Genomic DNA, 123,924 nt, shown 5'->3' with positions numbered 1-123,924 from the left:
CGTGGCTGGGGACAGCTAGTTTATAGATAAAGGATTGGTTTTTTTAATGGTTGGTTAGCCATACCATTGCCTTATTCAATGACAGTGAGGACAATGTCCTATGGTATTTGTTACTCCCCTGATCCATCCAATCAGAGAGAAAACTAGCTAGTTCACACAAACTAATAATATTACAATATAATGATATAGTAATACATAATACTGATATTGTACTATGCTAATCATATAATATATTGTATGAAAATATATCTTGTAAGCCACTCTGAGTACCCTTTGGAATGAGAAGGGCAGCATATAAATGCCGTAAATAAAAACAAATAAATGAATAAAATAAATAAATGCCCAAATGTCTCCATTTGTAGGCTCTGAACAATTAAATTAATTGTCGGAAAGTGACAAGGTACTGCATTGGATATCTCAACAGACAGTGTATCAATACTGATGTTCACATTGGTATAAAAGTGAGCAAGATTGTTTTTAATGTGTCAGCCACAATCAGCCATCAATATCCAATTTTACTGAAGTAGAAGAAGGCAATGCCTAGACTACTCGGGAGAGCAAAATAACTTAAGGGCATAATGGTAGCAGCTAAGTAATCCTTTAAAAGACACACAAAGTTAACTAAAACGTGTAAAGTTCCACTGCTAGTGTGAAGGGTGCGTCTACATTGTAGAATACATGCAGGTTGACCCCACTTTAACTGCTATGGCTGAATGCTGTGGAATCCTGGGAGTTGTAGTTTGGTGAGGCACCAGCACTCTTTGGCAGAGAAGGCTAAAGACCCTTGTAAAATTACAACTGACAGGATTCCACAGCATTGAGCCAAGGCAGCTAAAATGGTGTCAAACTGCATTATTCTACAGTGTGGATCAGGCATGGGCAAACTTTAGCCTTCCGGGTGTTTAAGACTTCTACTCCCACAATTCCTAACAGCCTATAGGCTGTTAGGAATTGTGGGAGTTGAAGTCCAAAACACCTGGAGGGCCCAAGTTTGCCCATGCCTGGTGTAGATGGACCCAAAGTGAAGTTATTCCTTGATACATTAGAACTGTAATATAACTCAGTTATGACTCAGTTACTGTAAAAAGGGAATTTATTCTAAGTAATTCAAAATTTGTAACTGGTTACTTTCCATGCTCTAGAGCTCATACATGCAAATCAATCCATAGCATCCTTTGCATCAAAACAGATTTTGATCCCTCTTTCAGCTTGACTATTTGCGTGGCAATCAGTGAACAGCACAAGGGTGGTCTCTTATCCCATTTCAGCACAATGTGCAGGCTTGCATATGCATGAATGCACATAACTACAGCTGTTACTGCCTCTATTTTTGCACACAAACAAAACAAATCAACCACACAGATCTAAATATTTGTTATCAACTGATTATGATACTGTTTTATTACTAATCCAGGTTATAAAGATATTATTAATTATATTTTCCTTTTTAAAAATAATTAATTGTAGTTTTTTATGGCCATAGCAGTTTAAAGATGACTGATTTCATTTGATCTTAATCTAAGCAGGGCCAGTCCTGGCTAGTACTTGGATGGGAGACTGTCTGGAACTCCTCGGTACTCTAAGAGCCAGTGTGATGTAGTAGTTTGACTGCTGAACTAGGGGTGTAACCACACTGTAGAATTAATGTAGTTTGGCATCACCTTAATTGCTGTTGCACTCCAGGCCTGGAAACAGCTATGACCACTGCATCACACAAGAATCCAGGAATATAAGCAAACAGTTTATTGTAAAATGCGTGACCGCATTTCCATGTACGAACCCACACGTTCACTTCGGTCATCTGGAGAGGCCCTGCTTGTGATCCCACCTACATTGCAAGCGCGCTTGGTGGGGACACGGGACAGGGCCTTTTCCATGGTGGCCCCCCGTCTCTGGAACACCCTCCCCAAAGACCTTAGACAGGCCCCTACACTGGCAGTCTTCAGAAAGAACCTGAAGACCTGGCTTTTCCGATGCGCCTTCCCAGAGTAGGAAATCTCCACTACCAAGTCCCATAAGCACTTTACCAGAACCAATGACTGCTGCACATCGCACTTGCCCTAGAAGCCTCATATACACCTCCTGTCACATCAGCACTTTTAATTCTTGTACCCATTACTCTAGCCCTGGCCCAGTTTTATTGGGTTTTTAGTGTATTGCTTTTTGCCTGTTGTTATTTTGCTTATTCTGTTTTAATTGTTTGATTTGTTTAGATTGTATTGTTATGTTGTGTGTTGAGGCCTTGGCCTGTGTAAGCCGCATCGAATCCTTCGGGAGATGCTAGCGGGGTACAAATAAAGTTTAATAATAATAATAATAATAATAATAACAACATATAAAAAGCATATTAAAATCAGGAATAAGAAAGGAAGATGTATATTCCAAAAAGGTTTAGCAAAAGGTGATAACCAGACAATAATCCAGATATCTCATAAAGTTCCAGAAGTGACAAAGTCCAGGAACAGCCAGAAATCACAGGTACAGTTTAAGTCCACAATCCAGAAGATATAACTAGTAAAACTTGTACAGGAGTACATGAACAGGAACATAGAAACCTTCCAGGCAATATTAAGTCCAAAACCAAACCTTGACCTGAACCAGAAACAAGAGAACTCAGTCTTAGCTTCTCATTCTAACACAGCATTGCCTGAACTGACCTTAAGGTAAACAACTTGTTGTCTAATAGACACCCATGAAATAATTCAATGTCCCGTTAATTTCCTTCACAACTTTCCCACATAGTTTCTCTGAACGATGCATGCAACCTATTTTCAACTCTGATTTGTAAATGAAGGCTTTTGTTGACCTCCATAGCTACAGGTGGTTTCTCATGAGAACCCTTTTTATCATTCAGCTCTTCACTCAATTCCTTATCTACTGTTGTTACTTCTGACTCCTTTGAATGCCCTCGAGGCCCTGCACTTTCCAAGCCAGTTTTCTCACAGAAGAAATCACAATTTCCCAAACTTGAATTTCCCAGACTTGAGAGCCCATCACTTTGTGCCACAGGAAAGCTCATGATCCTCTCTAAATCATCAGTTAAACCATCAGCCTCTGGTTAATCTACAACAATTGCCATGGTTCAATTCTATGGAATCATGGGATTTGATGAGGCACCTCCACTCTTTGGAGAGAAGACTAAAGAGCTTCTAAAACTACAGCTCCCATTATTCCAAAACATTTAGTCATGGCAGTTTAAGGGGTGTCAAACTGCATTAATTCTACTATGTAGATCAGGGGTCCCCAAACTACGGCCCGCGGGCCGTATGCGGCCCGCTGAGGGCATTTCTCCGGCCCGCGTGGCATGGCCTGGCCTGGCCATGCCCACCCAGCGCCGCTCCGCTAATCGCGGGAACGCTCTGCTCCGGCCGCTCTGCTCTCTGCGGCCACAGGGCACCTCCCACTCCACTCCTAGTCGAGCTAGGAGTGGAAGCCAGGGGAAGGCAGGCTCAGCCCGGGGAAGGGACAGGCGGCGCTGCCCCGAAGCTGCGCCGCCTGCCCCTTCCCCTGTCTTCCCCCGCTTTCCCCTTACCTACCTCGCGCAGCCCCTTGTGCGAGCCAGACGCTCGCACTAGCCATCCCCTGCCATGTGTTGCTGTGGCACACATGGCTGTTCTGTGTGGGAGGTTTGGCCCAATTCTATCGTTGGTGGGGTTCAGAATGCTCTGTGATTGTAGGTGAACTATAAATCCCAGCATCTACAACTCCCAAATGTCAAGATTCTATTTTCCCCAAACTCCACCAGTGTACACATTTTGACATATTGAGTATTCTTAGAGTTTGGTCCAAATCCATCATTGTTTGAGTCCACAGTGATCTTTGGATCTACAACACCAAAACCAAAGGACACTGTTCACCAAACCCTTCTAGTATTTTCTGTTGGTCATGGGAGAACTGTGTGCCAAATTTGGTTCAATTCCATCCTTGGTGAGGTTCAGAATGCTCTTTGATTGTAGGTGAAATATAAATCTCTGCAACTACAACTCCCAAATGACAAAATCATTTTTTTGAGTGAAGGACATACCTTGGGTTGTTAGGTGTCCAGTGGATTTTGAGTTCTGTTAATCCCACAAATGAACGTTACATTTTTATTTATATAGATTTATTTCCTATATTTATGTTTTTGTGATTAATCACTATGCTTTATGTTCAGATTGTAACAAAAAAAAGCATCATGCATATCAGATATTTACATTACGATTCATAACAGTAGCAAAATAAGACATGTGCAGTGTGCATAGGAATTTGGTCACTTTAAAAAAAAAATATAGTCCGGCCCTCCAATGGTCTTAGGGACAGTAATCTGGCCCCCTGTTTAAAAAGTTTGGGGACCCCTGATGTAGATGCACCCCAGGGTTCAAATCCTGCTCAGTCATGGAAACCAATGGATGACTTTGAGCAAGTCACACTGTCTCAGTTCCAGGGATGGACAAAGACAACCCCCTTCTGAACAAATCTTGCCAATAAAACTTAATGATAGATTTGCTTTAGAGCCGGCATAAATCAGAAACGACTTGAAGGAATACAACAATAGCAAAGATGCATTACATTTCAGCTTCCTTAAAAGGCAGTGCAATTTTCATAATATGCAAATATAATTTAATTAAATTCAGTCAATTAATTGATTGAAAGCCAGACAATTAATCTTTGTCAGATATTTAACTGGTAAGACAGCTCTTGTTATTACAGTTATTAATTCACACACAGATTGCAAAGTGAATAATTATTGCTATAAAATCAATTCGTGGCTCAAGGCCAGAAGAGGACCGTGGATGTAGGCTTTCTTAAAAAAGGAAATATTGCCCACTTTTCCTGTATTTTCAATGATCTAAAGAATGTGGTGCAGAGGAGAGAGGTCTGCCAGGAAATAGAATGAAATGGCAAAATGGGAATTTCAGGAAACCTGCTGAAGACTGAGGGAACTAAGCAGGTGAAGGAGAACAGAGGAGCAGGAAACCAAGGAAACAGATGCAACTAAGGCGGGATTGGAATAAAGTATCTTAAGATTTTGAAGGAAATCGTGTCAAGTGAGAAAGACAAATCCTATCCACCCCTATCCTGAATTCCCCCAATTCGCATGATGCAATGTATTACAACTTAGCCATTGCAAGTGGGGTTGCAAACTGATCAGAAACAAGTCAGCCTGATGTGTTTTTTGTGGGGCGTTTTACACTACATAAATATAAGGCCATGATTCCATTTTACATATCATTGCTTCATTCTAGGATTTGCAATTTAGGGAGTCTAGTCAGTGCTCTAGTACCTCCTTGAATACAAACCACAAGGTTCTATAGGATAGTACTATAATTATAAAAGTGGAATCGTGTTATAACTGTGCAGTGAGAAATGGTCCCGTGCCTCCAAAAACCAGTTTAATAAAAAAATACTATTACAATTTCTAATTTTTGCTTTGTTGTTATTGTTGTTATGTGCCTTCACGTCATTTTTGATTTAAGGCAGTCCTAAGGTTAACTTATAATGGGTTCCTTGCCGAGATTAGTTCAGATGGGGTTTGCCGCTACAGAGACTGAGAGAGTGTGACTTACCCAAGGGATGCCATTTGGTTTCCCGATCTTGTGAGCATATGTGTGCAACACCAATGGCAGAAATTGGATGGAGTTTGTAGTCTTTTCCCGATTGACACCAACTACATCAAGACCCCAGATTAAATGCTCTTAAAATTTAGGTCAAAAATCAATAAATGTATTGTCGAAGACTTTCATGGCCGGAATCATTGGGTTGTATGTTTTTCGGGCTGTATTTATTTATTTACCTTATTTATATCCCACATTTCTGTACTCCGAGAGGGACTCTAGGCGGCTTACAATTGTACCTCCACGGTTCCTTAAAACATACCACATCAGTTAAAACATAAGTTAAACATTAAAACATAATAAGCATAATAAAATACATTTCAATTAATCATGTCATCCAGAGTCATGGTCTAAAGGCCAATCCATAGTCAAATTGTATATATTCCATACTAACATTCCTACACTGCTCTATGGCCATGTTCTAGAAGCATTCTCACCTGACGTTTCGCCTGCATCTATGGCAGGCATCTTCACAACTTCTGAGGATGCCTTCAATAGATGCAGGTGAAACGTCAGGAAAGAATGCTTCTAGAACAGGGCCATAAAGCCCAAAAGACCTACAGCAATCTAAAAACCAATAAATTTTGTCAAAAAAATCACTCCAGATAATGGAATTTAGCATGTTAGCATTGTTGTTATTTATTTATTTATTTATTTATTTATTTATTTATTTATTTTGTGAAGGATGGGAACAGACTGACACAAAACATCAAGAAAATATCTCCAAAGGCAAGCAAGTTCAGTTCCCAAAACATCCTTTTATTTTCTGGGAAATTGGTGGTAGTGTGGTCCACTGAGGCTTGTGAGGAGCTGAACATGTTCTTCGTAGCCTTGGAGCTTGCCTATCACAGTTCTAAGTAGAATGGCAACCATTTTCCAGTGTTTCAGAGTGAGGCCATTCTCAGCCCTTCCCAGAGATATTATAAATTAGGTCCCTACACCACAAAAATATATGACATAAAACAATTCCAACATATTTCAGCAAACATTTTTATCCAAACTTAAAATATTTTTTAAACTATTACATTTGGCCCGGCCATAGGTTTTTAAATCTTTGTCTGTTATCTTTGTGTGTTATTGTTTATATGTGATTTATATTCATTGTATTGTTTTTGTTTATTGCTTTCTTTTTTTTATTGATGTTTTATTGATGTGTTGTTGGGCTTGGCCTCATGTAAGCCGCTCCGAGTCCCTTGGGGGAGATGGTGGCGGGGCATAAATAAAGTTTTATTATGATTATTATAAACTAACAAGGTTTATGCCTGAAATTAAACAAGCAGGTGAGGCAAGCTATCCAGGGGTTTTAAAAAAACTTTCTAGGAACTATCTGAAACACCTTCCAATATATATTGAGGAATATGCTTTTTCTTTCTCCAACCTTCTTATGCTTTTTAAAACATGTTTGGTATTTCAGACTTATCTGTTCACCACTTTGCTATCTGTTTTACTGTTTGCACATGCTCAGTTAGGAATCAGAAGTCAGCTAATGTTCACCTTGCCTTTTTATAGGCAAGCATAGACAGCTACAGTAGAATCCCATTATGTCCCAGCTCAAACTTTATTGTGTTTTAGCTATACATATACTGCTGTAACCTGACGCACATAAAATCACATAGGACCTCTGGCCCTCCATCACAACTCAGTGCCAATATTTCTAAAAAATCTCTAGCTAGATAATGGACAAAGGGGGGGGGGGGGACGACAAGAGACAGAAAGACTTTGTAAAAAAGGATCTTGTTTGTCAGAGGCAACCAGGTATGCCTGCTTGGGACTTTTTTTATTCTGTTGCCAGAGATAACATTATTTGAAGTATGTACAGACGGTCACCAAGCTACAAGCATTCGACTTACAAATTACTCACTGTCAAAAACAGGGGTGAGACAACAGGAAGTTAGAGAAATCTACCTCTAGGAAGGGAAATCCACTCCTGAAAGAGTAATCATGGGGAAAAGGTGTTTCCACTGAAGTTTTATCACCAATCCTTGTTTCCATTACAAAGTTTACAAAATCCAATTATCACAGGATAGAAAGTGATGTCAAATCTATTGTCGAAGGTTTTCATGGTCGGAACCACTGGGTTGTTGTGAGTTTTCCGGGCTGCATGGCCATGCTCCAGAAGCATTCTCTCCTGATGTTTCACCTGCATCCACGCAAAGCGTCCTCAGAGGATGTCTGCCACAGATGTAGGCAAAATGTCAGGAGAGAATGCTTCTGGAACATGGCCATACATCCCGGAAAATTCACAACAACTCAGAGGTCAAATCTTCTGATCAGGGGCATGGACAACAAAACAAACTCCACAGGGGTGTTAAACCTCCCCTATGCTATCCAAAGCTAAAAGATATATATATTTGGCTGGAGTTACACTTTAAAATACCTGTTCTGACTTACATACAACTTCAACTTAAGAACAAACCTATAGAACCTATCTCTTTTGTAACTGGGGGGCTACTTGTACATTCATTCAGGTGACTGTACTAACCTTCTGGTTTATATCCATGTACTATTAAATTCACACCATATATCAGGCGTACAGTTGGACACGAATTTATTAATGCACCCATAGTTATGTGAAGTGATGGACAAGTGTTCACTTTATGTAATTATTGCCAATATTTTATTGCTGTTCCTAACCAGAGTAGACCCATTCATTTAATTAATTTATGCAAATTCTCATCAATCTGCTGTTGCTACTCTGTTTGGGATTGATAGCTGGATTAAGGTTCCGTGTAGTGTCTACCTATATTGAAATAAAAATATATAATGGTTACAAAAATAAAAAAGCAGGGAAAATGTTACGAATTGCCCCTGCTTTTTGATCACACCTGATTTTTGCGTGAGACTGTTTTTAGGCATTCTGTAAAAGCTGAAATTAACTTCCCTTCCTTCAGTGTTGACAGTAGCCATTTCAAATGGCCGTTTGTTGACCTGTATTTAGTATGGACTTTTCTGTACCTGTGGCTTTTCAAGGTTTATCCTTCCATACTTTCTTTATAGGTTTTTTTTTTGGTTAACATTTACTATGCTGGAAGTAGAATAATCTTTTGAACTTTATGAACCTCTCTTCTGGGATCTCTGGTCAACAGAAAAACCTTAATGATCAAAGGAAGAGTGGATCCCTTATCGCTCAATGTTCTTTTGAGAAAGACAAAGCAAAGAGATAAAAAGGGCAAATATTAGCACTGAACTATGGTAAGCAATATCTTAAAGTTCGCATTGACTAAGTGTTTCACTAAAGAAAAAAGGGAATCTGCTTCAGTCTATTAACCACCCTAGTTTCAGCAGTTAAAATAAAACTAGGGATGAAATCCTGTCCCTACTTATCTTGGAGTCCAGCCCCATTGAAATCAAAGAGATTTGTTTCTGAGTAGACCAAAAAAGGATTCTACTGCAAATTAAGCATTCTGTTTTGCAAACAGGGAATATTTAAAAATTTAGCTTGCTATTTCATTTAAATCTATGGCACATACATCTATTTAGGATTAGGATAACCTTTTCCAATTGTCATCTGTAATCCACTTCTGAGTCTTCAGAATAGTGAAGAATACACTTATAAAAATACTAGCCATCCCCTGCCACACTTTGGTCTGGTGATTTGGAAAATAAAGTAACGAGAAAGTGTTGGTTTGTAATATATGTAATGTCTTTATGCTTGTGGGTAAACAATATTTCTTGTACCTCACAACCTCTGAAGATGCTTGCCATAGATGCAGGTGAAACGTCAGGAGATAATGCCTATAGAACATGGCCATATAGCCTGGAAAGACCTACAACAACCCAGTGATTCCAGCCATGGAAGTCTTCGACAATACATTATTTCTTGTTGATTCTTTGTCAGTGTTGATGTAGATATTATCTGGTTTGCCTACTCTGGAACATGCAACATATAACTGTCCTTCTTTAGGGGTCCCTTTCAAATCTATGATACTATATCTGTCATGTACATATGTGTGTATGTGTGAATCATATATATCTATCTATATTGATGGCTGGATGGCTCTTTGTCAGGAGGGCTTTGATTATGTTTTCTTGACCTAATAAAGAGAGTTGGACTGGGTGGCCTTAAGGCAGCATTTCTCAACCTGGGGGTCATGAGGGGTTATCAGAGGGATTGCCAAAGGCCACCAGAAAACAAAGTACTTTCTGTTGATCATGGGGATTCTGTGTGGGAAGTTTGGCACAAATTTATCGGTGGTGGGGTTCAGAACGCTCTTTGATTGTAGGTGAATCCCAGTAACTACAACTCCCAAATGCCAAGGTCTATTTCCCCCAACTCTCCCAGTGTTCAAATTTGGGCATATGGAGTATTCTCCCAAGTTTGTTCTAGATCCTTCATTGTTTGAGTCCAAAGCTTTCTCTCCCTCAAACCTAGCAGCAAACTGTATTAAATATATGCATTGCAGCTTCAGGAGACCCCAGTGGCGTAGTGGGTTAAACTGCTGAGCTGTTGAACTTGTTGACCAAAAGGTCACAGGTTTAAACCCAGGGAGTATCATGAGCTCCCACTGTTAGCCCCAGCTTCTGCCAACCTAACAGCTCGAAAACATGCAAATGTGTGTAGATCTATAGGTATCACTTCGGCAGAAAGATAATGGTGCTCCATGCACTCATGCCAGCTACATGATCTTGGAGGCATCTACGGACAATGCCAGCTCTTTGGCTTAGAAATGAAGATGAGCACCAACCCCCAGAGTAGGACACGATTGGACTTAATGTCAGGGGAAAACCTTTACCATTGCAACTTCAGGGTCTGGGTAATAATAAACTAATGTAAATATTTAGTCACTCCAGGCAGGTGGCAACCACAAATTTTTACCACTTCAAACATCCATATGTCATACAAGATATTACCTGGAAGTTACACTACTACTGACATCCTTTTAATTCTCTATGGTTACAAATTTTAGAGCGTGGAGCATTCGGTGTGCTGATTAATTGAATGATTAATGTTACAAATTGGGAAATTGGTTCATTACCAACACAAATAATTCCTTGTGAACACAAATAATTGGGCTTATTTAATTAGCTGCATTATTGTTAGCATTATTCAAAGCATGAGTTTCCAGGACAGATAAAGTGTTCTACAGAGAATGGCAGGCAGGAGGCTTGTCATCCCTGAATGGAGGGCACATCTTATTACTACTGTCTTCAGGAGTGCTGTCATAGTGCTTTTAAAGTGGCCTTTCCTGAACCTGGATTTGTTCCTAATTGGCTGTCATTATTGACTGATGATGAGATTTCAACTAAAAAATTTTGAACTGAGAAGTCTGTGCTAAGTATGGAATCTCATCTCAAACCCTGTTGAATTCCATGTTGTAATTGACGTTTTTCTGTTTCACTAGAAATATTGTGAATGGTTGTGATCATATGCAGAATATATTTTTCTTCAAAATATACATTGATTCCCTCTAGGAATTTGCTATGTCTTCTGATGCAACTATATGCTAATTTCAATTTTTTCCCCATGTCAGAAGCAACTTGAGAAACTGCAAGTAGCTTTTGGTGTGAGAGTATTGGCCATCTGTAAGGACGTTGCCCAGGAGACCTCAGGATGTTTGATGTTTTTACCATCCTTATGGGAGGCTTCTCTTATGTCCCCACATGGGGATCTGGAGCTGATAGAGGGAGCTCAACCTGCTCTCCCCAGATTCGAACCACTGCCCTGTCAGTCAACAGTCCAGCCAGTACAAGGGTTTAACTCATTATACCACCAGAGGCTCTGGTTGAAGCATACCATAGAATCAACTGGAGGACCAGTAGACTACCTCGACTATGTCTAGAGGATCAAGTCCAGCATGAGCAAACGTCATCATGGATAGTGGCTCTAAATAAAGAGTTTGCTAAAATCAGCCTGCCTTTACAATTTCTGAACGATCTAGGACCTAAGGCAAAACAAGTGCTCATGCAACGCACTCGAGATATCTATGCTCAATTAGGCCTAACAAACATAATTAGGTCTTCTGCCACAAGGTTTTTAGCTTCCCAGAAAAGAAATCTTAATTTAGAACACTATCTGACTATTCCACTTCCGCTACCCTTAAGAAGAATATATACTAGGGCTAGGTTTGAACAACTCGGTATTATGATGCAAACCGGGTGTTACTGTCACATCCCAAGAAGTGAGAGATTCTGCGTATGGGGAGAACAAACAGTGGAAGAGATCAAACATTTCTTAATTGACTGTCCTGCATATACTGAACTGCAATATAGATATTTACATCCAAAATTATCCAACTGCAGGTCCCCCAACAGAAATTATCTTCTGATGTTCCTCTTGCAAGGACAGGATAGATCCACCATAATCAAAATCAAATCAAAATATTTATTTCGGTCATTGACCAGCACAGGAAATAGTGTCACATTTCCAGACAAACCTGGCATGTTTGGTACATTAAAAATATAAATATAACTACTAAAAACACAATATGGGTGAGGGAGCAATCAGATTATGCCTTTTTATTCTGAAAGCTATCAAAAGAACACATCTCCTGAAAGAAGAACCAGGAAAATAAGATTCTGACTGTAAACAGAAGGTCAGCTGCTGTCCTCTCCTTTTTGCCTTGTCATTTACTCGTGTTGTATTTTGAAATGGGCATATGACTTGGTCAAATAAATAATAATAATAATAATAATAATAATTATTATTATTATTATTATTATTATTACAACTGGAGGACCTAGAAAATGCCTAGACATTTTTTCCCCTTGCAGATGCTGGTACATGATATGAGTTCTGTGGTTAAAAGAGTCCTACTATTTTTTTCAAACGTGAGATCTCCTTCTATTGGAGTAATAAATACATTTTAGTAAATTAAGTGAGGGAAAATTATCCAATAGTATTTCTATACTTCTGTTTCAACATATGATGATACTGACTTGGTTACTTAAGTAAGATTATTTTATTTCATTTCTTAATTTTTTTAAAAGGTGACTTGAATTTTGTAGTCCCATTGAATCTGTGGGATTCATCTATGTGCTGACTTAAAGGTAAAGATAAAGGTTTATATTGAGTCTAGTCAAATCTGACTCTGAGGGTTGGTGCTCATCTCAATTTCTAAGTCGAAAAGCCAGCGCCTCCAAGGTCATGTGGCCAGCATGACTGCATGGAGAGCTGTGCCCTTCTCATCGAAGCGGTACCTATTGATCTACTCACATTTGCATGTTTTCAAACTGCTAGGTTGGCAGAAGCTGGGGCTAACAGCAGGAGTTTACCCTGTCCCGCGGATGAGAACCGCCAACCTGCAGCTTAGCAGTTTAACCCGCTGTGCAACGACTGCCCCATATGTGCTGACTTACCATCCAGCAGTTCATTTAATAGGGCTACTCTAGTTGGGTCTAACCAACAGGATTGTAGCTGATCCATCTTGCATTTCTATTTTTCCCCCCTGTGGATACATATCAATATATTAAATGCAATTTTTTTAAAAAAAATACCACAGTCTCCATGTAAATGATTTCACACATTTCTTTTGTTGTGCCTCACAACAGTGATATTAGTCTATTAAAAATTAAGCTCTGTCTCATAGTAAATAATTTCCGAATGACATATCCACACATATAAGTGCATTGGCAATACTGTTTAATCACCAATTGTTGAAAACTCCATGATTGTTTCAGATCTCTGCTCCCTATGTCTCCGTTCATTCTGTTTTTCTTTAATGAGCAAAGAATAACCGTGAAGACTCATTTGTGGGCTTTAAAAAGCCTCACAAGACAAATTAGTAGAGAGTATTGTGTTTTGTAATCTCAACCCAATTAATGTCTTAAGGACCGCATGCTGTTTTTTCAGCCTGAATTGAGCTGTATGGCAACTGTTTACTGCAATCAATTTGAACAACCCACCCCTTCCTGCGCCTTCTTTCCATTTGGATGCTGGATTCCCTTTAGCTGGGCCCATTGATTCTCCCCATTGATTTCAGCAAGGAAGTTTGCATGCAAATGACACAGGAGGGAAGGGAAATGGTCCTCAACATTTACATGTATTTATGGAAACCCCAGAGCTTAATTTGAGTTGATTCATCAGGGCCTCAGAAATCTTTTTGAACAATAGGAAAGTTCAGACCTGGAATATATAAAATACGATAATTATAATTACAAACAGGAAAGGGAACATATATGCGACTATTTTCTTCTATTTCAATGCTTATCTTCGTAGAGCTCAAAAAAATAACTTCTCTTAGGACTAATTTTCTTTTCTCATATTCTATATAAATAAAAATGTAATGTTCGTTTGTGGGATTAACATAACTCAAAAACCACTGTGCAAATTGACACCGAATTTGGACACAAGACACCTATCAGGCCAAAGAGTGACCACCACTCATAAAAACACTGAAAAACACAGCAGAAGAGACTTAAAAAGCCATTTAAAAAAAACATTACAATGCATGTGCAAAATGACATATATACACATATATCCAAATATATACACACATACACATATATACATACAAAACACATATATACAGACTGGACCACAGCGAAGTGTGGCAGGGGGTGGCTAGTTCACTATATTTTTGAAAATAATCTATGTTGTCAGTAATTTGGGGAATTAAGAGGTATTTCTATGTATCACATTACTTAGAATGCAATTTTCATTTTCCAGATGCACAAGCAAACTTGATTTTAAAAGATAGAACTATGCTTTCGAACACATTAACGTGTGCATACATTGCTGCAAAAATCATTAGGTGTTTATGTACCAGCAGACTCTGAATCCCCCAAAACACAGGCATCTTTTCATCTTTGTTTATGTAGAACAACAGTGGCGCCATGTGGCTGGATGTTTAATCACATGAATATTTTCCTCATGGCTATTCGTGATATAAAATACAGTAAATGTGTTGTCGAAGGCTTTCTTGGCCAGAATCACTGGGTTGCTGTAAGTTTTCCGGGCTGTTTGGCCATATCCCAGAAGCATTATCTCCTGACGTTTCACCCATATCTATGGCAGGCATCCTCAGAAGTTGAGGGGTTTGTTAGAAACTAGGCAAGTGGGGTCTATATATCTGTGGAATGTTCAGGGTAGGAGAAAGAAAACTCTTGACTGTTTGAGGCAAGTGTGAATGTTGCAGCTGGCCACCTTGTTTAGCACTGGGTGGCCTTGTAGTTTCAAAACCTGGCTGATTTCTGCCTGGGGATCCTTTGCTGGGAGGTGTTAGCTGGTCCTGATTGTTTCTGTCAGGAATTCCCCTGTTTTTTTTAGTGTTGTTCTTTATTTACTGTCCTGATTTTAGAGGGTTTTTTTAAATACTTATTTATTTATTTATTTATTTATTTATTTCTGCTGCTTATACCCCGCCCTTCTCACCCCCGAGGGGGGACTCAGGGCGGCTTACAAAAAGAAGGCACAATTCGATGCCCTTATCCAATTACATGCAAATATAAAAACAATTACAATAATTAAACAATTAACAGATTAAAAACATCAATATATAGCACCATAGCACAACAATAAGTCTCATGGTCAGTGTTTCGCATTCCATAGGTCCAATACATTTCTTCATTATTTGCCCATCATTATGGTCTTTCTTTTTTTAGCTGCCAGAGTTTCCGAAAGCCTGGTCCCACATCCAAGTTTTCAGCTTTTTCCTGAATGAGAGAAGGGAGGTCGCTGATCTGATCTCCCCGGGGAGTGAGTTCCACAGGCGGGGGGCCACCACTGAGAAGGCCCTGCTCCTCGTCCCCGCCAGTCTCACTTGTGATAAAGGCGGGGTCAAGAGCAGGGCCTCCCCAGAAGATCTTAGACTCCGAGGTGGGACGTAGAGGGAGATCCGTTCGGACAGATACACTGGGCCGGAACCGTATAGGGTTTTGTAGGTCAAAACCAGCACCTTGAATTGTGCTCGGAATTGGATCGGCAGCCAGTGGAGCTGGCATAACAGGGGGGTGGTATGCTCCCTGTATGCCGCTCCGGTGAGCAATCTGGCTGCCTCCCGTTGGACTAGTTGAAGTTTCCGAGCAGTCTTCAAAGGCAACCCCACATAGAGTGCGTTGCAGTAATCCAACCGGGATGTGACAAGAGCGTGGACCACTGTGGCTAGATCCGACTTCCCAAGGTACGGGCGCAGCTGGCGCACAAGTTTTAATTGTGCGAAAGCTCTCCCGGCCACCGCTGAGACCTGGGGTTCCAGGCTCAGCGATGAGTCCAGGATCACTCCCAAGCTGCGAACCTGCATCTTCAGGGGGAGTGTAACCCCGTCTAACACAGGCTGTAACCCTATACCCTGTTCGGCCTTACGATTGACCAGTAGGACCTCTGGTAGACAGATACTGGTAGACAGATTTTGTTAATTTTAATGATTTCCTCCTTTCTGTTGAAATTTATTTATTTATTTATTTACAATAAATAAATACCGTATATACTCGAGTATAAGCTGACCCAAATATAAGTCAAGGCACTTAACTTCACCACAAAAAACTGGGAAAACATATTGACTTGAGTATAAGGCAAGGGTGGGAAATGAAGCAGCTACTGGTAAATTTTAAAATAAAAATAGATACCAATAAAATTACATTAATTGAGGCATCAATGGTTTAAATGTTTTTGAATATTTACATAAGACTGTAATTTAAGATAAGACCACCCAACTCTGATTAAACCATTATTCTAAACTTCTTTAATGTAAATGTGCTTAGGTATCCTTCCAATAATAATGAAGTAAAATAATAAATGTAATAATAACAACAATAATAGAGTAAAATAATGGAAATGTAATAATACTAATAATAATCATTGAGTAAAATAATAAATGTAATAATAATAATAATAACAGAGTAAAATAATAAATAACCTTGACTTGAATATAAACCGAGGGGACAGAAAATTCATAGCAACCCAGTGATTCCAGCCATTAAAGCCTTCAACAACACATAAACAATATCAGCAGAGTAAAACTGAAGAAAGTCACAATGCATTGGCACCATCATGGGCTGGGATAAGGCCACCTGCCTTTCAGGACTCAAAGGTCTGACTTACTGCAAAGCTTATGGAGCCAGGATGGTGTAGTGGTCTGTGTGCTGGACTAGGATACTGGCAGACCGAGGTTCAAAACCCTGCTTCACCATGGAAATGCTAATCATAGAATAATAGAGTTGGAAGAGACCCCATGGGCCATCCAGTCCAACCCCCAGCAAGAAGCAAGAAAATCACATTCAAAGCACCCCCAACAGATAGCCATCCAGCCTCTTGGGCAACTCACACTCCGTCTCAGAGGAGGGCAATAGCTGCCTCCCTCTGAACAAATACTGCCAATAATTGTTAGCTGTCTCTTAATGCACTAGGTGACTTTGGGCAAGTCATGTTAAATTAATCATTACAAGGTGTTTAGCCTTCTCTGCCAAAGAGTACTGGTGCCTCACCAAATGTACATGCTGCAAGTCGCTTCTGGAGTGAGAGAATCTGGAGTGAGAGAATCAGCTGTTTACAAAGACGTTGCCCAGGGGACACCCTGATATCTTGCAATCCTGCGGGAAGGCTCTTTTTCATGTTTTCTAAGATCTACAGAGACACTCACTGGAACACCTCAGCAAGCGAGAGTCCAAAAGTGGCAGGCTCAAACCCAGAACCTCAATCAATGTCTGATACCAAATGAGAGACTCCCTCCTGAGCACACAGAAAACTGGGCAACTTGGAAGGTGCTGAACAGACTAGGCTCTGGTACCACGAGATGCATAGCCAATCTTCAGAAATGGGGCTACAAAGTGGAATCCCTGACATGCGAGTGTGGAGAAGAGCAAACCACAGACCACCTACTGCAATGCAACCTGAGCCCTGCCACATGCACAATGGAGGACCTTCTTGCAACAACACCAGAGGCACTCCAAGTGGCCAGCTACTGGTCAAAGGACATTTAAAAGAATGTTGAGTTTGCAAACTTTGTGTGTCTGTGTTTTAAAGTACAACCGTTTGGTTCACTCCTGACACGATAAATAAATAAACCAAATGTACAAAAACCAGGATTCCATACTACTGAGCCATGGCAGTTAAAAGTGTAGCTGATGCACCACTTAATCTACAAAACCTTATGCTACCAACTTATTTCTCTTGTTTTTCTCAAAGGTGTGACAAAATCCCTTTGCAGGCATGCTATATATTATGTCAGCATCAAAGTAAATAAATTTTATGTACACTCCTGCAATGGATTGATGCTCCCATGTTTCCCATATTTATTTTAGCACTATGAAAATAGGCACCTGGTTTGTGTGTTTTTAAATGTGCTGCTACAACCTTGTAGTCACAGTTCAGGGAATATGGCCAGATGCTGAAGCTAAATTTATAACCTGCGAATTTGATGCTGGAAAATTGAGGTACCATGAGACCTGCCTCAGGAGCCACACTATCTGCCTTGATGTCATGGCTGAAAAGCCTTTACTGCTTGCTGTCAACACCCGAGCAGCTAGCAAGGAAGTAATATTGGTTGCCAGTGAAGTGATCTCTTTGCTGACATTTTAAATCAAAGCTGCTGTCAGCAGGGAGGAGGAGGAGGGAAAGATCCCCTGACACCATTTTGGCTTTTCAAAAAGGCATTCATATTTGTAGCATTGCTGTGACTCCGTCTGCTATCTCAATAAGGTACCTTCTTGTTAAATGATCTACTCTGTAGCCTGGCACTGAGAATAGCTAGCTAGTTAATATTTACTTTATATGCTGAAGTTATTTACTTCTACATTAACTTTCTGGCAGTAAATACTGGAGTAAGAAAACAATCTTTTTGTCCAGTTTAACGCTCTCCCAATTTTTTGGTAACACAAATTAGTAATTAAAGCAGAGGTGGAAGTGGGTTACCTCTAGCGATGTGATTGGATTGTAACTCACAGTATTCTCCAACCACTGGCTAAGAAGAAAAAGAAGAAGACGAAAAAGAAGAAGAAGAAGAAGAAGAAGAAGAAGAAGAAGAAGAAGAAGAAGAAGAGGAGGAGGAGGAGGAGGAGGAGGAAGAGGAAGAAGAAGAGGAAGAGGAGGAAGAGGAGGAAGAAGAAGAACAAGAACAAGAAGAGGAAGAGGAAGAAAAAGAAGAAAAAGAAGAAGAAGAAAAAGAGGAAGAAGAAGAGGAAGAGGAAGAGGAAGAAGAAGAGGAAGTAGTAGTAGTAGTAGAAGAAGAAGAAGAACAACAACAACAACAACAACAACAACAACAACAACTTTATTTTTCTACCCCACCTACATTTTCCCGAGGTGACTCGGGGTGGCTTACATGGGGCCAAGCCCAAGGCAACATACAATTAAAAACAGATCAATAACATATTAAAATAGCATAAAAACAGCATAATCATAAACAATAAGCATAAGCAACAACAGAGATACCGCTAGTCTAATTTTTTTGGGGGGAGGAGGGGGCCAATGTGCAAACAAGTTAAAGGATAGGCTGGTCAATAAGGTGGATAGAGTGCATGGTAGCATAGGAATAGAGCAATTAAACAGGTTCATTTCAGCTTAACTTAAAAGTGTAGTAATCAAATATAGGAACTTGAATTCAGGTTATGGTTGGAGACCATCTGTCAAAGGAGTCGTCAGTCGAATGCACAACGAAACATCCATGTCTTTAGTTCCTTACGGAATGTGGATAGGAAGGGTGCCAGCCTAATCTCTCTGGGGAGGGAGTTCCGGAGATGAGGGGCTACCACCGAGAATGCCCTTTCTCTCATCCCCACCAACCGCGCCTGAGACGGGGGTGGGAGCAAGAGAAGAACTTAGGGACCATGTGGGCTCATCTAAGATGGACAGTGTTTCTGGTTGCTGCATAGTTGAAACTCCATGAATTAAAAAGCCTCCATTATCTCTATTTAACTATCTGGGAGGTGAAAGAAATGTGGCTATTAAATAAAAAAATGGATCCTAGTTCCTGTACATTTCAAGTGTATACATTTTGGAGCACTTTCTGCCAGTGTGATATAGGCTGGTTCTACAGTGTAAAATCCATGCAGTTTGACACCACTTTAACTGCCATGGCTCAATATTAGGGAATCCTGGGATTTGTAGTTTGGTGGGGGCACCAGCACTCTTTGACTGAGATGGCTAAAACCCTTATAAAGCCACAGATCTCATGATTCCATATAATGGGGCCATGGCAGGTTAAAGTGGTGTCAGACTGCATTCATTCTACAGTGCACCCATAGAGAGAAGGTTCTTTCAGAGGAGATCAGGTTCTGGTGATCCTAAAGACTAGTGGCAGCTAATAGCTTACATTTCACTAGGATGGAGAATCTAATCCAGGTTTCCAAATGGTAGGTTACCCCAATTGGGCTCAGGACCATGAATTAACTGCCACATTGACCACCAGTTGCCATTGTTCATGGGCCCTTTCACACTACGCAATTATACCAGTATTATTCCACTCTAATGGCCAAAGGTGGACCCTATTAAATCCCGCTCTTTTAATTTGATGAGGCAATGGAGCTTCATGGACTGAAAAATTACAAACACACCTCCCTAAACTGCAAATCATGGCAGCAAGGCCATACTGATGGTAATAGTGCTGTTCGTAGGGTCTCCAATGTCAAATAGGCTTTTCCTGACTATATGTGGCAAACAGCTACTGGGCAGCAACAGTAATAATGGGATATTTCAAGACACTGGCACTATAGCGAACATTTGTTAGTACTGGGTGGAAGGAGACATGACAACCCTCTTTTAAAATGTCTTTCACCATGAAAACCCTCTGATGACACAATCCAAAGTGAAACTGAAGGGGACAAGGATCAAGGACCTGATTTAATTTGATTAATAAATAGTAACAGTATAAATAATAGATTTGATTAAATATTCTTAGTCTTCTTAGTGTTAGAAATCAATTGAAGAGTCTTCCAGGAGAAAGACACATGAAAGAGACTCACAAGGACAACAAAACATCACCAAATGGGAGTCTTAAGGAAACTGCCCAACAATAAATAACCCATCACCTTCCTTAGTTATGCACAGGAAATAAATTGAAGGGTAAAGCTTACACAGGCAGGATCATAAACCCTAGAAGTAAGTCTTAGATGTAAGAAAAGTTCAAAACAAGACTGATATTTTGATTCTGATTGATTGAACCAAATGAGAGCCTTGAAACAGGACCCAGGAAGTCCAAATTGTGTTTGATATGTTGAATGATGAAACCCAGATAGTGTTTGATATATTGAACAATTTGTAATTGGGAAATTGTGGGGAAATTGCTTACTTGAACTATTTTGATAAGCAACTGATCAAAGTACCATATGTACAGGATGAAAGGTAATAGAAACATGATGAAAAGGAAAAGGGGCATGGGAAAGAAAGAAGCATGAAGGTGTGAAAGGTACTTGCAAAACATATAAGTGTTGTGGCTGAGCCTGTGATTGGTCCATTGCCTGAGGTTTCAGAGAACATTTAACAAGCCTTTGCAGACCCCCAGGAGTCTGAGGCTGGGGATTCTGGACAGAAGTCTGGTGCTTCTCCTGATGGGACTGAGGATTCTGGGATTGTTAGGTCAACAGTGGATGTTCAGTTGGAGACAGAGTCAGAGGCTGACAGGCCTGAGCTAGCTTTTCCAAGAGAACCAAAGTCAGAATTTGATTGGAATGTGTTAATTGCAGATGTAGATCCTCCTGACTCCCCTGAGTTAGATAGAAGGAAAGAGATTTGTCAGCAGAGACAGGTGGCCGAAGGGAGGCACCGTTCTCAGCGGCTGCTATCTTAAAAAGCCTTCCTCAGAGTTCTCAAGGCATCATTTCTTAAGTATAAATGAAGGCTGATTGGGATTGATGCTTTAGAGCAGGGATCCTCAAACTTTTTAAACAGAGGGCCAGGTCACAGTCCCTCAAACTGTTGGTGGGCCAGATTATAATTTGAAAAAAACATGAATGAATTCCTATGTACACTGCACATATCTTATTTGTAATGCAAAGAAAACTTAAAAACAATACAATAATTAAAATAAAGAACCATTTTAACAAATATAAACTTATTAGTATTTCAGTGGGAAGTGTGGGCCTATTTTTGGCTGATGAGACAGGATTGTTGTTGTTGTGTGCTTTCAAGTTGTTTAAGACTTAGGTTGACCCTGAGTAAGGGCTGGGTAAATAACCTTGGAGGGCAGTATCCGGCCCCTGGGCCTTGGTTTGAGGACCCTTGCTTTAGAGGAATCAACATCTAGGTAAAGGGAACATGCCTAAGTACCTCTCTCTTGTTTTAAGACTCATGGACTCAACCTTGGATTGTCCTATGTGTCTTTTCATGGACACATGTTTTGAATATCAAGTGTTTCTTTCATGGTTTCTTTTAATGCTCCTTGAATCAAGTGGTTTAATGGACTCATGTATTTGTGGATCTTTGCTATACCTGTCATGTACCTTTGATCATCTGGATTGTTATGTTTGCAAGGACTTCAGTTTAAAGATCTCGCCTGTATCTTGGTCTTTTGGATTAGTGTCAGTTTTTACATGGATTATATTTTGTATTACATCTAATATTTTTATTCTTTTTGCTGAAGCTACATTTATTCTTTAATAAACTGCTTTGTCTATACACTGAACTCTGGAATGTGAGATTGGTTCAGAGGTGCCTTTCCAGCCCTGGTGTCCAACAATAAGAACCTCAACCGAGCTGCATTTTGGGGTGGCGATTTCTTTCTTTCATAGCTGCTACCCACAGATCATTATTTGCAAATAAAGGCTGTTGTATCTCTATCTCTTCTGTTTCTCAGTGCCTCATTGGAAACCGGCCTGGGAGGTTAAGGGTTTGCACAACTAAACCTCAATAAAACAAGAGGTAGTGCTATAAGATGAGAGGTTAGAAGGTATTTTACAAGATACTGAGGTAGAGTAGAAGACAACTCTAAGTAAGGCACAATTGGGCTAAAGCTGGAATTACGTTCAGCTGTTGACATGCTTGAGTATAAATAAAAGTCTGAAGCTGCACAACATATATTATAGGAACATGGAATGTAAGAAGTACTATCTGCCTCTATGAATCATCTTTCTCCAACTCCTAGTTTTTGCTGCTTTTACCTGAAGTCAAGTAAGAGTGACAGGAAATCACTCATGTTCACATACTTCTGTGAAACTCTTGCTAGGAATTGTTTGCATTCATAATAAATCTGCAATTACGTATCTTCTCTCTACTACAACATACTAACTCCAGTTTCTGGCAAAAGGATCCTGGCAGAGGCAAACATAAGAAATTTTACACAAAGCCCGCAGCTGTTCAAACCAACTGAGAATTTTACCATCCCCATCCACCCACTCAAAGTTATCAGGTATCCCCAGGAAAGAGAGAATCATTTGGCACTCTTATTCTTGGATTAGGACATTAAAGATAAGCCAACTCCCCTAGTTCCCCAACCCCCATTTTTCACACCACCAACTCAGATAAATTAAGCAGAGCAAAATTCTCTGCCATGGATGTGCCAAGAAAAGTGAAACTAATTTGTGATAATTATGTTGTGTTATTTTAAAAAAATGAAGCATTACTTTTTCTACCTAATATAACGAAGGAGAAGAAAATAAAAGGGGCTAGATATATTATTTTTTACTCTCCTATAACTTCCTAGTCAGAGTGATCAGCAATGCTGTCTGGAGGATTCTGGGAGCTATATTCCAAACAAACGAAACAAAACAAATTCGTACATTTCCAAGCTTTGCACAGAACCAACTGGCCATCCCTCTTCATCATTTCCTCGTCCTTCTTTGTCTTTTTATTGCCACTACATTTTGCAGTTTTACCAGGTCTTGCCCACAAGCTGAAGTTCAGGAGTTAAATATTATTTCAGCAAATTAAAGCTCATATTTGAGAGTGTTTACTTATGTGATTGGTACAAAACAGTGCCTGGAGAACAATGGATGGGCACAACTCTAATAAAGATCTAAATGCCTTGAAGGCATCGGATCCTGCCTGATCTTCGAAGCAAAGTGGGGTTAGTCCTAAAAAATACTTGAATGGGAGACAGACAATTGATACTAGATGCTGTAGGCCAGTGTTTCTCAACCTTCCTAATGCCACAACCCCTTAGTACAGTTCCTCATGTTGTGGTGACTCCCAACCATAAAGTTATTTTAGTTGCTTCTTTGTAACTGGAATGTTGCTACTGTCATGAATCGTAATGTAACTATATGATATGCAGGATGTATTTTCATTCACTGGACCAAATTTGGCACAAATACCCAATATGTACCCCCAAATTTGAATACTGGTGGGGTGGGGGGGGGGTTGATTTTTTCTCATGCGGGAGTTGGAGTTGCTAGGATTTATAGTTAACCCACAATCAAAGAATATTCTGAACCCCACCAACAATGGAATTGAACAAAACTTGGTACACAGAACTCCCATGAACAACAGGAAATACTAGAAGGGTTTGGTGAGCATTGACCTTGAGTTTTGGAGTTGTAGTTCACCTATACCCGGAGAAAACTATGGACTCAAACAATTATGGATCTGGACCAAACTCGGCATGGATACCCAGTATGCCCAAATTTGAACACTGGTGGAGTTGGGGGAAAATAAACCTTGACATTTGGGAGTTGTAGTTGTTGGGATTTATAGTTCACCTACACTCAAAGAGCATTCTGAACCTCACCAACGATAGAATTGGGCTAAACTTCCCACCCAGAACCCACATGATCAACAGAAAATACTGTGTTTTGTGATGGTCTTTAGTGACCCCTCTAACATCCCCCCTGGCAATCCCCCCCCCCCAGGGGTCCCAACCCCCAGGTTGAGAAATGCTGCTTAGGGCCATTTTTCAGAGTAAATGGTGTAGTTATCTCCCCTTTATTTCTTAAATTTCAAGTTGCGAATTCCAAGGTAGGCAAGAAACCATCGTATTTTAGTACAGCCTCATAAAACACTGCACAAGAACCAGTAAATTCATTATGAAAACCAGGTTGTGGGTTCGTATGTGCCTTCAAGCTAACTGCTGATTTATGGTTAAGGTTTTAGGGTTTTTCTAAGTAAGGAATATTCAGAGTGGTTTTGCTGGTTTCTTTCTCTGAAATATAGCTTAGAACACCTGGTATTTGTTTGAGGTCTCCCACCCATGTGGTAATGAAGGCTAACCCTGCTTAGCTTCCAAGATCAGACGGGATCTGGTGCCTTTAGGGTATTTAGACCTACATGACACTTTACTGGAGCTAATAAAACCATAAGAATGTTAATTATTAAAACACATAAGAAAAATAATAGGGTTTGTCTTCAGCAAAAAAAAAAAAGCCACCCACTGCTTCCAGAAGCTCTGGAGAGTTCAGCTGAGATAGATTTTCTTGGGGTCTTCTTTCAGAAGAACAGGTGCCACAATAGATAGCATTTTATAAGCCTTGGCAGAATTTCGATCCCCTTGGCCTTTAGCTGGAATCGGGGATGTATATCCAAAACAATACAATGCGATGCCAATGAAGCTATTTCCGATTTACTTCTTTAACTTAATTCAAAATATTTATGTCTCCCCATCAGCCAGATTTCATTCCATAATAATTGCTTATGGATTTTGTTTGAGATACCAGGCTGCATAATAACACCCTGAAGATTAAAAATAGAGCAAATATAGAATGACCTCCATATCCGCAGTGGATACGTTCCTATTCTTTCAGATAAAGTATATACCATGGAATCTCACTGGAGGATCTAGAACAGTGGTTCTCAACCTTCCTAATGCTGTGACCCCTTAATACAGTTCCTCATGTCGTGGTGACCCCAGCCATAATATTATTTTTGTTGCTACTTCATAACTGTAATTTTACTACTGAATGAATTGTAATGTAAATATCTGATATACAGGATGTATTTTAATTAACTGGACCAAATTTGGCTCAAATACCCAATACACACAAATTTGAATACTGATGGGGTTGGGGTGAGATTGATTTTGTCATTTGGGAGTTGTAGTTGCTGGGATTTATAGTTCATCTACAATCAAAGAGCATTCTGAACTCCACCAATGATGGAACTGAACCAAACTTGGCAGGCAGAACTCCCATGACCAACAGAAAATACTGGAAGGGTCTGGTAGGCAGTGACCTAGCGTGCATCCTGAGAGCACCTACATCCAGAGAGCACTGTGAACTCAAACAATTATGGTTCTGGACCAAACTTGGCACAAATACTCAATATACCCAAATGTAAACACTGGTGGAGTTTGGGGAAATTAGACCTTACATTTGGGAGTTGTAGTTGCTGGGATTTATAGTTCACCTACAATCAAAAGCATTCTGAACCCCACCAAGAGAATTGGGCCAAACTTCCACACAGAACCCCTATGACAAAAATAAAATACTGCTTTCTGAGGGTCTTTGGTAACCCCTCCGACACCCCCAGGGGTTCCGACCTCCAGTTTGAGAAACACTGACCTAGAAAATGCTCAGGGAAAATACTTTCCCAGTTGGGGTCTTCAGTTTGGGCCCAGTAGGCTGCATATGGTCCAGGAGCTACATTTTGCTTGCTCTGATTTATCCCAAACAGTGCTAGGGAATAGTTATTTTGTGATAACCAACAATCTCCAAAGCAGTCATTTTGCAAACAGGCGATCCCATCCATTAATAAGAACGTCTGCATGACAGCCTCCAATTTCCAAATATGCTCACTTTCTCCTAAAATTGAGGGCAGGAAAATTAACACCTTTATTTTCATGATCAAGCCCTAATCCTGACTAGGGTAGACCTATTGGAATTATTGAGTTTACATGTGTGTTAATAGGAGCCATGGTGGCTTGAGATGGGTGGAGGGGAGCACTGTGGTGAAAATAAAAAGGGGAAAAATGCTTAAGCAAAACAATAAAATAACATGTTAAAGAGTGTGTTGAACAAAATGTAACAGTAATAACAAATGTATAACAAATGTAGCAATTGTGATAAATCAATAAAAATTATTATTAAAAAAATAGGAGCCACGGTGCCGGTTGAACTGCTGAACTGAAGGTTGGCGGTTTGAATCCGCAAGATAGGGTGAGCTCCCATCTGTCAGCTCCAGCTTCCCATGCAAGGACATGAGAGAAGCCTCCCACAGGCATTCCCTGGGCAACGTCTCTGCAGACAGCCAATTCTCTCACACCAGAAGCGACTTGCCGTTTCTCAAGTCATTTCCGACATGATTTTCCCATGTGTTCCATGGTTCTACTCTAGTTGGGAATAACAATTCAGTTGAGATTCAGGATTTGTTCATCAAGTTCATGTTGGCTAGATATTATGGGATTTATTATTATTTATTATGCTTTGCTGGAATCCTATATGTCCTGTTTAGTAGCTCTAAACCAGGGGTCATCAAACTAAGGCCCGGGGGCCAAATGCGGCCCTCCAAGGTCATTTACCCGGCCCTCGCTTAGGGTCAACCTAAGTCTGTAATGACTTGAAAGCACACAACAACAACAATCCTATCTCATCAGCCAAAAGCAGACCCACACTTCCCATTGAAATACTAATAAATTTATATTTGTTAAAATTGTTTTTCATTTTAATTATTGTATTGTTTTTAAGTGGTTTTGCACTACAAATAAAATATGTGCCGTGTGCATAGGAATTCGTTCATGTTTTTTTCAAATTATTATCTGGCCCCCCAACAGTTTGAGGGACTGTGACCTGGCCCTCTGTTTAAAAAGTTTGTGGACGCCTGCTCTAAACTCTAAACTAAAAAATCAGTACAGTAAATAAAGAACAATACTCCGAAAACAGGGTAATTCCAGACAGGAAACAATCAGGGCTAGCTAACTCCCAACAATGGATTCCCCTAGGCAGGAAGCAGTTAGGATTTGAAGCTGCCAGGCTATTAAATGCTAATCAAGCTGGCCAATTGCAACATTCACACTTGCTTCCTACAGACAAGAGTGTGAGAAGTTTGACCCAATTCTATTGTTGGTTGAGTTCAGAATGCTCTTTGATTGTAGGTGAACTATAAATCCCAACAACTATAAATCCCAACAAAGTCGCCTTGATCCGTTCTGGGCTGGACGCCGCGTTAGATGCAGACTCTGTGGATGTAACGAGAGCACCTGCTTGTCCTATTTTGTTGGATTCTTTTCAGTTTGTGAAACCCGAGGATGTGGACAAGATACTTGGAGGAATGAGGCCCACCACGTCCATCCTAGACCCCTGCCCATCCTGGCTTCTGAGAGAGGCCAGAGGGGGATTGGCCGAGTGGGTAACAGTGGTGGTGAATGCCTCCCTTCGGGAAGGCAAGATTCCAGCGAGCCTAAAACAGGCTATTATAAAGCCGCTGTTGAAGAAGCCATCACTGGACCCCACTAAATTGGACAACTTTCGGCCTGTTTCCAATCTCCCCTTTTTGGGCAAAGTCATGGAAAGCGTGGTGGCCTCACAACTCCAGGTATTCTTGAGAGACACGGATTATCTGGATCCGGCACAGTCTGGTTTCAGACCGGGGCATGGTACCGAGACGGTCTTGGTCGCCTTAGTGGATGATCTGCGCCGGGAGCTAGACAGGGGGAGTGTGTCCCTGTTGGTGCTCCTGGACCTCTCAGCGGCCTTCGATACCGTCGACCACGGTATCCTTCTGGGGCGCCTTGCGGAAATGGGTCTTGGAGGCATTGCTTTGCGGTGGCTCCGGTCATTTCTGGAGGGTCGCACCCAGAAGGTGTCATTGGGGGACTCCTGTTCCGCACCACAACCTTTGACTTGTGGGGTGCCACAGGGTTCCATACTGTCCCCCATGCTGTTTAACATCTACATGAAGCCGCTGGGTGAGATCATCCGGAGTTTCGGGGTGCGGTGTCATCTGTACGCAGATGATGTCCAACTCTGTCACTCCTTCCCACCTGCTACTAAGGAGGCTGTCGAGGTCCTGAACCGGTGCCCGGCCGCTGTAACGGTCTGGATGAGGGCGAACAAACTGAAACTAAATCCAGACAAGACAGAGGTACTCCTGGTCAGTCGCAAGGCCGAACGGGATATAGGGTTACAGCCTGTGCTGGACGGGGTCGCACTCCCCTTGAAGGCGCAGGTTCGCAGCTTGGGTGTGACCCTGGACTCATCGTTGAGCCTGGATCCCCAGGTTTCAGCGGTGACCAGGGGAGCATTTGCACAGCTTAGGCTCGTGCGCCAGCTGAGCCCGTATCTCGGGAAGTCTGACTTGGCCACGGTGGTACACGCTCTTGTCACATCCCGCCTGGATTACTGCAACGCTCTCTACGTGGGGCTGCCCTTGAAGACGGCCCGGAAGCTTCAGCTGGTCCAGCGTGCGGCAGCCATGTTACTAACTGGAGCGGGTAGCAGGGAGCACACAACGCCCTCGTTGTCCCAGCTTCACTGGCTGCCGATTTGCTACCGGACCCAATTCAAGGTGCTGGTCTTGGCCTACAAAGCCCTAAACGGTTCCGGCCCAAAATACCTTTCTGACCGCATCTTGGCCTACGAGCCCACGAGGACCTTGAGATCGTCTGGGGAGGCCCTTCTCTCGATCCCGCCTGCATCACAGGCACGGCTGGCGGGGACGAGGGAGAGGGCCTTCTCGGTGGTGGCCCCCCGGCTGTGGAACACTCTCCCGGCACACATCAGACAGGCACCCTCCCTCATGTCCTTTCGAAAAAGCCTTAAGACCTGGCTGTTCGAGAGGGCATTTAATTAAGTGCTAAGCAACAACATTACGGTAATGAGAACTGGAATGGTATAAGGAAAATGAGACTGGCTATGATTCTACTAAGAGACGAAGCGAATTTTTATGTAGTTTGTATTTGTTGTATAGTCATATGTTGTTGATACTGGCCTCTGTAACTGTCTTTTTATGTGTACTGTACACCGCCATGAGTCGCCCGTAAGGGCTGAGAATGGCGGTCAATAAGTGCATCTAATAAATAAATAAATAAATAAACAACTACAACTCCCAAATGTCAAGGTCTATTTTCCCCAGGCTACACCAGTGTTCACATTTGGGCATATTGAGTGTTTGTGTCAAGTTTGGTCCAGATCCATCATTGCATGAATCCACAGCACTCCTCTGGATATAGGTGAACTATAACTCCCAAACTCAAGGTCAATACCCACCAAACCCTTCCAGTGTTTTCCATTGGTCATGGGAGTTCTGTGTGCCAAGTTCGGTTTAAATCCTTGCAGACAGCCAATTCTATCACACCAGAAGTGACTTGCAGTTTCTGAAGTTGCTCCTGCCATGGAAAAAGTATGGAGTAAAAATGTCGATTTCAAGATACTAAAATAGAAAAGCTGTTGTCATGCTAGCTTAATTTTGAGTGCCTGTGATGAAACAAGTATAGGACTTTTTAAAAAACCCACTAAAAGTGAGCTTTATTTTATTTTAAACGGCTTTTACATCTTGAAATATGTTACCTGAAGCTAACCTTTATGACGGGTTGGCCCAAATAATCCATGTAGACTTTTAGCAGATGGCCATCCAATGTAACCAACAGTACCTTGCTTTCCAAAGAGATATAAAAAAACAAAATATAATGTTGGCATAAAGAAGTTGGGCATGCTAATATTTTGACAGCCTGTGACACATAAATATCTGCTTTAAATAATTTGACACTGTCCCAGATTCTCCCACTGTTCAAACAGATCAATTAGTTGCCAATTGCTGAAATAAATTCACAAGGTTTGAATTCAGTGAGGCCTTGAATGGAGGAACTGGCTATTTCTTTTGTGTCTCCCTCCTATGGGGATGTTCGACTTGCTTCTGAAGGCACCAAATATTGTGAGATATCTGGGAAATGTGTTATTTTGCTTCCTCATCTTGCAACAATTATTGGTTGTTGTTATCCTTTTGTTTTGTGGGGACTCCCAAACCTGCAGATAACCGACAATACAGTTCAGGGGAAGGGCTTGGCAGGGTGGGTGTTACCTTTGACCTATACAATATCTGATGTCCCTTTGTTACAGAGGAAGGAATGTCACCCTGTAACCTTGTGACATTCAAAGGTTGACAAAGGAGGGTTACTCCGGGGAACCAGTGAAGTGGTGCAGGCATTTCGCTGAAGGTTACCTAGCAACAGCCCAAAAACACACGGTTTCCTCCAAGTCACGTTGAGGTGATACAGGCAGAATCATCTTTCTAGGAAAGCGCCTTGGCAGAGATATTATAGCCAAGTGTTTTCTAATTTCTGGTTATCATGGCTCCATCCTCTGTAGGCAAAAAGAGTCTAAAAGACCCTTTCTTCAGTGCACAAAATTGTGTGTGTGGTGGTGGCTTACAACATTGACCTCAGCAGCAGAATTGCATTTTTCTTGGGGTGTAAACAAGTCCAGTACTGGTGAACTCTTTTTGATTCGTAGCACGCTAACCCCCCTTTTTTTGTTGGGGTGCTTTTGGTAGTTCCATAAGAGATTTGGGAGAAAACATGTAGAATTAAATATACGAGGACTGAATGAAAAGTAATGCCTCCACCTTCATAACTCTTCAACAGATGGCAGTACTGGTATGTGGCAGGTACGGGCTTGTTCAGTAGACTCTCCTCTACAGTTCCATTTTGGTAGGAAGCCTTAGCATTGAACAGTTGTGTTGTTAAAGTGTGAATATGGAACCTGCACAGACAGTCGGTCAATGCAACTTAAGCAACGTGCAGTCATTAAATTCTTGACAGCAGATGGTGTCACCCAAAAGGAGATTCACCAGGGAATGCAACATGATGGTGATTATGTTGATGTGAGTATTGTGCGTCATTGGGCGAGTAAGTTTAAAGATGTTGAGGTGGGAACATCTGACTTGCGTGACAAACAAAAAGTTGGACGTCCTATGACAGCAACCACCGATTTTCACAAGCAAAAGGTTGACGGATTGATTCAGGATGATTGTCGTATCACTCAGAGATAAATTTAAAGCATAATCGGCATTTCACAAGAATGTGTGGGTCACATTACTACTTTGTTTGGCTATCGGAAGATCTGTGCATGAAGGGTTGCGGAAACAGAGTGTCGACTTCTTCCATGATGGCTTCAGAAAACGTATTCATAATTGGCAGAAATGTATCCAATTGTCTGGTGATTATGTGGAAAAGTGAATAGTTGTAGTTAAAGAGCACATTCTAAGGATTATTTCTGCATTTGATTTATTGAAATATTCCCATCCAAACTCAAGTAATGAAGGTGGAGGCATTATTTTTCATTTAACCCTCGTATGAATGCATGTTGCTTGGAGCTTCTGGCCCCATTTGCCCTGATCATTTAATGCAGTTCAACTGCAGTGGTCAGGCAACACACAGCCACAAAAGCATGCAGAAGAAAGCCCTCAATGTGCATCCTTACTCTGTAGTTTGTGTAATCATCACACAAAAAAATTCAAACTGGTTTCAGGATTGCCTACGGCCCCTTCGAGACTCCCATATCAAATCCAGATTATCTGATTTGAACTGGATTATATGACAGTGTAAACTCATATAATCCAGTTCAAAGCAGATGAGGATTATCTGCTCGATAATTTGGATTACATGGCAGTGCAGAAGATTACATAGCAGCCAGGGCTTCTGTTTCAGGGCTTCATAAGAGTTATAATTGTACAAGGTCTTTAGTCTTTTTTTTGTGCCAAATAATGCCAGTATCTCACCCAACTACAAATCTCAGGATTCCATGGCAATGAGCCATGGCAGTTAAAGTGGTATCAAACTGCATTCATTTTACAGTGTAGCTGCACTTTAAGAACCCAGGAAACTATATTAGTTTCCATTCATTTCTCCAAGCTTTCCCCTGCTTTCATTTCCAGAAACACTGGGCAACTTTGTTGGTGAAGTGAAAAGCAGCTTTCTTTTCCATTTAAATCTCACAGTTTCACTTCTGAGTATTCCTTACCTAAGAAAAAAATTGGATGGTCACAAATCATCAACTAACATGAAAGCCTACGGCCCCTTCTTTTAGGGTCTGAATGAGAAAAGTTGGCTTGACTATTAGGCAATATGAAATAGAAAAGCTATCTCCAATAACAAATGTTACCTGAGAAGGACTCATTTACACAGGAAGACACAGGTTTGCCATTATGTTACCCTGGATTTAAATGCCCTAAAGGCACCAGATCCTGCCTGATCTTGGAAGATAAGCAGGAGGGTCATCTCTGGTTAGTATTGGATAGTAGGGAATGCAATAAATACCAGATGCTGTAGGCTATGTTTCAGAAGAAGGAACCACCAATGCCACCTTTGAGTATTCCACACCTAAGAAAACAGTATTAAATTGATGGGGTTGCTGTATTGCAGCAGACAACATTAACACATCTAAACACATTAGTTGCTGCCTTCACACTATACAGCAGTGGTTCCCAACTTTTTTTGACCAGTGACCACTTTGACCAGGGGCCAGTCTCCAACATTAGCACCAAAAGGGTTACAAATCAGTTTTGGTCAACTTTAGATTCGGTTTGGTGATTTGGGCTACTGATTCAGAAAATTGCATTGGATAGACCACATCAGCTCTAGTTTCTGATACAAAACATATCCCACCCAGTAGTCGCCATCTGCTCGCCCACAGAAAGCCATATTTAATAAGCCTCAACACTATAAGAGGATTTTGCGAGACCAGTTGCTTTTATTGCAAAGGTGTAGTAACGGTGAGGCCATGGACCATATTTTAGTTCTTGGACTGGTGGTCCAAGGACCACAGGTTGTGAACCACTGCTATGCAGGTACCTAGCATTAAATATTCAACAGTCAAACCTTGTACTTCGACAGTTGGGATAGGTGGGTCCTCATCTTGGGGGCTGTTCCTTTTGGTGATGCCTTGGAGCCTTTTCTCTCTGCATATTCCACAACTGCAGGAAAACAGCATCACTCAAAGTGAAATGATACAGGCAGTCCCCAAGTTACTAACAAGATAGGTAAGTTCTTTAGGTTTGTTCTTGTTGAATTTGTATGTAAGTCAGAACAGGTTAGCTAAGAGAGAGAGAGAGAGAGAGAGAGAGAGAGAGAGAGTGTCTATGTCTACGTTTACATCTATCTGGATAGCATAGGGGAGGGTTAACACCCCTGTGGTATTTGTTTTGCTGTCTGTGTGATAATTGGATTTTGAACTTAGCTTGTTGTGGAAACAAGGATTTGTGCAAAAGCTTAAGTGGAGACACCTTTTCCCCATCGTAACTTTTTCAAGAGCGAACTTCCCTTCCGAGAGGTAGATTACTCTCACTTCCTCTTGCCTCACGCCCATTCTGAACTATGAGTAATTTGTAAGTTGGATGTTGTATCTCGGGGACAGCCTGTATATGATTAATCCTCTAGTTCCTTGATCAATCCTGGGAGTTGAAGTCCCCTCAAAGCAATGTTACAATGCTCTGAACAATCATGTTGCTCAGGGATTGAAAGTTAAATGTGTACGTGTCACTTCTAGCTTCCCATACCATGCTCGTCACACACAAAAATGTCTCCTGCATCCGGCTTTGGGGCTTCGGCAGCAGCAGCAATTATAGCTTTGTTGATTGATGCAGCAGCCTAACAAAAGATACTTTATAATTAGGGGTATTTTTTGTTTATGACGATCATGGCTTTTCCTTCTTCTTAAAAGAAGGAATCAAGAGCAGCAAAGCAGGAAGTGGAGAGGGGAGGGGGTATGTGAGCAAAAAGGGTCAAAGACAATCAGTGATAATGATAGGTCCAAGAGCAAGGCCCAGTGATGGATTCCCTCCTTGGAGAAAGACTGCTGCAGGGGAGGCCCAGCAAAGGAAAACAGGGAGCCAGAGAGAAAAGCAGTGTTGGAATATAGCTGGGGTCATGACACTTGACCTTTCCATTCCTTTTTCCTCTTTGAAACCTGATTATCTCTATTTTTAGGCGCATGGAAGGGGGAGGCGCAAGGAAGCAAGGGCAACTGACCCTGGCACGCTAGGCTCTCTCAAATTTTCTAGCCCACTGTAACCCCTTTGTTAATGAGGCGTTCAGTGCAGAGCTCCTTGAAACCAGCTCCAGCTGGAGCAGAAACATGGCAGGAATGACAAAGTCCCCTGCATAATTTTAGCCATTGTTTGCATTGCACTTTCAGTGGGCATTATGATCTTCAGTTTTGTCTGTTCTTGCAACCAGGAATTGTTGCTACGAATGGTTAAAAGCAAAGTTGCTTTTCAAGTGTTTGGGGAGAGCTGGAAGATTCTTTTGAAAGTTTGGGAGCCTGGGGCGGTACAATTTGCAAATGCTAATTAAGATTGTCTCTGTAGAATTAATACAGTTTGACACCAATTTAACTGCCATGGGATCTATAGTTTGGTGGGGCACTAACACTCTTTGGCAGAGGATAAAGACCTTGTACAACTACAACAGCCATGATGATGATGACGATGATAATACTTTACTTATACCCTGCTACCACCTCCCCAAGGGAACTCGGGGTGGCTTACATGAGGCCAAGCCCAGCAATACAACAATGCAAATGCACAGCATAAGAATACAACAATAGAATATAAAAATAACATAAAATAAAATACAAGTAACAGTTTAAATAAATGCATCAGATAATATAAAATCACACAGAGAATTGATCATAGTGGGCAGGGCCGGTTGCAAAGATTAAAAGTTTAAAAACATTGGGTGAGAGAGCAATATAATGTATCTAGACGGGATTCCAAAGTATTTTGTTGTACTTAAACGTGGTGCCAAACTACATTAATTCTACATAGTAGATGTGCCCATAGAGCCATATTTGTAAAATTAGCTGACATAATTAGGAATAGCTTAAACTGCCCCAAGGCAAGTCATGCAATTAATTTATAATTCAGATCACCTTGAATAAAATGAATTGTTCAGTTTAATTTGCAGTGCTGTAACAAAAGATGCAAGAAAGAGTTGCTGGTAGTTGTTTCTTTAATGAGCTATCTTTTCCCCAGATGGTGACATGTTTCAGCTGTGGCATAATTCCATCAGAATTTTGCAGGAAATGTTCTTGTTACAAGGATTAGGCATATTGTTGTCGCCATGAAGTGTGGCTACCTGCTCCCTCTGAATACCATAGATGCATGACCTATAGTTGTATGCAATGCATTGTAAGAGTATCACATAAAAATGGTTAGCAAGGATAGCTCACGGCATTTCCCCACCTGTGCCAGAACAGTGTAATGCATTCCACCTACTATCAAACCAGTCAAGTTCCTTTTACACTTGAGGACGAAAGAACATTTCATGAGCTCATGAGTACAGAGAAAGGAACAGAGCAATTTGCTGCCCTTTTATGACACCTTTGAGCTGCAATTGGAGGTGAACACTTCACTCAGCCTTGTATGGGGGTGGAAATCACATGGCCCTCCAGATATTGTTAGATTGCCAGTCCCAACAGCTTAGCCAATAAAACAAAAAGAAAGCCAAGACAGCCTTCAACAATACAAATGTTAGTTTTAGTCCAACCCTATCCATTGTTTAATTAATGAATAAGATGGGTCCTTGTAGTTGTATTATTCGAGTATAAGTCAACCTGAATATAAGCTGAGGCACCTAATTTTACTACAAGTAAGTAGGAAAGCTGATTGACTCGAGTATAAGCCGAGGGTGGGAAATGCCGCAGCTACTGGTAAATTTCAAAATAAAAATAGATACCAATAAAATAACATTAATTGAGGCATCAGTAGGTTAAATGTTTTTGAAGATAAAACTGTAATTTAAGATAAAACTGCCAAACTCTGATTAAACCATTATTCTAACCTTCTTCAATGTAAATGTGTTTATGTATCCTTTGTAATAATAGAGTAAAATAATGAAAATGTGATAACTAATAATAGAGTAAAATGTAATTATAACAATAATATAGTAAAATAATAAATGTAATAATAACAATAATAGAATCATTGAGTTGGAAGAGAACTCATGGGCCATCCAGTCAAACCTCTGCCAAGAAGCTGGAAAATCACATCCAAAGTACCCCAACAAATGTCTAGAGTAAAATAATAAATGTAATAACAATAATAGAATAAAATAATAAATGTAATAATAGTTAAATTATGAATATAAAAATAATACAGTAAAATAACAAATATAATAATAACAATAACAGAGTGAAATAATTATATAATTAATTATATAATTAATCTCAAGTATTAGCAGAGCTAGACTTTTTCAGTCTAAAAAAAGGGCTGAAAAACTAGGCTTATATTCCAGTATATACAGTATATGAAATAGTAAATGGCGGAAGCAAGATAGTATCACTTTTAACCAAGTGTTTGTTTGACCATGTGCATTATTGTGAAAGTGGGTAGTCTTTTCTCCTTAACTGCATGCACTTTTTGAAGTAAAGTCTTTACCAAATAATAAAGCCCCCTGACACTGGTTGTTCTTCAAAGTAACCTATTTTAACTCAGAGATTGGAAGTACACATTACTTTCTGGGATAATAAGGATGTTCTTAGGTGCCTTCAAGTCAACTTCAACGTATGGTGTCCCTACCCTAGGGTTTTCTTTAAAGATTTCCCATTGCCTTTCCCTTAGGCTGAGAAAGTGTGACTTGCCCAGGGACAAGCAATAGATTTCCATTACTGAGCAGGTTTTTGACCCTTAGTCCAAAACTCAGAGCACTTACCTGTACTGGTTGTCACAGCAGAGATAGGTACTACCAAATCACATAGGATTTTAGCCTTGTTTTGGGTGAAAGGCTGGATATGATACAAACAAACAAACAAATGGAACAGAAGGAGTAATGTAGTGGATCACTTGTCAACTGTTGTAATGAATAAAAGCAATTAATTATAATGCTTTAAACGCTTCAGCAAATATCAGGAAGAAAATATTTTTTAAAAGTAATTTCCCAAACAGCCTATCAACACAATGGCCATATAATTCCCAAAGAATTCTGGGAACTCTTGTTTGGAAAGACACTGCGTAAAGAGTTCCAAATACCGAGCACATACAAGATACAGAGTTGCAAAATCACTTACATTTGGTATCAATTTGCTGATTTTAGAGACAATGGAAGGACATTTCTGCCCACAAATTACTTGGCAAATCTGATCATTTCTAAATTCAGAAATGCATTTACATTAGCAAGATTCAATGTTCTGCCATCTGCGCTTCTGGAAGGAAGATTTAAGAGGGTCTCTTATCAAGAGCAATTATGCCCTTATGAGACGGGGGAATGAAGCAGTTGGGCATGTTTTACTATATTTTTCTTCTTCATTGAGATACCCAATTTATTTTTATTACTCCAATTTTGCAGAAAATTCCCGGCAGATTTGATGAATTTCATTTATTATAACTTTTGTCAGTTCTGAATCCTCAGGTCACTGCTAAAGCACTTTGTTTTTGTATGTAGTTTGCAGAAAAATATTTTCGCGTTTACTTATTTCTTTTCGAAATGACATGAGTATTTTTATATTATTTTATTTTACACGGCTTTGCATATTATATTCTGCTCTCTTTGTATTTTTTTAGCATTGTGTGTGTGTATATGTATCTATATATGGAGGTACCTATGTCATACATACACATACTGATGTTTGAAAAAAAATAATTTAATATCACTCCTAAATTGAACTTGCTCAAAAAGTAACTGTTTTCAACTGTAACTCCCAGAACCCCTTAGCCAGTAGGGATTGTGGGAACTGGAATCTTAAAAACTAATGTTTCCAAGCTCTATTGAAAGAAAAAGAAAACGGATGGTCAAAGACTTCTACTGGCTGCCTAGCAACAAGCTACTGGGAATGCCTTGCCATTTTCAGTTTATAATAACTTCAGACCAACCTAGTTTTGTTTTCCCTTGAGAATATCTCCCTCATTCCCACTATAATAAATGTTCATATATATGCATCCTGCACATGTCAAGAAATATTACCATGGAACATTTTGCATTTTGTTTGCTCATATATCTTGCCAGCAGGATGTGAATTGCATTATTGAATTTTAAATTTAATTAAACTTGTAATCTAGCCCTGGAATATTTTTCTAAAGTATGGCACTAAGCGTGATTGCCCACTTGGCCAGCATTGCAATTGTATTTTTACTCTCAGCTAACATCTCATGGCTAGGAAGCTCTGGTTACAGTAATAGCATGATGCTATTTTGTAGCCAAGAGAGTAGCGTATTCCCATTCTCCTCTTACTCCAGATGCAAGTTTAGCATAGAAGGCTATGAATTTTTCCCCCCTGGCTGATCACTCTACTGTGTTGTCACCAGTTCAGATTTATCAGATTCGTATGTCAAGTTCTCCCCCTACTGGTAAGGCTAGACACCAAAGCGAAAGCTACTTAAATGGAGGTTGCTGTGAGTTTTCTGGGCTATATGGCCATTTTCCAGAAGCATTATCTCCTGACGTTTCATCCACTTCTATGGCAGGAATCTTCAGTGGTTGTGAGGTTTCTTGGAATCTAGGCAAGTGGGGTTTATATAGCTATGGAATGTCCAGGGTGGAAGAAGAAGAACTTTATTTTTTTACACTGCCTCCATCTCCCCGAAGGGACTTGGGGCAGCTTACATGGCTTAAATAACTCTTGTCTGTTTGAGTGTGAATGTTGCAATTGATCACCTTGATTAGCATTAAACAGCCTTGCAGCTTCAAAGCTTGGCTGCTCCCTGCCTGGGGGAATTATTTGTTGGTATGTGGTTAGCTGGCTCCGATTGTTTATTGCCTGGAAATCCCATGTTTGAGTGTTGCTCTTTCTTTACTGTCCTGATTTTTAGCCAGATTTTGTTTCGTTTAATGGTTTCCTCCTTTCTATTGAAATTGTCCACATGCTTGTGGATTTCAGTGGCTTCTCTGTGTAGTCTGGCATGGTGGTTGCTAGAATGGTCCAGCATTTCTGTGTTCTCAATTAATTTGCTGTGTCCCAGTTGGTTCATCAAGTGCTCTGCTATGGCTGACTTCTCTGGTTGAATTAGTCTGCAGTGACTTCCATGTTCCTTGATTCGTATTTGGGCGCTGTGTTTGGTAGTCCCTATGTAGACTTATCCATAGCTCAACTCAGATTATGATGGTCTCTTTCACTGGACCACTATGTGCCGGGAATGTTTAGATTGTGTGTTCCTGCATGGCAAGGAGAAGGAATGGATGGCCCTTGTGGTCTCTTCTAACTCTATGGTTCTATGAACTAGGGAAAACTAGTTTGAAATCTTAGGCTTTAACTTGAGAAGAATATTTGCACTGGTCCCCTTTCTTCAGTATGAAAGCTGCAATATTTATTATTTCAAGGGCATGAGGCAAAGATAGTATCTCAGTTACCTATTCCATCTTACATAAAAGAACATAATAGACAATATGTGATCTTACACAAATGCTAGAATATATTTCCCACCAACTATAGCCATTTGTAAAGGATTGTGGGATATGTAGCATAACAAAACATGGGCAACATGTGATTTAACAAATATAACATAGGTCAATCCTACTTCTTTTGATTTTTTTCAGTGACAGGCATGCAACAGGTGTGTGATTTATTGAGCCTTTAATAAGTGTGTTAATTAGATTGGTTTTGGCTTGGTGCAAGGATTGGAGGTCTGGATTCACTCCACTCTGGGGCTCCCCAAGTGACTAGGCCTGCTTCTGTTTACACCTTATTTTACCATGGTTAACAGATTGAAATGCATTTGTTGATGGTAGTGAAAGGTTTAAACTAAACTGGTGTCTTGGCATTTTTGCCTTGAATTCCATTTACCACTGGGATATAGGCCCCCAAAATAGAGCTGAAACTGAATTTGATCTATTGTTGAAGGCTTTCATGGCCAGAATCACTAGGTCGCTGTAAGTTTTTTGAGCTGTATGGCCGTGTTCCAGAAGCATTCTCTCCTAATGTTTCACCTGCATCTATGGCAGGCACCCTCAGAGGTTGTGTGGAATGCGGCCATACAGCCCGAAAAACAGCAACCTATTGAATTTGATCCTTGGTCCCCAGCCACTGTTTAGTGGGTTACACTATATGGCTTTTCATGATTCATCTTCACCAAAATTATAATATTAAGCAGCCGCACCATGTTGAAAACACGACTTTATTTCTTAAAAACAGCAATGACATCTCATCAGAAGTACGTCAAAATACTGACATAGGACAACTGAATTTTCAGATTATTGATATCCAGCAACAAAATAGGTACCTCCACGTTTAGGGATTTGTCTGAAGGAATCTCTGTGCTTTCAGTTTCCACTGGATTCAAAGGTGCTCTATCATTTGTAGTACAACAATTTATTCCTTTCCAGTATCAGAAATTTCACCAAGCTAGTCATATATTTGAAACACAAAATACACATACATTTCAACAAGGTAACAGCTACATATCTTGCTGACATTCAAGGCAATATAGCCTGATTGTGTTTGTACATGAAATAAAGTACACTAATACATCTCCGCTTCAGACCTTTTGATTAGGAATACAGATTCATGGAGGAAAACAAGCTTGTCATAATTTCTTATCAAACAAGTTTTCAGTTCACACCCCATGCTAGTGAAATCATAAGCGATAACCAATGTTCTTACACTAGAGCTTTAAAGCTGGCAGCCCCACATTTCTGCTGCCTGCAGAATTCTGGGAAATGTAGTTTGGGAAGAGAGGCCCTGCCCTAAACTACATTTCCCAGAATTATGCAGGTGGCAGAAATGCAGGGTTGCCTGGTTTAAAGCCCTGGTGTGATCATGTGGAACATTTCTGTGCATCTCATTTAAGGTGGCTAACCGTCATCCTCCGAGAGTTTCAGGTTTATAACTCACATCAGACTTGATCTCTGGCTTTACTTTAAAGTATCATGGGAATGTGAACATCTACAGAGCCACAGGCCACACATCCTTAAGTCAGCTGTCTTCCTGTAGATCAGTTGTTCTCAACCTGTGGGCCCCTAGATGTTTTGGCCTTAAACTCACAGAAATCCTAACAGCTGGTAAACTGGCTGGGATTTCTGGGAGTTGTAGGCCAAAGCACCTGGAAATCCACAGGTTGAGAACCACTGCTGTAGGTGATGAGAATATAAACACAAGATGTTCATTTTAAGAATTCAAACCATGTCACATAAAATGGTAACTTCAGTCCAGTTTGGTTCCTCCCTAGATCTCCTTGTCATACTGTGAAGGCTTGAATGCATCTAGCAAGATACCTGCAAAAAATTGTATATGTACAGCTGACAGTAAGACTAATCTCCATAAGAAGACGGGAAGCTACATATATAAGACTTTCCCATTCCGTCCAATAACACACATTTCCATGTGGACATAATCTAAACGTTAGTTAAAGTAAAGAGGGGTGCACCTAAAGCTAGGCCACGAGTTAGTTTTGGATCAATTTTTTGGCTCGCCATCCCCTAGGGACCTATGTATGTGGGGTGTTTGTAAGCAAAGAGCAGGGCCGTTCTTCCCTAAAGGACTTGAGATATGGAGCATAGGAAACATTTCCCTAGCTCTCCTTGTCATACTGTGTAGGCTTGAGTGCATCTAGCAAGATACCTGCAAAAGCATTGCACATCAGCTCCTTAGTTTAAAAAAAGGAACACTCACAAACTGTATGAAGAATATATAATTTAGTCTATTTTTTGTCTATCTGAAAAAAAAATGTAGAAAGTGCAAGGTCTAGTGGTTAACAGTTTTCAATAAACATTTATAAAATTTACTCAAGTGAGCTGTACAGCAATTTTGCAAAATAAATATTGTCTTTCATTAGAATCCATTTTATGTACAAATCTGTAAATAAAACATTTGTCACACAAAATATAGCTTTAGAGATATTCACTCTCTTGCTTTTACATTGCAACATTCTCTGTGCCATAGATTAGCTTCAATTTGAAGAATGCTTCTTCAAGCACAATTCCTTATATATTACAATTCACCCTGTTTAGGTAGTTTACAAGTCTATATCTAATTCATTATTTTAAAAATATATAAAATATACGTATTCTGTGCTCATGTTTTGGATAACTTGTTCTCTAACAGGACCTTTCACTTATATATCCTGATGCAGATACATACAGAAACCATTTAGCCTTTTGCTGAGACTGTGCATCTTTAAAAGACACTTGTTTGTAGCTTTATCAACAGCCACTTAAAACCATGACGATATCTTGTTTACTTGTAATACTGACATGGAAATTAGCATCTTGGGAATTTAATCAAGTTCCAAGGAAAGTTCCATTTTCTCTTACACAAAACAAACAACTTATCTGTTCACTGGGTGTGCCGCCCACTCTTCCAGTTCCAAGGGATACAGAGGTCTCCATCTTGCAGCACTGAATAGAAGTGGGATATGCAGAGGTGCATGCCTCGCAGGTATGGCAGTAACTCCTCTTCCAGCAGTCTGTTGCAGGAATGGATCATCTGCACACTGGAAACACTGGGCTCCTTATATAGTCGTTGGAGGCAGAATTTATCCACAGCAGCCTCTACCAGCTGCTTTTCTAGCTTCATTAACCTGAAAGAGTAAACACCCCCATCCCACATGGACATCACATGGGGTTTTAAATTTTCAAGAAAACCCCCTCCTTTCTGCTACAAAATTATTTGCTAGCTGCTTTCCACACTGAGTTGAAAATAATCTGTTAAACAGGTGAAAGGCTGTCTATCCACTTGAATATTGGGTGGAGGAACAGAAGTAGTCAAATCGTTTGTAGCAGGTTTCCCCCCTTTCAGATCAATCTCATCTCCTACCCATACTCTTTAGGCCATTCTCCATCCAATTCTCTAATCATATGCAACTTGAGACAGAGGAAAGTATAATCACATGCGAACAAATGGCAAACACTGATACCAAGGGAAACTAACTCTCCAACTTTCTCTTGTGTTTCATTCAGGTCAGATTGTGCATGTGTATGTGCACAACTTTGGTTATAGAAAATGACATGTGGTCCTAGTCCATTTTTGCTGCCACTAGGTGCCCTTTCTTGATTGGAGAAATAATAATAATAATAATAATAATAATAATAATAATAATAATAATAATAAAAAACAAGCCAGCAAAAACACAGATTCCCCGACTCCTTCTATGAAATACGATAGATTTTATTTCTTATGTTTGTAGGGAAACAAAGAGTATTTATTATCCTCTATCAACACAAAGTAACTTAGGAAAAACTATGAGACCCTTTAAAATACCTAGATTATAATCATTGCATCATAGAGTTGGAAGAGACCTCATGGGTCATCCAGTCCAATCCCCCTTTAAGCCCTCTCTAATATATAGCGAGTGCTCAAATATTCTGAAGATGCCAAATCCTTTCTGATTTTGCAAAATAAGCAGGTTCAGGTTTATTTAGTACTTGCATGGAGGGAGGGGGGGGGGAATAATATTAGGTGTTTTAGGTTACACTTCAGAGCAAGGCAATGGCAGACTATCTCTGAGTATTCCTTGCCTTGAAAATGCCATGAAAATTCACGGGACTGCTACAAATCCATAGACAACTTGAACACACATACATACATACATTCCCTACCTCCAATTTAAAATGCAGAAACACACATTAATTTGATTACTTTGACATTTTAAAATGAACTGGATCATATTTTATTGTATTTATTACTTTTTATTTTAAGGGTGTCTGTCATATTTCGGTGAATATAAATGTTTTGTTTTGGGTTTTGTTTGTTTTTTCCCTCTTCTAAAAGCTGGATTACAGGCCTTTTCTAGTTTGGCTGTGTATGTGTATGAATCTGCCTAAAGCAGATTCCAGGGTAGGGAAGTTGGCTTTTGGACTGTGCCCAAGCTTGGCTTGGAATATATAAAATAGGTGAGATGCTCTTCCAGATCGTAAAAGCTGTTCAACAGTGGAACTCGCTGCCTCAGAGTGTGATTGGGACTCTTTATATGGAGACTTTTAAATAGATGCTAAATGGCCATCTGTCAGGGGTGCTTTATTGTGCTTTTCCTGCAATGCAAGGGCTGGATTACATGACCCATGCTTCACTGAATTAAAACACGCTGTGACACCTTACTCTTTCTAATCTTTTAGCTGATGTTCACTTTTTATTCATACTAAGCAGAGTAGTTCTTTCCACAGCTGCCTTCTTGGAAACCTGCAACATATTTTACTTACTCTTCCTTTTTTTTCATCTTCTCTCTTGCTTGTTGTGCATTGGTGATGATAAACCACTGAAGGGCACTGAAATCGCAGGCTGTCGGGATGATGAAATGGCCTAATTCGTGCAGACTCGGTGCGTACCTGTCACTGCAATAAAAGTGAATTAAAGATAGAATGAACTGATCAACCTGTACTTCTTTTCTGAAATGATTTTGCTTAGTGTAGTGATCCTCAATTAGGCATTTTAGCCTGAAGGGGAAACAAGTGTGGGATGCCCCTAAAGATCATTTGCTGGGGAAGAATAGATCTTAGAAAGATGTAAAAATGTAGCACAAGTTTCAAGCAGATATCAAAATGATGGACTTGCACCCCACAAGCGCACAGTGAACAGTTCCTTAATGAGCTACAAGCATTACATCAAACTGAATGCATACATTTAAAGTAATCTGCTCATTTTGACTTGGCATAACCACCAGGCACTTTTTGTGTTTGCTAACTAAACCTTTTTGTCCTGTGCATGCCAGAGTGAAAGAGGTTTATCTCAATATCGTGGAACCACCAGAACAGATAGAAAAACAAAACATGGTATTCTTGCTGCTTGTTCTAAAACTCATTTTGTCCAGAAGAAGAAAAATTACAGTCTTTTATTGCTAAGCACTGGAGCAGGAAGCCGTGTGTCTGTTCCAAAGGTCAGTTTAAAACTGCTGAGTATATCTCGTCCTGACAAGAAATACTATAGAACGAGTGAACAAATTACACAGTAAGCATGAGAAACCTGCACCTTAATTGTAATTGACAACTTCCCCATCTACTTCCTTGACTTTCTAGCCATTACTGTATTAAGAGGTAAGGAGGACAACTGCCTATTTACACACAAGAAACAATGACCGTGATTCATTAGTTTTGCAGAGCATGCATTTCTCAGTGCTCCAATTGTAGCCAAGGAAATCTAATTTCTTAATTTCTCCTTTGCTCATGCTGTAAATATTTGTTAAACAAATGTTTTCCAATACTGTACTTAGTAGCTGGGATTTCTGGGAGTTGTAGGCCAAAACACCTGGGGACCCACAGGCTGAGAACCACTGGTCTAACCTGTGTTTCAAAAAGAATTGGAAGTATTCAACAAACCACGTAAGAATACTATGGCAAGGATCGCATCCTCTCCCACATTATGTGAGTGGAAAATTTCTTCATGCATAAGCATATGTGTTAAATGACAGATCCTTCTACCAGCAGCTCCTCACAGCTTAAGGGGCGACACTCTGGAGGGCAACCATCTTGAACTGAGTGTATTTGTAGGGGCTATGACTAGAAAAAGACAATTGAAATACCTTTTGCGGCATCAAAACAATGCCCCCAGTTCTTGGCCAAAATAATGCTTCAAAAAACGAACCGTCCAAGAAATAAAGTGTTTTTGGTAACACACCTTTCTAAAATAATTTGCAATCCACGCAAACTGTGAGGGTGAAATGGAAGCCTGCTGTTACGCATTCGGTTATAAAAACTATCAAGAATGGAGTAATACTCTTCCAGTGTCAGCGTCGGCTGCAGTTCTTCAACGTATGTTATTTGTACGCCGCCTAAAAGATGGCTTATACGGTCCTCCAGAAGCAGCACTTTTTTTTGAAGTGCCGAGTAACTTGGCAGCCTTTCAAAAATCTGCAAAAAACAAAAACAAATCCTTTAAAATTCAACTTTAACAAAGAGTGGGGCTTGTTTTATTATTTTGTTATAATAGTGATGGGGCCTTTGTTAATTGTGAGATTTGTGAACTAGAAAAAAAGTCATCAAAAGGAAAAGTGTGGCTACATACTAACATCTAAAGGGAATAGATTCATACGAGATACAATTATTTATTTATTATTCATTTATTTACGACATTTCTGCCCCACCTTTCTCCAGGATGTTGAAAGAGGGCTGAAGAAATATTGACTTTCAGCAGCAGCAGCACAGAATAAAGCCAAAGTTGGCCAAGAATGGGTTTCTACTCTTGCTGATCCCAATGTAGTTGTGAGCTTATATATGACAGGGAAGGTAAACAGCTGCCTCCAAAATAGCTTACTGAGCATGTGTAATGAGTAAAACAGAGAAAAGGGGAAGGCAGATATGCTTTCCTCCTGAACTAGACTGACATATTGAAAAAAGCATTTGCGGGTTTCACTTTTACAGGTTTGATTAATATGTTATCTCTAGGGAACTCTAGGTCCTCCAGTGTGGCTTATGGTTAACATCCACTAGAAGCTGATTACAGAGTTGCCTTAGAACAGAGGTGTTAAACCCATTTTCATTGAAGGCCACCATCAGCTTTATGGTTGCCTTCAAAGGACCATTGAATTTATAGATGGCATTTTTTTTACATAGTGGTCAATGCTCTTTGGTTTTTACCCAGATGGTATTGAATAACAACTCTCATCGCTTTTGATTATCTGTCATACAGACTGGGGATAATAGAAATTGCAACCCAACGGCACTTATGGTTCTGAGGTTGTGGGATGCTTAAAGGTCATTCTGAAATCAGTCATCATATCCACAAGCCTTGTATCAAAATTCAGTTCCTACTATCCTGACTAAACAGAATAAACAGCAGCCTTCCAAATATGACTGTATCACAACTCTCATCAGCTCTAGTTATGAGGTCTAATGACTACAGGAGTTGTAGTCCAGCATTTAGATATTGACCATGAAGATGTATGGAAGGCTAGAGATTCCTAGAGAGCTGTTTGCTCAGGTAAAAAACAAACAAACAAACAAACATCTTTTTAATTTGTGGTTTCTTTACTTTCACAGGGGTTCTCTGTTTCTAACACAAATGAATGTGGATGAATAACTCTAAAAGCACTGTCACCAAAATGTAAACCATATAAAAAGTGGGGGCTGGTGAAACAAAAAATGAATTTATCTTAGGATGCATTTTGGAAGATTTAAAGTGGTTTTTAGTAGATTCAAAAATGTATCTGTTTACTCAACAAAGCTTACTTGACTTGTTTATTTCATTTCACTTGCGCACACTGCTAGTTTTGAATAATGAATTTGCTGAAACATGTTAAACTACTCCTCCTTTCTGAGAATCTGTCTCTACTGTCTCCATTAAAGTTTATACTGAAGAAGTATAAACTTTATTAAAGTTTATACTGAAGAAGTAAAACTCAGGAACACATTTGCTTCATTAACTGTAGATGTACTACAAAAGCTCTAATGAATGAACAAGGCTAATATTTTAATTGGATTGGTTGTTTAATATTTTGTAAATTTTATGCCACATACTCCTTAAGCTGTTTGTTCTACTTATATTTTAAACAGGTTTGAATCCCATTTTGAAAGAGAAGTTTGTATAAATCAGATATATAAAATATTTAAAAATATACAAATTATTAATATGGTATTAATTCCTACATATAATGTAGTCTTAACATTTAAACTTTACAGGTATAGATAGGCAACACCATAAACAGCACTGTACACTGTGCGTGTTATTTTATCTTTAATGTAGTGATTATGCATAAAGTATAAATGATATGAATTTGAAAACGAGGTCATACCTGTAATTAACTAAATGTCTGATGCATATACCTCATTAACAATGGACATGTGATCATGAGCCCACTATGTGACAATATTTCTCAGTGCATTGCAGTCTTCACCACTGTTAAAAATACACTGGAATCAAAATTTAACCAGACCTTTAACTTTAACCATGGGCTGAAACTAGTAACATACTAAAAACTGGAGCCTTAATCAATCACAATACTGGTTAAAGTGACACTAACATATCAATATAGGAAGAAGGAATGAGATGAGAGGCTCAATGTAATACAGGGATATCAGAATTTTAGTGTAATTAATAATAATAACAACTACATTTACATATATAACCAAAATCTAGCCTAACTTGATCTGGAATGAGAGGTTTAGAAATTTAGGTACAGGGTGGTACTACGAATCTACTTGCTAATACCAGACTGACATTGCAGAGCAGTACTTAAGGAACTAGGTTTCCAGTTTGGAGACAAGTTCAAGCATCTTGTAGGGATTACATTTAGCACACTCCCCAAAAATACGCTAGATATTACAAGAAAAATCCAATTCCGTTACCAGTTCTTACTTTGGTCCAGTGATGGTGAACATCCATAGTTCCCAGCATAACATGGCCAGTTGCACTCATACCAGAGCGATCTGTAAAAATTACTGTGCGTCCTATTGGAAAGGAAAAATGTGTTTCAGTCACTACAAACAACAGGATGGTTGTTATTCTGGAGCAAGGACATTTCATAATAAAATGAGTTAGTCTAGGGAAGTCCAGATATCGATTGTGCACCCTCTGCTGGTGATTCAGGCTCTCAATGTCAACATCCTGCTTATACTACATCTATATCTATATATGAATATGAATCTATCCTCATCAAAATTATGTCGAGCAGGTGCTATCAGCCATCAGAAGCATCAGAATAGGAAGAAGAGAATTTTGCCAAAGGCTTGTTGGATTTGTACTGTATTTAGGCTTTTAAAGTTCGGATATTAAATCTCTATTTGTGCCCTGCAAAGAAAGCTGGAACTTTACACCATTATAACTAAGCTCCACTCATTAAGTCTCATGCAGAACTTGAAAAACACACTTTTTGGCTGTAGCTCTCAGAATTAGCAATACTGGCTCAAGGACTTTGGCCAGTGCAATCCAAAGTTGCTGTGTTCAAAAGCTCTGTATTTTTGTATCAATTTCTGTGAAGAGCAGCACAACTTACTGTTATTAAATGAAATTCAAACAAAATAATAAATATGTACCCTATATACTCATGTATAAGTCTAGAAATTTTAGTAAAAAAAATCAACCACTGAAAAATTGGGTGGATGTGAGTTTTGTACGTTAACTCATAGAAAAGGAACATTCTCCTTTTCTGAGTGGCAAAAGTTCCAGGAAAATCTAAAAATAGCACAAATCTCTTGATTATCTCTACCCTGATGCCACATGCCCTTTTTGAATGTCTGGGGGAGAATATGGAAACACTGACCACCCAAAGCGATACTGGTGCATTAGTCTCTCCATAGAATTACCCTTGACTAATCCATGAGTCGTATCAAAATCCATTATTTTCATCCTAAAACTTGCCCTCGACTTATACATGAGATTGACTTATACATGAGTATATATGGTACCTTTTGCATTCCTTGGTGCTTCTGGGCTCTGTTGAACTAACCGACTTAAACTGTGTAGTTGACTACACCGATGAGCAATGCCCCAACTCCTCTGCCATCTACAAATAACAGGGAACAGGGCAAAATGTACAGAATTTGAGTTCATTAGGTAACTTTACATTTCCTTGTCTAGCACCATAATTACTACACAGAGCAAAGGACAGAGTTAAACCTTTTTTTAAAAAATCCTGCCCTAGGCCAAATGCTTTCTCCCCAACCCCAAATAGCTGGAATACTGCAAGAGAGAAGAAACATCCCACTGCTTTTTTTCATGGGCAGTGGTGAGGGATGAGCCTAACCTAAAGGAAACAAATTGCTTTTTTTCTTTCCAACAGAGAGTCACATGCTGGCCACATTTGCCCACTATTGCACTATACTGGCCAATTCTTCTTTAAGCAAGAAAGGGTTTCTTTCAATGTACTGAAAAATATGAAAAAATATAGCAATATTCCAGTGTCTACAACTTTGCTATTTCATTCAGAAAACCACTGAACGTGTTTAACTTCAGGTTTAGTAATCTTCACAACGGGCTCTGCTTCTAAAATCTGTACTGTGCTTACACCATTTTAGTGATTTAAATGTTTTCAAGTGGACTCACAATTGGTATATTTGTTATGCTCCTTTAAATTGCTTTTCTGAGTCAAATGTTAGAATTGTCTTGCTTTTCAGTTTGTAATTGGTTGTTTTAACTTTTTTATTTTTGGAGTATTTTTATTTGGAAACTAGTAGAATTATACTAAATTAGTTCTTTTGGGATTAACCCTATCTCCTTTACAACTGTGCATGTAGAGGAAATTTGTAGAAAAATAAAATAATACCAAAGGGTGATTATTGTTTTAGGAGATTTCCAGGGGTCTGTTTTTATCTGCTTAATGATGTTTTTATCTTCTCTTTTTTCATGGTCCTGTGCTGTTTTTATTTTATTTAAAAAAATGTCTTCTATACCTGATGTTTTTGTATATATATTTTTTTGCATTCTTTTGCATACATATTATTGAATCAAATTAAGCTTTATTTTTATATTAAGAAACAAACTGATATATCTTCTAGACCTCAGTTATTTGGAGCAGCTGGCTAGGATATGTATTCTTATTCTTCTAGTGCTATAAACATTATAGAGTGAGGAAAATGCCACAATGGAGCCACTAAAACACATACACAAGAATTTTTGAATAAGGCACTTGAGAGGCTCTCATTAAATAATGCAAATCCACTGAAAGAAAATTTTGTTATTTTCAATGACAGCAAAAATGGAACATACATTATTTGCTTAACTCCTGCTAGTTCCAGAAGTACTGCTCTGTTCACCTTGAGTCTTACATTTTAAAAATGCTTTTCACCCAATTAATTTCTTACCTAATATCAGAGAGCTGTAGCTGACAACAGAGTTCATCTTTCAAGCGGTCTAGTTCTTCCCTGCGTGGTAAGCTATCCTTCAGCTTCTTTTCTGCACTCTTTTCATTATTATCTAACCAGGAACTGGAAACATAAAAGACAACAATGATCGCTGAGACATTTTAAAACTAGCAGTATAATTGAACAACAAGATGGAATTGTTTAAAGGTTGCCACAAAAGTATTCTAATATGTTAAATATGGTGTGTGAGCCAAAAACAATTTGGTTCCTTCTGGGACTGCAAAAATATTTAGTAAAAATGAAACCTATGACAAAATGCTGCAGGCTTTTGTTTCAGCTAGCTAGCCATGTTATCTTTTAGGATACTCAATTACACTTCCTATGTAAGTCAGCCAACGTTATGTTTAAACTAAGCATACTGTTTGCATTGGAATCTTCAACTCTTTTAGGTTCCTCCTATTCCATCTTTTCAGTGCTCTGCTGACACTGGGACTCCATCAGTTCTCTTCAATTCTCTCTTCTCCTGAATAATGGAGGCTACCATAGTTCAAGAATTCCCAGGTATTATTGAACATGCTTGGCTCGTTCTATTTTGGAAGAGAGTGAGAGTGGTAATTCAAGTACCAGGATTATTCTAAATAAAAATCTTCATACAATAGAAGGTTTCATACACTGAGGTACTTCACACATTAGTGAATTATCAGAGCTAAAATGCTACCTGCATTACTTGAACAGGTGGAAGCAGAAATGTGAAAACCTGGGAGGCATTCCATAGTTCAGGCACTGGACTCCAGCTGCCCACCATCCTAATAAAGACCTATCTCTTTTGGCATTCTATTATATTGTATTTTAATTTTTGTACCATATGTTTGAATGTATGTATTTTATTGTATGTTTTCTGTTGATGTGTTTTGATTTGTGTTTTGATCCCGAGCCATGAGGAGAGGCGGGTAATAAATAAAATTGTTGCTGTTGTTGTTGTGATTAATTTCTTTAGAATACTTCTGGAACTGGAATATGTATAAATTCAGAGGAATAAAGATGTCAAGTGGATGAAAGACCAAATAACCACATTTTAAAATTTTTCAAAAATGACAGGTACTATGTGGAAGTAGGTTGATTCCTCTTTAGAGCTGCTTTTATATACCATACTATTTTCTCTTGTTTTAAGCTTTGGGACAAGATAATAATAATAACAACAACATTAACAACTTCATTTTTATACCCTGCCTCCATCTCCTGAAGGCACTTGGGGTGGCTTACACATGGGACAAAATGTCCACATAACATCAAAGCAAAAAAACATCAAAGCAAAAAAAAATTGAATTAAAACAAAAATATGATTAAAATAAAACATAGCAAAACATAACAGTCAGATAAAACACAATTAAAACATAGGAGTATAAAAACAGCAGCCTTAAAACTCACTCAGACAATACAAAACAAAAAACCAATAGCTGAATTACTAAGGTTGGCATGATCAGGCTATAGAAGGACCAGGTATGGGATAGCAGAAAACAGTGTAGTATAGGGCCAGGGTATTGGAAAATCAAGAGGACAGAAGTGAGCTTATGTGAGTTCAAAAAGGCTTCAAGAAAAAATATTTCCCAGGAAGGATGAAATGATTTATGAATGTCTGGTCTAAGCTACAAGCTCCCACCTTCTCTGATTCTACTGATTATGGTGTGAGATATGATCAAGTAAAAGTGTTTTTTTTCCTCTGGTTGGATTATATAAGAACCCAAAAGTAAAGTCTAAAATACATTTAAGTCTCTTTCAATATTTACAATGGATAAACCAGATTTAGGTGATACTGAGATTCTATTGCTTCCATCAATAGTTGAATCAATGATGAAAGCAAAGATAGCAGCAAAAGGTAAAAGAATCAACATCGGCAATAGCAGCAGCAGGATGCATTGTCTTCAGGCTATTTGAGGGAAAGGGCATAGGGTAAGGCAGTGTGGGGGTGACTTGGATAATTATCTATTGCATGGGACAGGTCACGCCCTCCATATGGCTTTGGTTTTGTGGACCCCACCCACCCCGGAAATAAGATGGCAGCAGCTGCTGTGGCTGCTATTGTTAATATTAAGAACAATAATAATAATAATTTATTGACACCCTGTTTTTCCTCAGGATTGGGTCAGAAAGTGGCTCATAATTTATACTCACAAAGGTTAGATGTGAAAATATCATTAAACTCAACATAGTTATTAAAACAAGTTAAACACAATACATTTAAAAATAAAAAGCTGCTACAAACAATTAAATGGAAACAGTGGGCCATTATTTAATTTTTTTCTGACTGAGGAGTAAGTAACTTGAAACCAGTAGCTTTCTTCTCCTGATGCTGCTGAATGTGGAAGGATTAGAATAGGGAAAAGAACACCTTCATAACATATTAGTCATGAAATGTTTGTTGATGGAGGCGATTAAATTAAGTGATTAATAGCACAAAATATCTGGAGGAGATCACAGTGCCTCCATCCTTTCCTGAACGAGGACAGTATGATGCTCAGTATACCATAGGTCTAGTGAAACCGCCTTATACCCCATAGTCCAATACCTTAAAGTAGTTTCCATCCTCTGGGCCTGCTCCAGTTCTTCCTCAGGATCTTTGAATCCAGTAAAAGAATAATAGGTCTTGTCCCATTTAATTGGCCTTGGAAATGGTTTTTGTGTTCCCGGGTTAGACGGAGTATTCACACTCAAGCTTTGTAAGTGCTCGGTAGATAGGCTGCAGGAATTCAGGATGTTTATCACTGTGCTTAGCAGGTCTCTGGTACGTAGAGTGAAACTGACTGCTCGAAACCCTATAAAATACAACCCAAAAAAGCAATATTTAGCAAAAAGAACTCACATTGCTTCTATTCTTTCTTACAAAGAATCCTCCTCCTTCTCAGCTTCTGTTAATCATAATGTGGTAGTGTTATCACGGGTGGAATTAACAGTAGTCCTGGAATTAACAAATGTAAGCATCTATCTACCAAAAAACAGGACCTGGAAAGTTACTTTTTTGAAAAATAAGCCATTGCATAACTTGTTACAAATTGCCGACTGGTATCCATTAAACTAAGTATTATGCAGTTTTTTTTAGATTATAGCATGGCAAAATGAAAAAGAAAAAAACCTGAAAAGTATAACTCTTAATAGGTTAACATGACCCCATTGTTTGATGCCTAAAAATTTCATGATTTTTTTATAACTATGAATTCTAAGACTCACAAACAATTGAAGGCTCATACTGCATTTAGTTTTGTAAGATCCACAAAACAACCAGAAATACCTGTACTGCTAAATGATTCCTGGACATTTGAAAGGTTTTGTTCTCTCTCTCGTACATAAAAAGTGAGCTGAATTGGCTTAAAAGACCTGAAACCAGGTTTCTGGAGATTCTCCAAATACCCATTTAATCTTTTCAAAGAATTTTCATTGATCTCCTGAAAAAAAACAAAAAAACAAGTTATTCACTTCTGAACACTACATATGTTAAAGCAAACACTACACAGATCATCAGCTTTTCATAGAATCATAGTTCGAAGAGACCACACAGGCCACCTAGTCCAACTCCCTGCCATGCAAATATATACAACATTTTGACACAGGAAAACCTGAGTTAGAGTGGGAATAGGGGAATATTACTTCTTAGACACCCACTGAGCCATGGAGTTCCCTGGATACCCTTGGAACTATCGCTCTACTCAAACTTACCGCAGAAAACTAATGGGAGGATAGATTAAGCAGATTAAGAAGAATTTGAGATTGCCACGTGAGACTGAGATATATAATCTCAAATTTTCTGGAAGTTGGATTTAAAATGTAGGAAACAAATGTAATCATTTATCTGTGACCCATGCTGAATAATGATAACATTTAAGGAAGCATTTTAATCAAATTAACTGGACATACCAATGATTTTGTTACTTTTATGAAAAAAAGTTACTTTGACTTTGCTGCCTTTGCTGAACTCAGGGAACGAAAATCAGAAGTGGGAGCAACAGCAATAAGCTACCAGCCTCAAGAGACTGCAGCCGGTCACACAAAAAGAGCAGCATGCAAAAAGAGCAGAGGCCAACCAACAAGTCCGAAGATTAGCTTGACAAGCAAAGGTTCCTGAATCGGCTGCAATGTGAACTAAAGGAACTGAGGGGTTTCGGTGGCAACCAGGCCATATATAGTATCGGGATGGTGGGTGGGATTATCGCCAAAACTTTTGTGCCTAGTGATTTTAGAAGATTCCAAACAGTGTTCGCTGCGTGCACGAGAATACCCAATTCTCTGATTCAATTGTGTGATTCACAGAGACTATGAAGAATAAATATATTTACCCTTTCTCTGGGATGCTGGCCAAAAAAATCTGGATGCACTGCAAAATAAAATGGTCTCAGAGCATTGACAGCATCAGCCCCCGATAAAGCTCTCGCCTGGACAGCCTGCTGCAATGGTAATGTCTTGAAACACAGCCTTTAAAAATGTAAGTAAAAGTATTACTAATCCAATAGATTACAAAATTCATCCTAAATAAATAATACTATTATTACATTTATATTTATATTCCTCTTTCTTTCTCTTAAAAGTGATTCAATGTGGCTAACAATGCTAAAAACAATACACTGTAAAATTTAAAAGCTACAAAATATAAATACTAAAACAGAATTCAACATGAAGCTATTAAAATAGTGAAAACCATTAAAACCTATTAAAATATACAAAACATTACACAGCAATCTTTTCCACAAACCTACTTTATAACATGTATGGGGAAAATAGTTATAAAATTAGACTGGACTATGCATTAACAGGTAGTTAGGAGGATAATTCACAGGTCTGCATTACCAGAAAATACAGAATTAAATAAGCATTTGTTTATGATGGCTGCCAAGGATCTCTTATTTATTTATTTATTTATTTATTATTTACTTCATTTGTATACCGCTATTCTCAGCCCTTAGGTGACTCAAAGCGGTTAACAAAGTAGTAGCAACAATTCAAAGCTAACATCAAACAAAGTATTTAAAAACAATTAACACAATAGCAGACTATTCCTCCAGTTCCAACCCTATTTTAGAAAAGGATGCAGCCAGAACAACAACAGTACTCATAATAAAGCAGGTCCAAATTATACACGGGCTGCCCCAAGAATTCTCCTTTTAGATGGAGCATTTTCAAATATTTGAAAAGGGAACTTCCACAATATTATTTTCCTTTTGTATACATCTTTGCTTCTTCATCACAGTGAGGTATGTGCAATGTCTCTTTGCAATTTAAATATTACCTCTTAGAATATTAGCTGGTGATTTTTTATTTTTGTAGTTGTTTCTCACTTCTTTGGTGCTTTGTTATTTTAAAGTGAGAGAATAACATTCTAAACAAAAATTATGGTTGATACAAAAACAAAAAGGGAATAGGTGTATAAAATATGCACATTGCCCAGGGATTACCTATTAAAGCTGGATGATTGAGTGGCACCAGACTGGGGTAGTCTGCTCTATAATTTTTTATAGAGTGCAAAGGACACTGAAGCATATTTAGGCAAAAATACAGGAATAGGTCTGAAGCTACCAACGTTGTTGTGGTTGTTCTGTGAATTTTTTTTTCATACAAGAGCAGAGATCTTCTAATACATGTTTAGATAAACTATAATACACCATACAGGCAGTCAAATTGGTAATTTTAGTTTGATAATAAGATGGCAATACTATCTGTCCAGGCTTTGCCCCTAACAACCAAGTTAATACAGTTTCATCCCCCACAAGAAATATGTTGAATGTACCACTGACATTCGAATATGCTAAATATTGGAAGAAAAGCAAATGTTGATATTCTTTGTAGACCTGCTTAGACATGTAGCACAACAACACAGAGGGAAATTAATATTCCATGAAAGCATGTCTGGCTGGTTTCTAACTGAAAAAGTGACAAACTGATAATCTTTAACAAACCAGAGTTATAATCTCAAATGGAGGTCACTTTTAATCAATGTATTAATTAAAACTTGTCCCTTAAACTTTATAATGATAGGGATAGAGTTACCTTACCTCTTCACTGCCTCCCAATGACAAAACATTTCACCACTTAATCTTTATTCCAAATTACCTGCAAAATTCATAAAGGAAAGAAAAAGTGTCAATGCAATTGATTTTGTATTCTTTCCCCTCCAAAGAACATTTTGTAAAGTTGGCTTTGAGCCCATCTTTGAATCTCTTTCCCTGCCCTCCAACATTCCATTTTCTGTCCTTGAGTTCGGAGTAGAGCAACTGCTTTGGGAGACAGTGGTCGGGCATCCAGACAACGTGGCCAGTCCAGCGGAGTTGATGGCAGAGGACCATGGCTTCAATTCTGGTGGTCTTTGCTTCTTCCAGCACGCTGACATTTGTCCGTCTGTCTTCCCAAGAGATTTGCAGGATTTTCCGGAGGCAGCGCTGATGGAATTGTTCCAGGAGTTGCATGTGATGTCTGTAGACAGTCCACGTTTCGCAGGCATATAGCAGGGTTGGGAGGACAACAGCTTTATAAACAAACACCTTGGTATCCCGACGGAGGTCCCGGTCCTCAAACACTCTCTGCTTCATTCAGCCTCCCCCAACAATCTTAGCCTCCGAGATGGTTCACAGAGGGAGAACCATTTTGCATGCTGTTTCTATGTCCTAAATTGTGATGGGTTATGAATAACTAGCCGTCCCCTGCCATGCTTTGCTGTGACCCACATGGGGGTTCTGTGTGGGAGGTTTGGGCCAATTCTATCATTGGTGGGGTTCAGAATGTTCTGTGATTGCAGGTGAACTATAAATCCCAGCAACTACAACTCCCAAATGTCAGGATTCTATTTTCCCCAAACTCCACCAGTGTTCACATTTGGGCATATTGAGTCTTCATTTAGAGTTTGGTCCAGATCCATCATTGTTTGAGTCCACAGTGCTCTCTGGATATAGGTGAACTACAACTCCAAAACCAAAGGACACTGCCCACCAAACCCTTCCCGTATTTTCTGTTGGTCATGGGAGAACTGTGTGCCAAGTTTGGTTCAATTCCATCGTTGGTGGGGGTCAGAATGCTCTGTGATTGCAGGTGAACTATAAATCCCAGCAACTACAACTCCCAACTGTCAGGATTCTATTTCCCATAAACTCCACCAGTGTTCACATTTGGGCATATTGAGTATTTGTGTAGAGTTTGGTCCAGATCCATCATTACACAGTGATCTCTGGATGTAGGTGAACTACAATTCCAAAACCAAAGGGCACTACCCACCAAACCCTTCCTGTATTTTCTGTTGGTCATGGGAGAACTGTGTGCCAGGTTTGGTTCATTTCCCTCATTGGTGGAGTTCAGAATGCTCTTTGATGGTAGGTGAACTATAACTACAACTCCCACAGGACAAAATCAATACCCTCCTCCAATCCCACCAGTATTCAAACGTGGGCTTATTGGGTATTTGTGCCAAATGTGGTCCTAGTGAATGAAAATACATCCTGAATATCAGATATTTACATTACTATTCATAACAGCAGCAAAATGACAGTTATGAAGTAGCAATGAAACTAATTTTATGGTTGGGGGTCACCATAAGATGAGGAAGCATATTAAGGGGTCGTGACATTAGGAAGGTTGAAAACCACTGGTTTATAAGCGAAAGCCAGCACTTTGATTTGTGCCCAGTAGCAGATGGCGCAACAGAGAGTTGTATGCTCCTCGAGTGCCACTCCTGTTAGTAATCTGGCTGCCGTCTGTTGGACCATTTAAAGCTTCCAGACAGTCTTCAAAGGCAACCCCACATAGAGTGCGTTGCAGTAGTCTATACGGGATGTAACCAGAGCGTGGACTACCGTGGCCAAGTCAGATTTCCCAAGGTACTTTGATAGCAGACTGGCATGTTGTTTCTATGTACTAAAATGTAATGAGTTATGAATAATTAAAGTTACAGTTACATGTTTTTGGAGAACCTTTGTAAGACATACTGACTTGAGAGGAAGTTAAAATTTTTCACTTCCAGCGAAGAAATGGGGCTGTGAACAGTGTCTTGGCCAGTGGAGGAACCCTGGGATGTCCTTGGAGTTTTGTCAACCATATGGAGTTGAGAAAGAATGAAAGAGGACTGAGGCAAATCCCTGAAGACTCAAAGGATCTCACCTTCCCCACTGAAGCAGGCGAAGGGGAGAGAGGAGGGAAAAGGAAAGGATTTGAGGCTGTTAGGAATGGTGGGAGGTGAAGTCAAAAAACCTGGCGGGAGGGCCCAAGTTGGCCATGCCTGCTCCGGAGCCCCTACAGTTGTGAATCTCAGGAGGCCAAGCAGGCCTCTCCGAGACGCGGCTCCTGAGGCGGGAGGCCCTTCCTTCGCTCTTGAGGAAAACCGCCACCTGAGGGGCCTTCTCTCTCCAACTTGGCCTCAGCCTCAGCCAAGGCTCCGCTTGTTTAAGCCGCCCACATTTCCCACCCAAGCCCTCCGTTGCCTTCGCCTCAAGCCGCTCACCTTCCCCGCCTCCTTGCATCTCCCCCTGAGGAAGGAACGGCTCCGAAGGGCAGGCTGGCTCACTCTCTCCCTGACACTCTCGGCACCTGAGGCGGCGAAGGAGGACCGCGGTGGGCGGGGCCGGCGGCGTGACGTCACTGCCTGCCGAGCACGCCGAGTTAGACTGCTTGCGCATGCGCAAGATAAGTCTTCCTCGTGCCCTGCCTGTGGCGGCTCTTTCCATGGGGTTTGTCACGCAGGCCAATTGGACGACGTTTCCCTGATTTATCTCCAAGTTCCGATTCTAATCATGTGCTGATTCGGCATGCAAAATTAATTAAGGGAATGTATAAGAAAGTATAGACTTACTACAAAAGAGACAAAACTTCAGTTCTTTGAGTATACTAAAGCTATCAAATATTCGAGGGAGGAAACGTCTTTCTAGGCCTGATTTCTTGCAAAATCTGGGGCTCTTTTTAAGAATGTGAGCCTAGGAAATAATGTGTGGTTGATTTTAATGTTTAGATGATTTTAATTTTATGGTTTTTAATGTGTATGTTTTTTTTATTGTATGTAGGAGAGAAAGAGGGAGGAAAAGAAAACGGGAGGGTGGAAGGAAAGAACGAGGTAGAGAAGGAAGGAAGGAAGGAAGGAAGGAAGGAGAGAAGGAAAGAGGGAGTGAAGGAAGGGGGGAAAGAAGGAGAGAAAGGGAGGGAAGGAAAGACAAGGAAAAAGGATGGAAGCAAAATGAAGGAAGGAAAGAGGTAGAGAAGGAAGAAAGGAGAGAAAGGGGGAAGAAAAAGGGAGGAAGGAAAGAGGTAGAGAAGGAAGTAGAGATTATATTATTTACTGTATTCGTTTATTTGCTGTAAGCCACCCTGAGTTCCTTCAGGGAGAGGGGATGGGATGCAAATAAAGCTGGGTTGTTGTAGGTTTTTTCGGGCTATATGGCCATGCTCTGGAGGCATTCTCTCCTGACATTTCACCTCCATCTATGGCAAGCATCCTCAGAAGTAGTGAGGTCTGTTGGAACTAGGAAAAAATGGTTTATATATCTGTGGAATGACCAAGGTGGGTCAAAACCTACAACCCAGTGATTCCGGTCATGAAAGCCTTAGACAAATAAAGCTGTTTGCATTTTAAAATAACGTATATATCAATACAAAAGAGTATGCAAAGTACTGTATTTAAAGTTATTCACTACTTATATATGTTCCTTCCTCATTGTTAATTCCCTGCATCAGTTATGGTTGCTGCACTGCCTTCTTTTTTCACCTGATGAAGGCGATAACAGTTATGTGGCCTCAAATCTTTGACCCCTAGTATTATCAAGTACAAACAGAGAGGAAAGGGTCCATTCTTTTGTTAAAAGTTTAAGAATACCCTCTTCTCTGTAATGATTCACTTGGTAGAAATGTTAACACTGGATTATAAAAACAATGAGAAAAGCATGAACACAACAGAAACAATCTTTATTGATTTCTTGTTTTTAACAATGATTATTATGAACTGAAATCTAAACAAAGTGACTAAAAAAGCCAGACTTTGCCTGCCCATTTCATGTTCTCTTTTAACCAATTAAGAACAGAAGCATATTCCAAACTGTAAACATGCTCCTTCTTAATATTCACAGTCAAGTATTTTATGAAAAGCTTTGGTGAAGATATACAAGCAGCTTTAATCAGCCTCCTGATTGCACTTTGGTAGTCATCTTCTTTGTGTACATTTTTGGCTTCACATCTGAAAAGGAAATGTGGCCATGTTAGTATAGCAATGGGCATGAGTTACTATCTCATTTTTCTTCTTAAAATATATTTCAATTTACTTTTGTCACATTTTAAAGTTAAGGACAAATATGACTAATGTATTATGTAGCAAAGTACAAACAACACAGTTTAGGAAACACTTCCTCTTACTGCCAAGCATTGTTTTAATAAGCAATACAATTTTAATACCAACTGAAGTATAGTGCACCATTTAAAATAAGAATGAGAAAATACTGGATGAAAATTTGAGAACTAAATAACTGAACACTTATCGAAGAGGAAATAAAAATATCAGAGAGGATGGATAAAGAATTACTAGAAAGACAACTTCCACATAGGATCAAGGTTGTTACAAGAAACATAACATTCCAAGGAATATGTACATTTCTGTTATGCATATTCACATTCTGACTTAACATAAATTGACTGTGGATGGTATTATATCACATTTATAATATCAGGAAAAAAGGCAAGAAAAGAATGAAACATTGAAGAAGTAGCAGTAGTAGTGTGCCCAACATGACATTGAAGAATGATTAGGAAGTAAGAAAAAATAGGTTAATTGCTATGATGTGTTGTCAGCATAACTAGGACAATTTGATCATTTCTAAGAGCCTTACTGCACATCAGTAAAGCACAATAGCACTAGAATAATAGTCACCTTGGCTGGGGCATGTTGCTATTCCATTTTTATCACACGGAAGACTACTTAAAATGCAGTACTTTCACACACAAAATATCTGATAATTACCCCTTTATCACTTCTGTAGCACTGTGATTTCCAGTTCAATTGATTTTGAATGGTCAACGGGCATGTTCACAGGAGAACCATCCTTTCCAGAGGATGAGTCGCTTCAACAGTATGGTATTTCAATGCTTTAGTCTCTTATGCTTGCACAGAAACCCTGTTCAGAACATTCTAGAACCCTCTTAGCTTGGGAAGACCCTCCTCCTATCTCACATGTCCCAACTGCCAAGCTATTGTTCTCTTAATTTTGAGAACCCAGGACAAAGTATCAGTAACCTAAGAAGGTACGGTACGGCGGGTTTGTGTGAGTGCACAGATGACCAAAGAACCACAGTTCCAGGTAAGCAACCTGTTTTTCTTGGTGGCTGCTGTGCATCATAGAATAGGTGATGGAGAAGCTTACTGGAGGAAGGTGTGCAGGTCACTCATTGCATGACAGAAACAAGGACAGCGTGGCCAAAGGCAGCATCAATTTGGGATCTAATGTTCGATGAGATCAACTGGCTGCTTTGTACAGATCTGGCTAGAAAATACCTCTACAGAGGCATCCCAGCTCATGACAAAGACACTCTCAAATTCTCAGGTATTGAGCATTTAGTGAGTTGGCATGTTTGAATTGCCTCGACATTTAGATGCCTTCCTTTTTTTATCAAATGGAGATGAGATCCCTTTTGGAATTTGAGACCTCCACGACAATGGAATTCTGACAAGGGTGTGTCTTGGGCTGTGCCTTATTGAAGTCTATATAGATGTTACAGTCGATGTGACGGGGATAGTAATGTGTCTGGCTTTGTCTACTATTGTATTTGTTTGTTTGCTGCAAGCCACCCCGAGGTCTTTTAAGTAGTAGGGGAATTATTGGTGGTGTTATAGCTTGGGCATCTACTAACTGGAATACTGAATCAGTCACTGGTACTAGGTGGTTGGATGAATCTCAGTCTCAGCCGTCATTGGAAAATATCCTCTGAAAAAAGAGGTGTATTTTATTTAGAGGTTTGCCAGCTGATAATGCAAATGGAGAATCTGGGGATTGAGATTTTGATTCGTAATACACCCCCTGAGATGGAGTCTGAGGAGACTGAGAGTCTACACACAGATGCTGCAATTGGATAGGAGAAAGCCGTTAGGGGTATAAAGGGAAGTATTGACATGACGTCAGAGGTGGGGCACTTGCAAACTGTCAGTGGACATTGCAGCAGAGGGTCATTTGTGGAGGACTTGGCAAGTTCGATGACGCTATGTCAGTAAATCTTGATTGTGTTGGGACCCGTAGATTTGACAGTGCTGTTGACATCAGGGAGAATTGTGAAGGCCTGGGTAGCAGGGACATGGGCCTGTGTTTTGATGAAGGTGAGCTGTCATCTCAAATCCAACAAGGTTGATGACTGATACCAGGACAGGTAACTGTGCATGGATTCCAGGGATCTAGATTGGCTATGGTACCGAGACTGTAAAGGATACTAAGAGGGTTTGTGATGATAACAATCACAATGAGAGTAAGCAGGAATAGTATACCCTGAGTATTCTTTCATTAGTGTTCATTTGTCTACTGATGCAGGAGACTGTACAGAGGGAGTCCTCCCAATGGTGAAGGTTTAGGTCCCTATCACTTTCATGGTTGGAGTGTCTCATGGATGAGTATGATCCTTCCCTGCAGAAAGATATTTTTTTCTCAGAGCTTCTGGGAGAGGCTGATGAGTGACAGGCTCTCCTTGAGGTTGGTCTGTCTGGTCTGAATTATATGAGGCTCCTCCAATAGATCACCAATTCTACACTGGTATCAATTTGTGCTGGGACTGATAATGGTTTCAGTAACAAAAGTGGTGGTTGGCACTGCAGCGGATAGTGTCAAGACCATCGGTTGTTTAAGGTATTTCAATATTTTCTTCAGTATAAGACAAAGAGGATCTGTCACATCCAACACTTGAGAGAATTTGTGTATCTGCTTTAAAGAATCTTAGTCTTACACCCCCATGTCAGGAGCTGTTTTTTTGTTCACCATAAATCTTCTCCATGACATCTCAAGGCCAGCAGAGGTTCTGGTGGAAAGGTTGGAGCACAGCTGGATGGACTAACCTTTTCTTGTGGGAAAACAGTGATAAGGGTCTGGGGCAGGGAAGTGAGGATAGGAGGAGAACGCCATTAACGACTTTTTCTTGGACTGTAGATATCTAAGCAATAAAGACAATTCCAAAAATAACTTTGTGAGTGGTCTTAGTTGCTGGCTAGATTATGAAGAGTGACACCCCACTGAAGATTCAGCAGTCTTTGATGGAGACGTCAGAATAGTATGTGCTGTTTCTTTGGCAGTCAGCCATTGGTATAGAGGCTGCTTGATGTTTCTTAGTCGCATTGATTGGTACCAAAATGATAGAGAGAGGTTGATTCTAGGCTGCCTGAGAGATCAACTTGGGGGGGGGGGGGGGAGTGTTCCCATCAGAATGACTTAAGATGGGGAGCTAATTTGTCAGTTTGTGAAGTAAATCCTCTGTAAATCTAACACTTATCAACAATGTTTATCTCCCTGAGATAAAACAGCCACTTCAAGTGACCTTTGGAAAGAGCAACAGTGCAAAGCTTAAAAGGAACTGAAGAGGCCATAAAGGATGGGGAAAAGGGAGAGTGGTATGAGGAATATATATATGGGGGTGGGATGAAAAGAAGAATAAAATGATTAAGAGTAAGGATATATAGAAAACGGAAAATATAATGAAAGCAGATTAGGAGGTTCAGCCTTTTTAAAAAGCTCAAGAACAACCAAAGGGGAGTTTCTCTATCGGCAAATTAAATGAAGCTGAGAAAATAGTAGCTTGGTGGTTGGGACATGTGCAATAGGGAGGAGAAGGTGAGGATATTCCAAAGCTTCCCATTCTAGAACTCTAGAATGTTACAAAAGAAGTCTCTATGCAAGCACAAAGTTTACTGCGTGATGTACAGAGACCACAACGAAGTCAACAAATGAGAACTTGATAGACTATATAATTATATATCTAGGTAATTTACTAATTTACCAACCTTTTTAGTACTATTTGAAGTGACTGATTGGAAGCACCCAGACTCTGAATACTGCTAGCATTTGCAACCAAGAAAATTTCAATTGCTAGCAGCATCTCAACCTCAGTCATGTAAGATGGAATCAGGAGAAGTTTACGGTAAAGATTTCCCTCCAGTGGTGGGTAGCAGCCCAATCCTAAAGCACCTAAAATGTCAGTAAAATATAAAGAAAGGGTTAAAGTGCTAAAAGGTTACATCTTTGGGTATGTGCATAGACCAGAGCTTTCCAAAGATTTCATGTTGGTGACATATTTTTTAGACATGCATCCTTTTGTGACATATTAATTCAGTTTACTAGCAAACTGGAGATTAAACTAACTCCATATAAGAAATATGGATACAACATATCTCATTAAAACCTTTCATTTGTTGTTTATTTCACATAGATTCAGAGGTTTCTCTTTAGGTTTGCAAGACACACCTGCACACTGCAGCTGACAGTTTGGAAAGCTCTGCTATAGATAATTGACTCATTTATCATCTGAAATCACTTGAACTTATATATAACTTTCAGTTGCTTCCATTTCCAGCCTTACAATAATTGCTGTCAACACATGGGATATAGGAGCAGAGAAGGTAATCCTATCCTGTTGGTTGAAAGACAAGAAGTGCTCCGTGCATACTTATCAAACTGGGAAACTCATTTTCTAAATGATGACCATGCAATTCCACTGTCATTGGAAAACTAATCAGTTGTTCATCCCACTTCTCCAGCTACTCTATTATCTGCTATTTCTCTGCTTTCAAAATACATGTTGGGATCCCATTCCTTTTGGAACAGTGAGTGCATTTGAAATGCTGCATGTTATAGTTACTCACTAAATGGCTACCAAGAAGAGAGGTAGGCAGGCAGCAGAATTAATTCAATGAAATGGCTACCATTGAGAGCACAAACTCCTAATTTCCCTAAGGGAAACTAGTACAGTTAAAACATATATAAAAGATAATTTTTAAAAAAGGTTCCTCTTCAGAAAATCTGCACAGAATTCAAACAAGTAGCTTTTTTAAAGTCACAATATCTATTCATATTTTAAAGCAAGAAATAAAAATATCAACCAACAATGGAAGATCATCTCTAATGTCTGGCTCACTTCCATTCTGGCACAATATAGCTTTTTGTGCAATTGAGTACCTGATATCTTTAAAATAATAACCGAATAGAGCACCCATTAAACAGCCCAGCAAAATTTTAACATAATCTTCAACGCCAAGTGATACATAAGTGTAGCTTGGACTCTAGCCCATACTTTTCTATGTGATTTTTTTCAACACTTTAATATAGCAGATATTGTTCTGAAGAGAGCTTACTTTTATAATGTGTCCTGGCTTTAAGCCACAAACAGTTTCTTCCCAGTGTCGTGATTAATTCTCTAAGTAAATTAAATTCAACAGGTATGTTCTTTGTAAGCATGAAGTCTACAACAGCCGATGATATTTCAAGGTGATGGTTTTCTAGGCAAGTGCCAAGCAGCTTATTAAACAAAAGGCTGTATTGTGATACATCCAGAGTATCTGTAAAAGAAGAATATTGCAAATTAGAGGTCTTATAGTTATGACGTAGCCCACTGACTCTAGCAACATAATAGTGAGAACCACAGCACTGCATGTTTCCCCTATTTCAGAGTAGGGAGCCTTTTCATGTTGGAAGAACACATTAAACTAGCTGTAATCAAATAACACAGCATTCAAGACAATTAAAACACACTATTTTATAAAAGTCCAAATTTCAAAAAAATGAAAACTATTTGTTAATTTGAAAGTTAACTAACTTTTTAATGACTTCGTTGAATCTACTTTTTGTTGGAAAGCATCTGAATATCTAGCTGCAACATAGAGGTCTGCAGTTTCAGTTGATCATCTAGCTCTTAACCTGTGGGTCTCCAGATGTTTTGGCTTTCAATTCCTAGAAATCCTAACAGCTTGTAAACTGGCTGGGATTTCTGGGAGTTGTAGGCCAAAACACCTAGGGTTAGGAACCACTGCTCTAGATGGGTATTTGTCATTTGTGACATTAAGGGCATCTTGATTTGGGTTAGGGAGGAGAATGTAAAATTGCAGCAATAAGTGGTTGAAAAACAAGAAAGCATTATTCAGGCAAGTTGCTGAAGTGTACATATTCTACTGCATTTATTTAAATTGGACTTTTCTTAGAATGATATAATGACTTCAAAATGTTATCAATTGAGAGCTCAATCAATTCCATATGTAGTTGTTTAGGCACCTAGTTTCGGAATCCTGTCAAGAGACTTGCTGCTAAAGGAGCGGCTCACCATCACACAGTCAAATTGCAGCCTGGAGTCATACACAGTAGTCAGTCCAAAAAAGGGTGAAGCAATAAAATAATCAAGAGTTCTTTCCAGTAACTTAAATGCCAGGCAATCTCAACACAGAAACTGTAATCCAAAACGTAGCCCACTCGCCGAAGTCAAGGTCCAATCAAAAGTTTACCAGCAGCAGTTCCAGCTGTAGCAATTACATCAATATTCCTCCCAGCAGCTAACTATCCACTCTCCAGTTACTTACACTACTTTCCTAAGTGCTCCCACCTGTTGGCATTCCTCTGAGCCAACATACAAAATCTCCTCAGTTGAATGGCATCAGTCCTTAATTGCAGCCTAGCTGGAATACTTAGCTCCTGATCTGCTTCCTGAAACTTCTGATCCTGCCCTGACTCTGTATCCCTACTTCCTTGAGGCTGCTGCTCCTGCTCTACAAAGGTAGTCAGATGCTGGGCAAAGATCCTCTTCAACTTCGTCCTCATAACAAGCCCTGACAATTTGGTGACATCAACTAAGTGAGGCTGAAATGCGATGTCATGATTCTCAAATATTTTGTTGCACTCTTCAATTAATACATCTTATGCATATTCTTTAAATGTTTTTCATATATCGTCACTTTGCTAACTGGGGAAAATGTTAATGTAAAATTTCCTTTTGAAGAAGTGTTTTGAAAAAAAGGTAAAGGTTTCCCCTGACATTAAGTCCAGTCGTGTCCGATTCTGGGGGTTGCTACTCATATCTATCTCTAAGCTGAAGAGCTGGAGTTGTCCGTAGACACCTTCAAGGTCACATGGCCAGCATGACTGCATGGAGCGCTGTTACCTTTCTGCAGAAGCAGTACCTAGTGATCTACTCACATTTGCACGTTTTCAAACTGCTAGGTTGGCAGAAGCTGGGGCTAACAGCGAGCGCTCACTCAACTCCCTGGATTTGAATCGCCAACCTTTCAGTCAGAAAGTTCAACAGCTCAGTGGTTTAACCTGCTGCACCACCAGGGTAACCTTTTTCAAAATGCTTGCAAAAAATATTCAAATGGTTTTAATTTGACAGACTGTCAGACAGAAATGCAAGATTCCTATTCAAATCTTCTTTCAATAATTCACATTGCTGATTCTATTCCTGCCAAATTTTACTATCTGTTCTTGCAGAGATAACATTTTGGCTAACATCGGTAATGGTACCTGTGATAGCCAACACACTTTAGAATGAAATGACAAATCCTAATTGTTAAACTTTAGCATTTTACGGAATTGACAATGCCATGTTGCATGTTCACAAAAATAAACAACAATACATATAACATTTATTAGATGTATTCCCTGGCCAATTTGCAACCACTAAAGAATATCACATCTACTATATCATACTTTATTTATTCCTTTGGGATTTTAAGACATGCACACAACATAATTACTTAATTTGACAAATCTCAAGGAAGTAAATACAGGATAAGTACAAGACACTTGTCTGAAGGAGAAAAAAAAGAAGGGATAGTTACCAAACTTTGTCTAAAGAAATGAGCCATTCCTATCAACCACTTATGGGATACAGAGAAAGTATCACTGGTCAAAATGACTGTTCAACTGCATATATTTATTAGGTGTTAAGTATAGAAAAAACACTTACCACAAGAGTTCTGAAAGCCTGGTAGATTTTTCAAGACTTCAAATGCTTTTCCATATTGTGACTTTGTAATATATTCTGATGCCATTGTGCATAACAAGTTATGTCGAGTAAGTACATCCATTCTATCACAAGGCCATGATAGTGTATTTATTACCCAGTCTGACTCTGGAGATATTAATACTGATATTTTAAAAGTTGTCAAAATACAGTCATAAATATTGACAAAAAAGAAATCACAAGGCCTAATACTCAATGATGATGTGACATGATGGTTCAGGTCCAGGCTATTTGGCTGACCGCATGCCCTTGTACGAACCTGCCCAGGTCCTGAGATATTCAGGAGAGGCCCACCCCCATCTCAAGCTTGGTTAATGGGAATGAGAGAGCGGGTCTTCTTGGTTGCTGCCCCTTGACTCCGGAACTCCCTGCCCAGGGAAACCAAAATGGTCCCCCCTCCCTGTTGTCCTTCTGGTGGCAGGTTAAAACCTTTTTATTCACACAGGCGTTTAAAGATAAAGGTGTTTAAAATTCACCATAGAAAAAGAAAATGAAGGAAGACTGCCTTTTCAAGATGTCCTAGTCATCCGCAAACCAGATTAACAATTGGGTCACACCGTTTACAGAAAACCCACACACACGGATAGATATCTACATAAAAACTCCAACCATCACCCAAGTCAAAAAAGAAGCACAATTAAAGCTTTGGCAGACCGTGCAAAAAGAATCTGCGAACCCCACCTTCTCCAGGATGAACTGAACCACCTAAATTGGGCTCTACAGGCCAATGGATACTCCACCTCAGACATCAGAAGAGCTGCAAAACCGAGAACAAGCCACGAGAGTAAAGACGAAGATCCAACCAGAGGAAAAGTGTTCTTGCCATACATCAAGGGAACCACTGACCGCATAGGGAAACTGATGAGGAAACACAACATACAAACCACTTACAGACCCACCAAGAAAATCCAACAAATGCTACGTTCAGCAAAGGACAAGAGGGATCCTCTCACCTCTGCAGGAGTCTACCGTGTACCATGCAGCTGTGGACAAGTCTACATAGGGACCACCAAACGCAGCGCCCAGACATGCATCAAGGAACATGAAAGGCACTGCAGACTACTTCAACCAGAGAAGTCAGCCATAGCAGAGCACCTGATGAACCAGCCTGGACACAGCATATTATATGAGAACACAGAAATGCTGGACCACACCAACAACCACCATGTCAGACTACACAGAAAAGCCATTGAAATCTACAAGTATGTGGACAATTTCAACAGAAAGGAAGAAACCATGAAAATGAACAAAATCTGGCTACCAGTATTAAAAAACTCAAAAATTACAACAGCAAAACAACAGAGGGGAAACAAACAGGCACATAAAATCACTCTCAACAAAAGATTCCCCCCAGGTACTTCCAAGCCATTGAATGCTAATCAAGGTGATCAGCTGAAACATTCACAGCTAGCCCCAGCAGACAAAAGTCCTTTGTCTCACCCTGGCCATTCCACAGATATAAAAACCCATTTTTCCTACTTCCAACAGACCTCACTACCTCTGAGGATGCTTGCCATAGATGCAGGCGAAACATCAGGAGAAAAATTGCCTCCAGAACATGGCCATATAGCCCGGAAAAACCTACAACAACCCAATGATTCCGGCCATGAAAGCCTTCGACAATACAGTGTTTAAAATGGTCAGGAGGTGCTGTGGTTTTATATGCTTTTAACTTGAGTTAATATTAATGATGTATAATGTTTTTCAGTATTTGTACATTTGTATTATTTTATACAAATTACAGATTGGAATTCCCAATTCCTCCATTAAACCATGGATATTAAGCCAATACATAAAACCACCGTCACTTTGAAAGTGCTGCTGAAACGCACTTTCTCTTGATCGAAAGTAGGATACCTTTGCTCCTCTTTCAAGCAAGTAATTCTCATGGAGTCTTGATGCTAGTTCTGAAGCCTTTTTGGATAGTTCCAAATCTTGTGCCAAATCATTCAACTCATGCTGATCAGATCCTTGAAGAACAGAGTCATCTTCAATTTCAAAATCTTCACTATTGTTGTCACTTAAACTTACAGACATACATATATAAAATTTTAAAAATCTGCTAACTCCTTGTCTACAGACTAGAACACCAATTACATTTTGGAATACGATTCATTATATAGAGCAGCACACAACCTCTCACCACTCTCTCGTGAACCGAATAACCTAGACAAGTATGTATCTTTTGCTGCTCATCAAGGTTGTCCCCCATTCAAGCATGCCTATTTAAATCTGAAAGAGCTGAAAAATTGAACTCAACGGGAATTATGTTAAAAACTGTTCCCCAGTGTAATCATCTGGGAAATCATCATTCACTAAACAGATTAATCTCTCAGGGGAGTCATCACCACTGCAGGCATATAATGGTCCCTGTCTGGGAGGGGGTGTCAGGGGCCTTAGCAGTCCAAAATTACATGTAGCTCTTTCAGTGCCGATGGGGCAGCTGAGAGATATGTTGGTGGTGGGGTGGCACCAAGGGAGTCTGCCTGTGTAGAGGAACCGAAGGGATTTCCACTCTTTCTGGTCTGTCTGCAAAATCAGAAAGCAACCCCAGGCCAGTGGTGGGCTTGGATTGAACAGGTTTGACCAGTTTGGTTCTGTAGTCGGGTGGAGGCAGTGGAGCATCATCAGCCCACCCTTCTATCATGAAAACTGGGGGAATCTGGCCCTGGGGCTGCACTCTGAGCCCCTGGTACATTAGTGATTAAAATTGGTGGTTCTGTATGAGATGCTGGCAAGTCACTCTTTTTGGTTGCTTTCTTGGCCCTTTTCTTTCTGCCCTCCTTGGTTTTGCAAGCCTTTCTTTAGGTCTCCTTAGCTTCGTAACTCTTTCTGGGAGTTGGGGCTTTTTCAGGGGAAGTAGCAGGGATTTTGTCTTTTTTGAATGAGAGGCAGCCATTTCTTCAGCAACGTGCTTCATGGCCATCTTAATTGACAATGGCAAAGGGGGGCACTGATTTCCCCAAGATGAACTCAAAGACTGAAGCTGAAGGCCCCACATCCACATGCTTTGTTCCCAAAATGGGACTTTGAAGTCAACACTGAGACAAACAAGATAGGCGAAAAGGCTTGCTAGTACAGCAAGAAGAGAATCCTTGTTGCCTTCTTTTTTTTGCACCCGAGGTATTCATGCCTGGCAATGAATACAGTTGTGGACAGAATGACCTTTGTCCAAGCAAAGGATGCACTGAAGAGTATCCGTGCCAGGCAACTTGCCCAAACATGTTTAAACCTAGTAGTGGAAGCCATACCAAGTTAGCAGAAGCACCGTACTCATGGGGTAAAGTACTTAGAAATGGGAGCAATAGTGACGAAACTAGTTGCAAAAGACCAGAGACTGACCCTGAAGGAAGACCAGAATTGCCACTAGTAAGGACTAGTATAGCAAAAACAAGCTTGATGAGTGAAGGTTCCTGAACTGCTGCAACATGGACAAAAGGAACTAAGGGGGGTTGGTGGTAACCAGGCTTTATATAGCCTTGAGATGGTGAGTGGGGATACCACCAAAACTTTTCTGCTTATTGATTCTAGAAGGTTCCAAACAGGGTTCTTCACATGTGAGAGAATACCCAATTGTGTGATTCACAAAGACCATGAAGAAGAAATAAAATGTTTTCACCTAACACAGGTACAATGCAATACATTTGGAGGGTGCTAGCATAAATGGTGAGAATTTGAATACGTGCTTATAGAATTCAATTTGTAAATCATTCTTAGCTTGGTATTCAGTTACACCATAACATCTTTGTGTAACATATGATTTATTGGTTAATTAGATCACTGTCTACTTAGAAAATCCATGTGATAAAAACTTTATTATGAATACATTATATATTGTAAAAAATGTATTAATATTCAGGAGGGAGCATGACTGCTTTCAATGGCTCCAAAGTCTGAGATACAAAGCAATGAATTCAAACTATGGGAAAAGAGATTCCACCTAAATATTAGGAAAAACTTCCCAATGGCAAGTGCTGCAGTGGAATATGCCGCCTCAGTGGAGTCTTCTTCTCTAGAGGTTTTTAAAATAATGTCCATCTATCAAGAGTGTTTTGATTGTGTTCCTGTATAGCAAAAGATTGGACTGGATGGCCCTTGTGGTGTCTTCCAACTCTATGATTGTACTCAGTTTACAATAACAGAAAATAATTACATTTCCGTATGTAGATACACATTTACTACATTGGTTAATACCAGATTCTTCTATTCATCCCTTAGTGTTATTTGTAGATTATTGTGTATGGGTTTAGAACTTAACTTCTTTTTGGCTTTTTAGATTACAAACAGGGAGTCTATTGTTTTTATTGAAAGCCATGCGGAGTGCCTTTCTAAGTAAAGTGTGGAACAAAAATATTAAATATATATTAGCTCTCTCAGCAAGTATTTTGTTATAATATTAAATAACTGCGTATAAAACCAGCATCATTTCATCCAATCAAAAGCTTACCTTTTAGCACCCATATTGCACCATCTATGCACCCACATTTGAGAAAGATTTCCACAGCAACATTAATAATATGGCATCTTGATGCTAATCTCTCATAACCAAAAAGTCCTGTCAAAATTGTGAATGGTATCTTTAAAGCATGAAGTGCATCCAGAATCTTCTTGGCCTGTGAAACAAAAGGAGGAAATCAGAATTGAGAGCTACCATGGCATCAGTATTTTGTCTTAGAATACTTTGTTCAAACATAAAATTGTACATTTTCCCTTAGGATTCGCACATCCCAGTACTAACCACGCTGCCAAGGTTCAAACATAACAATTTGTGCAAGTTACAATATATTCCTTTAATATCAGGAAGGCTCTTTTGCTTATATGCCCTGATTATGAAGTAATATTACTACTCAAAACACAACTGGTATGATAGTGTCTATTCAAAGTTTGCTGAAACTTGACTTGAAATTCTAAAAATGGATATGTAATTAATGACAATGCTTTGGCTTCTGAAACCTGACTTGAACAATTGCTCTGGTGGAGAATTATATCTCAAGGACACTATTATGCTGCTATACGTATAAATCTGAAGTCGAAGTAAAAGTGGAATCTGACTCCCCTTTAACTGCTATAGTTTGATGCTATGAAATCCTGGGAGTTGAAGTCTGGTGACGTGCCAGCTGTCCTTGGCAGAAAAGCAAAAGACCTTGTACAGTCCTCATTTATTTATCGTGTCATCAGCAACCAGACATTTGTGTCACATTTTTAACAAAAACAAACAAACAAACAAACAGACAAAACACAGAATTTGTAAGCTTGGTAGTTGATTAAATGTCCTTTGACCAGTAGCTGGCCACTTGAGAGTGCCTCTGGTGTTGCCGCAAGGAGGTCCTCCATTGTGCATGTAGCAGGGCTCAGGTTGCATTGCAGCAGGTGGTCTGTAGTTTGCTCTTCTCCACACTTGCATGTAGTGGATTCCACTTTGTAGCCCCATTTCTTAAGATTGGCTCTGCATCTCGTGGTGCCAGAGTGCAGTCTGTTCAGCGCCTTCCAAGTCACCCAGTTTTCTGTGTGCCCAGCGGGGAGTCTCTCATTTGGTATCAGCCATTGATTAAGGTTCTTGGTTTGAGCCTGCCACTTTTGGACTCTCGCTTGTTGGGGTGTTCCAGCGAGTGTCTCTGTAGATCTTAGAAAACTATTTCTTGACTTAAGTCGTTGACGTGCTGGCCGATACCCAAACAAGGGATGGGCTGGAGATGTCACTGCCTTGGTCCTTTCACTATTGGCTGCTACTTCCCGGTGGATGTCAAGTGGTGCGATACCGGCTAGACAGTGTAATTTCTCCAGTGGTGTAGGGCGCAGACACCCCGTGATAATGCGGCATGTCTCATTAAGAGCCACATCTACTGTTTTAGCATGGTGTGTTCCACACCGGGCATGCATACTCAGCAGTAGAGTAGTATAGCGCAAGGGCAGATGTCTTCACTGTGTCTGGTTGTGATCCCCAGCTTTTGTATGATATTGTTTCTAGTCCCCATAATATCATAGCATTAAGCGCTGGCAGTTAAAGAGTCAAACTGCATTGATTCTACAGTGTAGATGTACTCAAAATCAAATACCATTTCATGGAAGGGTTAAGTGAAAGCTCAGACTAATGAAACAAGTAGAACTTTACAGAACTTAACTTTTGAGTGGACCTTTCCTTTTTAAAAAGCACTATTCTGGCATGTATGACAATTTTCACTATTTCAGTAAATATTAAAAGTTTATAGATTTATGTTCTGATATTTTCTCCCAGAATTTAAAGTGTTAATCTAGGTCAAAAACTATTAGCCTTTTGATTTTGTTTTGAATATCGAATGCAGTAGAACAATTCAAGGGCAGTCAGTATCTTTATGTAAGCAATTTTATATCAACATTAGCCAGTACAAGAATATATGTTTTACCTTCAATTATGTCACTTTTGAAATACATTAAGTAATTTAAGAAGAACTTCACCATAGGAAGCCTGAAGTTAAAGAAACACAAACTTTTTCTTGACTTTCTGGGCTTTTAGCTTGTCTTTCTATCTAACTTTTCACACTATAGAATGCCTGTTTAATTGTATTAAGGTTTATGGAGTGTCTACCAATGTTAATTTGAAGCTTTCTCCTGTAGCCCACTGCATTTATCTATCTATACACATAATGAAAGTGAAAATATGTTTGTGTGTATGTGACTGGGCTGTCCACTTACACAGACAAGCTCCTGCCTCCACAAACAGCTATAGCTTCTACCACTCAGAAGACACCAATGGCCCTCCCTCCAATGACATTGCAGGTTATAGCGAGCGCCATGAACATGTCCAAGAGCCCTGCCAATGTCCTCCACCAATACCACACTGCGCACTACTCAAGTGAAGGCTTTCATACGGGGACAATTCCATCCTAGATTGTATGTGTTTCCTCCACCACAGACATCTGTGTTCTTTACGCTCTCCATTGTTGTGGAATTTGCATGATCCCACCCTATTCTTTTCTATGGCAAACAGAGGAATTCATCAGCAACTGAACATACTTGAGAGGTTTGGGGAGAATTCACCATGAATTATAGGAGTTGTAGGTCCTGGGATGTATAGTTCACCTGCAATCTAAGAACTGCACTCCGAACTCCAACAAAGATGGACCTGGAAGTAACTTGGCATACAGTACCTCCATGATCAGTAAAAAAATCCTGGAGATCTTTGAGGGAAATCCACCTTGATTTGGGGGAGTTGTAGTTCACTTACATCCAGAGAGCACTGTGAACCCAAACACTGATGGATCTGGACCAAATCGGCACACATACCCGATGTGCCAAAATTTGATTACTGGAGGGGTTTGGGGGGAACTGACCTTCCTTTCCAGGAGTTGTAGTTCACTCACAACTAGAGAAACTGTGACTTCCACCGATGATGGACTTGGACCAAACTTAACACACAGAATCCTCTTGACTAACTCACCCTACTGGAGAGGTTTGAGGGGACTGACTCACCATAGTGGGAGTTGTAGTGTACCCTGCAGCCAGAGAGCACACTGAACCCCAACATGACAAACTGATGGAGTTTCAGAGGGTTAACCTGGCATGATGTGAGTTATAGTTCACACCACATTATGCATTTTGTACAATTTAAAATTTGATTTTTTTCAAATTACCCAGGCAACGCCTAGGACCTAAGCTAGTATCCTATACAGCAGTGGTTGTCACCCTTTCTAATGCCATGACCCCTTAATACAGTTCCTCATGTTGTGGTGACCCCCCTAATCATAAAATTATTTTCGTTGCTACTTCATAACTGTAATTTTGCTACTGTTACGAATCGTCATGTAAATATCTGATATCCAGGATGTATTTTCATTCACTGGACCAAATTTGGCACAAATACCCGATTTGCCCAAATTTGAATACTGGTGGAATTGAAGGCGGGGGGCTTGATTTTGTCATTTGGAAGTTTTAGTTGCTGGGATTGATAGTTAACCAACAATCAAAGAGCATTCTGAACTCCACCAATGATGGAATTGAACCAAACTTGGCACACAGAACTCCCACAACCAACAGAAAATACTGGAAGGGTTTGGTGGGCATTGACCTTGGGTTTTGGAGATGTAGTTCACCTACAACCAGAGAGCACTGTGGCCTCAAACAACGATGGACCTGGACCAAACTTAGCATGAATACTCAATATGCCCAAATATGAACACTGGTGGAATGGAAAATAGACCTTGACATTTGGGAGTTGTAGTTGCTGGAATTTATAGTTAACCTACAATCAAAGAGCATCCCGTACCCCACCAAAAATAGAATGGGGCCAAAATTGTCCATGACCAACAGAAAATACTGGATTTTCTTAAGGTTTTTAGTGACCCCTCTGACGCCCCCTTACGACCCCCTCAGGGGTCCCGACCCCCAGGTTGAGAAACGCTGCTATACAGGGAGTTCCTAGGTTATGAACAAATAAGATTCTATAGGTTTGTTCTTAAGTTACCATGAAAACAGGGATTAGTGGGAAATATTCAGTAAACACCTTTTCCCCCATGCTAACTCTTTTAGGAGTGAATTTCTCTTCCTAGAGATACATTTCATCGCTTCCTGTTGTCTTACCCCCATTAGTAACAAGAAGTCAGGCATAAGTTGGATGTTTGTAATTCAGGGATTGCCCGCATATTAAAGTAATATGTTGAACTAAACATGTGTTGAACAAAACATGTGGACTAGCTACTTTTTTCAGATTAAATATTTAAAATAGACAATCTACACAATATAACTAAATAAAGTACCTTTGACCACTGCTGCTTTTTGTAATATGAAAACATAACACTTATTCCAATCCTTCCCAGCAAATGCTTATCTGCTTCACTATGATGTGCATTAGCATTCACTAGAAAAGAAAAGCATTAGCAAGTGCTATTTTAGACTTATTGGATTTTTTTAAAAAATGAAGCAAAATGGGCATAACAAATTTGCTTACATGAAACAGGTCAATTACAAGTAAGAATTCCCACACAACTGAATCCTCACGTACACATTTCAACATATAGAAGTACAGAGTACATAGACCACCAGAGATTAAACTGTATTTACCAACAGTTACATTGGGGCCAAATATGTGCCTCAGAAGACTTCAGTTAAATATGGCCCATCTAGACAATGTTTTTTATGGATAGAGAGAGGAAGACTATATTTTCTAATTCTCTACAATCTCACTTCCTTCCATTCAAATGCTTCCTTTCATAGATCTCTACAAATATCTATATTTAGGCCAGTTTGTATCACTTCTAATATTGGAGCTTTAATAGGCATAAAGATACTGGTCAACCTGAAAAGCTGAATTTTACAAAGCTGAAATGCCGATAATTATGGTGTGGAGGGTGAGCTTGATTTCATCTGAGATGATTTAGAAATGGAGGGGAAAGAGAGAGGTGGCAAATGAACATACAATTCTACAATATTGGAAAGTCTGCCCATGTTTGACTCCAGAACAGCCATTTGCAGCTCCTGGTTGGCTTTTCCAGGAAGACAAAGATCCTTTACAAAAATGAAAGTTTCCCCAACTCCAGATTCAGAGTAGGTAAAAGATTTACCATGACATCCACACTGGCCTAGGGAATTGGCAGTGGCTACCACTCTACTGTAAATGGGGAGAAAAAGAAGCCAAAAAGATATTACCATAGTAATTTTCCTGTTTGGGCCTCACCCCCAAACTTCTCTTTTCTGACTGGGCTGTATTTTTGGCACTGAAACATATATGTGGTTCCATTGTGCTCATAATATGGATGAATTGTTTTAAATCAGAGTGGAATTTAAGATAGAATCATAGAGTTGGAAGAGACCTCATGGGCCATCCAGTCCAACCCCCTGCCAAGAAGCAGGAAAATCGCATTCAAATCACCTGACAGATGGTCATCCAGTCTCTGCTTAAAAGCCTCCAAAGAAGGATCCTCCATCATGCCTTGGGGCAAAGAGTTCCACTGCTGAACAGCTTTCAGTCAGGAAGTTCTTCCTAATGTTCAGGTGGAATCTTCTTTCCTGTAGTTTGAAGCCATTGTTCTGTGTCCTAGTCTCCAGGGCAGCAGAAAACAAGCTTGCTCCCTCCTCCCAATGACTTCCCCTCACATATTTATACAGGGTAAAGCAGCATAACTTCCTTTTTTTCAAAACTTAATAAAACCCATTGTATGAATCAGAAAATATTTTTTTAATAATGTAGGCGCATACTTAAAAGTTTTTTTAATGTAGTTTTGAAGATCAAATTAGGTTGGTGACGTCCTCTGTTCTCCATTCACTGAGTAAATTGATTTCTGGTGTTTGTTATGACTCTTGCCAGCATAGCAGGCGTTATGTGGGCAATTTCTTCCTGGATGTTGGTCTTCAAATCTTCTAGGGTCCTTGGCCAATTCACATAAACACGGGATTTCAAAAAAATCCATAGAAAAAAATCACAAGGGGCCAAATCTGGAGAGCGGGCCGGTCACTCCAAATCCGCTCAACGGCAAAAGCATGCTCCTCGCTCTTCCAACGCATGATGGCGACTGAACTGTGTCAGGACAAAACTTTATACTCCTGTCTCTCAAACGAGACCAGTAGCGTTCTGCTACGTCTTCAACTGATTGAATAGTGCGCATTTTAAAAAAGGAAGTTATGCTGCCTCACCCTGTACATGGCCATCATGTCTCCTTCTCTTCTGCAGGCTAAACATTCCCAGCTCTTTAAGTGCTCCTCATAGGGCTTGTTGAAAAGGCACTTAAATTTCATTAAACAGAATCCTCACTTTCCCCTTGGATTTGTTTATGAAATAATGGACAATATTCTATAAATGTTACCTGCAGCTGCAAATTCACAAAAAGGAATCCTTAGCTTCTCCTCCTTCAGGACACTGGTTAGGATGTTAGCAATGCATACTGAGTACTTTTCATCCACGTTCCCACATCCTCTCCTCATATTAACGTACAAAGTTCCCAATTTAGCCCAATCACCCTTTTCTTTACAGTGCTGTTCAGAAAAAGTGATAAAAATATAGACAACATTATAATAAATGATGGTATCAACACAAATATGACGAACATGAATACAGGAACCCATATATGTGGACTCATTCAAAAAAACAGCTTAAGCATTTTCTAGATTCTACAGGTGATTCTATGGTATGTTCCTCCCAGGGGTTGTCACAAAGTTGCATTGGAAGACCTAAAAAAATCCTAGGATATTTATGATTGCTATATTTAACAGTATCCTTACTTAGGATCAAACTACAGTTCTGAATACCAAGATTTTTGTGTAAGCACATCTAAAATGCAATTTGCTCAGGAGAGGCTGCTTCAACATATCTTCCCATTGAAAATGAATTGTTTTTAAAGGTAACATCCCACTCACTCTCCCTTACAGGTGTAATTATTCTATCAGATCTTACTTTCATATTATTAAATTAGCATTATAGTATTAAGTGTCTCTCAAGTCTGCTTTCACACAAAATATGCTCACTGTACCTGAAATTCTGCTACAGCTGAATCGAAGTCACAAAGGCTGGCCTTTTCAAAATGTCTTTCCTGAAATCTTAAGAATAATTGTTATATAATCATCCATTTGAGAAAGCTTAAATTTTAGTTTAACATAAAAAAATAACAATTTAAAGTCTTAATAATTCCATCTCGCTGTTAAGTCAGGATTTCACAACATACAGTATATTTATAGCATCCATGAATGACTAAAAGAGCTGAAGAGAAACAGCTGCAATCCAGAAACATTACAGTGTTCATCTGAACAACTTGTAGCAACTGCCGAGAGTAATGCCTACTAGTCATGTACATTCAGGGAGAACCTTGTCCAGTTTCGTGTCCCAGCTTTCATTGGAGTCCCCGATCCGTTTTTTTTGTAAGCCTCCCAAAATTGGGAGGGTTGTTTTCAGTTCTTTTGCAATTCAGTTGCTATTAGAAAAATACATACCTGGACGTAAAGGTGGTTATTTCATGACTTGAAACTTGCAATTGATTGAGAAACTTTGTAATACAGCAAATATGTTCATATTCAAAGGCCATTCCAGCATCAAAAAGCTATGGTATTAAAAAAGACAGAAATAAAAACTCAATCCTAAATATGAACATTCTCCCACCTAATTTGAAATCAGAGTTCTGTAGAAATGATAGAGCAGAAATAGTTTGATAATGCATCTGTATTTTACACATTGTATGACTTAAATTTAGGCTGAAATTAAGCTGGTAAAAGAAATCTACAGAGAAGTTTGAAATCTAATTCAAAATACCCAATATGTGTACCAATCTATGGATAGTATGGATCACACTGTATCCATTGTAAGGCGTACAAATCTGGAAGCAGGCGCTAATAGCCTAGTGTCATTTTGCCCAGTGACTCTCTGGACTGAATTGGCTCACAGCTATTCGTTCACAAGGCTCCAAAGAAAGAGAGCCTTGTGAGTTCATTTAAGCTCGTACTCCAAATAAATCTATCCTTTAATCTTTTACTTATGTATAACATAGGCATCAACTTTATTTGCTCTCTTATCCCCTTAACCTCCCCCCTTCTTGTCCTCTCCAAGATAAACAGGCAATCATTCCCAAGCATATAAAGTTCATAACAGTGGAACAAGATGGGCTTCAGGCCTCAAGCTACATCAAATAGGTACAAAAATGCAGAGGAAGAAGCTATTTGACTACAACACCTACTATATTTATTGTATTTGAACTAATTTAGAGGAAAGAAAACATATTTACTGTTTTTCAAACATATCAATTAGAACGTTTTTCTAATTACTAAGGAAAATACCAGTAAATCCCAAACTACCTTCTGTCTATCTCATGCATGCTAAATATCCCTTATCCAAAATGCTTGGGACCAGAAATGTTTTGGATTTTGGAATATCTGTACTTGCATATTTGTACATAATAAGATACTTAGGATATGATACCCAAATCTAAATATGGAATTCATGTATCTTTTATATACACTTATACTCGAAAGTAGTTATACAGTATTTTAAAATAATCTAGTGCATGAAAGTTTGTATGCATCAAATCATCAAAAAGCAATGGTGTCACTATCTCAACCATCTATGTGAACAATTTTGGAGTATTTCAAATTTTGGAACTGCAGAAAAGCAATGCATAATCTGTATTATGGTAACAGCAACTGGCACTATGGAAACAGTTTTATTCATAATTCCTTTGGTGTCTCAATGGGTTAAACCCTTGTGCCGGCAGGGCTGCTCTAACAATTACCATGTCAGATTACACAGAAAAGTCACTGAAATCCACAAGCATGTGGACAATTTCAACAATAAGGAAGAAACCATGAACATGAACAAAATCTGGCCACCAGTATTAAAAAAAATCTAAAACCAGGACAGTAACCCATTGAGCCCCTCATCGTGCAATGTGCCGGCTGACCAAAAAGTAGGCAGTTCAAATCCAGGGAGCAGGGTGAGCTCCCATCTGTCAGCTCCAGCTTCTCATGCAGGGACATGAGAGAAGCCTACCACAGGATGGTAAAACATCTGGGCATCTCCTGGGCAACGTCCTTGCAGCCAATTCTCTCACACCGGAAACGACTTGCAATTTCTCAAGTCACTCCTGACATTAACCAAAAAAATTAAAAAACGAATTCCTCCATCATCTTGGAATGTTCTCTCTTAGAAATTTCTATTTCTCACAATCTGGAATTGGGATTGGAATCAGAATTTGTATAAGGTTTTGGCACTCCAACAACATTCAAAAAGATTTATGAGACTAAAGAAAGGGTATGTAGCAGAAGCAGAAAGACAAACAGAAAAGCAGTATCCTAGAAAGAGAAACATTTATGATGGGATCAAACAAAGTTAATTCAAACCATACCTCACATGAGATGCGAAGTAAATCAGGCACTGTGTCTTTTAATTTCATGGAAGCCACTTGTTCAAAAACTTTGAGAAGCAAGTGTACCGATGGCTAAGTAAAAAATAAACTTATTAAAATGACAGCTAAATGTATCAAAAGTAATTACTTAACAAAATGCAAAATACAATTTCAAACTAAAATATATCAGCTAAGCATTATTTAAAAGGCTACAAAGAGTTTATACTCTGTGGAGGTGGTTGCTTGTGCCATTTCTGAGACCTGAGACCTCATGTTTGTGCAAAATGAACTCTACAGCAGATGAGAGTCAATTTTTCCACATTATTTTGGGCACACTGAAAATGCTTTCGCCTCTTTATTTTCTTCTTTTAAATTTCCCTTTGAGGATTGGAGAATCTGCAATACAGAGGTGCCCCATTTGTGGATGGTTTGAGGGCTGAAAATGTGCAATTTAAACAATAGAGGGGTGGATTATATTAGTCTTTAAAGAGCCATTGGCATCTTTTGTTGCAATTGAACAGGTATTCTTCTGAAATTATATTTCAATTTCAATCGCACAGTGGATATGCAAACAGATCAAAACTAAAAGCAAGGTTAACAGAAGATGAACAAAGAACTCAAAAGTTTTATTGTTAAACTGCATCAAGATTCTCAGAAAGCAGGAAAGAACCAAACAAATACCCTATATGCTTGAGTATAAGCCAACCCGAATATAAGAAGAGGCACCTAATTTTACCACAAAAAAACTGGGGAAAACATATTGACTTGAGTGTAAGATGAGGGTGGGAAATGAAGCAGCTACTAGTAAATTTCAAAATAAAAATAGATACCAATAACATTACATTAACTGAGGCATCAGTAGTGTAGGTTAATTTTTTAAAATATTAACATAAAACTGTAATTTAAGATCAGACTGTCCAACTCTGATTACACCATTATTATAACCTCCTTCAATGTAAATTTGTTTAGCTTACATATCATTCTAATAATAATAAAGAGAGTAAAATAACAAATGTAATAAAGTAATATTAGAGTAAAACAATGGAAATATAATAATAGCAGTAATAATAGAGTAAAATTATAAGTATAATAATAAAAATAGAGTAAAATAATAAATGTAGTAACAATATAGCATAATAATAAATATAATAACAATAAAAATAAAGTAAAATAATAAATGTAATAATAATAAAGTAAAATAGTAAGTAATAACAACAACAATAATAAATAGAGTAAAATAATAAATGTAATTAAAATAATAATAATAGCAGAGTAAAATAATAAATAACTTTGACTCGAATATAAGCAGAGGGGGGCTTTTTCAGCCTAAAAAAAAGGAAGAATTGAACTTTTGATGGTACTTTAGAAAAAGAGATGGCTCTGGAGAAAGGGAGCACTGGGGTGAATGCAAATAAAAGAGGGGAAAATGTATAGTGTATGTATATATAATTATAATTTTTTCTCAAGTAAAAATGTATTAATTAAAAATATAGAAAAGATTGGATGAAAAACTGGGCTTATACTCGAGTTGTTGTTCATTCGTTCAGTCGTCTCCGACTCTTCGTGACCTCATGGACCAGCCCACGCCAGAGCTCCCTGTCGGCCGTTACCACCCCCAGCTCCCTCAAGGTCAGTCCAGTCACTTCAAGGATGCCATCCATCCATCTTGCCCTTGGTCGGCCCCTCTTCCTTTTGCCTTCCACTTTCCCCAGCATAATTGTCTTCTCTAGGCTTTCCTGTCTCCTCATGATGTGGCCAAAGTACTTCAACTTTGTCTCTAGTATCTTTCCCTCCAGTGAGCAGTCGGGCTTTATTTCCTGGAGGATGGACTGGTTGGATCTTCTCGCAGTCCAAGGCACTCTCAGAACTTTCCTCCAACACCACAGCTCAAAAGCATCGATCTTCCTTCGCTCAGCCTTCCCTAAGGTCCAGCTCTCACATCCGTAGGTTACTACAGGGAATTCCATGGCTTTGACTAGGCGGATCTTTGTTGCCATTCTGATGTCTCTACTCTTTACTATTTTATCGAGATTGGACATTGCTCTCCTCCCAAGAAGTAAGCGTCCTCTGATTTCCTGGCCACAGTCTGCATCTGCAGTAATCTTTGCACCTAGAAATACAAAGTCTGTCATGGCCTCCACGGTTTCTCCCTCTATTTTCCAGTTGTCAATCATTCTTGTTGCCATAATCTTGGTTTTTTTTATGTTTAGCTGCAACCTGGCTTTTGCGCTTTCTTCTTTCACCTTGATTAAAAGGCTCCTCAGCTCCTCCTCGCTTTTGGCCATCAGAGTGGTGTCATCTGCATATCTGAGGTTGTTAATGTTTCTTCCAGCAATTTTCACCCCAGCTTTGCATTCATCCAGCCCTGCACATCGCATGATGTGTTCTGCATACAAGTTAAAAAGGTTGGGTGAGAGTATGCAGCCTTGCCGTACGCCTTTCCCAATCTTGAACCAGTCTGTTGTTCCGTGGTCAGTTCTGACTGTTGCTACTTGGTCCTTGTACAGATTCCTCAGGAGAGAGACAAGGTGGCTTGGGATGCCCATCCCACTAAGAACTTGCCACAATTTATTATGATCCACACAGTCAAAGGCTTTAGAATAGTCAATGAAGCAGAAGTAGATGTTTTTCTGAAACTCCCTGCCTTTCTCCATTATCCAGCGGATATTGGCAATTTGGTCTCTTGTTCCTCTACCTTTTCTAAACCCAGCTTGAACATCTGGCAACTCTCGCTCCATGTATTGCTGGAGTCTTCCTTGCAGGATCTTGAGCATTACCTTACTGGCATGAGAAATAAGGGCCACTGTACGGAAGTTGGAGCAGTCTTTCGCGTTTCCCTTTTTTGGTATGGGGATATAAGTTGATTTTTTCCAGTCTGATGGCCATTCTTGTGTTTTCCATATTTGCTGGCAAATGGCATGCATCACCTTGACAGCATCATCTTTTAAGATTTTAAACAGTTCAGCTGGGATCCCGTCGTCTCCTGCTGCCTTGTTGTTAGCAATGCTTCTTAAGGCCCATTCAACCTCACTCCTCAGGATGTCTGGTTCTAATTCATTCACCACACCGTCAAAACTATCCTCAATATTATTATCCTTCCTATACAGATCTTCTGTATAGTCTCGCCACCTTCTCTTGATCTCTTCAGCTTCTGTTAGGTCCCTGCCATCTTTGTTTCTTATCATACCAATTTTTGCCTGAAATTTACCTCCAATGTTTCTAATTTTCTGGAAGAGGTCTCTTGTCCTTCCTATTCTGTTGTCTTCTTCCACTTCCATGCATTGCTTATTTAAAAATAGTTCCTTATCTCTTCTGTGTGGATCATAATACTCGAGTATATACGTTAAAAACATTTATTATAGTTTTTGAAATTGACTAACTGTCCTGAAAAAAAAAGCTCAGAATCAAAACTTCAAGTAAAAAAACCCAACTGTATTACAATAAAACATGATGTCAATTATTCCCCTAAATCAAAAAAGTTTTTCAGGTCACAATTCATCACCCATTCACCTGGAAGCTCCACTGAATCTAACAGAGTTTAGCAGTATGTTGTGAAACATGTAAGAAGGTAACTTACCAGTATCTTGATCATTATGCTAGCATGGACTACAAGAAACAATTCTTTCAGCAAAAAGGACTGGAGCAAAGAGGCAAGCAGGTCATTTAAAATTTGTGAATTCAAATATAACCTAGGAGTGCTCCTTTTGCAATAATCTGTAAATATCTGGACTACAGAAAAGGAGAAAATTAAGTGTAATATTATCACAGTGATTTAACTAATAGAATATTGAAACATCAATAAACAGATACAATGATTTTTAAAAGACAAAAAGTGTAGATTACATTGTAGAAACTCTAAATCAGTGGTTCTCAAACTGTGATCCGTGGAACCTCAGGGTTCCACAAAAAGTACTGTAGGGGTACTGCGAAAAATCTTTTAAAAATCTTTTAAAGAAGTCCATGCCGAAGCATGAAGAGCTTACTGAAATTTAATGTATCTCTGCTTTTAAAACGAAATTTGAATCTGTGCCACTGGATGCCTTTTGAGTAGGCCTGATAGGCATAATGTCATCAGTAGCTAGAAAGGCTATCTGAACAATTCTCCCCTTCATGTTCACCTATCAGGCATTTCAGTTTATGCTTACATAATAAGCACATTTAAGAGCAAATTGATGCTACCCCAGATTTACATATTCAGCTGCCAGAGATAAAGCCCAATTTCAAAACTATTTAAAGTACAAAAATGAGACAATATCATTCATCCTTTTAGATATGTATCCAATATTTCCCTGTACCAGAAATTGTCATTATATCCAATATTTTCTTGTACCAAAATAAAGATTTGTGGTTATATTTAAAATGTTTTATCTTTATTTCCAAACTTACTAGATTATACAAAACACTCAGGTATTAGGAATAGATGAAAGGAGGAAGAAAAATGATTAGGGATACAGTTGGGTTCTATGGGAAAATCAGGACAAGAGCTTGGGTTTGGCAGGGAGAAAGTCTTCTGAAGGAAGGGTTCCATGAACGGAAAAGTTTGGGAAATCCTGCTCTAGATTACTAGGCAACATGATTTTCAATGTTCCAAGTACATTTTCCCTTTTAAAAGTTCAGAAAATTATTTCTTAGAATTACATCATGATGAAAACAACCATCTTTCACTTTACAGCAACAAATGTAATTGCCACATCTGAATATGCCTAGCAGGCTTAGTTAAAATTACGGGTTTTTTGTTTGTTTGTTTGTTTGAGCTATTGTAATATTAGGACATGAAACAATGGATTCAAATTACAGGAAAAGAGATTATACCTAAGCATTAGGAAGAACTTCCTAATGGCAAGAGCCGTTTGACAGTGGAATATGCTGCCTCAAGAGTATGATGGAGTCTACTTTTGGGAGGTTTTTTTCACAGGCTCTGGATGGTCATCTGGTGAGAGTGCTTTAATTGTGTATTACTGCGTGACATGGGGTTGGACAATCCCATGAATTACAATCCCTGAATTAGTAATGTAATAGTTACAGTTATGTGACCTTTACATGTCAGTCCTTGAGGCCACTGAATAAATTACATCATACCTGCACGCTGCAGCAGAACTACTTCACCAATACTTAAATATTTCTTAAGTACGGCACTGCAAAACTAAAAAAAAAACAAAAACAACCACACACATAAATTTAGTCTGAAATCCTGAAAATCCACTCAATTTTATATATGAATAATTGGTTTGTAAAGAAATCACTGGTTTGTAAATATATTTGTTGTTCATTCGTTCAGTCGTTTCCGACTCTTCGTCACCACCCCCAGCTCCTTCATTGTAAATATATACCTAACTAATACTTTGGACTTGCACAATACTTTTTGGTGTAAGATAAATTTTTTAAAATTGTCAATTTATTATTGGCTACAATCCAAAACATACCGACTACGGAAACAGATTCCATTGGAAAGAGTGGGGCTTCCTCTCCAGTAAATATAGGATTGCAGAGACAAACATCATCTATATCCAAATGTTAGTTCCAAGTACATTACACAGAATCATTGGATCTTGCATTAAATAATGACATATGGATTTAGTGGATCTACCCAATACCAGAATTCACTAATAGCCAGCTATTTTAAGAATTTTATTGATACTCCGCTTTTAAATGACATTTATATCTATACTGTTTTAGAGGACAAATATTTTTAAACTGTTTTTATTAATGTTTATACTACTGTGTTATTTTATCTGTATTAAATGATATTTGTTTATTGCTGTTTATTGTTTATTGCTTATATCATTTACTGTATTCATTGGTTACCGTAAACTGCCCTCAGTCCCTTTGGGAATGAGGGTGGGGTACAAATAAAGCTGAAGATGATGATTTTCATTTATCCCAGCTTAGAGTAACAATGAAAGGCAGAGTAATTACTGCTATGCTTTGATTAACTGAAGTATTGTATAAAGATACCATATTTACTTGAGTCTAACACTCACTCTTTTTTGGCTAAATTACATTGCTAACATTGAGGTGTGCATCAGATTTGATGGTGCATTAGAACTGCGCACATAAAACCACCTGCGTGACAAGGCCCAGAGAGACCCAGAACCCCAGAGTCCAAACGGGGGAGACGGGGTGGCAAAGAGGCTTTTCCCAGGACTCTGTAGTACCTGGAGGAGGAGAGCCCAGCTGGTGACCCAGTCGTTCCAGCCAGTTAACCAAGTATCCTGCCTCTAGGGAGGCCCTCAGGGTCTCTTGTCTGCCCCACCGCCCTAGGTCAGTTCTATGCAGTTCCCAACTGGTCAAATGAGACCAGATGGAAATCATGCAGGGCTGGTAGGTTCACCTCCCTCATGTGCTATGCCTGTGCTGTTGGGTGCATTATATTCGAGGGCAAATCCATTTTTTGTAATGTGCACCTTCAAACTTAAGTTGTGCATTACATTCTCATTATACTCAAGTGATTACGCTATCTACTCTAAATTGTATGGAATTCCTCTCTTAGATTTAGAAGATAGTAAAGGTAAAGGTTTCCCCTGACATTAAGTCTAGTTGTGTCCGACTCTGAGGGGCGGTGTTCATCTCAATTTCTAAGCCAAAGAGCCAGTGTTGTCCATAGACACCTCCAAGGTCATGTGGCCAGCAGAAGCAATACCTATTCATCTACTCACATTTGCATGTTTTCAAACTACTAGGTTGGAAGATGGGGCTAGCAGTAGGAGCTCACCCCGCTCCCTGGATTCGAACCGTCAACATTTCAGTCAGCAAGTTCAGCAGCTCAGCGGTCTAACCCGCTGCGCCACCAGAGGGCCCTGATTTAGAAGGTAGAGATTAATAAAATGAAGCAGCTCTAAACCATAGTTTGTCTCTGTTCTTGGAAGCTCAAATAGAGTTTGGCTCCCAAACTATGGCTACTGTAGTTCATAATCTGGAATGACACTCAACTAAGCTGTTCAATAATAAGATGGCATTATTTTAAGATTCAAATGGTTTATTTAGAAGGCAAATTTGTATAGATTTACTGTAATGTTAAATTGGAAAAATACTGTTGTTCAAGGGTTATAATTTTTTTCATATAGGGAGAACCGTAGCTTATTACAGGTTTGTATTTGCTAGAAGAAAGGTTAATCATTAAGAGGCATCTCAGTATTTTCCCAATCAATTTTCAAGTATTCCCATACCATTCAAAGAAGAATTTAAATAGCAAATTTGATCAGTGCTTGTTACCAACATGACTATATGTCTCCTATACTTAGTTGCAATCTCTGAATGTATATAGTAATACAGTTTGCAAATTAAATACATAATACAAAGGTTAAATGGAATGAGGAATACATTCATCCTCATTACAGCACTTGACTATTCCACATTTGATTATTTGTAACTGAATACAAAATACTTGTATGTAAGTGACATAAAATTATCTAGTGTTTTATTTAATGATTTCATTCACTCATCTCTGGATTCCTAAATTTACAAACAACGAACGTAAACTTTCTTCAAAAATTAATGAACTCTTATTCTAGAGATTGGTCAGGTCAGTGCAAGAAGAGTATTTTTTGAATAGAAAAATCACTGCTCTTACCTTTTCATTTCCTGGTGGAAGAACATGATGAAACCTGCAATTTGCTTTCTCACAACCTTTTAGCGTATTGAAATGGGATCTGCAACATCCATGGGGTACATTCAATCCTAAAAAAGTCTGCAATATAATCCAAGAGAAATCAATAACTTTCCCTTCAGAGTTGTTCTGAAAATTGATAGTCTTCCTTTTTATCCTATCAACTAAAGCTATTTGAAATAATTGTGTAATAGATAAAAGCATGTTGAACTTAGTGAGATTTTTTTCCAACAGCAGAAGGAGCATTCAGAATGTAACACAGCAAAACAGAACAGCCCTAGGAAAAGTTGAGTTTTGATGTGGACAGTATCAGATGACTCACTCATGAACTGCTGATCAATAATACAACTGACATGTAGTCAAAAATAAAAAGAAGAGAAGAGAGACCTTCTCTCTGTAGCTCCCACCGGCAACTAAGGGGGAGGGACTAAGATACTCTCCATCTGTTGTAGAAAAGGGACATATCAATGCTGTGTTCTCCTATTGCACTGGCCTGCATTCCTTACTAATGTGATTTTGCTGTGCTTTCTTCTACCAATTAATTCATGATCCAGAAAGCACCTTCTCATACTGCCCCCATTCCCTATTACATATATGAACCTAAAAGCATGTATAATGTATGTTGTCGTAGCTGAATATAAATAATAATGCAGTAAGCTGCTGAAACATGTTTGGCATGTGAAATAGTGCTTAGAATGTAAAGGATGGATGTTTTGTTTTTATTATCTACATATAAAATGTGTATTGGGGGTGGCATTTAATTTTGTAAAATGGATAAGTATTCCTCATACTTATCCATGACTATGGATAAGTATGAGACCAAAACTCGGCACTTTATATGGTTTTAATCTCTTTTATTGTTTATATGTTTTAATTGCTCATATGTTTAACTGTTTTATAATTTGATGGGGTGTGTTTTGCTGTTATATCCATGCGGCATTGAATTTTGCCTGAGTTTGTAAGCTGCCTTGAGTCCTCTAAGGTGTGAGAAAGGCGGGGTAAAAATGAAGTAAATAAAATAAATAAATAATAAATACTGTAAAGGAAGTTACCTTGTATGTAGTATTTTAAAAATATTACATTTGGAATCTAAATGTTAAGAGCTAAAGTATTAGGGTAGGGTTCAACAGAAGCACAAGGGTTCAGGCTTGTGATGATGTACAAAAGATAAATCGACGCACAAATATAATTTAAGATTTAGTAGTGGGAATGTGCACCAGATGCAAGATTAGTTTGGGAAGCTCTGTCTTTTATGCTCTTGAGTAGTATGGGAATATCATACAAGGCAGGATCATCTCAGCAACTGAACTCTCTTCTGTCAAGACTTTTTCTCATGTTCATAATGTTCAGACACCAGCCAATATATCCATGCATAGGTTTTTATTAATAATAATACATTTAATTTATACCCCGCCACCATCTCCCCCAATGGGGGCTCGGGGCGGCTTACATAAGGCCAAGCCCAAACAACAAATTACAAAAAAAAAATAAAAATAAAAACCAAAGACACAAACGACAACACAGTAAAATACATAAAACATATGAATACAATTAGCAATAAAAATACAATATCCACAATGACAATGAGCGGGCCGCATGTGCAAGATAAAACTAAAACTAAGAGTTAGATAAAAGAGGAGCAGATTACTTGTGAGGGAGAGCTCATAAAGAAATGGGGTTGTAAAAAACAGACCTTCATACAAGCAGGGGAAGTATACTCCAAGAACAAAAACATTGAGGGGAGCAATAGTGTATGGTTGTGTGGCTACTCTCCAAAGACGCAACAGAAAAGCCAGGTTTTGAGATCCTTCTGGAAGGTTCTAAGGTGGGGACTTTCCTAATCTCTCTGGGCAATGAGTTCCAGAGTCAGGGGGCCACAGAGGAGAAGGCTCTCTCCCTTGTACTCAGAAGACAGGGCCTGTGATACTGGCAGGGGGGAAAGGAGGGCCTCCACATCATCAGGAAGAACAAGACGGAAAGAATCCCATAAGATCGAACAGACAGGTGCCTCGGTTACCTCATCTGGCACTGAGTTTAAGCTGGAGTCCAGCTCAAGATATATCTGAGCAACTTTGCCTGAGCAACTTTTTGGGGGAAAAGGGATTTAAAAAAAAAATCCATGATGTATGATATTGTTCTTTAAGAAACAAGAGCTCTGTAGTATGCAGTTTTAGTTGGTAGCTTGGAGTAATTAAAACAAAAAAGTGAACAGCTGATTTCCCCATCCTATCAGTTTCTGTTGCCTTTCTTTCTCAGTTCTGTTGCATTTTCCCGTACCTTGGGAAGTCTGACTTGGCCACGGTAGTCCACGCTCTGGTTACATCCCGGATTGATTACTGCAACGCGCTCTACGTGGGGTTGCCCTTGAAGACTGCCCGGAAGCTTCAGATGGTACAGCGCTCGGCAGCCAGGTTGCTAACAGGAGCGGCACTCAGGGAGCATACCACTCCTCTGCTGAACCAGCTCCACTGGCTGCCAATCCGCTACCGGGCACAATTCAAGGTGCTGGCTTTAGCCTATAAAGCCCTAAACGGTTCTGGCCCTGCTTACCTCTCCGAACGCATCTCCACCTATGAACCGACCAGAACATTAAGATCGTCTGGGGAGGCCCTGCTCTCGATCCCGCCTGCGTCACAGGCGCGCTTGGCGGGGACGAGAGACAGGGCCTTCTCAGTGGTGGCCCCTCGGCTATGGAATGCCCTACCGGCAGACATCAGACAGGCACCTTCGCTGCTGACGTTTCAGAGAATGGTTAAGACCTGGCTTTATGAACAAGCGTTTGGTTAAGCAGTGCAACCAATCATAGGAAGACGGTAAATGGAACATAGGAATGGCACAAGGATTATGAGAACGGATCTGATTTCAACTGAGGCGTTATGTTATGTCTGTTTTGTTGTTCTGTCTTGTTGATTGTTAACTGTTGTGGATTGATGCTGTTGATCCTGTTTGTTGCATTGTTATGTTTTAATTGCACTGACACTGTTTGATAATTGTACCATATAAACCGCATTGAGTCGCCTGTTAAGAGCTGAAAAATGCGGTATAGAAATAAAGCAAATAAATAAATTTTCTTCTCAAATATTTTCAACTAAATATTTGTTTCCTGCAGTAAACATTTCTCTTCTATTCAGGACCAGACCCTTGTTGCCCTTGCTACTTTTTTTTTTTCAAGTTCTCAGCCTGCCTTGTTATGTATGTGTTGTGTTGCACATAGACACAGTGAATCTGCTCTTCCATCTCCTAGGGTGTACCTACACCATAAAATTAATGCAGTTTGAACTACCATGGCTCACTGCTATGGAACCATGGGATTTGTGGTTTGGTGAGACTCCAGCACTCTTTTGCAGAAAGGCTAAGGATCTTGTAAAACCACAACTCCCATGATTTCACAGCATTGAATCATGGCAGTTAAAGTGATGTCAAACCGCATTTAGGCAACACTTTCTTAGGCAAAAAAAAAAATCATTTCTTCCAGGATGAGCTTGGTTTGCAACTCCTTCATCATGGCACTACTAATACTTCTCTATTTACTTGTTTATACTGGACATTATAAAGAACTTTTAACGTAAGGTACTTAACCCAATTTATATTTTTCCTCTTAATACTGTAATTTATAGTCTCAATCTACCATATTTCAACACATAATTTTTGAAAGGAGGGATGCATCTATTACATGAGGGGAAAAAAATCCGCCTTTGAATATTCTAGTTTCTGTTTTTTTTAATGCCTTACTTTCAAAAGGCGAGCAGTAGGGATGAGCCAGCCTCAAACAAACAGCTGTTTCTGGGTTGCTGTGAGCTTTCCAGGCTGTATGGCCATGTGCTAGGTTGGCAGAAGCTGGGGCTAACAGCAGGAGCTCACGTCGCTACCCAGATTCGAACCTGCAACCTTTCAGTCAGCAAGTTCAGCAGCTCAGCGCTTTAACCCATTGAGCACCGGGGGGCTCCCAACTTAGCAGTTCGAAAACATACAAATGTGGGTAGATCAATAGGTACCATTCCAGCGGGAAGGTAATGGCACTCCATGCAGTCATGCCGGCCACATGACCTTGGAGGTGTCTATGGACAACGCTGGCTCTTCGACTTAGAAATGGAGATGAGCATCAACTCCAGAGTCGGACACGACTGGACTTAATGTCAGGGGAAAACATTGAGCTTTACCTATGGCCATGTGCCAGAAGGATTCTCTCCTGACGTTTTGCCCACATTTATGGCAGGCATCCTCAGTTATGAGGTCTGTTGGAAGGCAGCTTCAGAGGTTGTAAGGTTGTAAGGTGTGTGTATAGTCAGCCCTCGTATTCAAGGATTCAACCACCCATGGTTTAAAAATGTGTATATATATTAAAAATCCAAGGAGTAAACCTTTATGTTGCCTTTTTATACAAGGAACATAAGTCTTGTATATAAACCTCACTTGTCTAGTGTCCAACAGACCTCACAACCTCTGAGGATGCCTACCATAGATGTGGACGAAATGTCAAGAGAGCATGCTTCTGGAACATAGCCATATAGTTCGGAAAACTCACAGCAACCCAGTGATTCCAACCATGAAAACCTTCAGTTTCTGTTTCTCTTTGTTTAAACTGCAGAGCCATTTGGGGCTGATTTTCTCTTCCTTTCTTCTTTCTCTGCAGGCAAGGCAGTTTAAAAACTATGACATGAAGGTCTCTAAAGCTTTTTTTTTTTTCTTTCTTCCTGCGAGGCAAAACATGACTCCCTTTAGGAAAGTGTCTCTTCTAACCAGTGAAGAACCAAGCCCATGTGTAAAGGGGAGACAGTGGAGGGTCCCCGCCATGGAGTTGGAAATAAGATGTTCCTTTAAAACACCAGCAAGATATAAGAACTCCAAGGACACTGCACCTTGACACATGTGGAGTAATTGGAAGGAGGGAGGGGGAAGTGAAGGAGTAGAGATAAGAGGGAGAGTGGGAGAGGAACAGAGGAGTCTGTTGGATTTGAGTTCTCGGCTTGTCTGAAATAAAGGAGTTATTGAGAGTATTCCAAACAGCTGCCTGAGTCTTGTTTGTCATAAGCAACTGATGGAATGGATGAGCATGCTTATGATGTTCCCCTGCCTATGGAGGATGCTGGACACTCTCACACCACTACAATGATAAAGGCAGCTATTAGTGACATCTCCGACCCATCCCATTTGGGTATTAGCCAGCATGCCAACGACTTAAATCAAGAAATAGTTTTTTAAGATCTACAGAGATGCTCACTGGAACACCTCAGCAAGCGAGAGTCCAAAAGTGGCAGGCTAAAACCCAGAACCTTAATCAATGGCTAATACCAAATGAAAGACTCCCTCCTGGGCACACAGAAAACTGAGCAACTTGGAAGACGCTGAACAGACTGCACTATGGAACCACGAGATGCAGAGCCAACCTTAAGAAATGGGGCTACAAAGTGGAATCCACGACATGCAAGTGTGGAGAAGAGAAAACCACAGACCACTTACAATGCTGCTTACAGGGAGCATACTACTACTTTGCTGCGCCAGCTCCACTGGCTGCCGATCAGCTTCCGAGCACAATTCAAAGTGCTGATTTTAACCTTTAAAGCCCTAAACGGTTCTGGCCCAGATTACCTATCTGAACATATCTCCTGTTACGAACCATCACGAAGCTTAAGATCGTCAGAGGAGGCCCTGCTCTCAATCCCACCACTCTCGCAAACACGGTTGATGGGGACGAGAGATTGGGCCTTCTCGGTAGTGGCCCCCCCGTCTGTGGAACTTCCTTCCTAAGGTCATCAGGTTGGCCACCTCCCTCCTGTCCTTTAGAAGACAATTGAAGACTTGGCTTTGGGACCAAGTGTTTGACAAGTGGACAGCGGCAATTGGAAAGGAAATTTAGGACATCAGCGACATTGGATTTACCCGACTCAGTTCTGGTTTTAATTGGCATGTTTTAATTTATTATTTAATGAACTTGTGAATGAATTTGTATAATGTTTTAATGGTTTTTTACTGTTTTAACTGTAATCTTTGTTGTTATATGCTGACAGCATCACACGATGCTCTTCGGGGGGAGAAGGGCGGGGTAGAAATGCTTGAAATAAATAAATAAACTTGAGCCCTGCCACATGCACAATGGAGGACTTTCTCATAGCAACACCTGAGGCACTCCAAGTGGCCAGCTACTGGTCAAAGGACATTTAAAAGAATGCCAAGTTTGCAAACTTTGTGTGTGTGTGTGACATGATAAATTATTAAGCTATCATTTAGCTCTCCCTTTGATGAAAGAAGAACATTAACAGAATAAATAGAATCCTCAAGCAAATGCCATTAATAATTTGTAATTGTTTTAAGTTCTTTAACAATAATTTGAAATGCTTAATACTGTTAAAATTTGTTAGGCAGGACGTTTTCTTACTCTCGTCACCATCACAGGCATGTTTGATAAGGACTTGGGAGACTGTGGAATTCCCTTCTAAGGAACATTCAATTGCCCCCCTCTTTCCATTTCAGTCACTCCAAATCCTACATTAGGAGCAAGGTGGGATAAATCAAGTAAATAATATTTTGATTTCCTATATAAACTGTTTAGTTACAAGAATATATTGAAATTCAAGGACTTACCATTTCATTTTTGTCTGTCATCCAAGAATCCTGACTGTTAGGACGTGATGTAGGCAAAAGAGGATCTTTTCTTGAGAATCCAAAGTCTAACATTGGAGATAAGAATATTGCTCAATTAAACAAAATTACAATGCCACACAATTATTTAACTCTAAACTTATTACAATGCCATAAAATTATATTTGTCATTTTCCTGGTCTTATCCCAGAACTGAGTTGAACCAGAACATTTCCTTTCCTTTGTGCCGACATTTTATGCTGTCCAAGCACCATTAAAAACCTTCTAAAGAGAATGCTGAAGTTCTTAGGCTAATACCACATGAAACACAACATTTTAAATCATAATATTGGGAGGGTAGAAAATGAAAGGTATTTGAAACAACTTTTTTTTTACAATGATTTCACATCTATGTAGGGCAGTGCCCATATTCCCTTTCACTAGTTCGTCACTATATGCCTGGGTAGAAATACGCCCCCCCTATACATAGGGGCTGTATTTCTACCCAAGGCACTCTCAACCTCTCCAAATTTGTTTTCATTACTCTGACTTAATAAAAAAAAGGGGGGGGGGACACATCAAATTCCCTAAAGGCACAATTGTCAGTTTTGGACCTACAGTATCCCCAATCTACCTGAAGATGGTGAAGGAACACACTGAAATGGTTCTGGATTTATAAAAATGGCAGGGTCATAATAATAATATTTATTTATTTATTTATTTATTTATACCCCACCTCCATCTCCCCAATGTAGTCCAGAGGATCTATGTATAGTCACCTCTATTCTAGTCTGTCAGACAAACATATTGTGTTTTAAACCATTTTTCCACACAACACTTTATGTGTTTGGAAGGCTTTAGGCCAAGCTGCTCTTAATTTCTATGCTAAATAGCTTCTAAATATCCTGAGCAGTAAATAATAGGTTATGTTGAGCATCTTCCAAGTCATCAGGGCTTTCTTGGCAAACTTTGATCAGTGGGAGGGTTGCCTTTGTATTCCTTTGAGGCTGAAATGTCACTTATCCAAGGTCACCCAACGGGCTTCTATAGCCAAGCAACCCCGATCTCAAGTCATAGTCCAGTCTTCAAAGAGCTAAGCCACATTGGCTCTCAGTAAAAAAAAGTTAAAGAAATATATTCTAATAAATTAGAATACTAATAAATACTAGATATTGTAGACTATATTTCAGAAAACGAAACTGGCAAAAACCACCTCTTTAGTATTGCTGGCTTAAGAAAATCTCACATACATACACATACACACAGAGAGACCAATACTTTAACTTTAAATGATCATGTCAGCAGCTGTTCCTTTAATATTGCTGCCTGACAATTATGTATTTTTACACAGATTCCTCTATTGCTTGAGTACTTCCATATCAACAGATTTAATGTTCCCTTTAGCTTTAAATGTTATTATTTTCTTTACTCTTAGAAGAGTAACTGGTTATAACCAACAGTTTTGCTAAAACTATCAATATCACAGTTTATTAGATTTAGTATAATACTATGCAATGCAAGTATACTTGTTTTGGAAATCAGTATTTTAGAGGAAGGAACTGGCAGAACCACCTCTGAATATGCCTTGCCTAAGAAAACCCTTTGAAATGGGGTCACCAAAAGGTGACAGGTAACTTTTCAATATGTTATCTAATCAGTAAATTGTAATTGTTATGAATATCTTCCTCTATCATGTTAAATTACTTCTAAGATGAAATTTCCCTCAAGTCTCAGGTTCTAATATGGTGATCTAGGTGACCTTTAACTATGGTTCTCTGACTGGTCATCTGTGAACTCACACAAATGAGTAATCTCAGCCTACACGGTATATCATTTGGAAATTTCCAGAATGTTACATAGGCTTTTTGGCATTAGCCCCACTCATCTTCGGTGCCACCCATCTCCAGTGCCCTTCCTGCATAAATACTCAGTTCCATGGGTTCTGATGCAGCTGTCCAACAGACTAAGGATAGGCATGATATGATGAGGGGAGGATGGGTAGGATTGTGATGAGTTCACAGATGACCACTCAAACAATCAGTTACAGTTATGCAACTGTTCTTCTTTGTGGTATCTGTAACTCATACAATTGGGAGACTAGTAAGCTACTAACCAAATTAAGTGGAAGTGTCATGCAAAAGATGTATTATATTCACCATAGACGTATCAAGTAACAGGAATGTGATACAGCTTTTCCAAATGAAGTATCAGACTAGAATCATTCATCAATCTTAAAATGAGATATAAATGTCAAAGCCTATGACCAAGCAGCTACTCTACATATGTCCTCAATGAGCTCTTCAGTCAAGAAGACGTAACTGCAGCTCATTTGGAGTGTCTGCAAACCCAAGGTGGAGGGTCTCTATGAGCTTGTTCATAAGCAAGATGGTTTGCTGAAGTTACTCACTTCAAAAATTGATCGAGAAGTCTTTTTTGAAGAACAGCAAACAAAGACAATGGAAGGCAAGAGCTGTTCAAACATTGAGGCAGTGCAGTCTCTTATCAAATTCAGAAATCAGATTCTGCATGAGGGTAGGAAGAATAATGCCTTGGTTCATGTGGAAAACATACATGACTTTAGGCCAGTGGTTCTCAACCTGGGGTCCCCAGAAGTTTTTGGCTTACAACCAGAAATCCCAGCTAGTTTACTAGCTGTTAGGATTTCTGGGAGTTGAAGGCCAAAAACATCTGGGGACCCCAAGTTGAGAACCACTGCTTTAGGCAGAAAGGTAATACCAATTCTCAACACAACTTTGTCTAAATGAAACGTCAGATAGGGTTGTCCTCTAAGAGCACACAGCTCTCTAGCACTCCTTGCTCATATTAACTGTAACCAGAAATGCAAGCCTTCCAGGAAAGCAGAAACAGGTTGAAGGAGAAAGGCATCAGTTCAAAAGGCTTTTAATAGAACTGCTCCAAGGATAACTGGAACTGCACCAGCTCCAAGTTGTATTGAAGAATAGTACACATAACTGGAAATACTTAAAAATCCTTCAAAAACTTTTCACCAAAGTGTTTAGGAAACAGGAAACACTTCTTATGAGATGGAAGTCTGCTGGTATGGCAACCAAATAGCAACAGAGGCACTTCAGCAAAATAGTATAAAAAACCAAAGTCCAAATATCAGGATAAATCCACAGAAGTCAAAATACATGAGTAGCATCAAAAACCAGGAATACAAAAGAACAATAAATTCAAAACATGAGATTCAGGAACAGTCCTCAAAAACTTGGAAACGTGAAACATGAACAAAAAGGAAACATGGAACTAGAAATCCCTTGACTTGACAAAAGTTCTATACTCAAACACCAACATTGCCTCGACTGGCAAAACAGTCTGCTGGTCTAGCTAATACAGACAGAAAATCATGCCTTCTCCCCTCGGAAACTAATAAGGACTTCCTGGCTAATTCTCCCCTGAGAAACTCTGTGTTGACAGAACGTAAATCTCCTATCTAACTGCTCATTAGTCTGTCCACCTGGACTTTCATTTTCATCCTGTGAGCTCAGCTCATCAAACTGCCTTTTTGGAACATGGCCTTCAGACAAAGATCGCTCTTTTTCAGGGCTTAAAATCTCTTGTGGGTTCTCTTGCTGCTCCTGCTGACTTGCAGATTCAAGTTAGTCTGTTAGTCATTAGGCTGACTAACAGGCCCAGAATCCCCAGAGAGATCAGCTGTAGAACCCCCGGGGAGATCAGGTATAGGCACAATTAAAGGCTGGACTACAACAGGCAAAAGAGAAAAGCCCCTCAGACAGGAAAAGCAAGAACACGTGCTTGAGAGAGGATGTATAGTGGAGCTAAAAATGCTTGGAACTTTAATAATAATATTATAATAATTTTATTCTTATATCCCACCACCATCTCCCTGAAGGAACTTGGGACGGCTTACACATGGCACAAGGTGCCTAAAAACAGAACATAAAATAAACACAGTATAAAATACAATGAGTAAAACACATACGCATATAAAACACCAACTCAATAAAACTATGCTCATCAACCAATGGCAGTAACTGTTCCTACTTATATGCAAGAGAGTGTCTTTCCAATGGTCTGTGTGCCATAGAGATAATTCCCCTAATGACATCAGGCAAGGCAGCCAGCTAATGAGCTACCTTCCATGCCATGAAGGAGTCCAGGTCTGGATGCCTGACCTTTTCTCCTCACAGTCAAAATATAGGAATGGCTCAACAGCCGTAGGTAGTACTCCCTGATACAAATGAAGAAGTGAACCAGGCTTGCCTGAGCCTTCATGTTACAGTTAGTTCTATCTCAATGATGTTTCACTATTATCCTGGTGACAAGTAGAAACAGAGGGAAAGTTTACACAAAAAAGAGAAGCTAAGGCACACAACTTCACCCACTGAGTCCTGGAGCTGAATATATATATTCTCTGTGGATGTGAACAGATACACCCACTGGGGTTTCAGCACCTCAGGATGGAGTGCTCACATGTGGTTTGAATCCAAGGCCCCGCTGAGAGGATTTGCCAAATTCTTCTCGCTGGGAAAGTAGATGACTAAGATGGAGATGTTCCTGTCAATGCATCAATCCCATAAGGGCTTGTATGTAAGAGAAGTGGAATTAATATTGTGCCCCTTTGTTTGTCCAGGTCACACATTACCATAGCATTTTCAGTTACCAAATGTAGCACCTTGCACTGTTGTGGGGAATGTACTTGAGAAACAGATGCTACTTGCACACATTAGAAATAAGCCTGTCAGGATAAAAGGGGGACATCTGACATCACTTGGGAAGCAGTCATCTGACTAGAACCTCCTGAGCTGTGATCTCTCTGTTGATCTTTCTCCTCGGTATGCTTCCTTTTCTTATGTATGTGCTGTTTAGCCAGCAATTCCATCTCAATTTCAAAGGATAAAGCAGAAATGAAGTCTAATATCCAAACCAAAATCAATACCGCAGAAGCAACTGAAACTCTAGCTGATATTCCTAATAATGCTGCTGCAGTGGCAAATGAAAAGGAACTGAGAGTCTATGATGATCTAGGATGAAAGAGTGTTATATAATGGCACTGGAGGTAGGTGTGGCTACCAGTAAAATCTAATGTAACACTGTGCAGGCACAGATGATCCACTGATGTGACTCAAAAGAAGAAAACAGAATTCCATGCCCAAAACCAGCCACATTATTTGGACATCTGTCACTAAATATAGGATATTCTTTATGTGCTATCAAAATGCACATATAATGTATTTATTCAAGTAATGTGTTTCACTGCCTTCATTTAGGCAAGTCCTATATCATTTTTAAACTTCAATTGAATTCACAAAATAACACATACCAATATGTTCCTGACAATGCTTGAATCAAGCTTTTTACATTAGTACAGGAATAATCATACTGAAGGAAAATGATAAATCTCAAGTATTAAGACAATACCATTCATCCATGGTTCCACTGCTGCATTGTGCCACTGGGGATCAGTTGCTTTCATAGCAGGGAGTGGCAATTCTAGGTGATGGTCATGGCTCACAGGTTCAAAATGCCGGGTATTTGCACTAAACTCCCAGGAGGAAAAGACACTCATGTGACTTATGATGCAACAGAAAAAGTCACAGACAAAAATGATAACGTAATATGAACAACATTATATTTTCTGTAATTGGAAAGTACTGACCTTTCCAACATCTGGAGGAATCACATTTAGCCTTTATCACTCAGTAGTAAGAGATAATGTAGTACAAGTGAACTGGAAATGAAAAACTGTTTGAGAAGTGGATGGAATTACACAGGGAGCCCCTCATATTGTCTTTCATTATTTGGTATAATTTACTATGACATGGTCTTTCAGGTAGATTTTCCCACTCCTGTTTTTAAGAGTTATAGAATGTTGAAGAATGCAATGCATCATTGAGCTATGCCCAGTCATCCAAGAATCTTGTCAATGGGCTCAAGAGTTGGAAGTCTCCGCAAGCCAACACTTGTCTGGCTGCTTCTGTGGACAAAAACCGGACATTTTCTCCCATGCAAGCTAGCTTAATTAGTTGCCTGTTAAATCAAATGGATGTTTTGCTGATTTCCTAACTTAGGTGACAATGGGGGGGACGGGGGGGACTGTGTGTTAAAATTAAATTAAAACAATTGGCTTTGAGGCTCTTCAGGGGCAGATGTAGCAAATACAAGGTGGCAATCATAACCTGGTTTTGAATGTCTGCTTCCCAATGGAGCATGCAGCATTTTCTTTGAGAGATTATAAAGATTAACTACATTGTGCCATCAAATAAATTTTTTCAGTTTCTAGTCAGCAGAGCATAATGATTGATTTTCTCAAATCATATATCCATATTAGGGAAGTTGCATATGCCCAGTAATGGACATGTGCCAGTCTACTATAGCACATGTCCATTACTGACGTTTCAAATTTGTGTCACAAGGAAAAGCAGCAAAAGTATTCAACTTCTTGCTTTTACTCTGTTCATGCCCAGAAGTCGTCAGTTTGCTGAATGACCAGTAGGCAAATGGGAACATGACCTGGCTTTCAATATCCTTCTGGAGCAACTAACTTGGAAATTGGAGAATGGTACTCCAGTGGCTCCCTTATAATTTTGTTAGCAGTCCACTTTGTTAAATTGTATAAGTGTTATGGTTAAAACATAAGCTTAATGTTTTCCATAGTGAAACAGATGAAAAGGTGAGAAACGCCATCAAAGAATTTGGTGTTATGAGTGCTGATGACACTTTTTCTGTCTCTTCTTTTTATTGAACACAAATGAAGTAGAGGACATAAGGAACCAGAAAAGGGTCAACATTCTGAAGCTCAATCCAGGTTATCGAGACTTTTGATAGATCATTTACCTAATTAAGTAATACAGTGGAACCTTGACTTAAGAGTGTCTCAATTTAAGAGCATTTTGAGTTAAGAGCCATCACTCAGCCTGGTTTTGCTTTGACATAGGAGCAGTACAGGACTTTAGGGCTTCAAGGGAGCAGCCTCCTTGGCTCGTGCTCTTGTCCGCTATGAGAGATTGCGGTCTTCTTTTTTTTGTCCACTTTGGGAGATTGTTATCCACTTTATTCTTGTGCATTTTGAGGAACTTTGGGTTAATTGATTTTGTGTGGGTTTTATTCATAGTATGTTTGGCTTCATGAAGAGAGGGAGAGGGAGCAAAAGAAGGATGGAGGCTGAAATGAGTACAGTATGAAGAAAATGATGCTTCTACCTCTTTGTGCTTCCTTGCCACAACTTTGTGCTTCTACCATTTTAAAGTTGATCTCTCTTTTTTCCATGTGAATGTGCAGGTTTTGCCTCGCAGTTACACTGGCCAACACATATTTTGTTGCCTCAAATGTGCTTCTTTGCTAAAACTTTGTACTTCAGCCATTTTACAATTGATTTATATTGTTTGTTATTTATAAATTACATTTTCTTATTTAAAAACATGTAACAAAAAAAATTGAGGGTGGGGTGGGGGGTTGGCGGGCGGAATGCATTAATAGCATTTCAATGTATTTCAGTGGGAAAATTCGCTCTCTCTGACATGTAATGCTAGCTGCAATTCTTACAAAATGTCACAGCTGAAACAAGCAACACTCTTATTCCATCTAAATCATACAACCATCACATCATAAAAACAACTTCAACTGGTTTAAAAATTAGCACCTTAAAATGCTGAACTAATTGGACTTTCAAACATAGCTTCATAGTTTCCAGCGAATTTCTGAGAAAATTCAAAATATTACTTTTCAATTTTAAAATAATATAAAACCTGGGAGCAATGTGTCTAAAGGATGATTCATCCCAGACTATTAGTGTTTTGTATTTTTGGTGCCATTTATCAACCAGAGACTAGATAGGTGACAAAAGTTTAGTTGATTTGCCACACTTCTGGAAGGAACCTCCGTCACAAGAATCTGAAGATGGTCCTTGATTTTACTTTCTGACTTACCATGATATTTAGACCAGAGTAAACAAAAGGTTTAGATTACAGAAAACATTTTCCTTCCCTTTCTTCATATAATGAGGATTCCTTAAAAATTACTATTTCAATACATACGTTAAAGCAATGTTCCAAATGTTTGTTTTTTCTTCTTTCACGGCAAGCATTCTCTCTGGAAATTTGTACTATAAAATGAAAATCGTAACTCAGTTAAAATGAACTGAAGCTGAAACTTTCATTTTGCAACTCTCTTATTCATAAATATGCAGAAAGAAGGGGTGTGAATGTTGACAATTTACTTGCTTCTAAGCCTAATGAAGAACCAAAAACAAGATTCCACAGCCTCCCTGGATTGAGTAGATATATATTTTGTCATCTTACTAGACTGTGTTTGAAAGAAGATGTGAACTTTTATATATTGTCATGTTGTAGTTTCCTTGCTCTGCTTACATTTTGATTGATAAATATTTCAGTCAATAGATAGGCTTCAGTGTTTTGAATTGAGAGATCAGTACATTTGGATTGTTTTTTGCTAGATTACCTTCTGAAAAGTTACAGCTAGCCACCAAGTATGTTAGCATTTAATAAACAATGTTACTAAGGCTGGAATCCAATGAAGAAAATATCAGCATAATTCTGCCAACTTTGTGCTGCTTATTGCCCAAATGTCCATTTTTCAGCAGGATTTCTTGAAAGCCAAGTACTCTGGGAGGGATGGCATAATTAACTGTTTGTACCACAAGACGGAAAGTTAGTTAAGACATCTCTCCCAGCATGCCTTGGCTCAAAGGAATTTTCCTTATATCAAAGCTAGGAATTTGAAGAACCAGAAGGATGCAGCAGTAGCCTTTTCCTAACACCACCGTCATCATTTTTTTTCCTTTTCTCACTGATAATCAGTAATTCATGTAGGTATAAGACACACATAGTTCATGCAGTTTTGTACCATTGAAGGCACAAGAAACATGGGCAGCTGTGCATAAGGTTTTTCACTAGAAGATTAATGACCACAGATATAAAGAAGCCAATAAGAAAGCAAAGCCCAGGCATGTTTCAACAATACAGACTTTATAAATTAGAAATACTGAACTACCCATTCCATCAGCCCAAGCCAAACACATCAGTGTAGAATTCCTCACAAAATAACGAAGTATATGTTGGCCTTTACCACCCATAAGTCTCTTTTGTTCAATGTTCCTCTTTTTAAATCCCTTTCCTCATTACTAGTGTACACACAGCCTTTTTAAATTCTTCATGCTGGTGCTTTCAGATGTACACTCATGCCACCAGCAAGACCAATAGGATTCTTGTGTAACAGAACACTTCTGTACAGAAGTAAACCCCAGTAAATTCGGCCAGATTGTCTCTAAATCCCAGCCAAGTGTTTACAGGTTGCAAACTTGCATACACTTACTGAGTGAAACTGATTTTAATATGAAATACTTCAAAACAGACATGCATAAGATTGTTCAGGTAGTAAAACACATTGCATATAAGAGAAAGGTCTCCTCCATTCTGTATACTGTAATACCACCTTTTATTGCAACTGTGTACCTTTGCATCTGTAATACAACTCCTTGTAACATCATCTAATACAGTCAGCTGTATATCTCCAAAAGCTGGGACGGCTACACCTTCTTCGGAACTGATTTCACTTGTTGACTCTGATTTAATTTCAACAACTAGAAAAAGAATGCAATATGTTTAACTGAATAATTGTGGAATTAAGAATAGAATATTTAACTGAAAAATTGTGTATACCATTGCATTTAGAAATTGACAGTATTGAACAAGGAAGCTTGGGTGTCAAATATCAAACTGCTATGCTGGGCAATCACTTCCTTGACAGAAGGTAATTCTGCACAAGTAATTGTGTGCGCAATAACTGCAGTTTCGCACATTATAATTTTCACATTATATGTTAAAAGGAACTTATTTTATAATGGGCCACACAAATTAGAACCGGAGAATAACGGTTCTCTTTGCCAAACCTTACCTAATCCCTGTTTCATTGGCCTGCAACTCTCGACAAAAACAACATAATATCAGTCTTTGTTATTTTTGTTTGTTTTTCATGAGGGGAAATATCTTACCATCCCATGAAAATACATGTCTATATATTTCCAAGGAATACAAGCTAGTGTCCCCAGAGCAGCTGCAAATCCCTGGTATTTTAAAAGGATTCAAACTAAAACCTGAATAGAATCTGGATAATCAGCCAATTCTCACAACCTAACCCAAACAAGGCATAAAAAAGCATATCATTAGTCATAGCTGAGCAAGTCAATTTGCCTCCTTCTTCTCTACCATTGAACACACACAAAACTCTACAAAATATGAGTTTGGGAAACATAGGCAATCAGGTCACTAAAACACAGATAGCCATAAAAGTAAAAACATGAAAAGTTTGGATTTCTCGTGTCAGTTCCTATTCCTACCTTCTGCTGATAGAAAATCAGCAACTGACTCCAATCTTGCATAATCCCGAACAGGACTCTCTCTATAGGAAACAGATTTTATAACATTCAAGTGAAAAAAAGGTTTTTTAAAATAAAAAGACACAAGTTAGCAGAAACATATTAGTTACCTCAAAAGTAAAGTTTAAAATTGTTCTGTGCCAGAACTATCTTGGGCAATTTTCCTTCTGACCTGTCTTCATATTTTTCCTTCTTTAGGACATTAGTTTACAGTTAAAATACAATATAACAGTTCAAAATCAAGTGCCTAGCTAAGGGAATAGGGTGCACAATTAGCCTTTGTACTTCAGCCGTTTTACAATTGATTTATATTGTTTGTTATTTATAAAGTACAATTTCTTATTTATGTCCACAGATTTAGAATCCATGGATTCCACTATAAGAAGTGTGAAAGTATTAAAAGAAAGAAAAAATCCCCAAAGCAAACACTGATTTTGCCATTTTATATAGGGACACCATTTTACTATGTCACTGTACACAATGGGACTTGAGCTTCTGGGATTTGAGTGTTTAGTGTTCTGTAACCAAACATTGGTGGATATCAAGATCCCACTGTGTATCTCAGAATCTGAAATAGTAGCCTTTTGAGAACTGTAAGTCAGCTTGGATACTTTCACATTTTCAAGCCGATGGCACAGAAAGGACAGCTGCCAGAAAGTTCAAGCTAAAAGATTTGGAAACCTTTTTCACAAAATGAGAGAGAAGATGTAGGGCAGTGTGTGTAAGGATCCAGCTAACCATGCCAAAAATCCCCTCAAAAACAGTGTTACAGGAAAGCAAAATGTTGTTCTTCTTCTTTGTGATCTCTGTGCCTCACACAAAAGGATAACTATGAAACATACAAGAGATTGATGGGTTAGGTCACTGAAGAACACCAGAAAACTCTGCACACCCAAACCAGGCATCTTCCCTGGCTGTATAATCCAATGTACAGTAACAGATAGATTTGTTTATTGATTAGTCCTCTGACCATATCAACAGTAAGACAAAAGACAAGTATACAAAGGCACAATCCCTATCCTAACACTCCTGTAATAAGTCAGCTAAAATTCATTTACTGTAAGTACTTAAAACTTGATTAAATAAGAAGTTTGGTACAGTAGCAGAAAAATATGGATGGCTGCAACCTTGTGACTGCTTTACGTAATTCGGGCAGAGGAACATCACAAAATAAGATTATTGAAGAAGCCACTGTCTTGGAGTTTGCCATTAAGCTGACCAGAACAGGCTGCTTAGCTCATTCATACATCCACTGTAACAAAAAAAAACAGACAGTTGGAATGACAAAACGCTGGCCAGTGCACATCTAGACAAAGGAAGGATCTTTCCAGGAGTAAGACACTTGTAGATAGTAGCAAAGGCAACATTCTGACTTGGATGAAATGCAAGACCATCTCGGGAAGAAAGGGACTACTTTATTACAATGAAAGGCAAGCAATAATTCATCAGCCATGTGCTTACATGCTCGTCTTGCAAAGGTAATGGCCACAAGGAATGCCAGCTTGATTGTAAGAAACTGCTTGCCAACTGATGTAAGTGGCTCAAAGGACTTGAACATAAGCTATGAGATGACTAGGGACAATAACCAAGGAGGGCTCTGTGGAGTAACGGATAGACGAAAGTGTACTAAGAGCTTGAGAAACTTCTTAACTCCAGGATTTGAGAAGAGAGCGGCCAAATTTGAGGAGGCTGGTTGAGCCACAACTGCAACCAAACATCTTAAACACAATATTTGAAAAGACAATGACTGAATGACTAGCTGCTCATCCAAAACTACAGGCAGATAAACCTTTAAAGAATAGAAAGCCAGGAAATGCAGATTATTATTTACAACCACAGAAGAATGCTCAGATCTCAATGATGCAAAGTAGCACAAACATCTCCATTTATATCAATAAGATCTGTTGATAGAGTATGTGCTAGCTGCTGATAAGACCACTGAGAGCTGAGGTGAAACTATGGCATTATTCTAAGAGCTGCAGCCTTTTGAGATTGGGATGGGGAACTTGCCCACTCAAGAAACATACCTGAAACAGCCCCCTGGATAAATGGAGAAAAGAACTGAACTACAACTGTGTGGCCCAGTATGGTGTAATCAGATGTGTACTGATCTGTCCTCTAGAGAATTTAGCTACTATCTTTGTTAGTAATGGGACATCAGGCATTTATAATGTCTTAGTAGAACTGCACCCCTGAGAGATCCTTGTCTTTTCCATGCTCTAGACAGAAGCGGGGACCCTTCTTATTGACAAGAGACTCAAAAAGAGTGACACGTGAGTTTCCTTCAAATGTCTGACACTAGGTGATAGGCATGTTGGAGAATGTAGGAAAAACAATTTGTAGAGAACCCATTACACCATCCAATATACCAGGCACGGACAAACTTGGGCCGTCCAGGTGTTTTGAACTTCAACTCCCACAATTCCTAACAGCTTCACACCCTTTCCTTTCCCCCCTCAGCTCAAATCCAAAACACCCGGATGGCCCAAGTTTACCCATGACTGTAATATACCATCACAGGATGAAACTTTCTCTTGGCATACCAGATCCAGAGTTATGGCCAGACCAAGTGGGTATCTCCATACTTGTTTGTACAATTCTGTTCCTTAATTTCCACTCATATGCCCAAAAGCTTTGAAGACTGCAAGAAGTTCCAAGGAACTTAATTGAACCTTGGAGTCCTGAGGCAATCAATGTCCTTATATGTGACATCACTGCAATGTCGGAGAAAGATCTGTAGTTATCATGCATGACCAGTCATAGAGATGAAATGACATAAAAGAGAAAGGACTGTGAGATCTCATCCACCAGGGAAGACACTGACACACCTGCAAAGGCACCTGGATTGATTGTCTCAGAGGGGTTTGAAACATTTGAGAAACTAGCTCTGAAGAGGACAGAATCTTATACAGTATGTGGTAAGGTAAGTAACAGCTGTGGTAACAGGCACAAAGTGTGTGAATGGTGATGGAAGAATAGCAAGAGTAGGAAAGAACAGAACACCCACTTTGCTTCTGAGAGTTTCCATTCTGCTCATCAGAAGCTAAGTCCTCCCTGTACTAGAGTCCAATGTGTTGTCCCTTCTATGAAGTTGGTAACTTTGGTAGGCCAATGTTTTAAAATGCATTTTCTTTACACAAGGTACAGAAAAATACATTTCAAAAATAGTGACAGAAAAGGAACAAAGTAGAGACTGGGGGGGGGGGTGAAAAGAAGGGAAGATCTATTCAGGCAGGGTAGGTGGGAGGAATTCCTGCCAAGATATTCAGAATTAGAACACTCCTACAAGAGTCTACACTCGAGGCATGAAACCCTTTTTATGTGAGGCACAGAGAAGAACAATACATTATTTTGAGATTAGGGTCAGGAAATGTACTAGGGAGAACTTGGTACAAAAAAAGGCACAATGAGCTCAAGGAAGAGACAATGATACCTGCTTCCCCTTGGAGCTAAAAGTAATGCAATTAATGGGGTAGGGACTAGAATGGTAATGGGGGGAAACTCAGAAAAGGTTTCATTTACACAAGACTTCAATTTTTATTTATTTTGTTGTGTCAGAGAGGTTTTAATGGGACGTGCCCTACTTTTGTCTTTATTATGTAAACATGTTTAAAATGTTTTTAAATTATTTTAACACTTCCCTAAAGTGGGGTATAAATATAATAAACATAATAATAATATTTTTCTAATTTTTGTGCTACAGATTTTCTTAGTTGTATTTGTTTCTGCCTACCCTGAAAGTCACCTTATATTAGGAGAAATATAGATATTGAATACATGAAATAGATTTCAGAGTAGAATCTTTTAACAAAGAACCTATGGTTTCAGAAAATAAAGTGGAAGCTAATTTCAAAGTACTTAGGAGATATAACTAATCAGGAACTAATGGTGCACACCACTGGAGCTGTTCAAGATAAACAAGAGAATCCATCCAGGTTTTGGCATCCAGGTTTTAGCATACGTGGGCTATTGTTATGTAAACAAAACAATAGCCCACAGACTGGAAACATTCAGTGTACATTCCAACTCTATAAAAAGATGGTTCCAGCTCTATAAAAAGATGGTATTGTAATAAATAAAACTTTATTATTATAATTCCAAAGTGTGATTTACTGTTTTTACCATCAAGAATAGGACCTGTAATGTTTTTAATGACACTACATCTGTAAATTGTTTAAAGTCTTATATTTATATGACCGATGTTTGTAAGTTGTAAATAGTTATGTTTATTGGATTTTATTTTTTATATATTGAGATCTGTCTTTGATCTATTTGATTTAATTTTCTGATTGTAAGTGTGACTGATGTCATGCATATTGTTTTCTCACATATTGTAAGCTGCCAGAGTCCCTTTGGGGAGAGGGGGCAGGATATAAATAAAGCATTATTATTATTATTATTATTATTATTATTATTAATCAACAGAAAGCAAATATATTACTATCTGTCACCCACGTGGACAATTTTGGACTACTTCAGAATTCCATACTGGTTACTCAACATGTTATGTAATTTTGCTCCTTGGTTCAATCATTTTTAGAAGAAGTAAATAACAGTTAAAATAAACAGCTTTGCTGCACATATATAAAAATATGTTTAAATTCAAGTTCTTCTATGAACTTTAGGAAACAATAATTCACCAATATTAATATTCCACAGACTTACAATATGCTTTTATCTCCCTGTCCCACCCCCAACCCAATGCTTCACTTCCAAGCTTCATGTTGCTTCTTCAGTGGTCACACTGATAGGCTGAGTTTCTGTTTTATTACTGAGTTAGTATCTAGTGCTTAAGACGAATAAAATTTAGAATACTCTTCACTGGAAAACATTTACACTGACTGCACAATCATAAATCCCAAGTTATTACTTCAATTCTAAACTGAACACACTTGTGAAACAAAGACTTCTTGATTGTTCAAAACTGCACATCTTTTAAGTACTCCTCATAAATAATCCACGTAGTGTTCCAGCTTTTGCGGAAAGACAAGATATAAATAAAACAGTACAACACAACACAACACATGAAGTAAACTTATTTAAGCGTAGTCAAAATCTTAAGTACCATGACAAAACATACCCATTATACAAGTATTTTAAGACAGGATGCCTATCTAGAATCTATTTTCAGGTACCTGTATTCTAGAAGTTGAGGGGATTCTGGTTCTAACTTGAGCTGTTGTTCTGAGAAAACGCTGGTGTAAAAGGTGGTTTCGGTACGATGATCCTTTGTACATGCAGTTTCTTGTTCACCAGTATCTCCAAATAGATCAGGATCATCCTGAATTACATCAATCACAAGAACATCGTCATCATTGTAAGCCTGAAGTATCTCTCCATAGCTGTCTCTGTCCTGTACCAAGTTATTGCTATTATTCTCATCTTTAGCTTCTCGAATTTGCATTTCTTTAATGTTAGTACTGAAAGGGTCAAAACTATTGTCCGAAGTTGATGTTTTAAGCTTACTCTCGTTTGATGTCTCCATGTGTTCATTACTCTCTTTATAAATGTGTTCAGGATAATCACTGTCAAATTGGTTTGCATGTTCCTTTGATATAGAAACATTCATCTGCTCAGACTGGATGTGAAACTTAGAACTTTTATCAGATGAAGTCTGTTCAGCTCCGGTTTTGTTCCTAGAAATAGTAGCATCTTCTAAAATGTCCAAATGACAAGTATTTCTTTCTGATGATCTACAATATTCTGCTTTTCCATACTCATTTTTATTCTTGAGTAAAGGAATTTTGAAGTCTGATAAATTTCTTGGGATTGCTTGCAGTGATATTTCTTGTTTAGTAACTGATGTCTTTTGCTCATTTGTTTTGCTTTTTCCATTAGAAAATCCACCATTCTGTACACCTATGGAAATCCTTCTCTTAGCTATACTTTTGTTTTTAACATCTTTAGCTAGAGCACCCAAAGGCACTTTCAGTTTTTTTCTTGTTTTTGCCTCAGGTGGGCACCGATTAGGTCTATCCACAGAGGAAATTCTACTCTCATTCTCAATAGCTGAGAAAGTCTTGTCTACATTAAATATAGGTCCTGAAGTACAGCTTTCTACAAGTAGTTCTGCTTTATGATCCATTACCAGGTCTGCCAAAGTTTTGGTAGTACCTATCAATGGCTTGTGCAATTCCTCTTGCCCAGGCTGAACTAATAAATCAGCACTTCTTGAAAATGTTATTTCCAAGTCACATACATGATTTTTAGGAATCCACACAGAGGTCCTGGCACATGATTCACGGGGCCAAACATTTTTACCAGAAACTGGGACAACTCTCTGACAACTATATGCCTGCAAGTTTTTCTTAGCTTTACATCTTGTTTTATCTTTGCATATCCTTTTTGCTTTCATACTGCAACCAATACTGCTGTTGCTGCTAACCATTTTTTCACTGCCCAGCATGTTCACAGAGGAAAGGTCATGCTTCTTTTTTTTGTCAATGTTAATTTGTGGTTCCATGCCCTTTATTTCAGGAACTTCCTGTTGTTTTCTGAGAACCTGAGATTTCTCAATATCACTGGAATCACAGGTGATCGCATGTGCTTTGCTCACTTTTTTATTACAAGACAAACTAACAAGTTGATTTCGAGGCGTTTGAGGCGGCTGTTCCAGAAGGAAATCAGTTCTATGTTCAAGTGAAGATAAGCAAGTTGCTTCATTACAATTTAATTTCCCCACAAATGTTTTTGTGTCAAGTTTATCCTCCATTAGTAATCCACATTCACTATGCATGTTCACATTTATAAGATTTTTCTGGGTGGTTAATTTTTTTAAGTCTCTTTGTATTTTTAGCTTTTTGCTTGGCTGTTCAAAATCTACACACTGCTTCCCTTCCTTGAAGGGTTTTCCATTTTGACATCTTGATGAACTGTTACTATTTTGACACATTTCTTTTCCTACCAATATATCTTCTTCTGGCAGAAATCTTCCAGTTTGCAATAAGTTAGGACTATTGTTCGAATCATTCTGTCCCATATCCCTACTTGAAGGCAGAACTTTTCCTTGACTAGATGCAACATTCAAGGATCCAAAATGAACTTTACAGCTTTGAATGCTCTTGACACCAGCAGGATTTAACAATGCCTTAATGTAACAGCAGTCTATCAATCTAACAATTGGAAACCTTTCTATACTACATGGCAATTCACAATGCTTAGCAAGCCGTGTACATTTTGCATCTTGGCACACTGCCAATGTGTTATTTTCCACTTTTTCCCCAACTACTTTTATATCCAAAAGCTGTGGACATTTAACATCTTTAACAGATGATGCAGCATCCCGATATACTGCAACCTTCCTTCCAAAACACGGGTCAACACAATCACTGTTTTCCGTCTTATCTGATTTAGGTACTGGAAGACATGTAGACTGTTCTAGCAGATTCTGGACATTCCAATCTTTATCAATCTCTGCCAGCTTTCCATGCTGTCTGTTTGAAACCACAGAGCTCTGTATTCCTGATAAGAAAAGGCAGTCATTATTAATTCTTAAAAACTTAATGCAGCCTAAAATAAAAGTTCTTAAATAAGAATTACACTTATTGTATAAAACTGTCTCTAGAAACAGTTAAGTCTAGCAAATGCAATCCGAGCAAATGATATGAACAACAGAAATAGCTATCCTATATACCAGGCATGGGCAAACTTTGGCCCTCCAGGTGTTAAGTAGACTTCAACTCTCTGAAATCCCAGCCAGCTTACCAGATGTTAGGAATTGTAGGAGAAGGCCAAAGTTTGCCCATGCCTGCTATATACTCATGTGTAAGTTAAAAAATAATCCTACACAACTCTTTATATCATGTCCTTTGAGTGGCAAAAGGTGAGAGCTTTGTCTATACTAGGAGAACCTAAAGCACCAATTCTTTCTACTCTCTCCACCATGGTGGTGCTTTTGACCTTTCTGAATTCATGCAGAAATGGCATCCACTAGGCTGGTTTCTTGAGATTGGTGCTTTCCCCTCTCTACAAAATGACCATTGACACATGCATAGGTCATGTCAAAATCCACAATTGTGTCCCCAAAACCTATCTTCAACTTACACATGAGATCAACCTATATGTAAGTGTATGCAGCAGGGTAGTTCTGATCCACTATGGTTGGTGCTACTTAATACATCAATATGATTATCCCTATGTTATACATTTGTTTTTGCTTTTTAAATGATGCTCTTTAGCCTGATAATTTTAATATATGGAACTAGGCAAGTGAGGTGGAATGTCCAGGGTGGGAGAAAGAACTCTTGTCTGTTTGAGACAAGTGTGAATGTTGCAATTGGCCACCTTGATTAGCATTGAATGCCTTGTAGCTTCAAAGGCTGGCTGCTTCCTGCCTGGGGGAATCATTTATTGGGGGTTTTTCGCTGGCCCTCATTGTTTCCTGTCTGGAATTCCAGTTTTTTGTTTTTTTAGTGTTGCTCTTTCTTTCCTGTCCTGATTTTAGTTTTTTAATACTGGTAGCTAGCTTATTGATACATTATACTCAAGATGAGCCAAAACAGTTTTGACTATATCACCTTCAGTGATATCTCCTAGTTTTGAACACGCCAGTTTCTTTTAACTGGAAGGGTTTGCATTATACGTTCCTCACTATCTTATTGCAAATATCTAACTAAACATTTGAAATTGAAATCTATCAAGCTCTTTCCATAGCTTTTCAGAACTCACCGTGTGATGTTTGTTTTCCTAGTCAAAATTTAAACAGACAAATGTAATGTCTTTAAAAATACGGTAAACATAAAAAGCAGTGTTTCCTAACATATGGTTTTCAATTCTGTTGAAGAAATTACTTTTAAAACATGATATTTCAATCTCTTCCAGGAACTTTACTTTGTGATGTTCCAAGACTTTTACTCTGTCTACTCCTCTGTGCACTAGAACTGGACCCTTTTTTCTCTGAAATGCACTTTTTGTTACAGAAAGTTTACATTTGGGAAAGAACAAAATTGGGAAAGAAAAAATGCCACATGCCGTAAGTGTGTGGGGTTATGAAAGCATATCAATATAACTCACCTTACCTTTGGTTTCTGGCTCTGGCCTACTTTTGGAGAAACACACACATTTCACTATTTGTGGGACATTTTTGTGCCACTATACCTGTTAGAATTCTAAGCAGGATAGTAAAATAGCCCAAAATATAAAGTATAATGTTTTAAGTATCCCAAGTCACAAAAGTAAAATATGTTCTTATTAATGTAGTTCATATTTTAAAATACGAGAATTTGTTTCAGTTTTTGTATTATGCCTGATAAAGCAGGAAGATAATTTGATTCATAGGCAAGAAAGATAAAAACAGAATCCCAAGAGTAAAATCATCTAAAAAAATAGAAAAAGAGGGGATAAGCCTCTTTACTAGATGTTTTGATTTTTTAAAATTCATCTGAAGTCACAATTTCATATTTTCCATTTTCCTGTTTCTTTCAACTATCCACTGTTATAGTATCAAAGAAATCATTTGTAGATATACAATCTACCATTTGCTCAATAATCATTCTTTTTAAAGACCTGCTGTCTACACTCTGGAATCTCAGTAAAGGATTGCTTTGGGCTTCCATTTCTTACCATCATTTTTACACATATTTGATTTCAAAAAAGCTTGAGTTACTGGCATTTGGATTCCTTCTTCTGTAGTGCCTTGGAACTTTTTAGTGCCTTCACAATTTGAAGCACACGTCAAGAAGCAGGGATTTTGTTCTTGAGCTTCTGCTACGTCCTGCATTTTTGATGTTGTCACTGCCACAGAATTCTTTGTTTTTATCTCTGGTTTCTCTGACTTAACCAATCTCGACCTGGAACTCTTTTCTGTAAGCTCTCTTTCTTTCTTCCGATTACCACTTGAAAGATGTGTGATAGAAGACGGCTTCCTTTCCTCCACTTTCACTCTAAGATTCTTGGGGCTATGTAGCTGTGCTTTACAGTAACTAAGACCACTCTTTATTTCCCTACACTTCTGATGGTTTATGTTCTGCACACTATGTTCAAAAATAGATCGGGATATTCTCTTTGCTCTTTGTCCTTCAACGTGGTTCTCAAAAGTCTTGTGCTCTGGCTGAATTAGTTTAGTCCTCGATCTTAAATTCCATGTTTTCTTCAGAGGCCCCCATTTCAAATCAGAGCTGCTGCTGGCTTTTTGCACAAAACTTGTCACATTCTGAAATTCTAGCCCTACAGCTGAGTTCCCATTCTTTTTGGATAGATATTCAACTTTCTCCTGAACCCCCAGATTTATTAAGGAACCTCTATGCTTTTTCTTCAAACCCTCTACCCTCTGCATGCCAGCTGGGTTTTGTTGTCCTGCTTCTGGCAAGCAATTTACACCATTTCCCCCTGGGGTTATGTCTTTCTCCTGACATTGCATTGAGGTGGTAACTTGGTTCTTTCTGTTCTGTGTTGCTGATTTATTTAGCAAACTAGTTCTGCGTGCGAGATGCGGCTGCTCTCCCTGCTTGGTCTGTGCAGCTTTCTTCGATTTATTCCCTTCCATCAAAACCTCTTTGAACTGCATCACTACAATATGATTTTCAACATTATTGGCAACAAATCAAAATGATATGTGTGCTCCCTCTGATTTTCCCAGTTTTTCTATACAATCCTGAGACACCTTTTCCAAAGCAATTAGCTTTTCCTTCCTTCTATTGAATGAACCAGAACTTCCTCTAGAAGTTCAGGATTACCTATGCTTTAATAATCAAGATATAAACCAGCTAAACAATAAATCAAGAAGTCTCTCTGCCTTCCCCTGAATGATGTCTAAACCGCGACATAATCTGTAGACTTCCTCTAGAAGTTCAGGATTACCTGTGGTCTATGAAACCTAGGGAGATCAAACCAACTCTTCTGGTTCAATAAAAATCAAAAAGTCTCCCAAATTTCCCCATAAGGGAGACTCCAAAGCGATTATTTCTAAACTATGAAATAAACCACAATCATTGAGAAGTTCAGGATTACCTGTGGTCTATGAAACCTAGGGAGATGCAAACCAACTCTTCTGGTTCAATAAAAATCAAAAAGTCTCCCAAATTTCTCCATAAGGGAGACTCCAAAGTAATTAGGTCTATACCATGAAATAAACCACAATCACTGAAAGTTCAGGATTACCAGTGTTCTATGAAACCTAAGGGGATACAAACCAAGTCTTCTGGTTCAATAAAAATCAAGAACCCTCCCAAATGCCCCCATAAGGGAGACTCCAAAGTGATTATGTCTAAACCATGAAATAAACCACAATCACTGAAAGTTCAGGATTACCTGTGTTCTATGAAACCTAGGGAGATACAAACCAACTCTTCTGATTCAATAAAAATCAAGAAGCCTCTCAAATTTCCCCATAAGGGAGACTCCAAAGTGATTAATTAGGTCTAAAATGTGAAATAAACCACAAACATCATTGAGAAGTTCAGAATTACCTGTGGCTCATGAAACCAAGAGAGAGAGATAAACCAACTCTTCTAAAAAAACCCAAAAGTGACCCCTGAATGCAGACTCCAACCTAAGGCCTTCGTGGGGACCTGGCCTCACTCCTCAAGCCTCAACAATGCCTTCAAAAGGTGGGAGACAAATAAAACAAGGTTGCCTTAAAACGTGAGATACCGAAGCGTTTGCAGGCAAGCGAGGAAGGTCCTGGGCTTGGGTGTGCGCGCTTCTGAACCACCCAGCGCCCTCACAGGCCCTCGACGAACTACAAATCTACAAAGGTCTGGACTCAAGCGCAGGCCCCAAACGCGGCCTATGGGCGCACCTGCCCTCTCCCCCTCCCTTCTTCCCTCGCTCGCTCCCTGCTGCCTTCCTCGCCCTCTTCCGCCGCTTAGAGACCTGACCAAAGCCTTCCTGACTCAGCCACGCTCCCCGCCGCCTCTTTCCTCTCCTCACAGAGGGAGGCCCGGCCCTTCCACGAAGCAATTAGGCGGCGAGGCGAGCCCCACCCCGGGCCCCACCCAGGCGCCACGCAGCACGGCCCTCGCCCCCTCCTGTTTTAGACAGAGTTTTCCTCTATTCCACTCCTTCCAAGTCACCTTAAGGGCCCATTGTGGCACAGGGAAAGCTTTCCTTCGCACACTATTGCGTGGTTTTGTGTTTTTACCAGAAAGCATTCTTCGAGGTGGACTACAGCAGGCGGGCCCACCCCAAACGGGCCCTGGAAAGAGAGCGCGAGATTGAAAATGGCGCGCCCCTCATGCGCCCAGGCAGGGCCTTTCCACACAGCCCTGTAACCCAGAATATCAAGGCGGAATAACCCACAATATCTGCTTTGAACTGGGTTATCTTGAGCCCACACTGTCAGATATCTCAGTTCAAAGCACATGTTGTGTATTATCTGTCTTGATATTCTGGGTTACAGGGCTTTGTGGAAAGGGCCCTCTTCAAGAGGCAAAGATATAAAGTGCCTTTTTTTCCTTCCCTCCTCCTTGGAATAATATAGGCACCTTCTTCTAGTTCATTCCTTCAGTCACTTCCCACTCTTTGTGACTTCATGGACCAGTTTGGGTGTCCTGGATTCATCACTTATGCTTGAGGTTCAGGCGTCGGTGGTGGCCCGGAGGGCCTTTGCACAATTAAGACTCGTGCGCCAACTGCGACCATACCTCATGAAGGCGGATCTGGCCAGGGTGGTCCATGCCTTAGTCACCTCCAGATTGGACTACTGTAATGCACTCTACGTGGGGCTGCCCTCGGAAAATTTCAGTTGGTCTAACGGGCGGCCGCCAAGTTGTTAACTGGCGCTCCGTACAGGGAGCGGTCAACCCTCCTGTTTAAGGAGCTCCACTGGCTGCCATTCATTTTCTGGACCCAATTCAAGGTGCAGGTTCTTACCTACAAAGCTCTGAATGGTTTGGGACCTGCCTACCTGCGTGACCGCATTTCTGTTTACAAACCCACACGATCTCTTCGATCATCTGGAGAGGCCCTACTCACGCTCCCACCTACATCGCAAGCACGATTGGTGGGGACGAGAGAGAGGGCCTTCTTGGTGATGGCCCCTCAACTCGAACTCACTTCCTAAGGACATCAGGCATACCCCAACTCTGGCAGTCTTTAGGAGGTGCTTGAAAACGTGGTTATTCCAGTGTGCCTTCCCAGAATAATGAACCCTTAGCATTATTTTATTTATTTATTTATTTATTATTTGAACTTATATGCCGCCTCCCCTGGGGCTCGGAGCGGCTTACAAGAACAGGCTAAAATTGAACACAATTTAAAAACAATTTAAAAACAGCAATCAAAGGCCTGTCGAAACAGATTATGTCCTCTAAAGCACTTTATACTGATTTAGGACTACTTGTACATTTCCACCAACGCCCCACCTCCTCTATCTTGTTCATGCCCAGCATTATTTTTTAATTTTAATTACATTTGGCCCAGCCATAAATTTTAAGTGTGTGTTGTGCTAATGTTCAATGTTTATGCTATTTATGTATGAGATTTATTTTAATTGCTTTGTATTTGTATTTTGCTTTGTATTGTGGTTGTATTGCTTGTATTGATGTATTGTGGGCTCGGCCTCATGTAAGCAGCACCGAGTCCCTTGGGGAGATGGTAGCATGGTATAAATAAAGTGTTATTATTATTATTATTATTATTATTATTATTATTATGGACCAGCCCACGCCAAAGCTTCCTGTCGGCCATGGCCACCCCCAGCTCCTTCAAGGTCAAACCAGTCACTTCAAGGATAACATCCATCCATCTTGCCCTTGGTTGGCCCCTCTTCCTTTTTCCTTCCATTTTCCCCAGCGTCATACTCTTCTCTAAGCTTTCCTGTCTTCTCATGATGTGGCCAAAGTACTTCATCTTGGCCTCTAATATCCTTCCCTCCAATGAGCCATAGGGCTTTATTTCCTGAATTATGGACTGGTTGGATCTTCTCACGGTCCAAGACACTCTCAGAACTAGGGAAAAGTTGGGCCTGAGTTGCATGTACAGGAACCCGCTTCCTCTATTCCGCACAACCATATAACCCAGAATATCATGGCAGAAAATCCCACAATATTTGCTTTGAACTGGAATATATGGCAGTGCAGACTCTGATAACTTTAGGCCCTTCCATATAATCCTATATCCCAGAATATCAAGGCAAAAATCCCACAATATCTGCTTTGAATTGGGTTATCTGAGTCCAGACTCCGGGCTTTTCCACGCAGCCCTATATCCCAGAATATCAAGGCAGAAAATCCCACATTATCTGAGTGTGGACTCAGGTGACTCAAAGCAGATAATGTGTGATTTTCTGCCTTGATATTCTGAGTTATATGACTGTATGGAAGAGCTCTAAGAGCCCATTGGGGAGTCCAGTCTTCCCACTTGCACAGGAATATGGGGAATGTGCTTTTCTAATGATGCACAGTGTGGACAAAGTGGGAAATCTTTTCCTTCTCCCATAAAATTGACAGTCACCCCAGTAATATTATAAGGATGAAAAATAAGAGATGTATTTGCAAATTGGTAAAGAATGGGCTCTTAGGGCCCTTCCACAAAGCCATCTTAACTGGAATATCAGGGCAGAAAATCCCACAATATCTGCTTTGAACAAGGTTATCTGAGGGCTCTTCCACACAGCCCTATATCCCAGAATATCAAGGCAGAAAATCCCACATTATCCGCTTTAAACTGGGTTATCTGAGTCCCTACACAGATAATGTGGGATTTTCTGCCTTGATATTCTGGGATATAGGGCTGTGTGTAAAGGCTCTAAACTAATTATTTTTAACAATAGTTCCATGTTAAGGAATTTATTACCCACCTTGAGCTTCAGAGAGAGGTGAGTAATACAATAATAATAACGACTCATGACCAGTCATAATTCACTACTCCTCGCAGTGATGTTGACAGGCTCTATCTGCCTAGAAGGTCTGGTGGCAGCGGACTTTTACAAGCAAAACAAGCAGTCGAAGAAGAAAAACACGCCCTGGCAGAATATTTAAAGGAAAGCCAAGAACCTGCTTTACTTGAAGTCAATAATCGGAAACTTCTCAAAACACAGCAGACAAAGAATCAGTACAAGAAAACTGCACTACAAACCAGAGCTGACAGCTGGCACAACAAAGCATTGCATTGGCAGTTCCTTGACAAAATTGAAGGAAAAGTTGACAAGGAGAAGACCTGGTTATGGCTCACGAATGGAAGACTGAAGAAGGAGGCAGAAGGCCTGATTCTTGCAGCCCAGGAGCAAGCCATCCAAACAAATGCCATTAAGGCCAGGATTGAAATATCAGCTGATGACCCAAAATGCAGACTGTGCAAGGAAGCTGATGAAACCATGGACCATATCCTCAGCTGCTGCAAGAAAATCACACAGACGAACTACAAACAAAGGCACAACTCTGTGGCCCAAATGATTCACTGGAACTTATGTCACAAGTTCCACCTACCAGCAGTAAAGAATTGGTGGGATCATAAATCTGCAAAGGTTGTGGAAAATGAACATGCAAAAATACTGTGGGACTTTTGAATCCAGACTGATAAAGTTTTGGAACACAATGCACCAGACATCATGATTGTGGAAAAGAAAGAAGTCTGGATTATTGATGTCCCCATACCTGGTGACAGTTGCATTGAGGAGAAACAACAGGAAAAAACTCAGCCGCTATCAAGACCTCAAAATCGAACTGCAAAGGCTCTGGCATAAACCAGTACAGGTGCTCCTGGTGGTAATTGGCACACTGGGTGCCATGTCAAAAGATCTCAGCTGGCATTTGGAAACAATAAACATTGACAAAATCACCATCTGTCAACTGCAAAAGGCCACCTTACTTGGATCTGCGAGCATCATTCGAAAATACATCACACAGTCCTAGACGCTTGGGAAGTGTTCGACTTGTGATTTTGTGATACGAAATCCAGCATATAGATCTCATTTGCTGTGACATACTGTGTTTTTGTGTCAGTAAAATAATAATAATAATAATAATAATAATAATAATAATAATAATTTGAGTGTTACAGATATTCAGTACTCTTTGTTAATCCAAAGATTACAACCATTTTGACATTTATGGACAAATAACAAATTGAGGAGGCCTTGTGAGCCTTGTATTTAAGATAACAGTCTTTTGCATGCAGCTACACAGTGCAAATTTTAATAACTCATGAAACATTTCATCTTATATCTAACTCATGCCTTCCAATAAATAAAGTTTCAAGACAAAAAGACAGAAAAAAATTTAATGGTTATGTTATCAAGTTGGTCTGTCAGGGTAATTCCTTCCTGGGCATTTTAATGAAAAGGCACCACATGATTTAACTTAGGGCCCTTCCACACCGCCCTATATCCCAGAATATCAAGGCAGAAAATCCCACATTATCTGAGTGTGGACTCGGGGCCCTTCCACAAAGCTCTATATCCCAGAATATCAAGGCACAAAATCCCACATTATCTGCTTTGAACTGAAATATATGGCAGTGTGGACTCAGATAAACCAGTTCAAGGCAGATATTGTGGGATTTTCTGCCTTGATGTTCTGGGATATAGGGCTATGTGGAAGAGACCTTAGTCTACCAGTAGATGGTGCTGCATTGGTGTGCTTTGTAGCCATTTATCTAATTAACCATTATAATAATTATAACTCCAAAATCTAAGGAAATCTAAACATGTTTTTTTGAAAAAGAATTGAATGGGACACAAAGGCAGTGTTACAGGCTCAAGGCATGCGTGCTATAGCCTCTTTATGTTTTC

At 39.4% G+C, this 123,924-nt stretch overlaps 2 protein-coding genes across 2 annotated transcripts; both read right to left on the bottom strand.

Moving 5' to 3' along the window:
• Positions 1-40,349: 40,349 nt before the first annotated feature.
• Positions 40,350-59,514, bottom strand: TCAIM (T cell activation inhibitor, mitochondrial). Its single transcript, XM_060781861.2, has 11 exons — positions 59,388-59,514; positions 56,956-57,013; positions 55,246-55,381; positions 54,204-54,357; positions 53,484-53,730; positions 50,918-51,040; positions 49,523-49,620; positions 48,474-48,565; positions 45,798-46,030; positions 44,387-44,518; positions 40,350-42,768 (listed from the first exon to the last, which is right to left on the bottom strand). The coding sequence occupies exons 2-11, from the start codon at positions 56,982-56,984 to the stop codon at positions 42,525-42,527; spliced, it is 1,488 nt and encodes a 495-aa protein (XP_060637844.1). The 5' UTR covers positions 56,985-57,013; positions 59,388-59,514; the 3' UTR covers positions 40,350-42,524.
• A 1,381-nt stretch (positions 59,515-60,895) lies between these two features.
• On the bottom strand, positions 60,896-117,659 carry TOPAZ1 (testis and ovary specific TOPAZ 1). Its single transcript, XM_067470570.1, has 20 exons — positions 116,817-117,659; positions 112,391-114,716; positions 107,217-107,278; positions 106,333-106,460; positions 104,896-104,963; positions 102,281-102,399; positions 96,881-96,966; positions 90,263-90,379; positions 87,772-87,835; positions 86,270-86,421; positions 82,693-82,785; positions 80,792-80,898; positions 80,335-80,401; positions 79,672-79,840; positions 77,629-77,729; positions 73,344-73,509; positions 68,840-69,004; positions 66,243-66,446; positions 64,896-65,079; positions 60,896-61,106 (listed from the first exon to the last, which is right to left on the bottom strand). The coding sequence occupies exons 1-20, from the start codon at positions 117,610-117,612 to the stop codon at positions 60,896-60,898; spliced, it is 5,385 nt and encodes a 1,794-aa protein (XP_067326671.1). The 5' UTR covers positions 117,613-117,659.
• Positions 117,660-123,924: the final 6,265 nt, after the last annotated feature.

This window comes from Anolis sagrei, chromosome 6 (assembly GCF_037176765.1).
Source record: "Anolis sagrei isolate rAnoSag1 chromosome 6, rAnoSag1.mat, whole genome shotgun sequence".
NCBI lineage: Eukaryota > Metazoa > Chordata > Lepidosauria > Squamata > Dactyloidae > Anolis > Anolis sagrei.
Note: the sequence above shows the minus strand (reverse complement) of the source record. Positions and strands in the feature narration are given on the sequence as shown.

What these genes read in the sequence shown, in the direction of transcription:
- TCAIM (XM_060781861.2), bottom strand. Translation starts at nt 56,984, where the DNA reads ATGTTTTGTCATTGGGAGGCAGTGAAGAG. An exon ending in GGAATCATTTAGCAGTACAG is followed by an intron (nt 53,731 to 54,203) that starts GTATTTCTGGTT and finishes TGTATTTTATAG; the next exon opens with GGTTTCGAGCAGTCAGTTTC. An exon ending in AGGATGGAAACTACTTTAAG is followed by an intron (nt 51,041 to 53,483) that starts GTATTGGACTAT and finishes TTATGTTTCCAG; the next exon opens with TTCCTGGTTAGATAATAATG.
- TOPAZ1 (XM_067470570.1), bottom strand. Translation starts at nt 117,612, where the DNA reads ATGCAATGTCAGGAGAAAGACATAACCCCAGGGGGAAATGGTGTAAAT. An exon ending in CCTCAACTTCTAGAATACAG is followed by an intron (nt 107,279 to 112,390) that starts GTACCTGAAAAT and finishes TGTTTCCTATAG; the next exon opens with AGAGAGTCCTGTTCGGGATT. An exon ending in AGTGGAACCATGGATGAATG is followed by an intron (nt 96,967 to 102,280) that starts GTATTGTCTTAA and finishes CTCCAATGTTAG; the next exon opens with ACTTTGGATTCTCAAGAAAA.